At 36.3% G+C, this 144,179-nt stretch overlaps 3 protein-coding genes and 8 non-coding genes across 13 annotated transcripts; 8 read left to right on the top strand and 3 right to left on the bottom strand.

Annotated features, from left to right (window-relative positions):
* Window positions 1-13,105: 13,105 nt before the first annotated feature.
* TRNAE-UUC (transfer RNA glutamic acid (anticodon UUC)) lies at window positions 13,106-13,177 on the top strand. The gene has a single exon. It is a non-coding gene; the product is annotated as a tRNA-Glu (tRNA).
* A 45,531-nt stretch (window positions 13,178-58,708) lies between these two features.
* On the top strand, window positions 58,709-58,780 carry TRNAM-CAU (transfer RNA methionine (anticodon CAU)). The gene has a single exon. It is a non-coding gene; the product is annotated as a tRNA-Met (tRNA).
* A 2,536-nt stretch (window positions 58,781-61,316) lies between these two features.
* TRNAM-CAU (transfer RNA methionine (anticodon CAU)) lies at window positions 61,317-61,388 on the top strand. The gene has a single exon. It is a non-coding gene; the product is annotated as a tRNA-Met (tRNA).
* A 1,413-nt stretch (window positions 61,389-62,801) lies between these two features.
* TRNAM-CAU (transfer RNA methionine (anticodon CAU)) lies at window positions 62,802-62,873 on the bottom strand. Its single transcript has one exon. It is a non-coding gene; the product is annotated as a tRNA-Met (tRNA).
* Window positions 62,874-66,026: 3,153 nt separating this feature from the next.
* Window positions 66,027-66,098, top strand: TRNAM-CAU (transfer RNA methionine (anticodon CAU)). The gene has a single exon. It is a non-coding gene; the product is annotated as a tRNA-Met (tRNA).
* Window positions 66,099-70,389: 4,291 nt separating this feature from the next.
* TRNAM-CAU (transfer RNA methionine (anticodon CAU)) lies at window positions 70,390-70,461 on the top strand. Its single transcript has one exon. It is a non-coding gene; the product is annotated as a tRNA-Met (tRNA).
* Window positions 70,462-71,809: 1,348 nt separating this feature from the next.
* On the bottom strand, window positions 71,810-71,881 carry TRNAM-CAU (transfer RNA methionine (anticodon CAU)). The gene has a single exon. It is a non-coding gene; the product is annotated as a tRNA-Met (tRNA).
* Window positions 71,882-73,286: 1,405 nt separating this feature from the next.
* Window positions 73,287-73,358, top strand: TRNAM-CAU (transfer RNA methionine (anticodon CAU)). The gene has a single exon. It is a non-coding gene; the product is annotated as a tRNA-Met (tRNA).
* A 12,545-nt stretch (window positions 73,359-85,903) lies between these two features.
* Window positions 85,904-94,149, top strand: Tdh (L-threonine dehydrogenase). Its single transcript, XM_071594909.1, has 7 exons — window positions 85,904-86,037; window positions 87,034-87,500; window positions 87,935-88,048; window positions 89,325-89,474; window positions 89,887-90,153; window positions 90,734-91,003; window positions 92,919-94,149. Exons 2-7 carry the CDS (start codon window positions 87,053-87,055, stop codon window positions 93,047-93,049), a joined length of 1,380 nt encoding a protein of 459 aa, XP_071451010.1. The 5' UTR covers window positions 85,904-86,037; window positions 87,034-87,052; the 3' UTR covers window positions 93,050-94,149.
* A 9,599-nt stretch (window positions 94,150-103,748) lies between these two features.
* Aps (diphosphoinositol polyphosphate phosphohydrolase 1 Aps) lies at window positions 103,749-117,261 on the bottom strand. Of its 2 annotated transcripts, none has more exons than XM_071595842.1 (4): window positions 116,842-117,261; window positions 114,972-115,127; window positions 110,417-110,504; window positions 103,749-105,647 (listed from the first exon to the last, which is right to left on the bottom strand). In XM_071595842.1, the coding sequence occupies exons 1-4, from the start codon at window positions 116,938-116,940 to the stop codon at window positions 105,526-105,528; spliced, it is 465 nt and encodes a 154-aa protein (XP_071451943.1). In that variant the 5' UTR covers window positions 116,941-117,261; the 3' UTR covers window positions 103,749-105,525. The 2 variants fall into 2 exon arrangements, with proteins under 2 accessions (XP_071451943.1, XP_071451945.1); XM_071595844.1 differs by having other exon boundaries at window positions 110,417-110,501; window positions 116,842-117,257.
* LOC139696945 (uncharacterized) lies at window positions 117,260-135,136 on the top strand. 2 transcript variants are annotated; one of them, XM_071595840.1, is made up of 7 exons: window positions 117,260-117,552; window positions 117,986-118,129; window positions 118,332-118,585; window positions 123,036-123,289; window positions 123,893-124,068; window positions 132,989-133,564; window positions 134,098-135,136. In XM_071595840.1, the coding sequence occupies exons 2-7, from the start codon at window positions 118,097-118,099 to the stop codon at window positions 135,040-135,042; spliced, it is 2,238 nt and encodes a 745-aa protein (XP_071451941.1). In that variant the 5' UTR covers window positions 117,260-117,552; window positions 117,986-118,096; the 3' UTR covers window positions 135,043-135,136. The 2 variants fall into 2 exon arrangements, with proteins under 2 accessions (XP_071451941.1, XP_071451942.1); XM_071595841.1 differs by lacking the exon at window positions 117,260-117,552 and having other exon boundaries at window positions 117,942-118,129.
* Window positions 135,137-144,179: the final 9,043 nt, after the last annotated feature.

Here is a 144,179-nt window from a genome sequence, read left to right as displayed (position 1 = left end):
CCATTGGATAAAAAAAGCATTTAATTCTATGCATAATATAATTAAACAAAGGAATCTTAAGAGATAATAATATAGTTATCTTATTGATAATTAGGCATAATTTTTAGAGATAGTTGCGGCAGATATTTTCAATTCCAAGATAGTATATTATATATAAATAATAGATTTTTATTGCCGAGTATTTTCACTACACCGTAGCATCATAGAAATACTAGAAATACCGATGATGCTACTGCAGAGTAGTGAAATTTGCCGGCTATAAACATTTATTTTGTGTAAACGCAAAGTCTTATGTGTCACTTCCCTTTCATTATGCGTTTATTTAATCAAAGACATGAATTTACATTTCAGGATGTGCACCGCGAAAGTTATTATCATTCAGATTTTTGAATAAAAATCATTCAATTCACACATGATAAATTGTTACTCAACGACACTGAAAAATGCTGGTGCAGTAATATAAGAGGATATCGGAGGTGTTGGTTTTTTTTAGCATTTACGAGCTCGTTAGTCTCGTCCATACGCTAGCTTGACACGTACGATCGCGATTAAATTATCCTGGCGTGTACGCAACACACATGACTCCTCAGTTAGAAAAGGATATAGGTTTTATATATGCCAAACCCAGTTTATTTACGCCTTAAGATCGAATTATCATGTCTAAACATAGGAATCCGAAGAAGGGTCTGCAGTCGTCCTCTTTTTGACTAGCAGTTGAAAGGATTGCTATACAGACCATACTTTCATCCGTTCTTTACCATAGGGCACTAAGATTTTTTTTCAAGTCTTCATAGGAACATACTTCATCGCTACTTTGTCTTGTGATCAAAGCTGACGGAAATCCATTCTTTTTTTATGAAAATTCTTTGAGTGAATTTATTCTGCAATCTGATATATCTCCCTGCTAAAGAAACAAAATGTCAGTAAGAAAAAACAAGAATTTAGGAAACGGGGAGAGTTTAGTAAACACGCATAGGGATTGAGAGTCACATAAAAGATATGTCCGGTTTCAACAATATCACGGATTTATCTTCTTGGATATTCCATTTTCCAAATCGTTTACTTTACTCTCAAAAGTGATTCGAAAGAGCTCTGGGCATCAATAAACCCTCGGGCAAAAGTTTTTGAGTCAGCGAAACCCCTCACAAATATATATATATATATATATATATATATATATATATATATATATATATATATATATATATATATATATATATATATATATATATATACGATTGTACGGAAAAACTCACACGAGCGGCACAATAATGGGCTGACACAATATAACACAAATAGAAAAGAATAGACACATTTAAAAGAACACTCACACGGTAAAAAGCTCGAACAATTTACCGTGTGAGTGTTCTTTTAAATGTGTCTATTCTTTTCTATTTGTGTTATATTGTGTCAGCCCATTATATATATATATATACATGTATATATATATATATAATATATATGTGTATATATATTATATATATATGTGTGTGTGTGTGGGTATAGGTGTCCTTCCGACATTATTCATTTTATTGATTCATCGATTCTAAAGCTCGACCTTCAAAGAAACCTTTTTTGTCTGCTCACCTCTTTTCAGACAACAAAATTATATGTTTCTTGCATAAAAATCGTTCGATAAGGTTGAATTAAATGTCCACAGACCCTGCGATATCAAGCAGTAAATCTATTTTAAACTTTGTTCCTTCTCGTGTTTGCATCAAGGGCAACGCTAAATCAACGTCGGCGTAAGCTTCAAGGTTAAAAAAAAATTGAGCATTTGTGTAATTTTTCACCAGAACATTATGAAAATGCTTTATCCCTGTCCCAAATAACTCACTAAATTTAGATTATTTCATAGCCGTCTGTGATTTACTGCAGATTTTTTCTCTAGATTCAAATATTTTTTAGGTCTCAGAAACAAATGTCTTGTTTATATTCACTCACAACATTAAAATGTTATTGTTTTTATGAATAGATGCATTGCTTAAAACTTACCCAAAATCTGCGTCAAACGGCAACATAAGGTTTTCGTGTATTTCGTTCAACAAACTTGATTTTGCAAAGATAATTGAGACATTCAGGCATTCATTAGCATCATATAATGAATTTCAATCATAATGATACATCCGCTCCAAAAAGTTGAAACTTTTTTGCATAATTACTCAAGCTATTTTTTTACAAAATCCATGTATAGTAATCTTTCCAAAACTCAGATTACGATATTCTTTGAAAGAAATACTGAATAATCCTCGGTAAGATCGCCAATAAATTGCTGATTGTATATTTTCCCTTTACACCTGATCCATAAAATACGGCCTACCATTAAAAAGCTAACGTTCCGGCACCAATTTTTCGAACCACTAGGAAATAAAATAAAAGATCCTAGACTTCCACAGCAATTTAATGATGCTGGAATGAATTTCAATTTTGGCTGCATTAATAAAAAATATAATAGCTCAGCGTTTTTTTACAGCGAGAACCTATGAATGCGGAGAGATACGAATGACGTTCGTTCTGAATAATTTGCTGAAACGTGATGAAAACGTCGAGGAACAAAGTTTTCCAAACTCAGTCACAATCGAAAGCCACCTTAATATCACTGAAATAGGAAAAAAGGAGCCACTGTATACATAGATATGAATACATATGTACGTGTATGCATATGTAAACACATATCGAAAAAATTGCAAAATACACTATTGTTTACCGTAAGGGGTTGTACTTGCCCCAACTGGTCAAAGTTGAGCTCCAAAACAAAAGCATTGTATTCGATGCAGAAAATGTCTCCATTTCTTTTTGAAATTACATGCTTTTGATCAATGGGTTAAACTTGAGTTAAATTAAAATGCACCAAAATAATCAGGTTTTCTTATTATTTTAAATATTTTGCGCGTTACGGTTGAAAAAATGAACCAAACGTTTTAATATGATTTGTTCAAGGTTTTTTTGATTTGTTTCTTAGTGACTGCGGCATTATTTTGCTTTCATATTTTAATATCGCCATAATTCCCTTTCACAATAAATGTGCTGTATGTGGTAAATATCGCAATGGTTACGTTTTTATTGTAATTTATTGCTTATCACTATTAGGTATTTTTCATTTTTAAATATTTCATCATTAAAGTTTAATAGAAATCTTTGATTCTCTGTTTGCATATCATTGTTGACAATTTGTGTGCTAGTGATGAAATAGCTAATGGGTCCACAATAATATAAATTTATTACAAAGTTCCTCCGTTCCGGGGGATGATTCGCGTGGGGTAGTGTGCGAGATTACCTACTAGGTGGCGCCACGAAAGGATGCTGACCATGAGGTTTTGCATCAGATATCGATCGAAATACTTCCGAGGGTTACGTAACTATGGAATAAATTCAGACCACTTGATCTAGATATTGCTTGACACGCCTGCGAGGAGTTAAAAAAAACAACCAACCTTACGAACTATTACATGTGGGTCCTATGTTACCTCAAGAAAATCATATTTTTCTGGTATCAAATGGAATCAGGGGAGAGAGGAGAGTGTCATGGCAGTGTAGATTCTCAGCAAAAGGAAATCAATAGCGTTGACGCAACGGACGTCCCTTCGCGAAGCGTGCTTCCTAGGCTTTGCCACAATTACAACGACCTTCGATGCTCTCCTGTAACAGGGAGCGGGAAAAGGGTTACACTGGGTCGGATGCTATCCGTGCCACAACTGTTTGCGACACCTATTGAATTGATCGCAGTGAATAGCTTGCGTAATAGTCGCGACATAATAAAACCCCGGAAATCTTTGTCGGTGGTTAGAGGCATGGTGACGGATGTGAAATTGACGGTCGTGAGAAAATTTTTGACTTGATTTATCGTCCCGCTCAATGCAAGCGGTGTCTCTCACAAAAAAAATCCCATTCAAAAAAAACTCCAAGATCAAAGAATCTCCTCGTAAGTTTTTCACTGCATCTGAATCTAAGAATGAACGCACCTAGGATTCATTCCGAGGGAGAGAAAATTATGAAAAAGTCATCAAGGGTTTGACACTGGCTGAATTCAAATTTTCATCATTAAAAGGATAAATAGGTATAAAATAACAATTTTTTTAAGTACCAAGTGTAGGCAATTTGAGACAAAATGAGAATTAGTGCTCAGATATGGAAACTTAATAGTCTAGAAAGCGACATTACATCCGAGTTGATGAATTTTCTCTCAAAAGACTAATTCATTGCAATTGAAACGCTTCAATGTATTTCTGATTTACGGAATGATGTTAGTAACGGATGGATGCTTTCATCTATGTCTTATATTTTAAATCCAATGCTCTCAACATCAAAAATGAAATGAAAAGTTAAAAAATATAGGGAAAACGAGGATTTTATGCCTATTAACACATTTGTACCCTACCTTGCATATACATCCAATATCTGTCGTTCTCAGCGAGCAGTTCCATAGACATATGCATGACGGCGCCCGAATTTATTTTACTATGTACTTTTATTATTTTTTTTAATAAATTGATAGCAAAGAACATTGATTCCAAAATTCATAAATTAATATTTTATCGAGTAATTTTCAAACATTTACTTATATGTTCTTCATGCCTTTATTCTCCACAAAGACAAAGTTGAAAGAAGTAATTTTGGCTTTTACCGGGAATCATACTATTCGGATACACTTTTAACAAAAAGGCGTCTTTATTCGGTAATGCACTAGATGAAATTTACAGGAATACAGTTTACATTACCAGCATTACGAGTTAGTTTTTCAAAATGACGTAATTGGTAATCAATTAACAGGGAAACAAAGTAATCAACAACTACTAAAATATACCTAGATACAAAATAGAACACAGCATTTCTTACTGTACTTTTAATCACTTTTCCTGATTTTGCCCATATTACTCTATCCTTAAGTTTACCCCTGCCACATTCCCATTCATTGCTTCGCCCACACGTACACTTTTGTTCCTGGAACTCCTAATATCTATCAAATCAAGAAACTCTTCGACCACATTCACCCATGACTTACTTCATTTACATCTTCCTCTTTTCATTTCAGTTTGTTTATTGATTCCACTATCTCAGCATAACCGAACCAGCGAGGCACACTTCTTCCAATCTTGTCAATTACAGGTATATCTAATCAATTAATGCTTTTAAGAATGTTTTCGATGTTTTTTAGGGGATGAAAAATACCAGCGGCATAAGGAGCTATGCATAAAAAATGTCTGGTGTTTCACTCACGTTTTGCTAAGATCTTGGATATTTTGAGGTAAAAAGTGATTTTTGAAAAATGAAGAATCGAGTTTTCACAATATAAATTATAAAATCAGTTAGTTATTTCTTACTTGTTTCTTTATTAATCCTAAGAGATAATTACTGATTCCAGGCTAAATACAATACTTTGCGTTTCAACATACAATATATCTGGGAATGCAAAGTACTGTTTTACCCTTGTGCAATCATTGATTTCCAGAAAGTAAAGTATGTAACAGTTTCTTTCACATATTTGCTTATTAAGAAAATTGGTAAGACGCATAGTATCTACGTAAGGTACTGCCAAATGTCATGGAAGAAAGCCAAAGAGTGAACATCGGTCTTGAATGTTTGCAATCATGCTTACATCTGACATATTTACAAAAGGAATAGGAAACGATAGCGATATTCCGAGTTTTAGACTAAGGTTGCTTAAACTGTTCTTGTCGTGATCGCAAATAGTTTTAAAAAAATAACGAGCGCATAAATCTATCGGTACTGGAGTCACTTTCTCTCATTTTATTTCGTTGATATGCACACATACGTAGGGTGTGAGCAATTTCCTCAACGCCAGAAGTAAACTCAAGTTCAAGGCACCCTTCTAAAATTTTATTTTTGATTCCATTTTTCAGAATTAAAAAAATTATCTTCATGGTTCCTCAAATAACCGTATAAAACTATTCAATTATAAAAATGTTTGCAGTATCTTTTTATAAACTTTATTCAATGCCTATACACCATAAAAACAACAGATCATCTTTTTTGCAAATTTATAAACCAAAAGTAGAGCAAAAAATTGAATATAACTAATTAAACGAGGACAACGAGACGCTAAAAGGCATGGTTATTGAGGTATATAGTACATACATATTAGGAAGGTCTATTTTCCTTATATTATTTATTACTTTGATTTTAATTAAGATTTGCTTGCTGGTGGAGCAACAGATTTGGGAATTTCAAGTAGTTCTCTAGCTATAGAATCAACACGAAAATGAAAACAAGAGAAACGTCCAATAAATGATGTTCCCTATACTATTACGCTCTATTAACGAAATATATGAAAAATCAATAATTTACCAGAAAGCAAAGAGTACGTGCGGAGGTATATAATCTAGGTCGAAAGCAGTTGCATCTGACTTTCAGCCAGTTGGACGAATTCCACATTAAGAAGCCATCTGGCAGCCGTAGCGAGAGGCTTGCCAGCGTCATCACCTCAATTAGAAGTGCTGTAACTAGGAATGCAGAAATGTTCATATATCAGCGTTAAGACAACATCAAAAATTCGAGTTAGTCTGGATAGTGATTAATCCTTGCGAATAATTTTTGCAAATGGCTCTGTCATCAGAGACACTACTGTCTTTCCATGTCGGATTCAAGGCAGAGAGCAATTTCAGGGGTTGCTTTGCGCTGATTATGCCCAAATGAAATGACCATAGCAATACTTTTCCATGAGCCTGCAATCTTCGTGAGCCTTCTTTTGGTCAAGTAGCCAATGACGATTATATATTTCCGTGTTATTGTTTTTTCACCTTTTTCGGGGTGTTTTATTAACGCTATGGGGATAATGTTAGATTTAGCAACAGAATACCTGGCCTGATCTGGTGAATAACGCGGGAAGATTTAGAAGAAGTGAATAATTCAAATCGCATAAAGACTTCAACAATGCAAAGATAACGTCTGTAAAAGTAAAGAAAGGCATAATCCAGTTGATATAAAAAAATCGACACTTTCTGAAAAGGGTTCGATACCAAGTCAAGTAATATGTCTTTTTCTTATTTTTCTTATCTCTCATTCGATGACCTTAGGTAAAGCCACAAGTCAAAACATTTTTCCCAAAAGAGAGACAACCTTTCCCCTGAGAGCAATTACGATATTATCATATAACATTTTAGGTGGTTCACACAGTTATAAGGTTACATAAGATGTCCGAGCGAAATGAATTATGAACTTAAACACTGATTAAGGACTTAGAAAACAGTCTACGAGTAATAAAGGAGGAGTAAAGAGTGCAATTGGTATTCCGAAATTTTTCTGCTAACATAAAAATTTCTCATTTTAAGTATCTAGTAATTTGACGTTTATCGTGATTATTACCGCAACATTTGCCTTTATTATCACCACTAATATTAAGTTAACTGAATACCCTCATCTGCACATGTGAAAATGAATTTCTCACTAATTCCTGAAACTGAGTGGTAGTTCCGCCGGAATAGAGTGGTAGTTCCGCCGGTAGTATTTGGCGGAATTGGAAAATCATTCTCCGTGTAAAAGTATAGCAAGTATGTAAATGGATTCAAATATTCATGATTAAAACTCATTGAAACATGTTTTCTTAGATCTTTCCTAGTTCCTATCATTTTTCCAATGTTCACACGCAGATTTCTTTACGAACACAACGTGTAAAAAGTGAACGGAATTTCTGTCCTTGATGAATCCGAACTACGGAGTATCAGATCCAGATTTATGATAGCCAAGGTAGTCCTACTTATGTAGACTGGAAACACTCAGGATCGATTCCCTGCATCTCTGCCAATTTTTCTGATGGGTTTTAATACTTCATTGACAGTGACTGGAATCAACACGCGAAAAATGATGTCTTTAATCAAATTCAACTAGAATGTACATGTTTGTATTACGTAATTCAAGCAGTATTTATTATTCAGGGAAAACGTCACTAGAATAATAAGGTAGTCTCACAATTAAATTTCTAGGAATTGGCATACGAATTTTATTTAAAAGGATATTTCGATCAGAAATCTGCGAAGTTCGAATGTTCGAAGCTCGAAAACGAAGAGAAAATGAAGGTAAAACTTAACAAAATACACATTTGTGCAAATTCTTCCAACTAATAAATTTATTTTGTGGACAAATCATACCTGATAGCAAAAAATGTTTAATTTAAAAGTTTCATATTCAATTATTCCCTACTAAATTATAAGATTCGGTATTTTCCTACCTCTCCCTTGTTTAAAAAAATGTTGGCAACTTGACGCTATATTCACTTCAAAATCACACTAGAAGTCACAGAAGGCTCCTAGGAGACAAGGCATTAGATTGGGATACCTTATGTAGTCTATACGGTATAAAAAAGTACTATGAGCTCGCATCGGATTCTGAAAGTTTTAATTGATACTTAGATAAATAGTAATAAATAGATAATAGTAGTTAATAAATAAAATGGTGTAAAATTAAAGACAACAATTTTCCCTACATATTTTTTCAACAATTAATATTAAAGAAATAATTTCCCAGTTCCTATAAATAATAAAAATAAATTGTACAATTAATCCCTGTCGTACCTCCCGGTAGTGTCAGAGCAGGTAACATTGGAAACACTCTATGATTGCAAAGAAGAACACAACAGAAAGCGGCACATTACTATTGCTGGAAAGCCTTGTTTTAAAGGCACTATTAACATGAAGGTGGCATGCGGGACACTTAGATAGGTGCGAATTATTTACATTTACCGTAGGTACTGAGAGGGAATATTTATGGCGTCGCATTATATTGGTGCACAGTGATAATTCAAGGAACATTGACCACAAAAAATATCAATACATGAAAGTAATTTTCCTAGCACATTATGAGACCACAATAGCTGTGGGAATTTTTTTGTGGTCGCGAGAATAACCTACAGGCTATGCCAACATGTATTACCCGTTTCCGACAGTGTCGATTAATTTTATTTTTTCCTTGCGAAGGTGATATTGGTTTTATTCTTTTATTCTTTTATTATTTATTTATTTTATGTTTACACGATTCCACTACTAATTGTGATCGACTTCCTACCAGTCTTTGTGACACATGTAATTATTTCATTGCGTAAACTTTAGGATTTTTTGAAATTCCAGTATTTCATAAGTATGTGACCGAAACTCTGTGCGTATTAACTATAATGGCTGGTGACTTAACAGCCGGTGCCCCACGACCTCGGGCTTGCTGGGTAAGATGATATGAGGTAGTATGATGAGATTAGAGTAGATATATCATCCCTAAATCGAAATGGAAATGAGACAGTACTCACCGGCGCTGCCGTCCTGGTTGTCGGTGACGTCGATGGTGAGGGCCTCGAGGCGCGGCAGCATATCCAGCAGGTCTGCAGGCAGCGAACGGAGGCGCGGCTCGACGAGCATAAGTTCCCCGAGGCTCCCCTCGAGGCCGAGAAGCGAAGCGCCGGATAACCTCTCGAGGCCACTGCGGTGCATGAGGAGCCTACGCACCCGGAGCGGCGAGAAGGCTCGTCCCGGGAGACCCGTGATGGTACCGCCCTCCACCACCAGCTCGTCCACGGGTGAGGAGCCCCTCCACACGGCCACGGCCGCCAGGCTCCGCGTGAGGGATTCCAAGTCAGCCCCGCTGCACCTGTTTTATCGAGAGATTGCCATTGAAGATCGTCACGGTGCCCTAAGTTCCCTTGCCTGCCCACCTACTTCGAGGCAGTGGAAAGTTCTTTTTTTTCGGGTGTTATCTCTTCCCGAATTTTTTTTGTTTTCGAAAAATGTTCGAATGATTTGTGCCAAAAATAATGGATGGATTAATAATACCGATTCCGGCCCCGGTGGTAGCGGAGTAAAGCCATCGCCTGCAAACTCAGAGATCTCGGTTTCGATTCCCGCCTTGGAGGGTTTTCCTCATTTCATCTTTGCTGTATGTATGCAGAGGGGTTAGATGGACGACAGGACTATTAAGTCTCAATTTCGCCCCAATGAAAGCCGTTAAATAAATAAATGGCAGAGATGTGAAGAATACTGAAAATAGTAACTAGGTTAACTAAGTTCTTTTAAATTTATTCTAAATGTGCAATCGATTACCAGTATGAATTACGATAACTTAGTAATACCAATGGCAGTTAAGATTTGAATAATACCCAACAGAGTAACTAGCCTGATTCGAAGTTACTCTACTGAATCTGCAATCGTTTACAAGTATGAATTATATTTTTTAAGTTTTAGAAAGTTTAAAAAGTATTATGGTCTACATTTACAAATAGAACACATTTACTTTTCGTATTTTTTTAAATTGGGTATGGGAGATAAATTCAATACTGTGTTCACTGATATACTGTTTTTCCTAAAGTTTTCATTTCAACATAGGCAATTTCCTTTAAATGGGAAATGACTGAAATTTTCAAAACTAAAAATATTTTTAACAACACTTTGTAAATTGAGATGGAAATGAAAATTCAGGATTGTCATGAGTACGTCAGTTGATAACAGTCAGGATTGTCATGTCAGTTGATAACTCTTGATGTCCCCAGCTACAACCGTCAGCTACAGGCGTATTTGCCTGGATATCAGACCCTTCCACATCTCCCACCGTGAATGAGAATTAATCGTGCCGCAGGGCTTGCCATACGATCATCTCTCTGCGCAAATAACCAAAATTAAAATGATATTTTCATTCCTAAATTGATTACTAGTTTATGACGCGACTAAATAGATCTTAAGCATATATCTTACATATCAAAATGACGATGATATTTGTATGTAAATTAGTACAAGGTATTGATGTACCCTGATATTCCAATACTATGTATTGACATTCCCTGATAATATAACCCCCATTGCCCAATTACCTGCATTGAAACTGTGTTCTTCGATGATAGACAAAGCTATTCTATAAATTACAATGCCTCTAATTCCAGTTTATCCTTCCACAAAAGGAGAAACCCTTCTCAATCATTCAAAGTGATTATTGAGAATAATATATAAGCATGTGATGCCATCACGGTGGTCATATGATCACCACTATAATATTCTTAATGCTCTTGGTCATTTTGAAAAATAATAACTGACTCCTTACTCAAACATTCCACATTTCGTGGAATATACAGCAAACCAGGCCTGAAATATTTGGCACGCATTTCATGATTTATCTTTTCAAGATCCTTTTCATTTATTTAAACACTCTGTCTCTTCACACAATAAAAATTATAATACCTTAAGAAACAATTAATTGTTCTTGTTGATAAAGAATATGAATTCAATATATAACATCAATTTACTCAATTCATTACGTACGTCAGAATAAATGAGAGTTAAGTCAGAATAAATGAGAGTTAAGTCAGAATAAATATTCATTGCATCAAATGACAGCATTAACGAAATTCCCACCCGGAAAACTTGGGGTTTGATGGATAGAACATTATCATACTTTTTAATATAAATGGAATTTTAATGCAACCTCTTCGATGCATGGTATTAGTTACGGTATTAAATATTAGAGGATCATAGAAATGAAAATGGAAAAATCTGCTGTTGGTTAAGGGTGACAAATTAATAGATTCATAGGGGAATTAACAGCCACGTGTTATTGGCATACGTTATTGATACTAATTTTGGGGATATCTCGAGGTTCTAGGGCGTGGCTTATCTTAACTTACACAAATAATACAACTCCACCAATTCATCCATTGGTAGCTACTAGCCGTAAACACCCACCTAAGTCCCAACACACGCTTCTAAGAGACCAATTTCTCAAAATATGCAGATGATCAGGATAAGATTTGAGCATATTTGTCGTACCAAGGAGAACAACCTTTGGTCAGCAAAACCTGGACCAAGTGATAAATTTACGTTGTGTGTAACATTTACAATTTTCTGACGTTTATATCCAAATAATGCCATAATAAGTCAAAATGTTGAATGTTAATAGCGTTAAAAGATGAATCAGAGACAAATTACAAAACAACTTTAAAACTAAGATAAATGATTTTTTTATTTTACATGGAGTATAGAATAAAATTATGCTTCAATAAATTCATGGGACTAAAATTTATGGGTGGAGTCACTCCTTAAATTAATTATTACTAAATTTTGCAATACTTCTCAGTTCAGTAATCAAAAATTCATTATCCTAAATTTATTCAATTCAAATAAACGAAACTTTGGTACAGATCCTTTCATTGAATCTTCATTGTTTTTATCCAATGCCAAGACCGAGCTATATTGCTTTTCTTGCACCCGAAAACGGAAGTTTCACCCAATTCATCAAAATCCCCAGGCCCATTTTAAAGATAATATTTATAAAAAAACTCTCGCTTTGTAGCATAGCATTTAGATTCCAGAAAACACCGTGAAGAACACAAGTAGAAAGAGGCATCCCACCTTCGTCGAAATATAGATTTAAAATATCGCTCACCAAATCTGAAAGTAGTCCTCGATGGTCAGACGACACTTGCAGGGGCTGATTTCGCTGACGTCATAACCTTTGGGAGGGCACGGGAGGTGCAGTCCCTTGCCCCATGCGACCCCAATGGGTCCTTGGTGGGCCAGGGCCAGCAACAACCATAGGAGGAAGCGGCCCTGGAACGGTAGGCAAACACCACACATTTTCTTTGTCTCTCTCAGGCGTCCCTCAACCGGGGTCCGACATCTGGTACCACATCAGTAGATATCCTACGGGATAACACAAAAAATATTAAATGTTTGATAAATTACGATAGCGAAATCAAATGAAACGTAAATAGGACTAAAGTGAATATTAAATTAGGGAAGGTTTACTCCATTTTTTCATAAATCAAACTGAAGATTGATTACTTGGAAAAATATTACATAATGAGTGCATTACATTTCTCATCTTCTAAACGAGAAAAATCTTGCCCTGATCCTAAGACATTTTCCACAAATAATGTCAGTTATTTTGACACGCTATCTTACCGTTTCATTCGGGTTTCATCGATCAAAGTTATTCAAAAAAGAACGGCGAATTTATTTATAAGAGTATGCAAACGAATCGTTATCCTTTAACTGCCACTAAATAATATTCGGAGGCTATTGTAACTGTAAGTTTCGAGTGTCAACCATTGATAAAACGAACTAGTATGTACATAACACAAATTATGGCTTTAAGACTAAATGAATTAACCCTTTCACAATCCCATGTGGTCTAGTGGCTAGGATATCTGGCTTTCACCCAGAAGGCCCGGGTTCGATTCCCGGCATGGGAATATTTTTTTAATTTTATATGTTTCATTTCTTTGGAATTGGCTTTTGATGGTCTTTATGTTCTCTAGCTTATTGATACGAACGTCATATACAAGGAGCAAGTACGTAACTTAGCCCATGTTAAGTAGGTCAATGAGGCGCGCAAACTTTATGAAGGCCAGTCTCGCTTGCATGACAAATACTATATAGAGCCTCGAACTATTAGAACCTGAATCTCTCTTGGGAATTGTCAATATGACGTGCGCAGAAGGTTTCATCTTGTGAGATTCTGCCCGTATCCAACAGTCAAATCCCCCAAGTAGCACCTCTGGCATAGCAATCTGATTCACACCCTTAATGAGCTCTCCCAGGCTCCTGACTTTCGTGTTGACACATGGACAAAAAGGCCTCTATAGAAACTATTGCCTACCGGTAGCCTTTATTCTTACCTAGGAACGCTAAACGAGTCACATGGGGGCTGGGGGTGGTACGGTAGCTAACGTATAGGCTTCCAACCGTGAGAGCCCAGGTTCGAATCGTCAGATTTATTTCAGTGGTATCCTTACTTATGGTGCTTTGTGGAGAGCACTTTGAGAGAGTACGACGTCCGTCGGATGGGACGTTAAACCTCGGACCCCTTGGCGCCTTTCGACAAGAGTAGGCTAATACCGAGGCCGGTTTTCTCTCCATCCTTCCTTTCCCATCCATCCCTAATGGCGCAAATGACCTTAGCTATCGGTCGCCTCCCCTAAAACTACTGTTTGTGGAGTCTTAGGGCACCAGTTATGCATCAACATCTAGTTAATACCCCGCAAGCCGCCACAAAGGCATGTGGCGGAGGGTGTTAGGACACCACCCGTAATTTAGAAAGAAAAGAAAAAAAACCGCATGCAAAAGCCACAAATTTATACATCCACAAAAAAACATGGCATACCTTCATGCAAGAACACTTACACCCCACACATGCAAACACACACACACACACACATATATATATATATATATATATATATATATATATATATATATATATATATATATATACACACACATATATATATACATATATATATATATATGTATATATATATACACACATATATATATACATATATATATATATATATATATATATATATATATATATATATATATATATATATATATTCTTGTAAAAATTTTCACTGAATCCTTCACGCAATGAACTGAATGCGATAGAGATTTTATCCCGCGTTTTTAGCCTTGTCGTATCTCCTGCAAACGCGGCCAGAGAGGCTTTTTGAGGGGGTGAAAGTTCTCCGCCGTCACACACCAAGCAGTTTGAAACAAAGGAACCTCCCGAAGCGCGGGATTTTTTGGGAATCGATGGCTCGTGGGCCAGACGCGTACGGAGAGTTGGGAAGGTTTGCAGAGGTTGTAATGGATAGAAGACGAAAGAAGAAGATGCGCTGTCGTTTTTACCTCCAGAAAGAAAACACCTAAGAGGGAGTTTAGCGGCCTAGAGAGCAAAAATATAAGAAAAGATAAAAGACACAGGGGGTGGAGAGAAGTAGTGAGGGAGACGACACACAAAAGTGACAGTCTGGCACCATCTCCACAAAAGTTTTCACTCCTCTTCGAGAACAATGCAGTTCTTGAAGAGAAGAGCCCATTTTTTGAGGTGGTCATCCTCTCTGGTTTCTATCCCTCTCTCCGTCTCTAACCTAATCCTGTGGAAGGGGTGTCTCGCAGGGGAAACTAAGAAAGAAAACAATAAAAGCCAGACTTCTTCGGACCACACCCTCCCAACGGGGGACTCCCTTAACCCTTTCGCCAAAATGGGACGGAAACAAAGGGAGTTTGGCGGGGTGAAAGGGGGAGGTTGCGGGCGAAATGGGGGAAGAGGAGGCGGGGGAGGCCAATTACTTGCCGTGGAGACGATGTCTCCGTGGTATCGGAGGAGAGGGGAGACACGTAGAGCACCACTTCGAAGAGCCGACGGTGTAGGGACGAGTATTCATTATATTTCCATCTCGTTTAAGTTTTATCTCCACTTCTTTTACTTTTCGCGAGAGAGAGAGAAAGATAGAGGTGAAGGGATGTCGCAGAGGAGTCACGCGACGCTGGTGGAACAAATTGATGGGAGAAGAGCGACGCCCGGAACCCGTACGGGTGTGACGAGGAGGGAAGGAGAGGTTTTATATTTCCCTCGCTTCTGTTTCGGAAAGGGAGCGAGAGAGAACGGTATTTTCCTACGGGGGAAGATGCCTTCGCGGGTAATCACCTCGGTACTCCAAAGGACGGGCCTCGCGAATAGAGAGCGAAAAAGAAACATCTACACGTGCGTTCGGAACAGGAAAATCTTAAAAGCTAATGAGAGATGTTGTAACAGCAAATGTCGAATTATAAAATTATACTTTTTGTTGACAAAATAAGCAGTGCCATCTCTTTAGTTACAACACCCTTTACCCTTCTTTTATTCTTACCGTTACTAGCAACTCGTCAGGAGTAAACAGAGCAGTATTATGAATTATGATGCTATGCTTAGGTACAGAATTCAATTAACAATGGGTGTATTATAGCAAAGCTTAAGACGTTACCTTTCAGATAAAAAATGTCTATTGTGCTAATGAGTATATTGCGAAGGAAGAACGTCTGCTTGAAACTCAGTTTAGCATCTGTCCCTCTTATCTCATCCTGATAGTAAATCTGCTCATATAATTTGTGGTCATAATAATGCCCTCGGTTTCAGAAGTAAACTCGGAGAATGTTTCAAATAGCATAAAATACACGAAATACAATGTACAAACAATGTTGAATAATCTATCATAGCTATAAACAGTTGATTTTCTAATTAATTATCATTCATTATCTCTCTTTCTCAACAAATTTGTCAACGTAATTTCTTTCATTGTGTGCAAATACCAATGGCAATGTTTTTTTACTACCAATATTTCATATTCTGAAATGACTCCATCTTCCTGCCGTAATTTGCATGCCTTGTGTATATACAATCCATTCCATACACTACGCAGGTAGTTTGTAGGATTTAATGCCAGCTAAGATGAATTTGGAATGAAACATAATATAGTGAAAAGCTGCCCGTTTTGTGAAGAGCAGTTATCAATGAAAAGAAAGGGTCACATTATTATTAAAGGGTATGTATTGAGAGATACCCGAAGCACGAATACTTCTTTAACGAATAAAAATTTTAGATGAATGTAAATCATGTCAATGTCGCGCTGACAAATGAGGAATAATTTTTGCACCATACAAGCGAGACCACGGCGATAAAATGACCTGAAAATGACAACCGAAGCTATATATATCAATAAGAAATTATTTTTCTTCGCAAAATCCGAGAGCAAAAGAGTATGAAAAATCACGATATTTGTTCCTTACATCCTATGCCCTGATACCTCATGAATGCTTGCAGGGTGAGAAAACATAGGTGCAGAAGAAACGTAAATTACCCCCGGTACACCCTAGCGATGATTTGTAGGTATAACATGAAGAATAGAGTAGTGTGAAACCAGAAATAGAACTACTTTCAGTGAGCATCGGAATCAAACTTAAAGGCTTTGGCTGGGTCCTCAACCCATATGAAAGGAGAGTTTTTCTTTCAACATTCGTTACGATAGCCAGGCAGTAGAGTAGACAAATAGTCTGAGTTTACCTGAGAGGGAAATATACCACTAATATATAGGAATCGTTTTCCTTCAGATACGGCATGATTGATTTGCAAAATGACGAGTGACACTTAGAGGATCATTTATTAAATTCTTGATTAATCTTCCTGCATTACGCAATGTCAGTTGTCCGGTGATAAGGGCATACAGCAAGTGTTTAGGGTGAAATAGATTATCGCGTTTCATTTACCGAAACACTTGAAGGGATAGATAAAGAATGTCATTAAGGGCATTCTAGATTAAATTGATACGCGTAGGTTACAATTTGAATGTAAGGGCTTCTCGGTGGCTCGCGAGCTGCTTCAGGTCACCCATTTGCTCTGGAAAGATTACAGTTCGAATTCTATTTACCAATCCGAAGCAATGTTGTTAAATGATAATTTTATTACCCAAAGAAAGGAGCAAGTCAGGTGAAATAAACGAAAGGTAATTGGCTCTAAAATTGGCTAAATGGCTGGACTACTACGACCTATAAATAAATAAATAAATATATATACATATATGTATATATATATATGCATGTTCATATACATAAAGCGGCGATGTAACTAAATATCTTCAACAACGACACACATACAGCATGTGTCAATTCTGGTTCAAAACTTAACTAACGGAGCCTGCCCGTCGAAGCGTCATACATATTTGTGAGGGTCCATTCTTTATGTTCTTATGCTTTTTTATATTTTGACCCAAGGTGTATATATAAATCCACATAAAACTTATGTGAAAGTCTCACGAATGTGAATAATGCCGTATATGAAGTTAGCACTAGTAAACAAAAACAAAAACGCAGAAACACACAAAAAAGAAAAGAAACTCACTCGTTTTTTCCTTTTCGGTGGTACAAACCACCTTTCTCGAGGAAGAGAAGGAAGGAACTCAAATATAATACACAAAATACAAACGCGGATAGAAATCTTGAATTTGACGCAGGAGGTTGCGTCTTGTTCAAGAATAGTACGTAAATAAAAGTTTATGGGTTCACTCGTTTCGAAAAATGATTACGAAACCAAGGAGAATGAATTATTGCTAATTGGTAGTTTCCCGTTAAAGGTTGTTGTTCGGTGAACACTGAGTGAACACTGCTCTATTTCAAAGCCTCACCTAAAACGACAAAACATGAGTTATTGCAATACACCCTTATTCAATTTCGCATCACTTACCACCATTTTCCATTCCATCTAACATGGCTATCCTTTTCCTCAAACAATCTCGCTCATATTTGGCAATTACCACACTGCGAGTGGCGAATAGTAATACATTTTGCTAGTGAGTTAAAGTTATGACATCACGAGATTCCTCAAAATTGCACCCCTCAGTCGGTCAGTGGGCGAAGGAGTATAATGAACGGTTTTCAAATTAACTCATTACCCTACCGTGACGACTGCTCTTGCAATGTCTCATAGAAGGTATCATTATGGCAGGTAAAGACTTTCCTCGACGATCCCGTTCCAGAACCATTATTCAAAATTTCGGCAATCCGAGGGGAAAATATGGCACGCGAAAGGGAGGTAGTTCATTGCGTCTCTTACAACTCATTAATGATACATCAAAAGCAGAACTTGGAGAGGAGGTAGAGCAGGAGACCGAAACAGATTATGTGTTCTACAGCTTTCCATTTTAGGCAATTTCTTGAGTGAGTCGTCCAGGATTGAATCAAATAGACGAACAGCATATGAATGATAAATTTTCCCTCTTGATTTCATCTACATCATACAATAAATGATGGGTTCGATTTAATTATTAAAAGCTAGTCTTTAATATATTAAGCCGCTTGGGTTCGAATTTGTTATTATTTACGTAATGTGCAAGGGAAAAACGAATCCTTAACTCTGTCTGTGGCGATGTCTCTTATTTTATCTTGGTCATCGAATATAACAATATAATGTAGAGACATAATGATTTCGTCCGTGTCGCAAGAAAACTCAGGTGTTCTGTACCTTTCTAAAAGCCCCAAGCCTTGCCTTTTCCCTTCGTGGAACAAGGCTCCCAAACTAATTTCTCCAACATACCCGTCACGCTTACACTCTTCTCGTAATGAATTTTAATAAGCCCGGCGGATTTTTTCTGAGCCTTTTTCAATCCCTTCATTAAGTTTTCTGGCACACCGGGAACTGGAATCAATATAAATATTTTGTATGCAATCTTGCTGGGGGATCGAGATGGTGCGGAGGCTAACGTACTGGCTTCCCACCCTGAGGCGCGGGTTCAAATCCCGGCGGTGTTGAATATTTTTCAGAGGTATCTCGATCCCTACTTGAGGTGCTTTGTGGAGGGCACTTTGAGTGAGTACGCCGTCCGTCGGATGGGACGTTAAGCCGCGGACCCCTTGGCGCCTTTCGTAAAGAGTAGGCTAATGCCGACGCCGGGTTTCTCTCCACCCTTCATCCTTTCCTGTCCTTCCCCTATGGCGCAAATGACCTTAGCTGTCGGTCGCCTCCCCTCAAAACTACTACTACTGCAATCTTGCTAAAAATTAAATGCCGACTGCCACAATTCATTTCGTCCCTAACCATTCAGCTGAATGGTTAGGGACGTGCATTGAGCGAGACAACAAGTATTTCACGTATAAATGTCATATTCAAGTGCCACACTTGGAGATTATTTTCAAACGTTAAAGCGATTTTCCTGCTTCTCAATAAAATGTTAACTATTTTACTAAGTTAATATGCAATGTTTTCTCACACTCAAGATGTGATTCCACTAATTTAAAGTTTCTAAAGATTAATGAGGGCACATAAGGTTTTTACGGGGAAATATAATAATTAATAACTGCGTAAGAAATCATTTGTGAAATATAAATGAAGTTTTGCTCTATTCTATATGGTTATTCCACGACTCAAAAAAATAAATCCGCTACTTATACCTATTTCATTTAATTATTCTCCAGTAATCCCGGAATCTAAGTGGTACGACTTCAAATATGTAGGCTTCCTGCTCTAATGGTCAGCGTTCAAATCGCAGGGGTACTTATTGATATTTTGACTTATTAATATTCGGTGCCACTTTTCAATATCTTTAAGTTCGGGACTTCGTTAGCTGATTACAGATTTTAAATGTTGACCTCTTGCCGCCCTTTCATTCAGAGCTAACTAAGAATTACGCATTCCTACATTTTCACTATCGTCCCCCTCTCCCTGGACAATTCTGTGAACTCCCCTAACCACTCTACTAAGAGTATCTCTCATAGGAATACTTGTACGAATGCAAATAACGCTAATAGCTGACACTTCTTCCATCAAATGCTATTGTTCACATCAAGGCGATAATAATTCCTTGTGACTTATCAACTTATCGCAAAACACTGTTCACTAAATAGTTGTCTATGTTTTGAATGCTATTATCATTTAATTAACCCAAGTTGTCCATTAGATTCAATATTTTTATGCAATAACGAGGAGGATAGACGTAGATTGGAGGCTATTGAGGTGTTGGTGTGGAGAAGGATGAAGAAGGTGAAATGGACGGAAAGGAAAACAAATGAGAAAAGTACTTGGTATGGTGGGCGAAGAGAGAGGTTTGTTGGGAGAATTCCTATGGAGGCAGGAAAAGTGGATGAAGGGGGTTTTGACCGGCAGCGGGATGTTGAAGACTGCAATAGAGGGGAGAATGTTAGGCAACCGAGGAAAGGGAGGGAACAGGATAGGGATGTTGAACGGGATGAAGGGAGGCGGAAGTACTCAGGGATGAAGAGGGACCTGATGCAGAGTAGGCTGCTGGATTGTGTTTTGTTAGGAATCACAAAATATTTATTTTGTCCATCCAAAAACCTACCTTTACCGGTAGATTACCTTATAATAATATCTTGCCTACATCCAGCATGTTATTTTTTTATTTAAAAAGAACCATCTTTTTAACAGCTTTAAAGCATGATTTGAATATACTATACGTATGTTGATATTGAATTGAGTTGCATGTAAGAACTTTCTTTCGAGCGTATGATCAAACTAATATGTGTGCAGAGGTGACATAATTGGGATTGTGCTTTCATGGCTGATGGTAACCTCACACCCCCCGCCACACACCCTTGCGGGATACTGTGTAGATGTAGATGTAAGATGTGCCCACTGCCGCGAGACGCATCTAAGAGAGTAGGGAACGCAAGTATACCTTTCGGGTTGAGTTTGGCAGGGTTTCGGAGGAGGTGGGGTTTTGTTGGAGGGGGTTGAGGAAGATAGGGGAGGTGGGCTGGAGAGAGGGAAGGGGGACCGCCTTCCGGAGGACCTACATTTCACGCGCCGCGGGCCAAGGAGCGGAAGTGACGAATCGCACACCCTCTGGGACGCCTGCAGATGGGTGTAGTGCTAGGGAGACGGCGTACTTAAAGGAGAGTTCTTCTTCATCTTTCGCGTTTATCTTTTCACTACACCCACCTCTCACTGATGTCGCGACCTGAGAATGACTTGTACCGTTTTCACCCCCGTCGCCGATCGAGACGAACGAGTGAAATGAGTGGGAACGGATTGGAAATCAAACCCATCGTCTGTGATATTCACGACAGCATGCCTGTGTGTGTGTAGAAGAAACGGCTGCGATCGAGACTTACGACAACCAGACATTTTTAAGTATATAGTGAATCAGTATATTATTAAGAATAATCTACTGTTCAAGGTAGGTTTTGTAGATCCACTCCTTAAGTACTATTGTTTCTAAATCCCACCTAAAACAGCATTAAATAAATACACTAAGTTTTGTACTGCAATAAATCACTCTTCGTCCCCTCGTGTTTCCTGCTTCCCTTCTTTCTGCCCTACGCGACCTATTCCTTGTCTTTTCTATTTCTATTATATTCCTTTTTTTCTAACCTTTGCCTTGTTTACTCAAAATTCTCTACTCAATCATAGCCTTAGAGAATCAGTGAAACGCGAAAAATCTCGTCTTATTAGTGTCTGTTGCTTGTGAGGAATAATCATTTTAACCAATTAATATATCGGGGTACGACTAATTTTTATTTCCTTTTCTAATTCCATGATTGTTACGTACATTCTGCTTACGTGCATATATCATCAGTCGAGTTCGACCGACGCTCAAAGCAAACGCCTGTATGCCCTAATGTCACAGATTGTGCTCTGGTCAGCTGGTTCGGTTCCTAGTGCGTGGCAATGTTTATCTATCGGAATTACCTTGGCGGACGTGTGTTCGTAAAGCAAAACGAATGCTTGAAAATATTTTTCTTCTCCTTCCTTATTCATTATTACGATTAATTTTTATCTTGTACATACATACATATATGTGAGGAGAAAATTTCGTGTCTTCTGCATTCATTCTCACTCATTTTTTAACCAATGTGTTATATAATAAATGGATCCATTTGAGCCTTGATTGCGCGTGGCGAAGTTCCATTTAAAATTTTCTAGTAGTGACTTAATTTAAATCGTATTTTTCTTCCGCTAGATGGATCTTCTCCGCTTATTTGCGACGAAGAACTGTGCGGTGAATCAAGTGATTCCTATGCCAAGTGAAAGTGACACTTGTGGCACTCTGCCCAATGACGATTACAGTCACCATTCCACCGATTTTATTTTTTTTTAATATCAAAATTTATAAAATCACACCTTCCAACATAATTACAAATCTTCCCACGGAAGGGTGAATCGTTCAAGAAACTTCATTGACGTATTGTTATTTGAGTGGCCCCTGACCAGATTCTGACCTATCTGCAGGTATTCGCATGCATAATGCACGCAGTGATGAAGCTCAAAGGGCTGGGGCAAAAGATGCAACAAATGACGATGATATTGTGTCGACTATCAATGTATTAGGAATCAACGGAAGTATTTGGTTTCTACACCTATTTACACACCTCTTCACATTCACTGTGATCACTAGGCAATTCAACGTGTTCGAGGCTTATATGAACTTGGAGAGTAAAAATAATGTTATTATCAAATAAAGAATACCTTCAGTTTAATTCAAATAAAGAATGCCATCTATTCTTATAAAGTACATATAAAAGTATATTTTTAAAGATGACATCATGGTCTAGAAAACCTGATCTCCTCATCTTTTGAGATGAAGTAAAATACGTAAATTTGGAAAAATATCTAATTTTATGAACATGAGCTGATATGGAGAGAATAAAACCAAATAACATCCAATTCCAAAGGGGTAATTCAATGGTAAGTGCGTCAAAAAAATTCGTTTGTCATTCCAAAATATGGAATACCAAGGAAACGAATTCTTGTCTAAGCAGCGCGATTGTTCAACTACCCAGGCTCAACTCCCCATTTCAGCATTCAACTTTAACAAGCCATAAGGTATTTAATACCTTTACCTTTGAGCAATCTTCATTAAATTTCATTCTATTTTTCGGAAGCGCGATAGCTCGGAGGTATTTTAGTTCATAAAGTTGTCCGTAAAACCTTAACATTGCAGCCTGCTTAGCGCCTGGTACAAAGCTGCCCGTGAGCGTTAAGTTGACTGGCAAACTACGAAAAGAGGAAGGAGATGAAGTATTGAATAATGGGATCGAAGGGCACAGCAGGTCAAATACTTAAGTATTGCACTTACATCATGAAGCACACCTTTAATGTATGTAACACACAGACTAGAAGAATATGCAGATCAGTCTTAAAAAAACAAGACCACATCTGACGATTGTAGAAATATCGAACGAAAAAGTAAAGTATGAAAGAGGTATTACTTTGCGGTATTTGGGAAACATTTGATATACACGACAAATATTTCAGTTAAATTTGAGAAACAAACATCAAGAAATTATAAACATTTCAGGGAAAATACACAAACTTTGTTAAAAACTGTTGCAAGAAAAGAGTACGAGTGACGGAGATTCTGCAGGACTCACGATAGGGGCTCCAACGTTCTCAAAGAGTGGAGACAAGCCTTGCAACTTCAGGTGCGTGAATATTTACCAAGTTTGATAGAGACAAGGAAGAAATGATAATGGTCCGTCATTACGTCGGAAAGTCAGATAACCAGGATAAAACAAGAGAGAGAAAGACAGATTCTATTGCAAGATTCGGAATCATAACGTAAAGGGAAGGAACCAGAGTTACATTTTGAATTATAATTTTCAAATTTAAGAGTTTACTGCAAAAAAATCCGATTAACACAAGGTAAATACGCATATGTGTGTGTTTATGTACATGTGTAAATATATATTTATGAAGAAGTTCAAATTGATGCGTAATAGGGTTATTTCCCTGCCAAACGCCCTTGCAAAGCCTTGCGCGTAGTTGTGTAGATAAGAGGGTGGTCTGAAAAATTTCCGACCTCAGAAAATCTCAGAAAAAATGTCTTGTATCTTTGTTTTGTCTTATTTTACAACAACATTTACAACAAAGATAAAAAACAAAGATACAAGATTTTCTGAGGTCGGAAAATTTCAAGATTTTAGATTTTCTGAGGTCGGAAAATTTTCAGACTAACCTCGTATAATTAAATTGAAAACCAACAATAAAATTTCCACGTTACCTTATTCTTTATATTAAAAATAATGGACAAATTCTAAATTGGACACAATTTCGAATAAATGTCACGATGAAAATGTGAGAATCTTGTTAAATTAAAAATATAGATTTAAATATAGTTCATATGACAAAAGATCAAGGATGAAACGGTTCATGAATAAAAATGTAATTATGAACCTTCTTCCGCATAAAGGCGCCGGCAGCGGAGAAACTGTAATGCACATAAAGGAACCAATTCATGCAGGAAGCAAATGAATTTTAATGAAAGATAGATCGTATCTGTAAGCTGCAGTTGGGTCACATACGGAAGCAGGGAAACAGGGAGCATGCCTGGGGAATTTGCGAATAAAATATTAATTATTCACACAACATTTGCCAACAAAGTGAAAAATGGCCCCTCTTCATTTTTATTTATTCTAATAATTACTTTCAAATGCATTCCTCAGGAAAGTAAAACTGTTTGAAACATGCCTGGTGTGAAATTAAGAAATACGCAAGCATCTGACATATCACCGAGGCTATATTCGATGAGGAGAGACCGAAGGTCAACGGACCTACTTCACAAAGAATCTCAATAAGCGCCATTTAGCTTTTAAAATATTATTTACTTGGTGAATGATTTTCATTCAGTTAAGCAGATCAAAATTTAGTGTCATCTTCTACATTGTAGTAGTGTAGAATATGACACTTATAGCGAATATTGTATTCATTTAACAGAGTTTAATTAACATAGGACAACATTTTTTTGTTTATCTAGTTTACCAACACATTCTGTTATCTTAGCGTAAGCCTTTTTTTCAAATTTAACACTTAATCAAATTAACACTTTCATATAACAAACACTAGAACTTTGATAATTAAAATGAACTATGACTTTATTTTTTGCCTATTAAAAGCGCATTAAATCAGGAATGTTAATTTAACTTTCCGTATTAGTATCAATTCTGGATTTCACAAAGAAATCTTTCTCAAAAAAACCTTTTGGATAAGTATTTTCGTGACAATTTAAGTGTTACCACGCATTTACTTAAGTGAAGAGGCTCAAATTTTAAAAAAATTCAATGAGTTGTACACTTTTCAAAGAAACTGCGGGAGATGCCGCAACAGTAAATTGTAACAGAGTCATCCGCTAATGTGCATTTCAATGCAATTTCAGAGGGTAAAAATCATTCGCCTTGAAGGCGAATGATTTTTACACTCCGAAATCGTTGCATTGGGTTCGACACTATTTGAGAGGTGAAAAGTAATGAGCAGAGGTAACATTAATAAAAATAAGTTGCATGTGAAATTATGTGGAGTTAAATTGCAAATTTTGTTTGATACAATTTTATGGATAAATTACTATGCATATGTTTTTTATACTCATTCAGTAGTCATCTAGGATCAGACTTTTTTCAGAATCGCACGTATGCAACTCATGCTATTAAACCTGTCAATTTGTATCTTAATCTCAAATAAACTTTAAAACTTGCGACATCTCCAGCTGATTAAAGAATTTCGTAGACAAAAATGGGCAAAGAAAAACTACAGTACACGAAGATATTATCTCGCATAACACTTGAAACAAATCGAACTGCCGTGAGGATATGAAGTCAGTGTATTCACAGTGGGTTGGGTCAACTCAAAGAACGAATGTGACAATGAAAGAATTCTCGGTAAAAAATAAGGAAGTCATACAGCCACAAGATATTAGTCGATAGCGATCGTGGGAGACAGTCCAAAGATCGGAACTTTTACTACGGAAAAGGTGAAATACTGAGCAATTTGAACTGTATAGACAACAGTAACGTGGGGATAACACTCTACTTCTGGGACTACAGTAATTTCGCAAACAGTATTAACCCTAACCCTAGAAGAAGTTGACATGTCATTTTTAAGATATTTCAGTAATGTTGTCACAATTTTGAAATATATCATTATTTGATGGTCACCTAATGTTAGACACGAGAAAAATGGCCAATTGTTGGTATCACGCATATTCGTATGTTAACGTAAAATGGCATTACAGACACTTCATGTGTCTTTTATGCCCGACAGATTAACTATCAATATTGACATGCTTAAGAGGCAAAAGTTAGAACCTGGAGATAATTAAGCATGTTAGCCGCATTTATTTTGTTACGAGAATAAGGGGTAGTGGTTTAAAATCATTGGCATTCAATAATTTTTAAAACCAAATTTAAAGTTTTATGGAGCCCGGTTTTGCACGGCACAAAAATAGGGTCATTGAAGCAAGATGATCGGTGTAGATTGTGGAGGCTTTTTAAATGTGCATGTTCAGAAGGATTGAAAAGGTGAAATGGACGGAAAGGAAAACAAAGGAGAAAGTGATAGGTATGGCATGTGAAGAGAGAGAATTCTTAGGAGAAACTCGTAAATAGTATATAGTTAGAACTAAACTAAAGGTTATTGTTCCAGTACGGTAGATAATCTGTAATATCCTCAGAGTTAGGATCCCTCCCTCATTTTCGAAAGTGGAGTAAAAGCACGACGCATATAAATACATTTCGCATTCAGTACACCATTGTATCCGCTAATTCAACCATACTTTTCTTGAGCAACGCCTCTTCACTTACGCTGATGGTTGCAGGTGACAAAACTCTTCCTCTCTAATAACCACCACTGCACCTAATCCCTTAGACTTCAGACATAAGTTTAACACGAGAAAATAGGAATTGAAGGTAACAACGGAACTATTAAAGCCTTAAGCTGCTTGAACGCTAATCATGAATGCCAGTGTGTGTTGTAGTGGCCTTTTTAAAATCACCTTCGAATAAAGGGCGTACCTCTACGTTTCTAATACCTTGATATACTTCAAAGCTGAATGAATACCCCGGAAACAAATTGAAGCACCACATCTCGTCGACGATCATCATAAAACTGATTCGACAAGCCATCTCATATATATCAATAAAATCATTAGCTGCACTGAATATAAGCAGCATGATCTGTAGCAACCCGACTGTGTACATGCTGTTCATAAGCATTCTATTTTACGTGTCAATTCCATTCTTTGAGTTTATCATACCCATAAACAGTGTTTACCACAATATTGGTTCATTTTCACTAAGTGTATTCTGAAATTTCGGCAAAAATGATTTTCAGTAATAATTATCTCGAAATAATGATTTATTTTCAGTGTCAACAAGTTTATAAGAGGTAACCTCGAGAAACCAGGTGGGACACTTTGGTATCTTTGACTGCCTTTTGCGAGATGCCCAACGGTGTGATTCCCGATCAAAAAGTTCGTCAACGTATAGCGAACACACTGCTATCAGCATCATTTTCTGATCCCGGATAAGTCCCTTTATCACCAAGCATTAGACCAACCCCGGAAATACTCTCTCGTCTCACTTTTTAAGGTGCCGATTTCTGTGCTGTCTGCCATCTGGCTAGTATCGTTCGTCTCCTTCCATTGAATCCTCGTAGGTGGCAAGTAGGGAGTTTTCAGCAGTTAAATGTGGATCTCGTGGGGATCTATATCGCCGTCTTCCTCAAGGATTCGAAATAAATCTCTCTGCGTCAAGCTCTCAAAATAATTTCCTTCGGAATTAATATATCCAGGTTATGGTCGCATGATACAGAGGTGCCATTCGTTTTCAGAATTCAAGAAATTCTCAAAACGCTCAATTTTTGTCACATTTTATCCCACGTGCGTATTTTTGCTAAATATTTCATTTTCTTTTCCCTGATTAAACTGTAAATAACATTCAATTCCCAAAAGCTAAATTTTTATTATTAAATTAATGAATCTAAACTTGGATGTAGCCTAGGTCCGTGCTAAACAATCATGGGCCAGTTTTAACTAGAAAATCTACACGGGAACACGACATGGTGGGAAAGGATCGATTATTTCCAGATGAAATATCTCTTTCACTGTTTAATTATATTTTATCTATAGATTCTAAAGACCGATCTATAACCAACACATTTCTCGCACGCATCAGCACTCAACCTACTAACGGTGACCAAATGGGCGGAGGAAACACGAGTGCATATTTATAGCGCACTCAAATGCATGGCCGGTGATGTTATTTTTACTCGGAGGGTCGGACCAAATGGATGCCAATGGAAGTGAAAAATATTTTATTTCGCATGAACTGAACCCATTGATGAAGAGGTTCGATGCAGTACTCGCCACGTCGCCGAAAGAGACACATGAAAATCGCATTGCCCAAGGATTCGTTGAAATCTTATTTCCATAATGATACCTCAGAATCAATGCGAAAGTATTTTGGAGTCAATCAAAAATGAAAAAACCCTAACGGAAGTTACGCATTTATTTATCTTATTTTACCAACATTGTTTTCAATAAATAATTCTCTCTTCTAAATCCAAATATCTGTGAAATCGACTAAAATTAAGGGCGGTCCATCAAAGTTTGGAAAGTAATCTCACCATAAATTAAAATAAATATGGAATTGCATGCGGATGACATTTTTAGCGGCGGCGCTACATTAAAAAGAAGACCCAAGAGCGTCCATAAAAACTAAAATACACAAAAATACATGTCAGGAGAAATGTTTTCGCTTTTGCACATTGAATTCGGAAGTGTTTAAATAATGTATGTGTGTAAAACAGAAACCGCGAGCTCATTATTCCTGGCTACAAAAAAATAAAAGAATGAAGTTTCGTTGTGCGTTTTCATTAGTGAGGACACACTAGCGAAAATAGTAAATTAGATCTGCTCTGTTGAGAGCACTCATGTCAACGTTAATGGACCGCGGCTCTATATAAAAAGACCGGAAGTCTTTAAAAAGTACCTAAATAAATACTTATTTCACGGTGCAAAAAATTTCATAAATATTTTTCTTAATGATGGGATGCAACAAAAACAATCGCGAAATAAATAATGAACAATGAACTAGATATTAGTGTAAGTCCAGCTGTTCACTTTTTAGGTTGCGATAAAGTTATCTTCATTTCATATAATTATTAACAGTATTTCAATCCTAATATTGGTTTATTTCGGCTCTCCATTCTCTATTCAGTTTTAATTCCCTAAGAACATGATGTCCTGGCAGCTTTTCTGCTTTACGTTCTATATAACTCTCTTTTGGTCTTCCTTACGCAATATTCTTTTCAATTTTCCCTTCTATTATGTTTCCAACTAATTAATTTTGCCTCAAGGTTTGTCCAATTCATCGAGTTCTTCTTTTCCGTAGTGTTTTCCATACGATCATTTCTATATTTATATACTCGTAACATTCAGGGTATATGTATACGCTCGCCTGTCACTTTGTAAACCGAAGTATTAACCATTATTGAGTATATTGTGCACATTTTGGAAAACCAAATAATCAATAAGAAATAAATAATCGCAGATATATCGCTATTAATAAATAACTTGCAATAAGATAACTAGATACCAATATTGCTGCTCAAGTAGCACAGTTTTTCGATAGGTGATGAAAATTATTAAGATTCATAGAGCATGAATGAGCTGCAAGAATTAGCTGCAGTTCGAGTGTGTCCCACGAAGCACGTATGATGATAACCGAAGACAACACACTATTCAATACGGGAACTGAACAAAATATCAGACGTGGAAAAGCAGGATATTTATTCTAATAGTTAATGACATAATATTCCTTCATAAGAATTCTAGAATGTAAATGGAATGACGTAATAACAATATATTTCATTTCTCCTTCGAAAGGAATTGAGAGGAGTTATGAAAGAACCGTTTTTTCAATCCATAACATTAACTATTACATGTATTTAACCTTGGACCAAATGCATAGCATACTCTTTTCAAATGGAAGGAATCAAGGTAAAGTAAAAATTGCAAATATCAGTTTTACATGTGCACAAAGTTAGCTTCCTCTTTTAAAATGATGTCGAGAACCAACCAATAGTATCTGATTTTAAATACAAATTTATAAGTTAAGACTTGATGTTTTGGAATATGTAATTTTTAATATTTCGTCATTATTAAATTAGTAATTTATTATATAATATTAAAACAAGTGTCGCTTTGAATCGTTTAGTAGCTAGGTAATATATGCGGTTGAAAGGGTCTCTTCCGTTTGAAAAATTCTGGGAGAAAATCCAAAGAAAGTTATTCACAAGAATTTAACTAATTAAAAGCTTAGCCTTGATAACAATATTTTCACGACTGGGCAACAGTAAAACGCAGTTTTAATGACTGCTTAGTGATTGATAGGCCTACGCATTTATTTATTGTACCTAGATGATTGAATAGTACTTTTTTCTGAAGGAACAATTATGTTTCCACTTAAACTACTGTGTGAGAATTCGTCACAATTCGAATCATTCGTTACTTACGTACGAGAGTACTGGAAAAATCGCCGTGCGCAGACAGCCGTGAAGCTCGTGTGAAACCACTTCCCCGGCAAACACAGAAATATGATAGTGTACACGTATTCTCAGACTCAATTTCTGCCCGCTGACGCAACTGTGCTCATCAACCGTCATTTATGCTTTCCCATCCCTTCGTAATTAATTCATATTAGTGTAAGAACACCGATGATTTTCCTCCCTCAGACAAAAGGGTTAAAAACCAGAAAAAAATCACAGCACGAAAAATTGGTAGGCACTACACGGCGAAAGAAAAATTCCATTTTCTTTCCCGATTATATGTTTCTATGCCAATTCCAGTGTATTCATTTTCATTATGTTAAATGGGAGATATAGAAATGTTTTAGGAAGGTGAAAGTTGCATTGAATAACTTTTCAAATTCGGAAACAAATCGAAATATATTCCGCAAAATTTTATGGCAGGGGCAGTGAATTGGCTGCTTAAAACGAGAAGAAGGTAATTACGGGAAACATCTTCATATCTTTACGCATGCTTGGAAAACACATCACAGAAGACGTTTTGGGCCATAAAGTATTCATTAAGTCTTTATAATTAAAGTTTTATGAGCAGTAAATAAAAGCAGTTCCGGTTAATACGTTCAGCTCACATAGATAAATTCAAATGAAACAGCATACCTGCGAGGGTGTTGTGATCAATTTTATAATATTTTAATATGAATTCGAGGATACGAAAGTTTTGAGGAACACGCAAAATAATCGTTAATAGTTATCGTTATCAGCCGCATTAGAGATTATAATATAAGTTGGATAATAAAGTTCTTAATCATAAGAAGTGCACAGAAATATTTTTATAGCTCAAAATTAGCATTCGACTAACCACGCGCAGAGGAAGAGGAGAAAACTGAGCACTGTGTGTGGAAAGAAAAAGAAGCGAATTTTATGGGCCTTATTTCGAAACTAAAAAGTAATGTTGGGATTAATAGATACACGTACATTATTATCGGATGATGAGAAAATTTTCATCAGGATATACTATATTAAAATTTGCCATCTGCGACCTTAAGGTACATAATAATTAGGGTTACAAAAAACAATACAGTTATCTAGCGTCGCTTTGCTTATTACACTTGCCATACAATCAAGGTCAATCAGAGTGCATTTGTAAGAGAATTTTTAACTGTACTGGCAGCTTAAGCAAGCATCCACGCACACATCATTGAGAAAGACATGACACTTGTCCGTGTGTGTTCTAGATGCTGAAACTCTTTTTTTATTAGGAGTGGTAATACGCCAACTATATCTGATAGTTCATGTTATTTACGAGGAAAAAATATTAAAATAATTAAACACTATCCGACTGTATTCTAGTGGTAATGGTTTATATGAGTCCAAAGGTTTTTAATGCATTGCCTAAAGAGCAAAACATGTTAAATTGCGTAAGAGGTTTCTAAATATCTAAACCTAGACTCTAAACCGTGGATATTTTCTTCAAAAAATCATTTATATTTTGGCTTACGATTATTCATATTTCCAACAAATCTTTTCCATATAACTTCGAATGTTTTTACTCTTGTAACGTTTAATCGGTAACGCATTTATTCATTTATAATGATGGTTGCCACACTATTGATATTTCCTAAGTGTCACTTTGAATATTTCGTGTCCTTAGGGAATATTGTAACGTTGCCTGCTGATATTAAAACATCGAACCATTATTATTTCTATTATTTTATTATTATTATCATCTTATATTAAGGTAAACAAAATATAGTTACAGCTGGCGTAAGTTCGAGTGACCCTAGGTTTGCCACAAGTATAAATGGGTCCCTTCTGTCACTAATAAACGCATTAGGGACAAGATCTCCCACCATATCAGGAGCTCAAACAATTTGTCGAAATGGCGGGTTCAACGAAATGTCGAATTTGAAAATTTAGAGCACATCTATACTTAATGTAAAATGATCAGAAACTTTCGTTCAATCTCGCAATCGTAACACTCAAGAAGCATCAAGACGACTGTTAATTTATGGTATCCCTCTAAATTATACGCATAAATATTACAAAGGAATTCTTATCAGAGCTAATCAACCCTCGTAATTTAATTTTTAAAACCTTTTAATGAGTGCCCGTAGCCGGTGAAACGCCGTATTACCATGATGCTTCATTTCTAAAACAGTTTTCAGTTCAAAATGTCAAAATATGGCTATTTCCATTGAAAAGTACGTTATTCATAAAATATAAAATTTTATTCACCCAAACAATGCTTATAGAAGTCATAAATACAGTGGCATATCTTAAGATAGAGATTACAATGAAATATACTCTTTTATTTTGACAATAATGCAACGACTATCATTTAGGTTATCTTGGAGTTAAAACCAGTGTATCACTAAACGAGAAGATACTCGGTTACTGTGATTAATGGATTAATAATAATAATAATGAAACGTATCGGTATACTTGCAATAACATATCTTTCTCCACAGTAATAGGGCCCAAATTACCTTGCCGGGTAAGGTCGGCCTCTCGAGGCTGACCTTACCCGGCAAGTTTTTCAATTCTGTCTGACGGGACTGTCAAGGAAGAGTAGTACGGAGAGATGATTGCAGTTCTGGGACTTTCTATTTTCGTTTGAAATGTAATATCCACTTCTGAGAAAAATGAAATGTATGAACTTAAATTTGTGCTTTTTCATTCTCAAACATAATGTATTTTTTTAAGGGAAAGCCACCATGTAACCGTGTTCGGTATCACTTCTGGCAGCTCTCACATTCATTTGTGGCACAAAAAAGCAACAGAATCAAGAAACCGACTTCAACGCTGTATTTACAGCGTCACAGTCGGTTATTTATTTTGACGTCGATCGGTTATTATACACTTTATTATGTAAAATATGGTAGCAGGAGTATGAGGCATATTCGAAAAGTATAGCCCATTTTTAAATTTGGCGGCTCAGAACAGAGTTGTATTCATGCAGCGCCCATCTATAGATTGTTGCCGAAGCGACTGAAGCTAATTTTTTGATTCTTTCTTTAGTCATTTGCCGGTCATAGAATGCATATAGCATTGCCTATCCCATGAAACCCGCAAAAATCGTTTCTCCAAGTCACGATATGTCTGCTTTGATTAGATTTTTGGGTACAACAAGGTCATCAACTATCCAACATTCATCGAGGGCTCTGCTTAGTGTATGGACCTGCAGTAGCGAGTAAAGGAAAGGGTAGATGATTGTCGAGACTTCGGAAATGGCCGCATAGATGTGCATGATGAAGAGAGGAGTGGCAGGCCCTTTGTCGAGACCGATGAAATCGTTCAACAAGAGGACCATGAACTGCGATTTGATTGACAACTGACGATTAGTATTCTGGCTGATAAATTTCCTCTGGCTGGACGCGCCTCTATTTACGCGATTGTTACGGGAAAACTCGGATATCACTAAGTGTTTGCAACGTACCGAAAATGCTTGCCGACCAACACAACGAGGAAAATAATGTAAAGTTAACGAGCGTTTTTAGACCTCGCAATTCCCGGTCCAAATATACACCTAGGGCCTTTTCTTGGACTTGAAACATTGACTTGCCGAACGACGGTTAGAAGATGACGAGGAAATCAAAACTGCCTTTCTCAACTGATTCAATTCCAATATGGCGAACTTCTATGCTGAGGAATTAAATACTTGAATGCTGGTGCAGCGTTACGAAACGTGTTTAGTAGTCAACAGCGATTGTGCATAAAAGTGTAGCAGGTTTTTAAGAAATTAAAACTGTCTATAATACTTTTTCTAACGAATACATTTTTATAACCAAAACGACTCTAACTTAAAAAATAACCCTCGTAACTTGTAGCTGTTGGAGGATTCGTATCCCTTCTATGATATTTGACATATATATATATATATATATATATATAAATTTAGTTATTTATTTATACCTAAAAACCTCGCCGTGAAGTATCTTGATGATGTAATAGAAACAAGACGGAGAAGATCACCCTTGACTTCCGCATAAAAGGCAGCCTTTTGATTACAATCATGAATTTAGTGAGTTTTTATCTTCTAAACACAGTCAATGCTGACGTAAATTTTGGATAAGCAGTCTCGATAGAAAATTTTCGCGTTATTATTACAATGACGACTACTAGGAGAGTGGGATTGACAACATCCACACGGAGCATGTTATGCAATAAAAACGGCCGAATAGCCGAAGATAGTCATTTTCATCACTAATTGCCCGATGCAACTCGAGATAAATCTATCATAATGTTCATCCCAGTGGCGATAGAGTAAGTGAGCGTGGAACAAGTCTCGATCAGTCGGAATAAATCACCCCTCGATGGCTCTTTTCTGAACTTTTACCACGTATTAACAGTGATAACGTCATCCAAGTGATAAAGTACGTCTCCTGATCATGTTATGCATAGTTTACGAAGACCGTGCATTTATGATCAGTCCTCGCCTACAAAATCGATAACCCGGAGTCGGAAAGCGTTGCAAAATCCCTCTGACCATTTCGTTTCGCAATCCTCTATCTATCCCTCGAAACCCAGAACCTTGCGATTAGATTTTCATTTTCCTGGTGCCCATGATGCAGCACGTTGCAAATGCGATCAGGTCTGTCAACCACTTTCACTGACGATTCAAATGTGTTATTCATAAGGCCAACGCAGGACATTGGAGCAGGGATGCGCTAAGGATTAAGTTATGATAACGAAAATGTGATATACACCACTAACACAGAGGATGGAAACAATTAATTACCGACGGATTATGTTAATGCTTTGCGTGATCCACTCGCTTGAAAACCTATGGCGGTTATTAGTCCCTTGTGGCAATAAAAAGTGACAGGAAGGGATAAGACTTCCAAATCGTAATTGACGCATAATTCCAAGCGGTCATAGACTCATGAAGTTGTGTTTACCGGCGATGCAGTCGTCCTTAACATCACCCCATCGCTTGATAAATCAATGGCGTATTTCCGATTTTTCCCCTTACAATATTTTTCTAACGATTCGGAGAGTTATTTAACTTATTTTGGGGGACATTTAGATGTTCTTCTTGGTGATTATTTTTTATTTTATCAAGAAATAATATGTTTTTAAAGTTTCTTTTTGTAAAGCAATATTTTACCTCAGCTGTGGTAGAGGGAAGAACAATTGACAGGCGATGGAGTGGAGGGACAAGGAGAGGCATGTTGAATCGAATGAACTGAGGTAGAAAGTAAAACGGATTGGAAGAATAATTTAATCTAGTGCGGGTTTCAGATATTTGTGTCCTTCTCTTAGACGGTAAACTAAATAAAAGTAAAGTAAAAAATAAACGCATATTGACAAAAGTAGTCAGCATATTGGAAAAATTATTTTGTACGATAGAAAAGTGGCAGTTAATAATACCACTTTCAGCTTAAAAACTAATGATTTATGCGGAGGAAGATGGCATAACTGTATCCAGATAAAACTAAACTCTTGAGTACATTTCTTCCTGCTCAAATTAATAAATAGTTCAAGGCCTTAAAAAATTGCCAAATCAAAGCCGTAAATGTCTTTCATACATATGTATATATTTTACATTCTCATGCTGAAGGTAGGCTCGTGATTGATTCCCATTTACAAAAAATTAAAGCATCTCCGTGATATTTTTTCACTTCCATCCATGACGATTTCAGAGAATACGGGAAAGCAATTAGCATGAATTTATCAAATTTATTGGGGAAAATCATAATAAAAAGAATAAATTACGTTATCATCTGCCAACAGTTCTCAGAATTTGAACACGTAAATATATTAAGAAACCTTTTTGTTGCGTCATATTAGTAATGCATGACTAGTAATTACTCAAAATATATGTACACCCGCGGATTTTAAGCCGCGGTTATGACACCATACTGAGGATCTCTTCCAACGGAAAGAAGGGATTAAGTTCATTGCTAGCACTGCAGGAACCGTTAAGAAGCATTGCGTGAGACGGAACTTACGGGAGAAAATGAGAGATCCATGAACACATTGCTCTGCCACACGCAAGAAACGAAGGATAGTAGGAATAAGCGGTTTTGAAGTTAAGTCAGCGTAAAAAATACCCATTCATAGAAAAAATACCTCCTTAAAGTAAAAAAAATAATTTGAACAAATAATTCAAGGAAAATAAATGAACTCGACAACTCTTTGGCAAGCTTCAAATGTACCTTTATTTCTATAAGTTTTTTCAAAAAAAAGCTCACTAAAATCTATTGCAAATCGGTTTCTGACAATACAGCAGGATATGAACTAAGTAGGGGTTTCTTTAAAATATTGATCTAAAAGTATAAACTCTTTTATTTTACGCTTAGATTCCTTGGATGTTGTCTACGCGGTTTTTATCGCTTGAGTCATTTTACATAACAATTTACTAGCAATTAAGATCTAGCATAGCATAACAATTTAATGGCAATTCTTAAGTACGATATGGTATTGCTGATTTGGTGTAACCCTCTGCCACTACCATAATGGTAGCTTTTAAGGTACCATTAATTAATTGGTTCTGGTAAATAAATTCCATCATAATATTGACTATTACAATTGTCATTTAAAGTCATTCTTCCTATGGGTAGCAGTAAAATCATTAATCGAAATTCACAAATGTTACCTCTTTTATTACGTCATTATACGAAGTTTAAGTAAATAGTAAGAAGTACTCAGTAGTACTGAGGATTATACTCTATTTACTTTGCTAAGTTTCTGCTTCATTATAATAAGCTTAGTTTTCCAAGGACTGAAGAAGAAATGTGAAAGAGCCAATTCAGCTAAAAATTTCGTAATTTTAAATTTTGAAGCTTATAATTGCTGTTTTTGAGACGTTCAATTCAGTTTACTTTTGAGTTCTACGCACCGCGTCATCTTAAAGTTAGCAAGCTAAATAAATAATACGAGAGGTCTTCATGTGTGGAAGAAGGTTGGAGAGAATATGATGAAAGTTTGGGGATTTTGTGAGAATGAAATCTAGAGAAAACAGGTGAACTGAATGTCTTGGAGGGCAATTACTTCGGCATCACGGCGTCTGGCGGTGCAACAGCTGCTATACAGATCGATTCAATGCACCTGTTTCCTCCGGCTTTCGTTCTCACCAACTCCCCCGCCTTCCTACATAGAAACCTTTTCCCAGATCTTCCAATTATAATGATATCTTTTCCTTACATACATAGGTTTCAGAGATGTAATACGTCATCATTCGTCGTGAAATGAGATAATATAGAGTTTCACACTATCATAAGAGTTTGTCAATTGATTCTAAAAAAATATGAGCAATCTGTTAGGCATAATTCAATGGGAACAGACCGGACCAAAACCCTTCCTTTATTTCTTGGTAAAAGTAAAAACTGTATTATTATATAATTACCAGAGCACTTTTTAAAATAGTTCTTGGTGCAAGCCATCGTCCTCCAATAAGATATAATTTTATTTAATGATAATCTTAGTGGCATCAAGTTAAAGGTTAAGGGGCATTATGTTAAAATTTATTACATTATACAATGATTCTTAACCTTAACAAAATATTCGATCAGGCATTTCTGATGAGGTAAGTTCGACTAGTTATTAAAGTTACCTTTTCAACCGCTAATTGAGATTGGGAGGTTGGTTCTCATATGGCGAAAAATACAGCGTGAAAACTTTGGTGGCAGTGAAACAACTAATGAGGATATAGAGAAGAATACAGAGGCCAAGTTTTATATTTCACGCTATATTTATGTCATTCATTGGATAATTGAAACTTTCATCACAGATTCACACCCCACATCATAATAATAACGATAACGAAAGCAGTGCCAAATGATATCATGAATACCAAGTTGACATCGTAAAAAACACGTGTCGCTCGACTCCCTCAAGGTAATAATCGGTACTTAAAATCGGCGGCCAGCTAATGTCCAGCGAAGTTGGATACCCTTCAAGATAAATCCTTTAAAGACCTTCAGGGTGAATTCGGACACGAATATGGTACCATATTTAACGGGTTGAGCATTTTGGCATAGAAACGAAATAACCTAGAACCACTACGAAATAAAAGCTAATATTCTCCTCCTTGCTAGTAACTAGCACTAAGGCAACACCTATGAGAGTTTTCTTATGTCAATATTTTATTGGATTAAATCTACACACGTAAATATTTATATATTTATTCAATTATTTAGCTCTGAATATTCATAAATATGTTTAAGCACAAGCTTAAAAATATTAACGTCCTGCTTTCATTCGAATTGGTCCAGCCATATTAGTCAACGTACGTACGTGCGTATCATTGCGACGCTTAAGTTTTGTAAGAGGAGAGAATAATCATTGAAATTGTTTCGAGTAAAATCCCATAACTCATCAGAAAGATTAAGAAAGAGAAGGAGACGAGTGTCATACATATGCATAAATCGTTTTGGAAAGGGCTTCATGTCGCAGTCAATCTCACAATAAACTCAAAGTCCAAAAAGATAAAAATAAAAAGAACCCATTAAGAGGATAGAGGAAGCAGCCGATGGGTTTCGCGCCAAACTCAGTTTTGAAAAAAATAAAAAAATCCGCCTCGTACGTGAGGATTAGTATTACAAACATTCTTTGAAGGCAAGAGAAAGCTTCCGGGAGGAGAACCAAACCAGTCTCGAAGTGGTCACATTGAGGTTTCGCTCGTCTTTTTTTTGTGCACACGCGCAATCTCCTTCAACCGTCGCTCAAATTTAAGGGTCGAATCAATCAGCGAGGAGAGGGAGGGAATCACTCCAGGGCTATCCGCTTAGAACTGGATTTCTTCGCATTTTGGTGAACAGGAAGAACCGAATTGGAGCTGAGCCGAAATCGGGCGTCTGGGTCCTTGGCGTGGAAAGGCATTCCCCTCAGGTCAGCTTGAGAGAGACGTGAGTCATCTCGGGTCAGACGGTCATTCCCGGCGAAAGTGATCCCTTTTGATCCGTGCGCTATGATGCAGTACGCAAACGTAAATGCATATTAAAATTTCATCAGAAAGTGAGAGGCTGTTTACCGCAGAGTGTAATCATATATTACCCGGGAAGTGTTCGCATATGGCGTAAGAGTTAAGGGAGAATGCTGTTTCGCATTGGTAATCCCTGTTTTCATTGCGATATTAAATTCCATTATTTTAAATAAATTAGATATTTTACATGCCAATAGATTAAAACTCTAAGGTAATAATTTTAAGATTGAAGTACGTAGATGACATGTTTACTCGAGCGGACGTGGAGTAATGAAGATATTTCTCCGTTGTGGGATCAATGGCGTCAATGTTTTATCATTGCCCATTTTTTTAGGGGAAACAATACATTTTGTCAAGATTTTTTAACATTTTCACATTAGCCCAATTTCAAACTATTTCATCAGTAAAAATTAACAAGTATCAATTGTTTCATTAATAATTAACATTTATGCCTATGAGCCACCAAAGTCATCAATAGTCAAAGGTTACTGATATCTCAAGAGTGCCATGGAACTAAGCTTGAAATATGATGGGAGTTTGGGAGACCATTATGGCGTAGGCCGAGTGTCAGTCACATGGGTGCCCCTTGCGGAGATAAATAGCTTGAATATTTCAACCACATTATCCGTGTTAGGGTTTGAGACGAGGGTAGAGATCACGTCGTGCTAAGCCATGTGACGACTACAATTTATAGAGTAAATCCTGTGACAAATGAAATTCTTCTTGTGCCTTTGGAGTTGCCCGTCGGAGTCTGGGAAAACCATTCAGTATGTCCAGATGCATCACCTGATCAGAACCCGAATTTCTTCAACGACTAGCTGCACTTTCCGTATATGCTCCAACCCTTCTAATTACTTCAATCTACTCCCAGTGAACACTTCACGGTGACCTCGCGAACTGCTAAATCTTCTTTTAGCATTCAAACTTCGCAATACTTGTGGTGTGGCATGCCACTTATTGGACGAAAAATAGTCGAACAAAGGTTAAAAAGACCTTTCTCCTTCTTGAACAGATAATTAGATAATTACTCTCTCAACGTTTTTGTCTACAGAATCTTAATGTTTTTGGTGTCAAAGTAAAAATTATTATTTTAGACTCAGCAGGTTATAAAGAAATAATATTTCAATATAACAAAGACAGAATCCCTATTGGCCATTGCAGCTGGTTAGTCTATGCTTGGAATGCAAATCAAGTACCCAATATAGGGGTAATTATGATCAAGGAGACCAACTGGGTACATAAAAATATTTCAAGCAATCATTTTATTAAAATAGAAATGAAGGAGAACGTTTCGTAGGTTAATTGAATTCGTCATGAGAAGCTCTCTAGTTTGCAAGAAAACACTCGTAACTTTACGAAAGATCAATACCGTTGGATTTTGCCTGCAACACCGATGGAAATATGTTTCGATCTCAACACTACATAGATATTTCATCATTCAGTTTAACTACCTATTATTTAAAGTAACACGACGAGATTATCTTATGAATAAATGCCTAACCTTTTTGCGGTTGGATTCCTTTTTGAGAGTGTATTTGTGTTGTATGCACGTCATAAGCGTTAGTTGAGCTTTGCACAGCCATTCACACTCATTGAATAATGACGTTAATGTTTGTCAGAGCAAAATTTGCCTATGCCAATAGCTGGCTTATTTTCACTTTTTCATATATTTTTTGTTTAAAAAATTACATAGAATATCATACCTAGCACATAAAACTGATACGGGCAAATCTCATTTTCCTTAAAATGGAGGATGTGGAGCTATTGGCTGTTAAAGAAATAATCTCAAGGAAGAACGGCCAATAAAAATAATTACGAAGAACTCCTACACCGGTATTTCGGTCACCAGGTGACCATCTTAGGAGTTCTTCGTAATTATTTTTATTGGCCTTAGGATCTTCTTCCTTGAGATTATTTCTCATTTTCCTTGATCGGCAGGAATACTTATGCCAGTCCAATCAAGAATAATAAAAGCGAGAGGCTGCGGAACAAGTCCGTTTGAATGCAAGCGTTTCCCTCAAACAGTAAGTTATCAATAAAAAATTAGCTCAGGAATGTTTTTGCTTGCGGTGAAAACAATCCGGATATAATGCACCTTCAACAGGACGTGAAATAAAAGACATATTAACAGTTCCATAACTCTCGTTGTCTCTAAAACTAAATGCATAAAGATAAAGAAGTTCGGTCTGCTAGTGACAATGAGTCAAACGACAGTTTCACTACTCATCCTGGCATCTCTTTCTCGAATCTAATATCTGTCATTTGATTAGCAAACAGAAATAGGGACATATATAACTGATTTGACCTCGTATGAAGGGCCAATTTGGATTAGATCATTCCAGTAATTTGAATCAAGTGCGCATTTTCTCTTCTCATTTGACTGCTGGTCCTCATCTGAAAGCACCGAAACTACATTTTTTCATCATTCCATAACTTTTTAAATAATCAGGCCAACTTAGACTTTTAAATAATCAACCCCTAAACAGCCTTTTAAATAATCAATCTCTACTTAAAACATTCTGGGTACCAGGAATGAATCCATGTATTTCTCAACTCTGTCCCTTAATCCAATATATTGAGGTTTGACAAGTTTACTAGAGTAGCATGACAAAATTATCCAAAACTTTAGAATTATCTCTTTAGACAGAATTTACCGCAAATACTTTTTTATAATTTATTTTCCTGAAGCTCATACAAACACATGTAAATCATCTGCCGCACTCTATAAAAACATTATCTCTGGGGATTTAACAAAACTATGTGCTAATTTAAATTTTTAATTTTATTTAGATATAATTTCCCATAAATCTCTTAAGCGTTGTATTAGGTTACCTACACTTACATATACCTGATATACGTTCACTTTACCATGATATGGTACTTTAGGAGATCTCCATGTGTAGATTTAATTTAAACTGTCAATAATTGCTGTATCTATCAGAGACAAGTTTGATTCCAACAAATAGCCTAACAGGGCTCTCTCACCCATAATGATAGCTGTAATTCGCGACGGATATGACATTATGTTTTAATTTCGACCGAGAAATATAAGCCAGAAAGGACGAGAATTTGATATCTCAGGATATTTTAGCATGGAAAAAATCTTTAATGGCGATCTTTTCCTTCTTTAAAAGAGCCTCATTTAACTAATCACGCATTCATACTTTTGCAGAGAAGAGGAAAATACAATGAGATGGATAGAAAATTTGCCGTGAGTTCCCTATCAAATATTGCTTCTATCGTGTTTCCACCAGCCTGATTGTAGGACAAATATACCGAAGACTTTGAGGATTTGATTACGGAGAATTTAGTTTTGATCAGTACCCACCCAATAATTTATATATTTTAATAGTTCTCTTATGTTTAGACAAAATATTCATTATCATCACAAAATTCGTTTTATCTCTAAATCGATGATTTCTATGATGATGGCAATTTAGTGGCATAAGATTTAATAGAATTAACAGATGCATAGTCAGGTGTTATATATAGTTTCCTCATGTTAATAGAGCTTGTTTTCATGCAAATGTTTGCTAAGTTGCGTCATTACAATGATAGTCAGTGATGTGGCAGACAACGTACTTTAACGACCACCAAACTCAAATTACGCGGGATCGAATATCGCATCGGGGCTAGGCGTCGATTAAATTATGGAGAATAGTTATTAGATTTTCAATTGTCACTACAAGACTTTTCCTACGCTCATCAGTTTTCCCAAATGAAGGTGAAATTTGATTTTATTTCCATTAAAGGGGTTATAGTTCTAATTCTTAAAGGGAGGGATGTGGTTATTTATATCAACAGCGGGATGAATCTTAAGTACGGAGATAGGATAGTGGTTTGCAGTTACTTTTGAATAGTCTAACCTCGTAAACTGTCAGCTAAAAAATCTTTGAACCAACTAATGATAATAATTATGAAAACTTTTCATTAAGTTTTATGCTGATGCAATTTGTGACTGGATTGGTATGGCAAATTCTTTCAGTTCTTACTTCTGTACCAGATCCTCGCTGTTTTAATAATCTTTAAAGTATACCAGTAAACATTGAATATATTCTCTAGAGATACATTTTAAATAAGTGTGGCGTTTTTGGTAAGGAAATGCATATTATCATCAGGTTTTATTTTTATCCGGTAATTCATATAAATAGGTATACGTCCATTCGCGGTAACTGACACTGTCACAATAGAAGGTAGAATATGTATTTATATTTTTGTATATATATATATATATAGGGAGAGAGTCCTGACAAATCCTTACATACTACGGAGGTTACTTCTCTACTTCCTTTCGAAAAACTGAACAAATATTTTTAAACATTTTATGCATAAATTTGGCGATTCCATCTACATCCCTTAACTTTATGTATTACACTTGAAAAAATTATACCTGTCGCATTTGCGTTGGACTTAACTTTTGAATACATTCTGACATCAAATCAATCAAGAAAATTATGAAGATTATGGTTAATTCAAACATGTTTTGTAGGCGTGCTTAATGACTACGCAACAAGCGGGAAACAAACAGCCAATGATGAATTATCTACTGCGAGGTACATTCAAAGTTCAGTATGAAAGTTTGTATTAAAATTGTACAATCCAGGTCAGCATTACTTTAAAGAAAATTCTAAAAAAATGCTGGCTGAATTACATCAACTCCGCGATAATTTTCCGTGAGCATTAGTCGGTTATTTTTCTTGCCCTATCCGTAATTAACAGCCCTTGTTTATTTTTTCCAGCATTCTCAAAGAGTTTTTTTAACCAAAGAGCAGGCATCGTGTAGCAATTGTTAACGCAGGCGGCAGACATTCCTTCAACGAAAGTTACCGACAGGGTAGGAAAAAATTAATGAATTAAAAGAGAAAGCGTTCGGCGCAATCTTCGGAAGAGATTTGAACGAGCGAAGTCCGCACGCGGGCGGGCGGTCAGTAGGAAAGGAGAGTGAGAGGAGTAGGAGGAGGAAAAAAGAAAGAACAACACATTCCGTGCCCAATTCATCATTGCGGAAAACGGTGCAGAAGCCAATCACCCTCATTCCACCCAGTGCGACAGACGCCACCTTTCTAGTGCGGGGCGGGAGTGAGATGGAAAGACAAGTCGTGCAGGTGCTGGTCGTGAAATAATTTTTTTTTTGCGTGTGGACTCCCTCCGTCCTCACCCAACAAATTCCATTGGAAATCAAGGAATTTTCAAAAGTCAAAACGTCCGAGATTTCCGTTCGAGAAGATCAGGTCGCGACGGCTGCGTGGTCCTTTTGCGCGGACTCCCTCCAGAGATGGGGAAGGCATCCAACAGGGGATGGAGAGGGGAGGGGGGGGGGGCAGCCAAGTCCTCTCCAAGACCAAACACTTTGTTTTTCCCCTTTCTTTTCTTTCTCTCCCTGTCCACGGTCGCGTAAGGAATGGAAAAATAAATTACGAGATCCTTCGCCGTCCTGCGTCCTCGTGAGAAAAAAATCCTCCGCACACGGGATATCACTGGGTTCTTTCTCACTCCTTCACTACGGAGACTTTATCACCTTCCGGAGAAGGGTAGTTCTCTCCCCGGGTTCTCTGTAGGACGTGCGTGCACCAAAAACAAAGGCAGACGGTCTCGCCTCGGCGTCCGCCGACTCTACTCTGAGTCCGCCGTTACAACTTCCCCTGGGGCCATACAGTCAGTCGCTTTCCACCTCCCTTCCCCTCCCCCCTCGGCACTCTATCCACCCCTTCCGACACTCACACCCTCAACCCCTCCACGCCCTGCCGCACCAAACAGCACCCCACCCTCCAGTTGCCCGCCCTCGGTTCTCTACCTTTCTGCAGACGCACTCAACCAATCCTCCGACCCACCACCACCCCTCCCGCCGCCTCTCCTCCTTGCTCCACCCGCCTCCTCCCCGTCGGCTCGGCCTCATGCTCCCTCAAGCGTAAGGGCAAAACTGAAGGAGACCTACTTTCTTCTTCTCGCTCCATCTCAATCGTGACGCGTAGTGATGTTCCTCTGACTTCTTTCGCCTTCCCTCCTCTCCTCTCTACCCTCTCCAGACAACCGGTGTCGGCGAGGAATAAAAACCAAGAGGGCGTCGAGGAACTTTTTCGGAACTACGTCTTTCATGAAACAAAAACATGAAACCCGCGAGGAAGATGGGGCATAAAAACCACTCGATTGAGTTCAAATTCTAAATGGAGACTAGGTTATCCCATGCACATATTGCGGACTGAGACTACTATCTCGAATAATCGGAAACTTGGATGATACGGAAATTGTATTCGCTAACATAAATTATGAAAAATAATATAGCTCTTTCCTTTTCTAACATCAAAAAATATTAGAATTTCTTGATAAACTCATTTCTTACAGGCGTTGCTTTGTGGAAACGGTTTATACTAGGTTACCTCTATATTTTTAATTTCCAAAATCATTTATTAGAAGACCACCGTCTCGACTTAAAAATCCATTATCAGCTGTCCTTGTTTTTTTTAAACGTACTTTTTACCTCAACATTTGGCTTTCGTGCAGTTGCAATTCTTCCTTCCAACGTTCACCTAGGTCGAATTGGCGAGATTAAGTCGCAACGTAAGTTCTTAATGCGCTTTGTAGGGAAATGTGGGAATAGCCAAATGTATATCTGGCATAATATGAAAACTTGGAAAATCGGAATTCGGGTAGTCGAGACCCTATTTCAAATAGTTCGAAGGATTCGAACTCGAACAAATACCGGTTTCAAAATTTAGACTGTCAAATAATCTTCGAAAATGTTGAATAAATCAAAATATAAAGGTTGATGCATGTGTGGGATATCTTAAAATGGATTTCCACTTCAGTTGAAGCTGGGACAGAAATTTTGAAAATTCTTTGCGAAACTTTCCTCGCGACTTTCCCTGATTTCTGTAACTTAACGAACGAAAATTTACAGTACGGAGTTAATAATTAAAAATAAATAATCTTATTTCTAGTCAAAAACGCCATATTTCTAATGATTTGAATATTCAACTCAAATAATGGACTCATTTAACATTAGAAGATTCGAAATTTTTAATTTATTTCTATTCCCTTATCCAATTCGTTTTTGAATCATTATATAAAAATGTTATACCTATAATGCCGGGCAAATGAGTCCGAGCCCGAGGACCTTTCATCAGTATGAAACTTTCTTGATCTAGGGACACGTCTTGACTTTGACGCACAACAGCGGTGTACGTGGCGCCGTTTTTCTAAGCTACCAGCCTATTTCAAGGCCGTCGACTATAGTTTGCTCGTCACCAAGCTGTCGAAATAAATTCGTGAAAGCATTTGTCTATATATCACGAGATGCGATCAGAAAAGTTTTGCATACCCTACGTTGACTTTTAACTTTTAAAATCATCTCTACACTTAGAAAAGGCACCCCCGGGCCCCTTGGGAAAAAATGGGTGACGTGAGTTTTGGAGGCAAGTAAAACAACAGCACGAAATTCAAATCCATTTTCTCCACCTCCATTATGTGTAGTTGAAATCTCAGAAAATGAAATGAAAGAACCCCATTGCTCCTATGATGGGAACATTGGGAAAAATTTGAATTATTAAAAAACCAGAGTTAATGGGTAAGATTTATTTGTCGAGATTTTTGAAGCATAAAAATTATTCGCAATTACGATACTTCCTTAATACGCGCCTGAGGATAACAGAATATAGACATTTTTTTTAATTTGTGAAAGCATGGCTTTAATCAATATTTAAATAAAAGTGATTATTTTAGACTTCGTATAAGATAATTGCCAATAACCATATAATTTTTTTCGATTGTTGACAAAACTATAATTGGACTTAAGAGGGAAAAGTATTTAACGTATTAATCAAATAATGAAATTCGGAAAGAAAATACACAATTTTTGCGAACATGTATGCCTGCAGAAATTTTATGGGTGTTTTGTCAGGTGTGTGTGGGCGTGAACTTGACTGGAATTTTGGGAGAGAGGTGGTGACCCCTTTCGGTGGTGAGTTAACTTTTTCCACGTCATTCCTCCCAGGGTGTGTTTTTAAATTGATTGGTTTTCGAAACCATCTATACGACGGAATTCTTCCGGGATAGAACGTTCTAGGCAGCATAGTAAGGCACAAGACTCTTCCGGGCATACCACTTAAGAGGTTCGCAATAATTTTAATGATTTCTCGAAACCTATAAAATATCCTGCATAAAAGTGACTTGATGAACAAAGAAAATAATTAACTCCTTCGTTGCCACACCAACTTCAATTCTTTAAGAGATAGCAAAACGTCTCAGCACTCATTACGAGAGTAATGGTCGTTATTTACTTCCTTCAAGTTACCATTAACGACCAGGGCGAGAATACACGAAGTATATAGCATGAGTTCCGATATCAGTGGAAGAAGTTTTTCAGGAAGTTAAAAATTATACTTAAAAATGTACGTGATATATGCCATTGTATAGCGTGGAGAAGAACAGAAGATTTTAACGAAGATGAGTCATTGTTTAAAGGTCAATTTCTCAGCAGCATTGTGCCATTCTCATTACCTATCAGATTATCTAAAGCAGATAGGATCTACATCTCCTCACTAGGCGAGGTGAGTTCTCATGTTTGGCTCGTGCGGACTTGCCGTACTCCAATCTACCAGCAAAATCTCTAGTCTTGACTCATCCCCGAAAATGTGACTTCGCCCACGTTCAACTTGAATGTCTTCCCCCCTCCCAGAAGCCTAAGGAAGGAGGGCTCCGGACAGGGTAGGGAGGAGGATCTGCCAATTAGTCTCTTCGGAAGTGGACCACATGCGCCTAATCGTGCGTCAGAAGCCATAAGGATTAAGTGAAATGATCCGAGAATGTTATTCAACAAGGCTCGAAGAAAGGCGAGCATTGAAAGCAAATTGATTGCTCTGTTAACCAGGAACACCACTCAATATTTCAATGAAACAAGTTTACGGCGGAGGAATGTTCCCAAGGGTAAAAATAAAGAAATTTGAGAATAAATTCATGAAAAAAAATTATCTGATATGTAAATTATTGCCTGTAGTATGCAATCTATTTCGTCTAGAATACACGTGCTATTTTTTCGATAACATATCGTACGCATTGGAACCTCCTCGGAAGTATGACACGGAAATGGTCAAAAACGGACATGTGAACGCAATTTGTTATGGTAACCAACAAGTAGGTTCCTTTCCTGTGTCAATATGTTTGTTCTCAATGACTAGGAAATTCCTCACCAATGAATTTTCACTTCTATTTATTTATATATGATATACGAGGTCAGTTAAAACTGGAGAAAATTACATTTTTTCTATCAAATAAATCACCATTAAAGTCATTTAATCAGACCTATCATTCCTTTTACTTTCTAAGGGCTATTAAAACCCACAGTAGCATCATACTTGGAATCCTATATGCATCATGAGGAGTTGAGGGAAAATAAATCAACAAATAATCAAAATATTTTCTCATCTCATGTCATACCTATTAGTGCCTGGTATTTTCTGCTCTGCGGAGTGTAACACTCTTACTCCAGAGGAAAGAATCCTTTGGTCAGAGAAAAACATATTTTATGTGCTGAACTTGCATCTGTATGGATTTTACCACACCCGTGCTTGTTTTAATTTCCGTATCTTAACTTTAAAAAAACTAGATAACAAAAATAATGTTGTCAAAAGAAAATGTTACTATAAATTAAAACAAAAATTCAATTTCGAGGGTAATCATAAAAAATGCAGCAAATCAGGACTGAATTAAAATATTTAAAATCGGGAATATGCCTTAATTTTCATTAATCCACGCAGTTACCCCTGTATGGAGAAAATAGACTGAATGGGACAGTTTAGAATGCTTCCTCAAAGGTAAAAGCGGCAAAAAATGCTGCGGCCATGCTGAGTTTATGAATGAGTATGAACTATACATTCATAAGTTATCATGTGGAAAAAACAACGAATGAGAAAATATACCGTTTGAGTGCAGTAACTCTTCAAATTAGAGAAAGGAAGTCCAAAGTAGTTGAAGTGAAGAAAGATAATTTCATAGCTTGAGGTAAAAAAATAGGGTAATTGGAACCCTTACATCTTCCTTCTTGACATCATCAAATGCCATCATCTAAATCGAAATCAGGAGAAAGAGGTCAGTTCACGTATGTTTATGAGCATACCTGCCATCACTGATATCAGCAGATGTGAGAAAAGCGTACGCTCGTGCATTTTTTGGGGTAATTTCACGAGCAACTAAAGATAAGAGACGCGTGGTCCCTTCTGATGTCGAAACATTTTCGTATGAGTAACGGGATACTGAGCATTTCCGTTCTCTAGCCCTAGATATACGCATTCTGGAAAAATAGTTCGTTCCACAAAAAACTCAAACAAGCGACTTAGAGTATGCCAAAAAAAATGGAACAAGCAAATTATGTAAGCGGCCTATCAAAGACGTCTTAAGTCAGACCTAGTCTCAATGATAATCCACTGAAAATCATTATCCAAGGACTGGGTCTCAGAAAAATGTGTAACAATTGGTGAACCATAACGTTCTGAGGATGCCGGTGTATTTCTTTTTCCTTGGAAACAGTTATACTGATGAACGCATGTGCCAAAAAAAGTTACCAGAACTTCACGACAATTTTACGGAATAAACCATGCTGCGGAAATAACAAGGACCGCACTTATCGAATGAGCTTATTTGTTGAGATGGCGAAGCAAGGAATGTAAATTTGAAGGCAAACGCGCATGACCACTCAATGCTCATGCTGTCGTACAATATTATGTAACCGCGAGCTTTGATGATACAGCGGGCAAATGTTGAACTAGGAAGACAGATTTTCATCAGACAATTTTTAAGCAGGCATCATCCGAGATTAAGTGTTAGGTCTCTTGCACTGCATTACTGTACAAAACATTGGGCACGAAATGCTAGTATATGTGCACCATTATAATGCATTACACACGAAGGATGATTTAGTATTAGCCTTCAAAATGTCGATATCGAATGGAAAACCTTAGAGAAGTCTTAATGTGAATTCTGTAAAATAAACTCGGATACAAAAGTGCTCCCACGTCGCATATCTTAACGATGGTATGGCCCACTCCTAGTATCGTGACTTACACGGAAGAACCTGTTCAGCGATTAAGCGTCCCTCTCGAATCCTGTCGCTGAACGTCGAAAAACAGCGACGTGGAATTCACAGGAAAAAAGCACGACACAAAAACTTGAAGAATGCGACGGATATCAAGTCCAGAAGGTCGAACTTAATATGAGGATATATATAGCAGTATAGATGACTGATGATGTAAGTCTATTCCAGGCATTCGTTCAGAATCAACGGGACAGGCATAATTGCGTTCACTTTGCTCATAGCAACCACACGTGAATTGTTATTTACAAATTATAAAAGAGAATGCCGCGTTAATATTATAGATCTGAAGATTGAAATAACATTCGATCAACTTCATCTTCAGTAAGATATTTCAGTAATATACTTCTGTCATCTGATTCCAAGTAGTCTAAGACCAAAACTGTAGTAATAGCTAGTTAGGCAATATAAGTGCACAAAGCAGTAAGTAATTCAGGTAAAGCTTCATAATAATGCTTTCGATTGAAAGTAGTTTTACAGGGGTGAAACTCATTAAATACGAATATGACCTTCACTCAGCATTGAATGCCATTAAGTGGACTTCAATTCGCGTTGTCAAGCGTTCGGCTTTGAGCAATATACCTGTAGGTGCCCGTTGATTTCCATATTCTGCAAGCATTTTATGGCATCCTATTTAATTACGTTTCTCTTGACAATAATTTACACATTCTCACTTCTGAAAACTTTCACCTAATCCATTCATTGAATACAGTTTAAATTCCTACATGGTAGCTTCTAATTTCCCAGATTTTCGTTGACGAGTTTTTCCAGATTTTCCTGACTGACTTTCAGTCTTTTTCCCAATTTTTCTCACCAATGTCTGAAATATTATTAGATATTTTTTCACGAGTATAATCTTGAATATGAATATCGTCTCATTTCATATCTCAGGCCAATGGTGTCACCAATGTTGGTCTTTCTATAAATTTTGGTATTTGCTCGTTCCTACACGAGCTTTGGAGCAAACTCCCGATTCGAATGTCAAATTTACCACTTTTTCCAAAATAATGGCCCTGATTCCCATTTATCCCGAATATTTGGAGAAATTGAGCTATTCCCAACTTCTTGATTTTCCCGACCATGTGGCCATAATGTGTCAAACTTTTTCAGAGGAATACAATACGAAAATTGTGGAGCATAAAATAAAAACGGAAAAGACACACCAAATGCTAAATAAGTCTCAGGTTCGCAGAGGGAAGCCTTCGGTCCAAACATATATGACCAAAAGGAACCCCAAAAAATTATTTTTTAAATTAATTTTCTTCTCTTTGAAGGAAAAGAAAGACCGAATTCCCTGAAATATCACCATCAAAATTAGTCGTTATAGCAGTTTCCATCAAAATATATCATCAATATGCGATTGCTAGTATGTAGAGACAGTCTTTGCGCATATACATGTTCTGCCATCCTGCAAATAAACATTCCTGATTACAAAGTATCCACTGTTAAATATGTGATTAATATTTTATACATGAACATTCGATATCCATTTCGCCATATGATATTACTCGATATGTCCGATGTGTCTCGTCAACCCAAAATTACTTCATTACCCTCGGCATCGTAACTATACCTGTATATTGATGATCGATTGGAAAAATAGAACATCAAACAAAACTGAATGTAATCCCAGTTCTTGGCGGCAATTTCGCCTCTCTCTGTCCCTGTCATTGAACTCTCGGTTCCTGTCACCAACCATTTTCTTCTAAAATAACAGACTTGGCAGGGGAGACTTGCGAATTTGTTAATTGGTATGCTTCGGAAGAGTTAAAAATTAAAGTATTTTGTTAGATAAATTACAGATTTTTTCACCCAAGTGAAAATTATAATGAATGAGGATAGGCAGAAGAATCTATATAGAGAAATACCTATTCCCCATTCTTACATGTTAGTGACGACTGAGTGAGAGAGCTCTGTGTATCACGAATCACAGTGACTGTTCTACCCATTTGAGATATTTTGAATGTAATTGTCACTCTATGGTCATAGAAGTTCGGGATTATCGCGCGTGATAACGCATTTTTAGGTATTAGAAAACTAAACATGTTACGTGCATGGCTTGTGTATTCGTTATACTCAAATGAAGTAAAAATTCAAGAGTGAATATTTAGCTCGCGTGGCAATCATAAATAGAGTAAAAATATATTAATATACAAAAGAAAGTTAGGCATGGATTTGGCTAAGAGTGCTCAAAGAATTGGTTGCAATCGAGCATGTTGAAGAGTAATTTTGGATAACTTGAACTGTACAATTAAATTTTGAAAAATGCATTTTTCCTTATACCCCATTATTTAACTTAGTGTCCATTCCATATTATTATTTATAACAAACTAACGGTAATTTTAGTTCATTTCGTCATGAAATCTGGAAACACATTCATATACCTAGTCAAATAAACTGTAAATTCTAAAATATTACTTTCGCAATGGTTCACATAAGTTAACTTACTGCCACGAGATTAGAATTTGACTGCATTTAAATTCGGGTACTTCTTCTGGCCACGGAGTAGTGATTTCATTATTCAGAATTACAGTGATTCCTTTATTACGCGGGCAACAGCTACGATTACACTGCTTGATTGATTATCATTATTCGTAACTAGCATCTTCATTTTATTTGCAGATAACCCTTGCCTCTTTCAGTGTACTCTTCTAGACACTGTCCCTAACACATATTCAAAGCTCTCCAACTTTGTGTTCTAACGCTGCACGCTCCATTTCAGTTGTCCATTGGCTGCAGACACAGTACTGCCTTGATTTTTTTTATATCTTAATCGGGTGAAGAGGCAAAATTGATGAGAAAGATAATCTCTTTGGGCAAGTAAATTGGAGTTTAAAGCATAAATTTGCAATTGAAACTTATTTTTACCAAAATACTAGACTTCCAAATGTAATGACAACGGAATTAGGATTCTTTGATTATTCATTGCCTAGCATACATATTTCAAGAGCAAAATGTTACGACCAACTACATATAACCTTAATCACGTTCTATGGGAATTTTTTTAATTTCCTCGGAAGGAAATTTTAATACTTAGGCAAGTGAGAAACTGGTGAAAACGCGAAAATATGTTGCCTCACAGAATGTATTACAATCAAAGGGTACATTCCTTAGAATTATTTCAATAGCTGTCGAATAGTTTATCAAACCTTTTTCCGTTTGATAAGTATTCCTAGAAAAACTCCACCTTCAAAACCAAACGATTAAGCTATCCAATTTCCGTACACAAATTTTGCAAATATATTCTAATAATCTCCTCTTTTCACTGTTTTTGCCCTATTATTAGAGTAATCCACCATTTGAGGTAGGGTTTGGATGAGCATTATCTTAGCACTCTTTCATGTCTTAGCCTCATTCAACAACATGTACCTTGACATCCGGCACCACATTAAGCCACTCTTCAATACCGCATACTTTCTAACTCCCTTCATTCCGTCCAACAAGCCTATCCTTTTCCTCCCTTTCAGAGTAACTCGCATGCTTAATGTTCTCCACTCTGTCAGTGTTCAGCATTTAATCGCCAATCAAAATGCTCTGCATTGTACCACCATAGTACAATCGAAAGTATATATTATGACGGGTACACGGCTTTCTAAAAGAACGCGAAAACGGAGGTGACTTACCGCCTCGGCAGTCGTAGGACGCAAAAACCCTTAACCTAGACAATAATTACGGATCTATGGCCTCTGCATGAATTCTGAGTAGATTTGGCCTCCGAAGGCTGATACCGCAAAACAATAGAGCTACGATAACCGACGCCTTTGGTTACCACGGTTTGACCTCGCTCGGATTTGATCTGTTGACCGCAAGGTCAGCGTCTCACGCAGGAATTTGCGGCCGGAAGCCGCATACAAAAATTCGAAAAAACTACCAAGCCGGAGATAAAGCACCAAAATCCTGACTTGTAAAACAACGTTTCAGATCGCGTAAGATGGTATGCTGTCGGATATGAATCTACAAAAAGAGGGGAGTTGTGGAAACTGCTTCGAACAATAAACCACTTTTTTAAAAACACGCGAACAAAGAAATCGTATGGTTTTCGTTCGGTTCTCGCCCCTTCTTAAATTTGTGCGACACTGCGAAGGCTGGGAAGAAAGATTTCGCTTCTTGATTCCTGTCGGTCCACTTGTTCCTTCGCTGTAATCTCGTCACTGGTATTGAGTATTACATAGAACGGCCCAGTGTCGTTTACGGTGGTAGAAATCACGTCAATCATACAATCATCCCCTCTCTGACTCTCTTCCCCTCCGCTTTATATTACTCTATAACTATCACTCCAATAACCCTTGGTATTCTTCCATCTCGCCTCGCATAGACCCAAAATATCTATATTTCCTCTTTCCATCTCTCGCTTTATAGTCAATTATTTTCCTGTCCTCAACACTGTCCTATCACTCCAAGTTCCTATTCTAACTGATTCGGTCTTCTTCTTCTCCTGCGTCTTCTATTCTGCTGCTATCGGTTTTGCTTTACAAGGTTTTCATGAAAGGACAACCGCGGAAGTTTTGCCTATCTCGCTGCTGGGTACGACGCACGGCTGATTATGTCAAGTCCCGTAGTTGCCAGGACTTATTCCATTACGTTGCCTATCATAAAAATCTTGCGATAAATAATTGAGGTGGATATTCGTTGCCTTCCCCAATAGTATTTTTAACGCGACACCATCACTCAATGGCCGCCCCACTGGGGTCAGACGCCTTTGCAGCCGTCTCAATCAGGAACCGACGCTGCGCGGACTACCTTTCGTTTGGCTCCTACCCTTCCTTACCCATGGGTAATCCAGGATAAATTATCATTGCTACCGTCAGTATAGGTCGGGAGGTCATCAGAACGCACAAGCCATTTGACCACATCAATGTTGTATTCCTTGGGGAGGGAGATTATCAAAGAGAGAAATTAAAGTTAGTGGCCCTGCCTCTCACGGAGTTCACTTGAAGTTCCCATTCATATGGTTAAATGAACGTGAACAGAAAAATTCTACAAGGCGTCACTAGAACAATAAAAAAAGCCTTGCATGTGATCGTTCGTTCAAACTCCCAAATTTTGAAATATGAGAAATTTTTCGCAAATCTACGATGGTGATTTAAACTTAAATGAACCTTTCCCATAACCGGAGAATCGTTTATGTAAAAATAGCGATTAATTTGGCAACTAGCGCGTGACAAGTGGTATTAGTTAATAAATCGTTCATTTTCGATACATTTGAGCAGAGAAAATACGATACGCATTACTCATTATGAGCAATCATAGTCAGAACTTGATTACAAAACGGTCAATTAGTTCCACTGTAATGAGGACCAAATAGCTACGGATCGTCGCACGTGTCGTAACAACGGAGGTTGCCATTTGCTAATTCAATTCGGTGATATTACATGTTTCAAAAAATTTCGTGCAAAATTCAAGAAGAGGACCGATATCGCTGGATTCAAGTATCGTAAGGCCGCAATTATGGTGGCAGTAATATTTTCATGTTCATCGTTTTAAGATATATAGAATCTCTCGTAGGGTGATATTTTTCACCAAACGAAAGGAGAATCGACGGGGCAGATTGCAAAATGGCATTTCAACTACGATCACTGCCAAATGGACTTTTACGGTCGACAATGCACGCCTCCACCTTCTACTAAATGTCACAGCGCGTGGAGACGTTCATTGTGGCTTTCAGATACGTTCGAACATGGGATAAATATTCGGGACGTCCAGAAATATTCAAATTTTAGACTAACAAAAACTCCAAGAAATACAGACGAAGAAAAAGTTTGGATTTAATCCGTCAGCATCGTTTAGATCCTAAATTTGTTATGCGTAAGAAATCGATCTTCAGAAAAGGTAAATATAATAATAGTTTCTAAATCTATTCGGAAGTAAGATTATTCTAGATCAGGCTTTTACTCTCAAACCTTGATCTAAATTTTCTCATTCTCTTCTACTCTCTCTCACTCATGCAATCGCTGTTTAATCCGCGTTGGCTGTATATACTCCTAACCTGGCTTTATTGTACGGGTGATAGCGAACAGGGACCAAGCGAAAGGGAGATGTCACTTAGTTTAAATTTCCTTTAAGATACTCAGATAAAACAAGAGTAAATCAATTATACGCTCGACTCGAATAAACTGAGAGAAAAAATCAACTGAATATCCCTTCAAAATAAAACTTCATATTCCAGCGGTATAATAATTGCTCTTATAATTTATATTAAGGTAATTCTGTATGATTACAATTGCCTCGAGAGGTACTGCAATACGTCCAACCGTTTTCTCTAACGTAAAGGAATGAGCAGGGCATTATTTCCACCTTTAATCACCTTGTTTAGCAGTTATTTTCTTAGAAACACCACCATTAAATGTCTTTGCGAAATTTATCCGACAAATTTCTCAACAAAATAACCAGAACATTGTTGACGTCGCACTCCAAGTAAATTTTAAATGGATTGCACATATCCGCGTACCGCATATCGTACTTCCTGTCATTCACTGAATTAGCATGAACGCCCCAAATAAATAGGTACTACACTTCAGGCTTCAATTTTTGAAAAGGTTATAAAACAATAGGAACTAAATCGGAGAACATTACTGAGAAACAGTCACGCCTCGGGTTTCCTACGTCATACTTCCGTCTCTCTATTGAATACGAGAAGAAGGTGCAAAAGTGGAGGAATCCCAAGAGCTTAGAAAAGTTCCCGTCACGGGTTAGTCCAGCCAAGCGAGTACTCGTGTGTACGCTGGTCATGACAAACCTAACGTGCGAAGGAAGCTTTCACCATTCTCGCTAAACCTTCAAATGCCCATTGTTCCCGCGACCACAGTTGTCAACGCTTTCCAGTCACAATAATTGTTTATAGGTTGTCTTGGGGACTTTCGCATGCTTTACGGTGGTAAATAATGACAATGTTAAATAAAGTAAGGATACAATAAAAGGAAGACAATCACAACGACCTCCTACCCAAGCTCAAAAGAAAGTAAGAATGTGATGAAAGCTTAAAAATTGAAATCAAGGAAGTCAATTTCGAGTGTGAGAGTCCGTGAGAATTTCAATAGAGATATCCAAAGACACTTTCCAAGTTTCCCCCTCAAAACACCGTAAGAATAACCGAGTCTACAGGGCCCTTCATACGGAATGTGTTCTGGAAATTGTTCGCGATGCAATTTACGAACGTAAACAGGGTCGATAACCTTTCACGGAATTCGTGCGTGGCTCTCAACAGCAATGGAACTAAGGTTTAGCGTAGACCGCAAAATTTTCTTACGGAAGATAATTAAAATAATAATTTTATATTTTAGCTAAATATAAAATAAGAATTCAATTAAAAATGTATGGAAAAGAATAACGTTCCAAGCTCTCACCAAGGTGAATAACACCCATCCCATTGTATTTGAAAGACAATACGTATCTTGCCATATAATCCTCAGTATATATTGATCATTTAGGTCTTTGTCACTTAAAATTCACTCACTTAAATCGTTGAAATTATTATTGAGAAACCAATAGTGATTTGCTGCGAAAGCGTAAGTATTGTTAGATTCGAGACCGGGATCATTTTAATGAAAAGAATGATATTAATTTGAAATTTGGAAAGGTATCTTCTTGTGTGCACCAAATCCCTGATCGATGTTGCAATGGGTGACGCCTTCATAAATAACTCTTGAACAAACTCTTCCTAACCGCACAACAGAATGAAAGGTAGCGTAATGGTCAGCTTCATGCGAATTCTTATTTAGAATATACTTTCTTTCACGTCAAAGACCACTACATGACTATAATAAGCACTTCACCACCACCTTAAAACAGTTTTGAGATACAAATTTGGTGAACAATTATTGCAGCCAAACTCCTTTTCACCGAAGAAGTTTCCGGCCGAGAATGAGGGATTCAGAGAACAAGGGATTTTGGTTTCAAAAGGGACACCATTTCCAAGACTTCTTTGCTTTGGATAGAAATATAAATGAGCAATAAGAACGCGAACAAACCAAACTAGTCTTCAAACCAAAATTTAATAGGTAACAGTAGATCTGAATCTTGTCAAATAAACTAAAATAATGTTGCCTGAGAAATATTACTCCACCCATTTAGAGTTCCGAAGACCAATAATGACCAAGTGAAATGTGGAAGCCCTACAATAAATGCTCTTTTTAATTTTAAAGAAAAAGAGCAGAGTGGCGCAGTGGAAGCGTGCTGGGCCCATAACCCAGAGGTCCGTGGATCGAAACCACGCTCTGCTAGGTTCTTTCTCTCTCCAGGAGCGCATGTCAAATAAATGACTACACTGGAGCGAAACAACAAGAAATCTCAACAGATTCAGGCTTGAGGTCGTGGAAGTTCATCATAATGAAATAAGGACAATTTGCACTTTTCCACAGTTTATTTAACGTACGACGCGTTTCAACTCACAGAGTCATCATCAGGTACAAGACCCACCTTCTTGTACCTGATGATGACTCTGTGAGTTGAAACGCGTCGTACGTTAAATAAACTGTGGAAAAGTGCAAATTGTCCTTATTTCATTAACAAGAAATCTCTTTTATGCCACAGAATCAATGCGGCTCAAAGATTAAATTTATCAAATCTCCGTCCAGCAAAGGTCTTTGGCAAATATCGATTCTTCCCACTCCACAGTAGTCAATGTTCCTATTTTGAAGGGGAAAAACTACTTTCAAACTTAACTTTCAGTAATGTAATCATACATTTCAATTAGTTATAATAAAAATTGACTTTCAGCGCTGATTGAAATAAACGTATCCTTAAAAACAACGAAAATAGGTGAGTGGCGATTTTAGTAACAGTTAAAAATAAATTTAATGCCAATTATAAACATAAAATTGATACCAATATTAATATGAATTATGATAATAGTAGCCATAAATGTCCAATATCAATTGTGGAGGCTATGGCCAAAATTCCAATTAAAACCCTAATGCTGAACCCTATTTTCAAATCACGTGCATCACTGTTTACAATTTCTGCGTGTAATGACCGTTCATGACTTCTTTCCCCTACGGCTGAAGCTGAAACTCTTTGAGTTGCGAGCAAGTACTCAAGTTAACTTCGGTACTGCAGCTAATTTTTTACCAGCTTTTTCTCTAACTTTTAACACTGCTTTCACATAACGTTCGCTGAGATGGCCACATTTTTCCATGTTCGATTCAATTTGGAGAATTCCCGTGAATTATTTCTCAAAAATCCCTCTTCCAGGCACAAAACATATGTTTTAACAAATTTATCGCACTTCTGCCATAATGTCCACCCAAAATAAAGATTGAAATATATTATTTTAAGCACAAAAATACAGTTCTTTTTATTTTTTTAAGAATAATAATCGAACCACCACTTCAATAAGACGTAATTAAAATTTTTTGCCTTGCATTATTAATAGAAAATGTTGCTTGTTTGTCTCTTGCGGTGTGTAGCTTCTTCCCATTTCAGACTAAAGAAAGATATTCTCTGATCAATTACACACAGACTTCCTGTAAAATGTCTGTATTATTTTACGACTGCATTTCACTGCAGTTTACATGGCTATTCATTTATTGTAGAGGGATATTATGGATTAATCTAATCATTTGCTGTTAAACCTTGCACATCATTTTAATAGATGTTGTTAACCTCGGTGATGAAAACATTATCTTGTTTATAACCGAAAGAAAACCCTCATTTAATCTCCATGTATACTATTAATCACTTTTTTTAGGAAATAGTTAGCGACAATGAGAGTAAATAGAAAAAAGAGCGAACGTAAACAAACAAAACAATGTTAACGCGGCGAGAGCATCTACCAATACACAAAGGCATGCTCCAGCCATGACTTATTTCTTCGAAGTATTTTAGTTTTTTAGTTGTTTTTATTGCCTTGCAAGACACCGCTAGAGTGTGTGGTAGGAGGTGAATGCACACAAGACTAATTTTGACCCGAATATTTTTCCCCAAGGGCGGTTAGACGAAAACATTCTGTTCCCTTATCGTTCGTCGTAAGAATGACGTCTGTTCTACAAGAAATCTCTCTAATGTTATTCACTTGATCTCTCCTATTGTAGTACGGTTGGGCTAATAATACATTTTCAACACCATTGCCAATGAGACATCCTTCTAATTAATGCAAAATGTTTAATCTGTACCTTAACCTTCGCTCCGAGTAACATATTGGCCAATCGATATTACATTTATAACATTTTATTCAACTTCACTAGGACGGAAATTCATGTTTACAGGCATTCAGAATCATAAAGTAACCAATTTGTACACCTATGTCAGAAGAAGGACTACCAACCAAGTATGCATATATGTATAAGCATATTAGAGCCTGGACGTCTCACAGAAGACAAGCAGAGTGGCGTAGTGGAAGCATGGTGGGCCCATTACCTTAGGGTCCGCGGATCGAAACCACGTTCTACAGTTACTCTTTTCTCTGCGGATTATATGTGCGAAGGCATTTCTATTGGTCCAAATTAAAACCTAGAACTTCCAAAGAAATGGCATGACCACCCATCAGAGGTTTTACGAGGTGATGGTAAGACATGTAATTTTGACATCAAGGATGACACAACAGAAAACAAATTAAACAGTATAAATTGATTCGGAGCAAATAAAACAGTGGCTCATCACAATAATTTGAGCATAAAAAACCAGGTTCGAATAAATGAAGTATGCGTGCGAGAAAACAGGGACAATCTTAAGTCGGTCAAAAATATTTCGAATCTCATCAAATTCGGGGGATTTAAATCGCGCCTGCTACCTTAATTATTCAGTGGAATGCGTGCGGAGAGCAGAGTGGCGCAGTGGAAGCGTGCTGGGCCCATAACCCAGAGGTCCGTGGATCGAAACCACGCTCTGCTATAACTTTTTCCCCAGAGATACACACGCGCCAAATAAATGGTCCTCTTAGATCTGATACATGGTTTCCAGGTTATTTTTTTTAACGACGGATGGAACAAAGAAATTGATAGCAATAAAACCATGACCACGCTCTATGCTTTCAAAAACTTTTAACGTCCTAATTGGCCTTTACTTCCGCAAAAGTGGAAAAACGTGCCCCCCAATGAATACGTTTCATCTTAACTTACTTCCACTTTTTCTGCAGACGGAACTTTTGAATGGCAACATCGTACAGTATGAGTAGGTAAGCAACGAAATTTCTCCATAATTTCATTATTTGTATGTTTTATATTTCGGTTCAAATACCAATATTTGGCGAAAGCGCCTTCATAAGAAAACGGACAAGGATGTTGCAATGGCCTATTTTTCAAACATATATTTCCCCCGCGGACAGAAAACTTCCCTAAACGTGCCTGAATTTGATGCGGCACGATATATCAATTGGATTCTAGCTGAAGTTGAAAATAAACTCTATAACATACCAAAAAAGTAGCCAAATTACTCACCATACTACTCGTGGCAAGAAATTTTCCGCTGGAGCATTTTTTTAGATTAAAACTCATAATTAGCGTTGGTTCTCAGTTTTATTCGGCGTTAATCAATAGAATTTTGTTCAATATTTCGGGTCTTCGTGCGTTAACAATTTTGACAGCGTTGACATTGTCAAATATGTCAACGTTGTATACGGTGGAGACCAGAAAAGTTTAGAGAAGTTCTACATATTATTTACCATGGATATGACTGCATACCTTCTAATTACTTACAGATGTGTTGGCCACGTTCGGAGCACTTTTAATTCGAGTAACTCATCATCCAATCGTTTCGTAAAAACAGTTGATACCCAGATTTTAATGGGAAATAATCGATCTTAAAGCAGTACAAACAGAACGCTCCGAATTCGTGCGCAACGCTATATACAGGCAAATTACGCCGTTATTAGAAAACACGCAAGTAAAATCACGTTCCCAGCAAAAATGTTAGTTCCTACTCTGAGAAAACATAAGTTGATGCGACACCATGTAGTAATACTTGTATGTAGTATGGTGTTGGGTTTTTATAAGATAATTCTATCATGAAAATTCAACTTTGGTCTATTTTCAGTTAACAATGCTTTTGTCCTTAAATGTACTTTCGCTGCGCATTTAATATCGTAGACTAATACTTGACTGATCATACAATAATAACAACTTTCTCGTGGGTGTGTCGAGTAAACAGGCAGATGCAAACACAGTCAAAAACGTTATCAATTGACACCTTCATTTCAACCTATAGTCCCACAACTTAATGAACCTGCAATTCTACCAACAAAAAAGGATCATCGTGCACTAAAACACACAATCACGAAAATTATAAATAAAAGTGAGAAAAATAAGATAGCAGAGCGTGGTTTCGATCCACGGACCTCTGGGTTATGGGCCCAGCACGCTTCCACTGCGCCACTCTGCTCTTGTTTAAAATTTGTATTCTCAAGCGGAAAATTTCTTGCCACGATTAGTGTGGTGAGTAATTTGGCTACTTTTTTGGTATGTAAAAGAGTTTGTGTAGATGTAAAATGAGGTGATTTGACTAATGTTTTGCGACAATGATATCGCGCGTAACCTAGAGTACACATATTAAGTCTCGCATCACATTGGGAACGGGCACTGGCATTAGTTTCCAGATATCTGCGTCCTTAGTTTTGTCTGGTTTCGACATATCAGTTGTGTTCAATCCCACCCGTTGCCATCCACCTGAGGCGATAGAAGGTTAACTCTAAGTTTTACCGATTACATTCAAAAGCAACATACAGGTCTGCCATTCGTGGGCAGACATTTAATGCCTACATAATACGCATACATGTACAAATATTGAGCCCCCAGTTTCAGCATAGGTAAGTTTTATAGCTCAATTCCAGAAGGAATTAAAAAAACTGACTGAAAACAATGCACTAAAAATGTTTTGTGAATTCTCATCAACAATAAGTCCGAAATACGTACCCAGGGTAATTATAAAAGCAATGATGCCTGCAACGGGGTTCATTCATGGAGCGGGTTCATTATCTGATTTCAAATTCTTGTGAATCCCTCCCACACTCCCCCTGCGCTAGAATACGAGCATATATTTCACCTATATCACAGTCATACATTCTTTCTCACATGCTACCCTTCCGTCGCTAAACCTATAATATTACTTGTATTGAAAGACTGTTAAACCACATAAATACAGGATTTTCCCGGTCTACCCGCTCTTCCAAAAAACATTTATATTTCCATCTCTTAAGTATGCATACTTGTATGTTCATTTCGTGACACGACTCTCATGCATTCTCTCAAAATGAAAGAATCAGGGGAGGGCACTTTTCCATACTTAACTGTTGCAGGCGCATCCAATCTACTTCTTCGTTATCTACTCATCGCTCACCCTCTTCTATTTTTACCATAACACTTCTCAAGTGCCCGTACCCTACGCATTTAGTTGGCACTAATCTTTGTACTCCCAAACTTCTCTTCCACACAGTATAACTAGCGGAGGTGTTCACTGAGCATGCACTGCAATTTCTACTACCTTAGAAATGCACTCATTTCCTTACTGGCAATATTTCTGCCGACATTCGCACGGCCGTAATCTTTCCATTTATAATACCATATTTTGCAAATATTCTTCTCACATATGATGCACATAATACAGTAATTCTTTGGTTCAGTTATTCCGCGGTTTACACTCATCATGTCATTATAGTCATTCTTCTCCCATTCAGCTACTTTTGTTTAAAAACATTTACTCTTGATTTCATTATCTCTTTTGCTTCACCAAAGCTAACAAAGGTTCCACGTACGTATGCTTGGCTCCCAGTTGGTAATTCTGAGTCGTCGGAAAAAAGATCAATTACACTAGCATCTAAGATTATTACAAATGCCTTATACAAAAATCCATAAAGTGCACTCATATATTGAAGACCCAAGGCAATACTGTATCGTCTTTTTATAGAAGAGGTACAGTAAAATCTGAGACGATAATGAGTGCATTACGTCTGATGAGGGATGCGCAGATTATTCATTTACCCTTCATGAAATAAGGGAAAATTTCCAAGGATACGCGAAGGAATGATTATTGTACCTAAATTTAATTAGCAAAGGCGTACGACAAAGTGCATAGCCATAACTTATAAGAATTTATTACATAATGGACAGCTGCTGAATACTTAGAGAGTTGTCCATGTAGAAAATTAAGAGCAAGAAAATTAGGTAAAGTAAGAATAAAGGTGATTGAACCTTAGTGCCCTAATAGAAAGCATGCTGTGAAAAAAGGATGGGCATGGTTAGTTAATTGTTCCGTAGATAAATGAGTGAAAGATGGGGGAATAGTTAAGGAGTTAAGGTAGGTGCAGTGATTGAAGATACAAATGCACCAATTTTCATCGGAATCGTTCACAAAATCCTTTTCAATTCATGATATTTATCTAAATCTCTTTATTTAATACCGATCTGATTTTTTATTTAAGTAAACAGAAGAATTATACAGTAAATTGAGGTTTGGTGCTAGGTGCTGAACTTAGAGCCCATAAAAATGTATATATTGCTGTTATTTCAAAAGTGTAATATCTTTACAGTGTTTTGAACTGAGATAGTAAAAGTCGAGTACTAGGGACAAAAGAAGAAGAATTGCATTAGTCAAAGGAGATTTCACAGGGAGGAAATAATTGATAACAAAGACGTTTGAGTAAGAATGTTAAGAAAAGACTGTTTAAAACTTTGAAATGGAAGGTTTTGTACGGCACGGAAACCTGGTCGTTGAAGCAAGATGATAGACGCAGATTTGGAGGCTTTAGAAATGTGGGTACGGAGAGGGATGGTAAAGGCGTAATGGATGGAAAGGAAAACACCCAAAAAATAGCAGTCACTGCAGGGGAGGAGAGACGTTTATAGGGAAAAATCCGACGAAGGCAGGAAAGATGAATGCAAAGCATTTTGAATGGCGATGGGATGCTGAAGACTGTGATATTGGGAGGATAACATTAGGCAAAGTAAGTAGGTGGAGGAAAAGGATAGGCATTTTGGACGGAATGAAGGGAAACAGAATCATGCGAAATTAAATTACAAATTAATGTAATGCCAGCGTGTTTATTTTTAAACAATGCTAAGACAATGTTCATTCGACATTCATCCAAAACCTAATTAAACGATAGACTGCCCAGTAATATTAATAATAAGTCATAATTATCCGGATTCACAATAAATGACGTATCATTGACAAATTAAGGACTATCATCGAAACACAGGTATGCATAGATATGCATGTATTTCTTTACCACCAATTTCCTACTCTCTATCCCCTTCCTAATAGCTTACTTTTTTTTATTGCATTCGAATGGATCTATAACCTTTGGAAAAATTTGAGTGGAAGAGAAAATTTAAGAGTGTAACCTGAACATAACATTAAGAAAAATTACTAATAGGACTAAAAGTAATAATTATTATAAGGAGCAAGAGTAAACTCAGAGGTGGTTTTAATCGTTACGACTATAATGGGATCCGAGGCCTGTTACGGAAATATTTCGTTTGGTAGTCATTATGAAATGACATGCGCTGACAAAGGTGATGTCACTCAAGGAATATATACAGCAGAGTGGCGCAGTGGAAGCGTGCTGGGCCCATAACCCAGAGGTCCGTGGATCGAAACCACGCTCTGCTAATTATTTTTACCCGACAGAATTTCTGCGTCCTTAGTTTTGTCTGGTTTCGACATATCAGTGGTGTTCACTCCCACCCGTCCACCTAAGGCGATAGAAGGTTAACTCTAAGTTTAACGGACTACATTCAAAAGCGATATGCAGATCTGCCATTCGCTGGCAGATACATTACTATTATTATTAGAATAAAAATCTATTGGCTTAAAGCCCTACTTTCCAACATCAAAATAATGCACTGATGAATTACCCTAGCTTAGGAAGAATGAAATTATTTCAACGTTTACTGCATAAAAACCTTTTTCGAATCCAATTCCTGATCGGAATAAAACCGAATATTACCCTAAATAGCTAGCGAGTTGAATTTCGATCGAAAAAAACTTTTAACGTGAGTATGCTGTTATTCTACCGCATGGACAATGCTAAACGACATTCTACGTAATAATTTGCCACATAAATATCTTTGTTATCTTAAAATGATTACCAGCCATTATTTTTTCGCCGACGAAGGAAAGAATAATTTACAATGTGTATAAAAATTCGGGTGTATTGTCCAAGGCTTTTCTAATATGGATTCTACCGTAAACGGTTAGCTACATAAGTTTGCTAAGGACACGATCGTCATCTTTTTCTTGGGTTTTAGAAACAGTTCTAAGAAGCTATTCAATGAATATATTTACGTAACAATGTTTGTTTCGGCACCGATCATCGGACGGGAAAACTGGCGGTCGATACGCTCATTATTTCCCCGATTGAATGGATTACCAGGGAATTTAAATCCTTTGTACTCGTGGAATCCCCTCTGGGATATCGGCCAAATATATATTTTAGGAGGAGTTCTTTATGAAAGGCAGCACACCGTAAAAGCAGAAAGGCATAGTGGAAGTGCGCTGAGCCTAGGCAGCTGAGCCAGCTATCAGTGGATCGAAACCATCCCCTGCAAGAGCGTTTCTTTCCGTTCACGGCCCGCATCAAGCATCGATCCGTTGAATGGCACTGAATAAGATACCTTTTGATTTTTTTATTCGAAATGTTATTATTTTATAGAAATAATTGTCTATCAATATTTTTGCGGCGTAAATCTATTCCGGACGAACAAAATACTGACTACCGCAAATTAATGAAAAGACATTGAAAAACCTGATAAATAAACTATAATATTAGCCCCCTAATGTAGATACACGTGTATTAGTTTTTCCGAAGGTAGTTACATCTGACCCTAATGGACATTTTCGACCTTTTCCAACACAAAATGAATGGTGAAAAATAATTAAAATTAGGTCAATAATGAAATGAGGTATCTACGGCTGTCAATACAAACTAAAAAAATAACCCCAGGGCAGTACTCTTTGAAGGCATAAAATGGTGGAGAAAGAGGTATTCAACGAACAAATAAGTACATTTTCGGCGAAAAGGAACGAAGTTTAGCCTAAACGCACACACTGCCACTCGACCTTTTAATGCCGAGCGGCACTTGTGAAACGTAAACACACACGCACTGAGGATTTTTTACTCCAGCAGCATTAACCAGTCCATCGCTCTAAAATATGAAATTAAAGTGAAAAAAATCAACATAAATGCTTGCACAACTTCCAACTCGGGTTTATGATAAAATTTGACCCTTGTAACATTTTTTAACGACATCATATGTTGACATTTCATAACTTTTTAACTATAGCCAAATCTTGAGTTTAATTAGAGAGAGAAGACTTGAATACCGTTGTCTCATGAAAATCAAAAGTGTCATGGTAGATATATTAGCATGGAATTTCCATGTTCAGCTGCATGAGTACTGTGCTAGCTAAGAAGCAAATCGCTATCTTGGTGCATAACGACGCAATGATATGGAAACGACCGATGCCACTAAAATTTGGATATGATAGCTTTATGTAATTTATTTCAGATACTAACAATCTTTAATTCGAAGTGGTATAGAGGTTATAATACCATGGACACATTGCATAACCTATATGAAAGCTGAATGGGGAGGGAGGGGTTTGCCACCAGTAATAGGAGTGAAGACCATTTGCGTTGACTAATCAACCAATGGTAAGAATGAGTTGACATTCTTTCTAAATATCAATCGTAGGAGAGTGGTCCACTGGAAGCGTGCTGGGCCTATAACCCAGAAATCCGTGGAAGGAAGCTAGGCTGTCCTATAATTTATTGCCAGGTCGTTTACAGATGCGTGACAACATTCTAGTGTGCGCCATTTGAAAACAAGTGCTTCGGAAGAAATTGCATGAAATTCCCACAGAGGTATGAGGAGATGGTGGTATGAAGTTTGATTTTTAAATCGAGGAAAACAAATCATAAAGCATATAAAACGGTTTTAATTGACTCGGAGTAAAATGACAGTGGCTCGTTATGATAATTTGAGCATAAAAACCAGACCAGAAGAATGTAAGCCCGCGCGCGAGAAAACAGGCACAATCTACCGTACAGTCGATCAAAAATAATTCGAATCTCATAAATATCTATTGATATAAATCGCGCTCTGCTATTCTAACTCTTCGATGGAATGCATACATTACTAAAGGTTCTGCAATGATAGAGAAAACCTAACCCTCATTACTAATGGTCGACTTTCCCACACAATGGGTATACCGAGCAGTGATATAGGTTGGATAACTACAGAATATAGTATATTGTAAAAATTCTAAATTTTTGTTCTCTCGTTTTTTAAATTTCAGATAGCTTCAAAAAAATTCAAATCATATAAAATATGCATTGCAGAGTGGCGCAGTGGAAGGGTGCTGCGCACATAATCCAGAGTTCCATGGATCAAAACCATTTCCTGCTCTTTTTTTCCCGGAAATTAATTATTCCAATTTTGGTAAATGGTTGGCCTTAGTAACTATGGCTCTAAAAATACACCAAAAACTCTATTCATAACTCTTCCATCCAATTCCCCCACTTGTCTCAGCAAATTCGGGCGTATATGCTAATCTCTTGGAGTATGTAAGACGCTCCCCAGTTTAGCGTACTCCCCACCTTCTACATATTACCTCCTGCGGTGGTACTACACCGCGCCTCACAGCAATAGCTGTAATGAGCAGATGAGCTTCTTTTTCGTAATAATCTTGTAATGTTTGCAATCAAGACTAAATTGCTACAACGGTAGAGAGTGGTTGTTTGTCATCCTGAACCAATAGAAAGTGGCTGTTGCACACACGTAAATGAGATGTGATGCAATACTAGAATGGTTGGTTAGTAGTCAACTTTTTATGATATGCTTTGTAAAGGCACAGACTGAGCATCGCTACATTTTTTATCTCCGTCTAACAAGTCGCACCCTGACACCACAGCCTATTTTAAAATGTTCTTCCATTCCGAAGACTTCCTATCTTCCTTCATTTCGTCCAACATGCATTTCTTTTTCCTCCCACCTCTCCTGCCTAACGTTCTTCGCTTAAGCACAATATTCCATATTCCATCACCAAATGCATTAATACGTTAGAAGAGAGAACTTACTCTCTCAAGAGACAAACAAACTGCCACAATTGCGATTAGAACTTCCTAAGATTTAACCAGCTAGCTTTCAACCGAATGTCTTAGGAAGGTTATGGGTAAATATTTGACAATATGAATAAACCCGAGACAAATGTATCAAATGAGTTACAAAAACTAATGTCACTAGTCGGTCTCCTTTTACGCTTTATTTACGTAAGCTGACAGAGTAAGGAAGTGGAGGCGTGCTCGGCCGTAACCCAGTGATCCATTAATCGTATGTATTCTCCGTTGCGATTACACGCAAAATAAATGGTTCTCTAAGATCCGATACATGGTCATGGAACAAGAAATAGATAGCAGTAAAACCATGACCACGCTCTATGCTTTCAAAACTTTCAACGCCCTATTTGGCCTTTATTTCCGCAAAAGTGCTCCGCAAAATGTGCTCCCCAATGAATACGTTACATCTTAACTTACTTCCACTTTGCCTGCAGACGGAACTTTTGAGTGTCAACATCGTATGAGTAGGTGAGCAACGAAAGTTCTCAATAATTCTATTATTTGGATGTTTTATATTTCGGTTCAAATACCAATATTTGGCGAAAGCGCCTTCATAAGAAAACGGACAAGGATGTTGCAATGGCCTATTTTTCAAACATATATTTCCCCCGCGGACAGAAAACTTCCCTAAACGTGCCTGAATTTGATGCGGCACGATATATCAATTGGATGCCAGCTGAAGTTGAAAATAAACTCTATAACATACCAAAAAAGTAGCCAAATTATTCACCAGACTACTCGTGGCAAGAAATTTTCCGCTGGAGAAAACCAATATGAAACAAGAGCAGAGTGGCGCAGTGGAAGCGTGCTGGGCCCATAACCCAGAGGTCCGTGGATCGAAACCACGCTCTGCTAAGCTGTTACTTTTGTCTCCCTTCACAGAGCGTATTTACCTAGTGGGTATTTGCAGTTCCAGCAGTAATAGAAAATGATTATGGATGTGAATCCACCCTGATCCCTGTTCATTTAGCAGTATACGAATTATATGCCAGATCATTTTATTTTTATAATAACCATTTCATATATCCCATTAGTATTTTTTTGGAGTAACACTCATAATTAGCGTTGGGTCTCAGGTTTCCGCGGCGTTTATCAACAGTATTTCTCTCCATTTTACGGGTCTTCGTACGTTAACAATTTTGACAGCATTGACATTGCCAACTATGTCAACGTTATATACAGTGAAGACCAGAACATTTTAGAGAAATTCTACGTATCATTAACCATGGATGTGACTGCGTACCCTCTAGTTACTTACAAATGTGTTGGCCACGTTCGGTGCACTTTTAATGCTAGTTACTCATCATCCAATTGTTTCATAAAAACAGTTGAAACTCGAATTTTCATGGGAAATAATCGATCTTCTACCAACACAAACAGAACGCTCCAAATTCGTGTACAACGCAATACACAGGCAAAATTCACGGTTATTACCAGATTTTCCTTCACAAGCTTCAAAGAAAACTTCCTTTTTTTGTAAGGAATCAATGCTTTTACTAAAGGGCAAATTACATTCACAAATATGCTCGTGTACCTAGAGATACCCCGCCGATGAAAAAAATGGACAAACTTGCTGGACTCTTCTCGTCTTTTCCTGAAATACCGTGTCGGAGATGAAATACCATAATCATTTGAGTGTTTTCTCTCACTTGATAAGGTGGATAAGGTGAGAAAAATTGTACTGCTGCGTAATTTACGCCCTACCTACGTTAGCCTTACAAAAAAAGGCGAGTGAATTGCATTTCTGCGAATGCTTATTAATTACTTGGGTGGCTTATGCCACTGCTATCAATGCTGCCATCTGCGGATTGATTCATAATAGTTTTGGTAACATAAATATGAAGGTTGCTGTATCACGAATCATGAAGTAATGCTTGAGGAAAGCACCCGCAGTAAGCTGTGGGCTACAGGCAAAGCGTTTATTTTTTCACAAAAGACGAATGCTCACGACTATCAGAGAGATATGTTGTAAAAGAGTTTAAAAGATATCTTAAACGCAATGTCATTACTTGAAGGGGATGATGCTCCTTAGTGCCTGAGCGTTTATAAAAGTGGAAGACGGGCAAGTAAAATCACTTCTCCAGCAAAGATATTACCTTGCACACTGAGCAAACATAGGTTGATGCGACAATGTGCAATATGTAGTATGGTGGTGGGTTTCCATAAGATAATTCCATTTTAAAAATTAACTTTAAAAATAAGATAGCAGAACGTGGTTTCGATCCACGGACCTCTGGGTTATGGGCCCAGCACGCTTCCACTGCGCCACTCTGCTCCTGATTGTGAAAAGACATAGGTTTTTATTAGAAACCTAAAATGAAGTGATTTGCCTAATTTTTTGCGCGTAACCTTAAGTACACATATTAAGCCTCGCATCACATTGCGGTCGAGCACTGACATTAGTGTTCCAGATATCTGCGTCCTTAGTTTTGTCTGGTTTCGACATATCAGTGGTGTTCACTCCCACCCGTCCACCTAAGGCGATAGAAGGTTAACTCTAAGTTTAACGGACTACATTCAAAAGCGATATGCAGATCTGCCATTCGCTGGCAGATACATTACTATTATTATTAGAATAAAAATCTATTGGCTTAAAGCCCTACTTTCCAACATCAAAATAATGCACTGATGAATTACCCTAGCTTAGGAAGAATGAAATTATTTCAACGTTTACTGCATAAAAACCTTTTTCGAATCCAATTCCTGATCGGAATAAAACCGAATATTACCCTAAATAGCTAGCTAAACAGAAAAATGGATAAAATTGAAGACTGCTAGAAGAAGATACTGTAAGCCGTTGCAAACGAACTGATGATTCTCCTGGCAGGGAGGAAATAACATAAATTTGTAGTAAAATAAAATTAAGTCATACCTGACTTCTCGACCAAAACGCCGATTTCAGAATAATAAGCAAAAGAATCAATAGTGCCATTTAATTCATCGGTACATCCCTAATGGGCCTTATTCTTCACATTTTGAACTATAAATATATTAATTTCAGTGACTCTATAATCATCATGATAGGATACTCGTACACTGAAATGCGTGGAAACTCATTTATCTCAGAGGTCCTTGGATCGAAAACACGCTCTGCTGATTAATTTTGTTTCTCGGAGATTCATTAGTTAAGGCATGTTAGACGTTTGGCCTTAGTAAGTAACTATGGATGTAAAAATATAATGAAATTATTTTGGTTTTACTAATGTGGCCACTTATACATATTCATATATATTTTAGGACTCCATGCATAGGCTTTTCCTGACGCATATGTTACACTTCTCTTAAGTTACCTCCTGCCTGCAAAGTTTTTCAAAATGATGATTTCCGTGCAGGATGGAAATGAAAAAAATTATCTTAAATCGGGCAGAAATATATGAAAAAATATTACCCAGAGGTTTGAGTATCGAAATCGCGAAATGCTTTACAGATTTTTCCCTTTGGATGCTTAAGTCACTGAAGGCTCAGCAATTATAGAGAAAATCCTCTCCTTGATACAAATGATCGACTTTCCCACAAAATGAGAATAGGCAACATTAATATAGTGGGATGAATTATTGAATATATCCTAACAGGTATAAAGTTTCATGATTACATTTTTTAAGTTTGATTAACGCATCATTATTTTTTTAGTGAATTCATAACAATAATATTAAGATAAATAATCAACTTTGTACACAAGAAGCAGAGTGGCGCAGTGGAAGCGTGCTGGGCCCATAACCCAGAGGTCCGTGGATCGAAACCACGCTCTGCTAGATTTTGTCAGAGTTTAGATGAAACTCCCCAACGGTAGTGAGACAAGGCAAAAGACAGCATTTGCAGTCTCATAAGCAGGTTTTACCAGCGAAATATTTTGTTTTTACATGAAAGAGGCAAGTGATGGCACCAGGAAAAAGTTTAAGCAGTTTAAGTTGACTCTCGAAAAAGTGGCAAGGGCATCGCGAGATTTTGAAATTTGAAGTAAACAGATTTCCGAAACTACACCTATAAAACACTTGCAGGCCACTTTGAGTGTGGGCGCCAACCGCTCACACAAAATTATGAGTTTATACAACTTTGCTCATATAAACAAACGCATACACGCCTATATACATAATGCAATCACGGGTGCTTTCAGTAAATCATTAAATTTTAGTTCTTAAAATAAACATTCTGACACTTGGGCTCAATTCTGTTGAGATTTCATATTTCCCAAAGGACGAGTACATGAACAAATCAATGACGGTATCTATCTCTTATTTTATCCAGGTGGTCAAAACTACCAATAATATGTGAGGATACAATTAGTCCTTCTGTTTTAATAACAAATTAGGTCGTCCTATACTTTTCTTAATTCCAAAAATATGATACAATGAATTTTTTGTTCAATTCTAACCCAAATTTTTGAGTGCGAGAAGGGAATAATAAAGTGCAATCTATAAATTCGACCAAAAATTAGTTGCTACTTAAGATTTTATTATTGAAAGTCTACCGTTTATGGTAGTTTCTAAATGGGCACAGACTTATCATCACTACACTTTTTGGCTTCGTCTAACAAGACACATCCTGACACCCCACACTACATTAAATTGTTCTTAAATTACGCAAAGTTTCTACCTCCCTTCATTCTGTCCAAAATGCTCATTCCTTTCCTTACCCTACCTCGCCTACCTAACTTTCTCCCCTCGTTCACAGTATTCGATCGCCAATCAAAATGCTCTGCATCCAACCGAGGTCTGAAAGATCCAATTTTAGGTCTGAAAGTATTAATTTTCAATAATTTTAAACTTCTTATTTATGTGTACGGTATTTTAATCCTGGGCAATTTTTCGGTCATTAATCCTTGTAATTGTTTTAAGATATGCTTTGTGTCGCGTGCAGTTCACTTATATTTATACGTACTTTTCTGGGTAAATTTTTCATATTTATAAGTTAAGCTTAGAATCAATTAAATAATCATCCTACAATTAGTCTTTGTTGGAGCTTTTTTTTATTTTTGTTGGTATTACCTTGTGGGCTTACGTAGTGAAACGGTGACTCCTTTTGCAAAGGTTTGGTGAACGACCTATGATTACCCAGTTGGATTAATGCATACAGCTATATTTTTACTAAGGGTATTACTAAATGCTTACACTCTCTAAACATAACATTATGCTTGAAGATATTTTCCGTTATGTTTATATACCAAAATAAAATTTAAAAATCACACAAACGAGACGTGGATAAATACAAATCTGGCGGCTATGACACGAACTATAGCCCCGCCCACTAGCGGCGCTAGTTGCCTGAGACCCAATGAGCCGTCTGTGCTTGGCGGATCGTCGAGCTGTGCGTATGGAGCCAGTTATGTTAGTTTCTGTTGTTCTTGTTTTTACTGCTTGTAGACAATGGAAATTGACGAAATCACGGAGCAAAGAATCAACATCAAGTTTTTGGTGAAGCGCGGTATAGGTTATCAAGAAATTACTAAAATTATGACAGCAGTTTACAGTGATAATGCTCTGAAGAAAACGTCCGTTTTCAAGTGGATTAAAAAAAACCAAAAAATCAAGAAAAAGCCGATCGATAATCAAAGTCATACTTCTGGTTTTCTTTGATATCGAAGGTGTTGTTCATTATGAATTTCTTCCTGAAGGACAAACAGTAAATGCTGAGTTCTAACATACAGTTCTCAAGAGTTCGAGAGATCGTGTGAGTCATGTGCGACCAAATTAGACTCAAGGCGATGGATGGATCCTTCACCATGACAATGCATATTCGCACATTCAGCATTGATTGTTCGCCAGTTTCTGGCAAAAAATTCAATCGCCATCCTTGATCATCCTCCTCATTCGCCAGATCTCGCCTCCTGCGACTTTTTCCTATTCCCAAAATGAAAAAATGTGATGAGGGGACATCACTGGGAAGATGTGGACACAATAAAGCAAGAAACGAAGAGAAAACTAAAAAGCCTAACAGCCGAGGACTTTCAAGGGTGCTTTATACAGTGGAAAGAAGATGAAATAAGTACAAATCAACGAATTGAGAGTACTTTGAAGGAGACAAAATCAATGTAGACTACATTTTGCAAGATAAAGTTTTCATGGCCTCAGTTCGCGTATTTATTGGACAGACCTCGTATAAGGACATCGCGGAATACGTTGATTGGAAACGTCAAATTACAAAGGTTATAAAAACTAAAGAAATGAAATTACGCAAATGAAATCATGCAGAAGATACTCATGAAAAGGTATGCAGACGTAATCGTGAGATTATAAATCTTAGGAAAGTGTCCAGAATGTGGTGAAGTTTAACCTTGGTCATGTTGCCCTCGCGAATTGCGCAATCGGAGAAAAGCGAATCAAAATGCCGATTCGGGTATTATCTATTAATTTATTTCACTGTAACATTAGTTTTCATCAGCTTAGAGTTGTAATACTAATGCCGACCCATATTGAGACGAAATTGTCTCATCGTTCTTCGCACTAATTCTAAGTCACGCAGACATTGAGAGAAAGCATGGCCGTGACTCTGCAACACGCACATTTCCAATGCCATGAGTATGCGTCTGGTTTAATCATCTCAAGGTTAATTCAATCGGGGTCGAACTCGACAGGGAGAGTCGGTTGGAGCTTAGCACAGGAAAAAGCGAAGTAGTTTATTACGTCAGCCGTGCATTCTACGTATTGTCTTTCCTTTACGCTGCTTATTAATGCAGTCAATTTGACACACAAGACTACATTTTTACGTAAAAATATATATCATTAATATTTACAGTATAAACGTATAAAATGACCATAAAACACCTACCTATGCATATCATTTGACTGGTTTGATGAAAGTTGTATTCCCTGTTAGTTCATGAAAGAAAAGTCAAATTAATGCTAGGAAAGTATAAATTCGTTATAATAGATGCATTTTCATTCACCTAGTCTCGAATACTTGGAATCCACCGCCAATCGATAATAAAAGGGTACAAGAGCTTCTTTCATTAACTTCGCACGTGATCATCAAATATAATTATATTTATAGAATGATAATTGGGACCAACTATAAGCGACTTTCTATGCTTAAATGTTGTGAAATAGCCTCTAGCGTCAAGTTTTTCAATAACAATACCTGGTGGCACACTCGTGGTTTTTTTAATGAAAGACAGTGTTATATGGTAAAGCATAAGTGCAGAATTATGATTACGCGATAAAATATCAATACTTCCTTTTAAGCATAGTACACATCTTCCCTAACGATGTGATTTTTCGAGGAACCAGATCTTCCTGGGAAACCATAACCGGCACAGGGAAAGGACTTGGCCCCCCTACACTGATGTGTGAATTTCACACGCCGCCGGGCTTAGTACTGGGTGAATTCAATCATCACCTACCAAACCGACCTTCGGGTTGACTACTATTTTTATGTTTTTAAATACATGTATTAGATGGCTGTAGAGTTGTCAGAGTGCAACTAGGAGAACCTGGGCTTCACATGAAAAAGATGTAGGCCGTTTTGCCGAAAAACAATATAAACATTTAAAGAATATGAGAAAGTATTGAATGTAGAAAGAATATAAGAAAGTCCGGTTTCAACTATTTGTAACCTAACCATTAAATTATGCGTAAATGAATACGAATAAATGGAATTGCTGATAGAAGATAGTACTATGGTATGATCGCGTAATGTGTACGTCAAATAATGACTCAAACTACAAGTATCACATTATATGGAACGAAAAATCGTTTTTACCGTAAAAATGTCAAAATTGTTATTCTTAATTACGCATAACATTTTAAAAAATTTACCAAACTCCAATCCACTTCTAACAGGAGACGAACGAGAAATGGCTGATGTCAGGATTGTCATACCGTATTTACAGCGTATTCCGCAATCTGCCAACGACTATACGCAGTAAACAAGGTGACTTGGGCAGCAGCTTGAGCATATGTGTTCACAGAATTTTCCCCTCCGGTGTAGAAGTAAGCAGGAATTTTTGCGATTATAACTTTATTTTTTACGCATCGTTACTTCCAAAATCTCTGATATTCATTTGACACTGGATATGGTGGTCAACGATGAGGATGATCTGTAAATTAAATAAATCCCTAAAGCTGCATCTGGCGTGCCAACATTGATTATGCTTGACAGAGGAGTGTGATTTTCCGAAATAAAAACGCAAATAGCAAATATCCATCTTGTGGTCGGAAAATAAGTCTTGGTAAAAGTGAAATAGATTCATATCCATTTCTTTAATTTTATTTGCACTCTTTATCACGGGTTCCATTTATTGCATTTTATCCTAGTTTCATCTTGGATGGAACTCAAACCATTAGGACATGATGCGAGAAAATTTGAGTAGCTTTGAATATTTGAATACAAAAAATATGTTGCATTCAAAGTCAATTTAGAATATGAGTTTTCAGATGAAAATTAAACTACGGATAGAATTTTTCACTCTAATAATTGCTGACAGCAGATAACTTTCAATACATGGTCTACTCCAGGCCAATTTAGTGAGAGTGGTTTTGGAATGAATCCACTCACGCAAAAGTTTTCCCCCGTCTACCTTTACTTAAATTAATTTCAATAGCATACGAATACAATAATTTTCATACCATCACAAATTCTGCCAACGATGCATAATGATTTCAAAGGCCATACGAGTAAAATTGGAAGCGTATTTAAAAGGCCGTAGGTAAAGGCTAATTAATTCAATATCTTAAAAATATTTAAGCAATAGCTCATTCCTTTCAAACGACGTTTTCCAAGCCTTCAACGCTATAACCATTCCCTAAGCTAAATATATCGCAATCGCTCAGTAAATACCTCAATAGTTGCACAGGCATCCTATTCTCTCTTATTTATTTGAAAAAAATCACAAAATCCAGCTTGAGTTTTCATCACTAAAGGTATATTTGTAAGATTATATTTTGGCTTAAATTTTCACTAAAAAGAGGGAATTTCAATGAATAAGCAAGCTCACAATATAACAATACCATGTCAAAAATACATTTATAATAAATAACGGAATTATTTATTTTGATTCGTTCATTTGGGCGTTCCTGAAAATACTTTCCAATAAATCCCACAGGCTTGAAGGTGCATTTTATTGAATCTTCTATCGAAAGAAATAGCATCGCATATTTTAAGCTTTGCTGATTGTCAATTTTCATCTCCTCCTACTTGCGTGGTCACTGAATGGTCAGGCCACACCATGCATCGACTACCTCAAGCTTCAAGTTCGACGGCAGCACAAAATGCGAAGGTCAGGGTGCGGTCCAGAAAAAAGCTGAAACTTGTATGGGAGCCTGAGCGATAGACCCACTCGAGGGAGAAAAAATCAGAATAATTATTTCACCTCCATCGGAAAATACTGGAAGTGATCACGCAGACACCTTGAAATTGTCCACTCTACCCGGGGCGCATGCAATATGCAGGTACTTTCGATGGTTCAGGTAGACTACCTTAGACATATATTCTATTGTTTCAGGCTCCACTTCGTGGAAGTATGTTATATCCATACTAAAAAGAAAGATTTGTACTTTTCCACAGATTTTATTGTACGGTACAACGCGTTTCACCGACTTACGGCATCATCAGGTAAGCCACAAGTCGGTGAAACGCGTTGTACCATACAATAAAATCTGTGGAAAAGTACAAGTCTTTCTTTTTATTATGGATATACCTTACACATAATTTATTGTGGCAAATAATAAATGAAAATTCCAACGAAATCGTTTAATTTTTTAGCTTAACTCAAGAAAATTAACTGGCACACATCTTGAGGTAAAACCTATTGAGCAAAGTCAAAGGAATATTTAATTTTGGTCATGCATTTTCCTCATTTATTAGAGAAGCGGAGTCGTGCATGGTCACTTAAAAATAATTAAGTTCTAGGTTTTGCGTATTTTAATTTAATTGCCCTTTCAGCGGTCCTTCAAACGGTCAATTATGTCGACAAGAATGAGGTTCTTTACAAAGTATAACACGAACTGAAGATCTATAAAAACCCGAAGACTATGAGGAAACGTTTACATTGCAACATTTTCTGAGTTTAAAAACCAACCATTCTCCTTGACCGGGATTCGAACCCAGATGTCCGGCCGAGTGCATTAGCCAAGTTAAGCTATCGAGGCATCCTATTACACTCCGAAATAATGGGGGCTTTAAAGGAACAAGATGTTGAAACGAAATACTGTACATACAATTTCAAAAGCATTCGTAGTCGTGCGCGATGCGCCATACTCCGTGAGGTTAAAGCCAACTTTAAACGCTTAGGTTGCTTTACCTTTGGCAAATTCCAAGAAACTGTGGGATATGCCACAACAGCAAATTTTGACGGAGTCATTCGCTACTATGCATTACAACGCAAAAATTTCAGAGTGTAAAAATCATTCGCCTTGACCAGGATTCGAACCCAGATGTGTTCGAATCCCGTTCACGGCGAATGATTTTTACACTCTGATATTGTTGTATTACAATGTACATATAGCAGGTGATTCCGTCAAAAGTTACTATCGCGGCATCTCCCGCAGTTTTTTGGAATGAGGAAATGTATCTATCCTCCTTTTGATGTCATAAAATTAAAATAGTATTAAGGCACTTAGTGAAGTGATTTTAGATGCTATTGGCGAATAATTGAAACTTTCATAAGTATTTATGCCCCTGGATTCATGGAGATTTATTGGTTTCAACTTAGCAATATGACCGGAAAATTTTCGCTTCAACATGCCGAAGTGAAGTTAGGAGGGACGGTGACGCCATTTCTATGGCACTGCCTCATCATGATAATGGCAATTATAAAGAGGCATTTAATTAAGACATTAAGGCATCTATCATGCATTACTAGTCGCGATTAGAGACATTGATGATTCATCGTCCAGTTTTGTTTATAACGACCAAATATGGAATACGGAATAACTACTTTACTGCGATTTACTGAAAAATATTTTTTTAAACAAATGCCTAATTGTACAAAAAAGGTTCACTAGAAATAAAAGTATTTAATGTATACAATATTTTATATGACGAAATAAAAGTTCAGAAATCGTAGCAATAAATAAATTACCAATTCATATGTCCGTACTCAAATAATAGGGAAGGAATATTTTGTTTTTGGGCCGAGTTTCAGTGCATGTAAATACTATAAAACACCTTTTTTCCCATAAAGAGTGATTGACATGACATCATTGTCCAGCTCAACCTGGTACCTCGATCAAATTCGCCTAAATTCAACAACTATGAAGCATTAGCGCCATCGATTTCATAAGGACAGTATTCACAAACAGCGAGAACGCAGGACTCCTGGGAACGTAAATTTTCTTCTACTTGCATTACATCCAATAATTCAGATGATAAAATAATTTTCGCGTTTTTCGTTTAAACTCAAGAAAATAAACATCCTAATGCAAAAGTCTAACTTTTCTGAACTACCTCTAGACAAGCCTTATGAAGGAAATAAGTGCCTTAGGAAGGAGGTGTACAACAAGGGCAGTACCGAAGAAATCCGAAATATACATCGGATTAAAGGAAAATATCATTTTGATGTCGCAATTGGCATACTGTCACAAAAGATACACTGAAAGTTTTAAAAAAATCTTCAACCTGGCGTCCAAAACTATGACCTACGATTTATGAAGATGTAATTGACATTGTGGAACCCATCTTGGCCCGCCAAGGTGAAGTTAGTCCAATCTCAGTTTCAAACCATTGGCGTCTGGTGACTACAAGTATAAAAGGCTAATACGAGTACATTTTCTAGTATTAAGCCGGAGCTTTATTTTAAAGACTCCGGCAATTATGATTTAACACAGAGGGTCTTCTACAGTAATTATGTATTACAAAACAAAACTTTCGTCATGATATATTAAATTGGATTACTTATCTCTCCATGATTTATTTCGACGATATAATTTGAAGGATCCATGAGGTGATCGGGTATGGAGGCCGAGAGAGATGGGATGAATAGAGGGTTTGATGAAGTGAAACGCCAAGGCCTCAGACAAAAAGGCTCGTCAGAACAGCATTTATCTTAACTAAGAATGAGCGACATGGAGAGGACAAATAAGACAAAACAGGTTAATAGCAGTACCCTTTATCACGCTATTTTACCCAATTCAGAGTTATAAGCGAATATTTGATGCATACAGGAAGTGCCACTCTATAATATAGGTACAAATACAAACAAAAGTGGGAACACGTGAGCATTGTGAACGGGTATCTTGGAGAATCCATTTCAAGAAAACATAATGACGGACGACCAAACAACCTGTCCTCTCGAGATGGAAGTAATGTTTTAGTTGCACTAATATGAATGAGTTCAATCGATAAAATGGTAATCATACATGAACATATTATACATTAATTATATACCCGATAAATATATCCTCTACTATACACCTGCAGTAATAATAAATGTTTGTCTCCAACATAATGTGAAGAGTTTATTCTTGGGATAGTAAATGTATATCTCCTGTGAAATGGTTCGTTTAATCTGATTATTGCGGCATACAAGAGGTCTTATATATTTTTAGTTCATACTGCGGCAGTGATAGTGAGATTCTTCTCAATAAATATATGCACACCCGTAAAACATTGGGTTACGGTAGTCTAGGGGTAGAGTGTTGGATTTACTGACCATAGGAGCTGGGTTCGATTCGCGGGAATGTCTCTCTGGGCGCCCTCGTCTTCACCCAAACTGTTTGATTTTCGGGTACCAGATCTTCCTGGGAAACCATAACCAGCACAGGGAAAAGAACCGGCCCCCCTACCCTGATGTGTGAATTACAAATGCCGTCTGACTTAATACTAGGTGAATTCTGCCTTCACTTACACAACCGACCTTCGGGTTGTGATTTCTGTGTTTATGGTTTTTTATTTACAACATTTTAAGAAGCAGTAGTACGTGTCTATAAAGAACAATCCGTGATATGAAATTTAGCCATTGCGATTTGGATAACATAGAATATTTAAACTTGGATTTTTTATTATTTTGGTTCAAATAGCTTGTGGATGTCTATTTACCGTCATTTGAAGTACTAGACATTTTTACGAATCCTTGATGTGTTATACGAGTAAGTGAATTTCTAAATATGAGCTCACATCATATTTACGTAAAAGATACATTGGAAAATGCAATCAGTTCAACATAACCATGATTCCAATTCCTTATTTTTCCAGCCACGGCAGAAGGTTATCGGGCAAACGGGATATCGTGAAAGTAAATAAAATATTTGTTTGAAGTAATCGCATTCAAGCGGGGATTCGGGATGGGACCAACTGCATTACTTTCCACTTGTGGATAGCTTTTTTTAAATTACAGCTTATCTCGCGGTCATTAAAGGGAAAAGAGACAAAGAAAAGGATGAAAAAACAACGGAGTCAATGGGAGCGTCTCGAAAAGGGCATCTTCCGAGTGAAATAGAGAAAGTTTTTCCGGGAAAACATCAATGAGGTCTCCTGTGTTGGGGAAAGGTTCATCAATTTGACTGAAAATCGCAGAGGACGAAAACCTCAGGTAGACTCAGGTAGAAAAACGGTGAAAAAAACCGAAAACCACCTCCGCTATGAAGATATCTCCTCCAGGAAGGCCACCGTTTACCTCTTCACAGATAACCTTTTTCTCTCAAGAAAACCCGATGGTATGGACGGAGAATGGGGCTCCTCAACGTCTATGGTCAGTTGGGCTATGCAGTAATATGTAGGAATTTAACTACCTTGCATATTTCTTGCCCAACTACTGAATATTCTGAAAGTTTACGAAAGAATTGCTACAGAGGATGTTTGAAAGAGGAGATATGTAAACTCAATTTCCGGGATTCGTAAATGTATTATTTTTAGTACTGAGTACCAGATTTGGAAATGTAATAACCCGTGGTTTAAAAAGTGGTGGATTTTCATTATTTAAGAGAAGATTTAGTAATATTTACGAATGCTTCATCAGTCAGCTATATTGTTAAAATCTCGAAGTAAAACGAATATTACCATTTTAAATTCTCAAAAACTCACCACTTCTTCAAATTAAATTGCATGAGAGTCATTCGAATATTTAACAATAAACCGAATATTAAAAATTATAAGATATTTTGTGATGAGTGCCAATTGATAACAATAAGTACAGAAGATAAACACATATCATAAAAAATTAACTGAAAGGAAAGGATAATGCAAAACTAGGACTTTTGAAATAAAATCTGAGTTATATTAACGCGATAATTACAGTAGAATTTTACATATTATCACTAGGCTATATAATGATATCCTAATGACGCAAGCCATAGTACACATCTCTCGGAGAACGGAAGGAGAAAAGGAAAATATGTCACACGATCGGGCGCGCGAGGTATTCATTGCATCAGCGTACAAAATTATTACCCCAGTGTTAATCAAATTACCATCAACCTCCCACTTGCCTCATTATTGCGAATTATAACTCAAAATGTTAGCATGCAAAATGGATAACGGAAAAAGACCAGCAATACTGCAGCGAAATAAAAGATACTTAGCGTGCTTACTATTGGGTAAAATTATTAACGGTGAGGTTTTTCATCGCGATTTAACCCCGATTATACAGAAGTTAGACGATTATTCAATTCCTGGCAACCTTTAAGGGCAAAATTATTTATTAGAAAATGGATTTTAGGCAGCCTTGCATGGAAAAATTAGTGACTTGCCGTTGTCTAACTATTGTTACCTACATGTAGTCCACATAACGAATGAAAACGTGCTCATCGTGAATTCCCGCCTCACTGCATACGAGTTTCTAGAGGGAAATTTTACCAGGGTAAAAGTGAGGGAAATTACAGTGAGTCGAATAACATATGGCATAACGAAATTGGCATGAGTTCAGCTCCTTTTGCATAACGAATAATTAGGTCGTGTTTCAGAAAACAGCATGGCTGGATAATACTGTCGTGTCTCATCGGTGGTCGTCATACTTTCAGGTCGTCATATTTATTTCTTTTAATTTCCTAGTTCGTTCAAATGGACGCATCGTAAACATACGCACAGCTTATTTACGTCATTATTGCGAATTCCACAACAATACCTCAAAACCCAGTCAAAGACCAGTAGCCATCAATATTTTATTTATCCAAAGCACCCATAATGATATTGTTGAACCATTTTTAATGAATTTAATTATAATGGATGATTTCAGACTCATGGATGTTTCCAGATGAATAATATTATTCTCATGAATGCAGAATAAATTATAAAATTCGATAAATGGTTACATGTAAACAAAATGTTTGTATTTAGTGCCATAGAAATGAACAATAATGTACACAAATCTTTCGTTCTTCTAACAACTCATACTCAAAATTAGATTGTATTTTCCCATTCCGGAAGACAGGAACAACAGTTTACAGGTAACCTATCAATATAAAAACTTCATGTGGTTAATCAAAATGATCATTACCTAAAAAGACATTATTACCTAGCCAAGGCCGAAAAGCAAATTATCCTATTTTATTTTTATGCATGTCGAACTTCAGCACACGCTAAGCACAGATTATTGGCGTTCAATATAGGAATTTTGGGTTAATTATCGGTCAAAATTTCACGAATTACTAGCTATCATTTCTTCAAAAGTGTTATTTCAAATTTGCTTTTTTCCTCTAAACAAAATTTGCGGTACCAGGTGAAGAATTAGAAGCCATATCGGGTGCTTCCTTCTTTCCCAATAAACTAGCTAACGATAAGAATACATGGGGTCTATATAGTGCAGTAAGTGTACCGCAGTCAACCGCAGGTATCGTGGCAAGTTCTTAGAACAATTCTCCAGACGGTTTCTCCACAGCTGCGGAACCGGTTTCCCTCCCGTGCTTCGTGACGCAAAGTGACGCGAATAAAAAATTCGAGTGCTTTTAATAATGAAGGTACACAAAAACGAGGAAGCGGAGTCGAGCCTCCCGAGAGCGTGTATTCTCATTGGGTAGGTTAGGAGGCGCGTCGGGAGACGACGTCACATGCTCTCACATGGATCGATCGCCAAGCGGAGGAGAGGACGGCATGTCTCGCTGGAGGGGGGATGTTAGGGAAGGGAGGGCTGGGTTTGAAGTACAGAACGAGGAAGCAGGAAGGGCTGGCACCGAAGCCAAGTGTGCTGTGGTGCAATTGAAGGTCAGCCTGCACAGGGAAGAGCCTAATATGTGCCACTTGCAAGAATTATGGAAGTTAAGAAAAACGAACCCACGAGTCGTGCGACGGACACTACGTATATACCGCCATCGCCCATGGCTCGGGATTTTCAAAGGAGTGAGAAAATGGAGGTGCTCGGGGGAAGGGTTGTAGCGTTGGGTGTGGGGTGGTGAAGGGGTATTGGTAATCCGAATGGAGGGAGGCGGGGTAACCTCGCTCCCCATAGAGCCGAACGCTGCTGAGGCTCCGTCATTCAGGTGAACCTCGCGTTCGTGGGAACATCCGACCGTGGCGCTATATATTCTCAGGGGCAAGTTTGGAATAGCAGTTGTCACACAAACCTAGGTGAGTTGAAGCGTTTATTTATTCGCTTGATCAGCATGGCTGCGCTTTTACTCGACACGAGAACATGTTTTAGCTAATACTAAGTGAATTGAACCGATGCATTTCCCCACCGCGGCAGCCGCGTGTCGTAGTAGGAGCGGGTGGTTGTAAATATTCAGCTACGGGCATGTGTTCACAAGGGTGGATTGAAATATTTTCTTCACGAAATGTTAAATAAGCACATATTGACCGCTGTTCGGAAATATTTGCATTTCTTTTTTATAAAGTAATTCTTAGCTGAAGCCGGCACATTAAAATAATATCGAATTACAATTGGTGGCCAAAATCATCACGATGGAAGGTTTTTCGGGATATTATGCACGACGGCTAGACTTGGTAGATGATGAGTGATGCGAAAATGCTGAGAAAAACCCAGGGACAGCGTTGGCCTACTGTGAACGAAATACCCTAAAGTCGGTCCTTATCCAGTAGTGGGCCGGACGAACGGATAATTGCACTAGGTTTTCCGGATTCTCCAAGAGTTCATGTATGTACCGTAATAGGTACTCGGAATAACGTACCATCACCGGAAATGATAACCTCAACCTGAACACATGGTACTCTCGCCATCAAAATTAGTCCGATGCATATTCCCGATCACAGCGAGCGGGGATATATTGACGTTATGAAACTCTCTTTGTCACCTACGATTTTTCCTTCGAGATATTTGTAAATGACAGGTAGGGGAATAAAAAGTGTGTCGAGAAAAAGGGTGGTCCTCCCAGCACTACATTTTCCAATTCACTAAATCGCTGGCATGAATAGTATCTGCTAGTGTAATTATACCGCAAAAGTGATGAACATTAGGACCAAAAGTTAGAAGTCTGATAGTAAATTAATTAAACTGATGAATATTTTAAAATAAAAAATTGCATATACCAGAGTAAAAGTCCGCGGGGATGTGGAAATTGGACGTTAACTCCTCTCTTAAGTGCTAATACCAGTTTTCCTTTTTAGGGGCAAGAGAACAGCAGTGATGACATCGAGCTTCAACCGCCTGAGACCACTCGTTAAATGTGCAAAAAACATACGGCCATCAATTCTCAAAGATTCGTCATGGGGATTTAGCTCTCAGGCAGACAACAGCGGTCCGCTCAAGTCATCATGCCCACCATCCTTCGTTTCCAGCCCTCCTATCCTCGCCTCCTCCAGGTGTCCCCCGACAAAGCCGCCCTGCCCCCCGCCGGCCCCTAAGTGCCCGCCAACCCCGTCATGTCCGCCGCCTACGCCTCCACCTTGCCCGCCAAACCCACCTCGGTGCCCCCCACCTCCCGCGTGCCCCCCTCCTTGTCCACCACCATGCCCGCCACCATGCCCGCCTCCATGCCCGCCTCCATGCCCGCCTCCTTGCCCCCCGCCCAAGTGCCCCCCACCCTGCCCCCCATCCAACAATTTCCAGGAGAGCCCTAGAATCTTGATCACAGGTATTTTCACAGAATTCTGACCATTTTTTTTCGTTCATTCCGGCCAGTAGGAGTGCTCCTCCTCCTAATTCTATGGCAGTAGTCTAAGGGATCCACTCCAATTAGAGGGACACTTTTTACATTTGTTTGTCTTTTGCATTTTAGGTTTCCAGTGAATTTTAAAATTTAAAATGTCACTATTGCACAAGAGGAACATCTACAAGCTCAAAGCTGGCTTTCACTCAAATAACATGTAACAACAAATCTAATGAGTAAATATCCTTAAAAATTAACTTTTATAAATGGAATAGCACTGTCACGCATCATGAAAATGAAAATTGCATTCAATAACCTTCAGGTTTCAATCTATAAATTAGCTCGGTAAGGATTATGGTTATATGCATAAACTACAATGTTTTGTATTTTGATTAGAATTAACATTTGCTACTTTTCAGGAAGCCTTGGACAGTTAGGAGTGGAGTTTGCACGAGTTTTACGACACAAGTATGGGAGAGATAATGTCATCATGTCTGATATTCTCAAGCCAAGCAGGGAGGTGGCTGAAAGTGGTACGATTGAAATGTATAAGACCTTACGAAACATGATAATTTGCAATTGAAGTCACATAAATGACATAGATGTGATTTTACTAGTACCTTCCTTTTGCCTCCCCATTTAGTCAAGTTAAAATGAAACTGACTACCCAAAAACAGTGGCAGATATTAATTTATATCCACCAACAATGGTTATAAAGAACTAATCATTAGGACAATGTTTACAAAATGAATATTTTTTAAATATTTTGACTTCAATTATTCAAGGTTGAATTTCAAATTCTTAGGAGGTCCATTACACATGGATTAAATATCTTACAGGTATAAAAGAGGTCAGTGTTGTGTTCGTTTGAGAATATGAAATAACCAGTGATAAAGGCTTGTACTGTTAAAGGTCAAGGTACTGTTTAAGGTCACATTAAACTAATCTCTAGATCAGTGGATGATCGGAAGGAGAGACGTTGTCACCAGAATTTGGAGTTCTCACAATAGATCAATCTGAGAACCTAAGGCCTGTGAAAATGTGATTATATTATTTTACATAAATTATCAATATGTAGAACATATTAATTAAAAATGTGGATAAAATCTATTTTTGATGGATTTTGGAATTTCATGTAAGTGAAATAGGAAATAATTACAAACAAATGTTTACATTTAAATTAAATAGCTATGACAAAGTAGGTGTGTTGATAAAAGGCATAGTTGATTATCATGGTCAATTTTCATTGAAAACTATCACACTATTTGGGGGAACAAGAGTTCCCTCAGGGAGAGGAGAGAATCCCCATTGACTAGAGAGGGGAAACAATGTTTGCACCTTACAGTAAATACCTGCATTCATTAAAATATCCTGAACGATGTTATGACTACAATTTTCATTTCAGGGTAATTAAGTGCCAACTACTTACTCTGTATGCAATTATTCATGTTTGGTATAATCTTGATTGTAAGTTTTACCATGCCATTTTAAACAATAAAGAATAATATTAATATAGCACACTATAACTAGCAATGGGACAGAATATCTGGGATGGCAGGACCAACCACTGAGGTATTCCATCAAAAGTTACGCTATAATAAAATCTATTATTTTTTATGCAATTTTTTTCAAGCAGTGGTCAAAACTATTTCAGAAGCATTTAATTAACCACCAATAGAATCTTTCTTCTGCCTATTTATTAACAATAAAAGTTACTGACTTGACATATTGGATAAAATGATAAAAACTGTTATCCAAACTTGATAAAATTCTAAATAAAAATAATTTCCTATATTTTTTTCATTTCAGGACCATATGTATTCGCAGACATTCTGGACTTTAAATGTTTGCAGGATGCAGTTGTCACCAACAGAATAGATTGGTTAATTCACTTTAGTGCTCTTCTTAGTGCAATTGGTGAACAAAATGTACCACTTGCAGTGAGAGTCAACATTGAAGGTAAAACCCAGATGATACAAAAGTCATTTCATTTTTACTTTTGCCGAAATAGCTGTAGTGGATTTCATTTCTGGTTATTACTTGTGAAAGCTAAATATTACCAGGAAATATACAATGAAAATTAATGACTAGATATTAATGAAAAGTGCTGATAATATACAGATAATTATGGAATGCTTTGACGCTATGCATAAAAATTTAGATTCCTTCGCTATTAAATACAGGGTGTGGCAACATAACTGCCTCTTTTCAAATGCAAAACACTTTCAAAAAAGGAAGTTATGTTCCTGCACTCTGTACATTCACTGAATTCTCATAAATTAACCAATTTATTCATAACCTTTCTACTGAGAGCTTCAAATTTATTTTTCAATTATGCATCATTTTCATGACTGACACTTAATATTTATAGGGCTTCATAATGCAATGGAACTTGCTAAACAGTATAAATTAAGAATAATGGTGCCAAGTACAATAGGAGCATTTGGTCCAGACTCACCAAGAGATATTCCAACACCAAATTTCACCATTCAGCGTCCTCGAACTATATATGGCGTTTCAAAAGTTCATGCAGAGCTCCTCGGGGAATATTACTACCATCGATTTGGATTGGACTTCAGGTGTGTCAGACTTCCTGGAATCATATCGCCAGACCCACAAACTGGAGGTGGAACAACAGGTAGGGGATGTTCTAATATTTTGAAATAAAATTTGTCATTTTTACCACCTATTAAAAGTTTCAAATCCAGAGAATCAACGTTTGCTGCTATGTAAAATCATGACACCCAGAATCAACTAGAGATGATACATTTGCAACATAATATTGCTGATATTTTTCACCTTTCAATGTGAAGTTTTTATCATTTTGAATTTAATTCCATTGTAACAAAAGAATTTATAATTTAACCCCTAAATACTTTTAAAATTAATAAACCGTTGCATTAGGCAGCAATAAATTTGTTAATAATTCTGAAATTATTCTTGCTTACACAAAAAAATTAATTTATGATTTAATTTAACATTTTGAATAAGGGTGATTATTGCAATCCCACTTGAATAATAAATGAGATACTCTGGGGTCTTGTTGTATTAAAAAGAATTTTTGTTGCCTACATTCCATCCAAAAAATATCAAAATCTACAGGTTAATTATAACTTAGCATTGTAACTAGTACGAATGATAGTCATATAACTTTCCCATTCTATGGTGATATCTCTGTTTAATTGTCATGAAATCAAGATAGAACTTCTTGCTTGTAGATTATGCAGTAGCAATATTCCATGAAGCTCTGGCAAAAGGGCATTATTCATGCTACCTCAGGCCAGACACCCGGATGCCAATGATGTACATAGAAGACTGCATGCGAGCTCTGTTAGGAATTATGGAAGCTCCAAATGACACACTTTGTGATGTGAGGACATATAATGTCGCGGCTATATCTTTTACCCCAGAAGAACTGACAGAAGCAATTAAGAAGCATGTGCCTAACTTAACTGTGGATTACAAACCAGATTCAAGGCAATTCATTGGTAAGTAACTTGTAACTTTCTAGGAAATACTGATATAATTTTTTCCATCAATGAACTCTTTTGGCTATACTTGTCAATAATCTATGCATGATAACTTTCCTGCCTTAACAATATGGTCAAAATATTTTCTATTGGTCTCTAATGCCAGTCTAATGCATCAATATAATACTATTAGAACATCCTCAATGATGATTCATCGGCATCATATCATTTCATTTATTTAATTCATCTTTGCATTCTCTATTTACAAATTCCAAAATTACTTGACAGCTAGAATGTAGCTTTATCACAGTGACACTCTCATACATTAGAAAACATAAAATTATTCTCTTTTCCATTAAAGCAGTCCACCAAGCTTGAATAGAGACCGTGCAAATTTTTATCAGACTTCCTTTCAGCATATCGCTAGTAACTTGGATGCCAATGATAAATCCAAAAGCCCTTTAGGTATTGATTGAAACATGTATTCATAAATAATGCATGTATCTGACCATGAGAAATGCAGTGTTTCAGAAATCAATAAAGCATTGAAAATATCACTTGAATGTTATGAAGCAGCACATTTTTACTGCAGGCAATAAAAGAAAATTTTATTTTGGGGAAAAAATAAACTCACCCACACAACGGAGCAACTTTAAGTGATTAGCACTTGAAGCTGAATCACACATATGATATTTTCTTTATTTTGAAGTGAACTCAGTTTGTTTTCAAATAACTGTATTGGCACACTAATAGTGTGTAAGTGCAGTCTCTTATAATGTATTTGGGCACTTACAAATGGTCTAAGCAGGAGATGGCAACCCTATGGCACGCATGCTCTAAGTGACATTCAGAGCAATTATTTTGGCACACAGAGCTGGGAGGGTGCCATGGGCAATCCCACGGAGATCGCTTAGGTTGGCATACTAAGTCAAAGAGTAGACTCTTATTACGAGCATCAATTTTTGCACGCAATTACCAAAAGGTTTGCTGTTGCCGGTCCAGGCTTTTCATTTGTGCATTTGGTCGAGCAATTTTATGAAACTAACACCTTCCCATGTTTTGAAACATTCAATGGAATTAGCCTAGTTGCACTCAAAAATATTTGAATGCATGATTTTACACAGTGGCGACATCTTTTATTGCATTAGAAAGAGAGGAGTTCATAGGCAGCCACCTAAAATGTGGGTGTGAGGCTGTTCTATGGATCTTCGTTTGCACTTCTATCAAAATATAAGACTAAATTCTCACATAAATGCATGCCTGACAATCCATAGTACGGGGACTTGAACCAAGTTTCAAGGTGGCATTGCACTGCCTTCAAAGCCCTTCAAATTAGGTCAATTTCTGATAGAGGAAGAAAATGACTATGGATTGATATTTTCTCCAGAATTACTTTCCTGTCTTGGTTCTTTGGCATGTAATTTTAGATGAGGCAACTTCTATTTCACTGTGTAGGACCATTACTCACTGAACTGTACACCTTTGCTTTCCTGAAATGTTCACACCAGGCCTTTAAAAAGACAAAATTATTGTATGTATCTGCCAAAAAATCCAAATATTTGTAATGAAATACATGCTCTAACCCATCCTCAGGAATCAATTGAGAATTATTTAGACTGCAGATCTAAACTCCAATAGGTTCTTGACAGACAAATCTCAGTATTAATAATCCAACCAAAGTAACTTTATTACAAATTTGGCAAAATCACAACTAACATTTAATAATATAATTGTGAAGTAAATAATATATAACAAATAAAACATTTTCCAACCTTTGTTAGGTATCCTAATGCATGGGTATGCATATACAAATAATAATGAAATAAAAAGTTATGTAGTTTAAGGGTAGAATACATATAAATTAATGCAAATATTTTCTCATATTGTCATCTCAAATATATTAAAGCTAAATGTATTTCCTTGTACACTTCAGCTGATACATGGCCAACCATCCTCGATGACAGCTTAGCAAGAAAAATATGGGGATGGAGTCATGACTACGACATGGATAAAATGGTTGAAGTGATGGTGGAAAACATCAAGAAACATTTTATGGATAAGTGATTAAGGTTTAATACAAACCAATGTCAATTACCTTACCAATTGTCAAGTTGTGATGTCCTTTCCTTAGTTTAAGTTTATGACGAAAACAAAAAGCCTTAAACTAAAATGATGGCTTCTTGGTTTAAACTTCACTTCAGCCTCCTCATTGCAAGATACATAAGTATTAAAAGAAATGTGAGAACTAATCAGCAGAGCTACTTGGTTATTTGAATGAATCATGGAGTTCAAGTATGTATGAAAATATATATAAAATATGTTACCTGTTGCAATGGTAAACATCATTTTCTTTATTAATTAGTAGTCCTGCTTTCATTGTTAACAGGTATATACGAGTAGTAGGTTTCAGATGAAAACTGTAAAACTTATATTATCATCATGATCATCTAAGATACTTTCTCACTAACTTTTGCCCTATATTATTTCCTTCTCCAGCTCTTCGTTCTTTCTAAACCCAGTATTACCCACCAAAATACTTATCCTTTTTACTCCCTCTTCTCTGCTTAAAAATATCTCTCTTCAAAGCATTCATTATCCCTCCAGCTCTCATTATCCCCTCAAACCAATTTTTCTGCCTTCTTCAAATGCCCCACATAATGCCCCTTTCCTCCTCTTAAATACTAGGTGACACTTAATTTACTCATTTTCTACAAAATTATTTTATAGTTTTCACCAGATCCGCGTAGCGAAATCCTCATATATTCTTAAATGCAGCTTATCATGTAAAATTGATATGTGCATCAATTATATGGTAATTGGCTTTGAAAAAATATTTTTAATAACGGCCAAAAATATCAATGATTCCTGGGGATACTGGTACAAAATCAGCATGCTAAATATCATTGTGGGCAGCATTAATACAGATAAAAACTGAAGAAAAATATTGACTTGATACTACCCTTACTGATTGAAAGCACACATTTTAAGCAAAATACTTTTGAACCTTCAGACATTTGACATGAAAAGCAGTACATTTAGTCAAATTGGATCAAAGATATGGCTAAATTATTAAGCTTTTATTTTTCTCAAATAAGAATAGCCATCCAATCCTCGGTCACCAGACTCTCAAGTCTGTATTTATAGTTATTATGTTTAATACTGAAGTGGAGGCATATCTTAAGCTCAATGAGTAGTGAAATTACTCAATAATAAAAGTATTATTTCCTCCTCTGTCGTTTATGTTCTCCATGTTATCATATTAAAAATGAGAATTACTGCTGTTTATAGTTTTGGTTTAATACCAATGTTTTGGATGAATGTGCCAATACCATTTCATAAACACATCATATCATCTTAGTTTCAATCTAATTCAGATAATTACCAAATAAATTCAAATCTTCTTAAAAGTCTTCCTTAAAGTTCTGCCTTCTTAAAAGTTAATTTTCTGTTCTTATAATAATGAAATTTCACAATAACATTGTGAAATGTCAACTAAAATAAAAACTAAAACTAACCTAGAAAAACAGCTCACACAACTTGGAAAAATACCTTCTAATGCAAAATTCTTGGCTTAATGGACAAGCAAACCACTAACCAAAATTTGTTTCATAGTGCTCTGTAACCTTTATATTCAGTAGGCAGAGCTACAGACCAGAGGGTCTCTGGGCTATAGTTTAATATACCATGTACAAATATAACAGTACACATACGTTTAGATTCATTATGCATTCAAAATATGAAAGGCCTAGCACATTCAGAATTGCCAAGACACTAGCAATTTGTATCAGGTACTGTTAATGTCAAATGTATCAAAACCCCAAACATTTATGTTCTTGTTGCCATATCTCATGCCTCCACAATGGCATGCATAAAAGGACATTTACAGGTTAAATGAATACAATCACATTTATTTATGGTTACAGAGTTCATCAGTGAACTCACTGCAACCTTCATTCTAGATACACTCTGCTACCTAAGAGCATGCTGTTTTAGTTCCTTTCATTTCAGATCTAGGAAACCACAAGGCAAAATATTTTGAATATACCATAGAATGTAGCACTTGGAAATACCAACCCAATCAGATTATTGATGTTTTACTTGATTATTTGAATACATTGGGTAATCCACTTGGCGTTACACTTGTAGCCAATAAATAACTATTAATTTTCTAAATTAAAAGGTTTGTGACTTTCTGATCAAATAAAAACTTGATTTCAAAATACACAATTAGCACTACATAGATTGCTTAGAATAACAATAGAAAAACACAACTTCCTGGATGAAAGATTTAATGGAACCCAGATGTTAGCAATGTGAGGGCTATTCAGTTTAGGCCACCTTCAGCATCATCCCATGCCTTAGGCCTGTACTTCCATCAATTTTCATTTATGGTTTTAGATGTTTTCCCTTCCCAAGAACAACATCATCGGTCGTGATTTTATGGTGTATATTTCACAAAATGAGCTCATGATCATAACTAAGACAAAAAAATATCCCAAGTAAACCTAGTTTTATTTAAAGAAAACGTAAAATGTTTCACCATTGAAATTTAAAAGCAGGTGTTTGTAGGCTGAATTTCAATTTTGAATGTATAAAACACAAATCATTCCGACTAAACATAATACTTTGGAATCTACCGATTAAGACGAGTGCAATCAAAATTAAAATTTATACAAAGGAAAGGAAAGTTTTTTACGAATTAGGGTAAGGCAAGCTCACTTCAATTAATAAAGCAAGTTGTAGAAAACATGAAACTTACTTAAAATATCAACTATTGAAACTTATAAAGACAACTTCTTTGTCAATAGTAGCACTATTTTGTACAAATCTTTCCTTGTTGCATAGAAAACTACACTTTCACAAAAATGTTCGACTCTTACAGCGAAAGCTATTTTTAGTAAATATTTACCAAATGATACTTAGGTTATATCCAAGATGAAATTATATTTTTCCATAAGATCTAAGTTGTTTTCGTCACTCTTGTCAGTTTTTGGAATGCCAGCCCTCTTCTTGGGCTTTTAGTGATTACGAAATATTAAACAACGATCACCAAATTATGTGTACACAAGGCTGAAATAAATCGACTTTTTGTGGCGCCTGTGTTACAATTGAAAGCAAAAATAATTAAATTCAATCAATTTCCATTGGTGGTCGTCTTGTATATTCTTTTAAATTTTGCAGCTAAAGAAAACTATTGGTGAAAAACGAAACATTCATGAGTACCTGTGTTATATGATAAATAAATTTGATTACAAGGAACACTTGACGGTGCTTCATTATGCGCGTTGAGTACCACTTAGCCGCCAATTGTCTCCATGAAATTGGTAGAAACTACAGGAGGCTGTCGTCGTATTTACCTTCAAAATAACACGACACTCAAGCCACAGAATTAAGAACAATGTTTGTCGAATGCAGGATTTTGCTGTACCTGTTAAACAATGATTACATAAGAGATATTGCTTTAAAACTAGAAACTTTTGGGTGTCTCTACTATCAACGTTCCACAAATTCTGATGATATGATGACGATGGTGACTATGGCAACAAAACACTGGCCAACACCTTCATTACAGACATTTTTTAAACTCATCATCGGAATGAACGACCGTGTACCCACCGTTTCGAAAGTGTTCAATCCCAGGACACCCTGTTAACCGTAATCAATGATTAAATGCCATTATGGGAGGAAGTTTTGTAGTTCTTGCAGAATAAGTACAGAGCATAATCATGGTAAATTAAGCTTCCGCGAACTACCTTCCACGGTAACGGCAAAAAAATCCGAAGTTGGGAAATTTCGTGGTAGAATATAGTATGCAAATGACTAGGGTACAAGGCATGTAAAATATTACATTCAGCTCTTCTTCATCAATTAGTTCTGAAGATTTTGAAATTGCTTGATCAAATATTTCTAGCAAAAAATGAGTAACTAATTCAAATAATGGCCTCCTGATGAAATAAAATCCATATAAAGCACTGTCACTGTAACCCTCAGTAGAGGCCGACAGTATCAATTCCAAACTGTCTCTCCAGGGTCAACCCTGTCTAATGTCTCTGGTTAACATAACTATGCTGCCCACCCAAGTAAAAGTTTCATGTGGCCATGGTGTGTGCGACTTTTGGTAACCAAATTGCTGGAATGGGAAAGGAATATTATCATAAACCTGGATTTGAGCTCCTCTGCTACGGTTTATTTTGAGAGTTGATCAAAATTAACATTAAATCAGAATGTATCATTTTACTATGCTTACACAGATTCAGCCAGTGGAACAGGTACATACCTCTTTTGTCACAAACCTATGAGAGTAATAAAAAGACTGAGGGAAAGTATATTTGGTTTCAAAAATATATAAGTATCATGTTTCTTGGTAAGAAAAGTCATCCATAACATTCGCAGGAGTTTAATATCAAATGGATATGGCTATATTATGACCTTATACAGGTTGCAATAACATAATTCCCTTTTTTATGGGGGTTTTTGATTTATAAAAAAGGAAGTTATGCTGCCAAACCCTGTATAATATTGTACCATCTCAAAAATAATAATTATGTAATTTGATTTTTCAAGCTCAGTTTACAGAATCAAAAGATGAGAATACACTAACACAATTAGTGGTTAAGAAATGATGTCAGCATTCTTTATTCATTCTGGAATTTCAGGCCGGCCAAGAGATTTTAATCCTTCATAATGAATAATTAGTATTTTCTAGAAACTACATCCTTTTTCCTGGTTTTCATCACAAGGGTTCCCTTTAGACAATTATTTCACACCTTATCTTGGATCATTAACCTTCCTCAAGGGTAAAATGCCTTCAGAGGTCTGCTTCTCTAAGTTACAAGTTGATTTACAAGCCCTCTAAAGGCAACCTTAAATTGAAGCAAAATTTTGAAATTCATATGTTGAGTAATAATAAATCTACTTTATTTGGGCGAGATTGAGACTGCAGCAGTCCCTTCTCCCATAAGCAGTAGGCAAGCAACGAAGGCCTCACCTTTTTTACCATTAAGAGAATGAATATGTGTAACTTAAAAGGACTTTTAAACTGACTTGTGGATATGAGAAAAAAAGGCCCCAGGCATTGGACTACTAACCAGAGGGTCCAGGTTCAATTCCCAGGCATGCCTCTGAGCAACCGCAGTTCCACCCAAGCTGTATTATTTTTCAGGTTTCAGAACTTCCTGGGAAATTATAGGTGACCCTACCCTGATGTGTGAATTTTACATGCTGTTGGGCTTAGTATTGGGTGAGCTATACCCTCGCCTATCAAACTGACCATCAAGTTGACAACTGTGTTTACGGTTATATGAATAGGAGATAATGATTTAGCCACATCTCTCCTACTGGGAGAGGAGGCCCAGCTACACAGAAGAATTCCACCAACTACAGGGAAAAATAACCGCATCATTTTGCTAAATTTTAAGTTCATAGGTGCCTAAATTAGTTGATACATTGTGCATAATTACTTAAAAGAAAAACTTATCAAGGCTAAATTTTTTAATTAATTTGTTTATCTAAGGGTTCATATGAAAAACACCATGTTAAAAACTATTAGTTCACACTCCAAAGTTGAAGCTAGAAAATCATTTAGAACTATTTAATTACTTACATAAGATCAGCATCAACATCATAAAAAGTCAAATTTCAATATACCAAAAAATTTTCTGGCACATTAACAATTGTTCATAATACAGGGTTAACACACATACATAATACAGAACACAAATGTGAAAGAGTGAGAAACACAGGAACAAATGCAAAAAGCTGTAGAACAGAACTGAAGTAAATTAGCTCTAAATGATGCTGCACGTTAATTCTGCTTTACCTCTTTACATAAATATTGGTTTCAAATTATGGGGGCTTTCCTCAAAATTAACTATTATTCTTATTGCATGATAATCTGATAGGCACAGCATTCAGCTTGTTTCTTTGTGCTTTGATTCTCAGAGACATGACCACTCCTAATGCAGTAATCAATCTGAAAAAAATCAGGTATTCACACTATTTTTATTCAATACCTCTAATCTGTTAACAATACAAATGATGTCTAATAAATGGCATGATCATGTGGTCCAACTCCACAGTTATTTACTAGAGATTATCGTAAGAGGCAATGTAGTTTGTATTAAAACCCCAAAAGCAAACAATTATGCATTTTTCAAGGTTACAAGTATTTCCGAAGTCCTTTAAAAGCAGTCTTCAATGTAACACTAAACTTTCGAATGTGCATACTGTGTTATGTAAGGTAAGTAACAAGCACGGAAAACCTTATCATCATCTGTGCAAATTACAAGGACTTGTGGCTGACTTTGAGCTTTGAGAAATGGGCTCAAGTGCATTTCAAGAATATCATTTTTCTTTTGCTGGGCATATTTGAGAGGGAATAAATATAAACAGTATTAGCAGTGGATATTTAACTATAATTAGAGGTATTGAGTATTGGACTGGGTATGATTTGGATTGGCTTTTGTATAAACAGAATGAGACATGCTTTTGGCAATTGAACCTACCAAATTATGGGCAAAATGCTAAGTACACACCATATACATATTAGACAGATTTTGAAGTTGGAATAGAAAGATGAGTATTCTGAAGTTGAGGAAGATGAGTTCCCATGAAGACAGATTAGTACTCAGATTAAAAACATATGATTTCAGTCATCTTCATATATATTACCTACTAGGAGTAGGTTTTGGATACCACCAGCCTAACAACAATGTGGGCGGTCCCAGAAGTACCTGACCCAACAAATACACCACAAAAATGTATTTATTTTTCAACATGATCTCCTTTCAGCTCTACACACTTTCCCCAGCGATGTTCAATAAGTTCGATACCCTTTTTAAAATAAGAACTGCCTTGCTCCTCATAATGGCCATTAACTGCCAACATCACTTCTTCACAGTTGGAAAATCTTTGACCACCAAGCCATTTTTTCTAGTTTGCAAACAGAAAATAATCCAGGGGGCTAAATCTGGTGAATAAGGGGCATGAAGTACCAATTCAAACTTTAATTCATGAATTTTGGCCATTGCAATAATGGATTTTTGAGCTGGTGCCTTGCCTTGATGAAACAACACTTTCTTCTTAGCCAAATGTGGCCGCTTTTGCTTGATTTCTTTGCTGAAACATTCCAATCAGTTTGCATAATACTCGCCGATGATAGTTTTTCCTTTTTCAAGATGGTCAATGAAAATTATCTCACGCACATCCCAAAAACCAACGCCATGACCTTGCCTGTAGATGACACTGTCTTCACCTTCTTCGGAACCAGTTCTCCCTTTTGAATCCATTGTGTACTGATTGTTCTTCTGTCTCGGGTATGAAGTAATGGCCCCATGTTTCATCCATGGTTATGATATGGCACAAAAATTCTGCTTTGTTGTTGTGAAACTTTGCAAAACACTCAATTGAAACATCTTCATGATGTTGGTTTTGCTCGAGTGTGAGCTAATGCAGCAGCCATCTTGCACACAGCTTTTTCATGTCCAAATTTTCAGTTTATATGCGGTGTACTGCACTTTTTGAAATGCTTACTATGTCTGCTAGCTCATGCACTTTCAGTGGACGATCATCCAGTATCACTTAGTGGATTTTCTTCACCGTTTCTGGAGTCGTCCCCTCATTTGATTGACCAATGTGATGCTTGTCTTGACAGCTCGTACAGCCTCGTTTAAACCCTGCTGCCCAATATTTTACTGTTGTAAACAAAGGAGCAGACTCACCCAGGGTAGAATCCAGTTCAGCTTTTACATTGGTTGGCCTGAGACCTTTCAAATAAAAGTATTGTATCACATAAGGAAGATCCAATTTTCTCCATTTTCACAAATTCACTGAAAAAGTTCAATACTGATGGCTGCCAAACAAATACTAAACAACATAGTGCCTTCAAACTTGAAGCATTTGCTTATACCACCATCTCTAGGTCAGGCTGGGTACTTTTAAGACCATGCTCGTATCTAAATGGACGATCCCAAAAGTAAGATATCCATTTTTTTAATTAATAGAAACGTTTATTTTCAACAACTGAAATTTTAATTTTCAAGTTTGAACATTCTTATATTTTTCTACATAATCGCCATTTCAGTAGATGCATTTTTATAAGTGCTGGGGTAGTTTGTGTATACACATGCATTTCAACTCACCCCCATATCATTGAACCTTATGTCAGTCATGCTCACAGAGGTATCTTCCAGCCATATGTTCTTTCAACTTCGGGAAAAAGTGGTAGTCACCAGGCGCTAAGCCCAGACTATGGTTTGTACAGTCACCAATATAGTTTCAGAAATGGGCACTCTTGCAAAACTCAGCTATTATGGTTCTGCCAAGAAATGTCTCACTCTACGGATGCGGGAATAGAAGTGGATGCTGCAATAGTTGACCAGTCAAAAGTCTTTGACAAAGTTGACCACGATCGCTGGATGCGGGCCAATTACCACTACACACAGATGGAAGAGTAATCTAGTTGGTCAAAAATTTCATGGAAGGTCGAACAAAAAGGGCCAATTTAGAAGTGTACTCTGAAAAAACGAGGGTAACATTTGGAGTCCCACCAGGAAGCCTACTTGGCCCACTCTTATTTTTAATCTATGTAAATGATCTCCCAGTATTTATTAATTCTCAAATAAGACTTTTTGCGGATGACTGCATTATCTACAAGAAAGTCTAGATTGACAGCAACCGCAATAAACTGCGAAGGGACGTAATTAACTGGCAGATTGGGTGACAAAAAATGGGATGGATATTAATGTTAGCAAATGCAAATCCATCACTTTTAGCAATAAGGTAAATGGAAACAATAGGGACTACAAATTCTCGGAAAATTTCATTCCTAAAAGTGAAAGCTGAAAATACTTAAGTGTATATTTTACCAAGGATTTAGGGTGGGGGCTAAACGAGGAATGAAATGTTAAGAAAGCTTTCAAAACTCTTCATTGAGTGACGAGAAACCTCAAAGGAAGCATTAGAGTAACTAAGAAAAAGGTGTATAAGACCCTGGTGAGACCAATTTTAGAGTACTCATCACTTTTATTTGACCCACACGCAGAAGGACACTAAACAAAACTGGGGAAGTTCAAAAGAAAGGCTGCTAGATATGTATTGGGGAAGCATAGGAGGATGGAGAGTGTGACTGAAATGTTAAAAGCGCTGGGCTGGGAACCTTTACAAAGTCGAAGAAAAATAAGCAGACTTTGTGGAATGTTCCGCATTCTGAAGGAAGAGAAAGCTTGAGCAGAACCAAGGGAAGAGGCTGGAAATCCAAAATTTATAGGGAGAAATGACCACAAATTCAAGGTACAATGCCGGGCACAAAGAACAAATAAATAAAAAACTTTCTTTTCTTCTTTGAACAATTATTGATTGGAACACCTAACCTACAAAACTATTTGACCCCTTTCCTAACAGCATAGAGACTTTTAAGAATCAATTTAAACAATTCATGTAATAATTCGATTTGTGTTGTGTAAAATTGTATGGAACATTCATTTTTGATTTTTTTCTCGTTGATTGGGGAAATGCTATTGATGAGATCAGGATTTTCTTTATTTTTGTGCTGGAGATGTGCTTGGTAGTTTCCTTGAAGTATATTTTTTTTACTGACTGATTTTATTCAATATCTTTTGTGATATTGATTCATGTCATGATATGTCATGTTATTTTTTCCAAGGCAAGTTTGATTATAATACTTAGGACTTATATGCCACCTGACATCGTCCATCTGCATATGTAAATTTTAATAATAACATAAAATAATAATGGCTCCATCCAGACTGTTGCAACAGTCTGGCAGGCAACGTGAGGGAAAGTATTTTTGTGAGGAAGTCATATGCCCTTGCCCAACATCTCTCTTCTCTGGCTCCAAGTCGCCTGCCTGAGTTGTTTAACTGTCTTAAAATACTTATCTATGTTTATTGTGGTCCTAGGAGCCATGAAGTCAACCAAAAATACCCCTTTTTGATCTCAAAACAAATTTTCTATGATTTCGCCAGCAGGTTCTGGTTGCTTGAATTTTTGTGGCTTGGGCGAAGAGGAATGTTGCCACTAATGTGATTTTCTTTTGGTCAGAGGTGTGACATGGAATACCCAGGTTCAATAAGGAAAATTGGTGAGGTGAAAGATGAGGACCAAGACTAATAAAAACATTATGGTGAGCTTGCATGACATGGACATACAAAAATTACCCCAAAAGTCACCTATCTACTACCCATTTAACATACATAGTATACCATTATTGCAAATGTATCAGAGATGTGTCCCAAAAGAAGATGGCAGGTGAAGATCAACAATATTTTTCAATATACCACCGTTGGAATAAATTCAGAAATATTTTGAAATCATCTTCTCAATATGGTAGTCCTAAATCATTATTTACCCTTCTTTACTTAACTTTAATTTCTACTGATACACCATGCTTACCTTAAATAACTCCAAACTTCCATTGCACACACATAACATTCAATAATTTCTCTTCCCCCACTTGCAACACCTGAAAACATCCTTTATTGATGCATGTAGTTACCAAGAACAAAAATTTGATTTAAGTAATTGGTCTATAGGTGGCATCCATTCTTCCCAATTAACTTTTCTTGCTGGAAAACTCATCTCCTCCTCTCCTCCATGGCCACTAGGTCAATGGTTTGACTATGTCACAATCCAATCCTGCACCATCCCTTGTATGTGTGTTCTCATGAAATGTATTCTCATACCAAATTTTCTAAACCTAAGGTTCCACATATTCCATCACAATCAAGGTTAAATTACTAGGCTCTTAAGACTTTAACATGCATTTATTTTAAAAAATTACAAGCAATGTAAAGAAGTCAACAGTCAATCCAAGAGTTTTCACTGCTTTGTTTGGAGTTAAAGCAATGATTATCATTTAATACCACATTAGTTTATATATAAATACATTCAGATGTTGTATTGTAATGGCCCATTTTATCTACTCCATAGTAGACTTCAAAGCTTTTGAGTATCAAAGAAATACATAATTTCATTCGTTAAGGCTTAAATCACTTGGAAACCAATTTGCAACTTTCCCATGTAATAATTTGGATTCAAAGAAACATAGTTACTAAATATTTTGCACATAACAGCTATATTAATTTCATCCTGGTGACAACCTTGTTAATAAATTAGGAATAACTTCATACCAGAATGATCAAGATTCATTCATAATACAGATCTTGTAAGAAACAAAGATTCACAAGTCAAACTTGCTAAGATTCGTATTGGCTCAAAATATTGAACTCTAATCTCTATCCACATAAGAATACAACAAAAACAAATCATCATGTATTTAATATGCTAATAATGAGTTCCTTTGGGCAAGACTTATCAAAAAAATACTCTAATGAGTATCTGGTTTGAGAGAATCAAGAGAGCTGAATTTATAAGTATGAAAGTAAGTAGCATGCGCCTCTGAATTAAATTGAGTACCGTCATCATACTCACTTTTCAAATTATATCTGTCCCTGGTATGATTAAGATTGCCTATTTCTGCTCAAATTCACTTCTCTATTCAAATAAAATGGCCTATGAATGTTACAACTACCATATTGGCAGTTTATATATTTATATACATATATATTCCTGAAGCTGTAATACCTGGGAGTAAATGGCAAGACAAAAATATCTAACTCTGTTTAAAAGCAGAAGCAACAAGGTCACCCTACCTATTCTCATTGCTTCACTCATGAAATTTCTGCATGACCCCAAAAATCTTCCACTTTCCTAGCATGGCACTCAAAGAGCAATGAATGGATTCTTATATAACAGTCTGGATCAAGTTTCTTCACTTATCAAGTATAGGTTAATGGCTTAGCACATGCCAAAGTTCATCAATTAGCATTACAGACTTGTTTAACCTGCCCTAGCAGATCACTTGCAGTAAAAAAAAAATTTCACGCACACAGATTACACACACACTTTTATAGTGGCACTCACTTCTCAGGACCTCGGGCAAAAATATTACCAAATATAATATTGATGCATTTATAACTTGCAAAAGCCTGAAAACAACACCAGCTTAGCAAATTTTGTACCCAGATTAAAAAAAAAAAGATTGGTGGCGTGTTTGCTAACTAACTTTTGGCTACATATTCGCTAATCACATATAAAGTAAAAAGATCTTCGACTAAAAGCAACAATCCAATGGTTGTATTCACCTTTAAACACAGAACTGAGGATCATGTTTCAACACAACTGATCCTAAAGTAAAAACTACTGGATAGTATTTTGAATTCAACTTTTACAAAAAACAATCTAATTGGAAAAAAATCCTGAAATTAAGATATTAGGAGCAGTTGCCATCATTGTCATTTCTATATACATAATGTGATATATGATATATTGTACAGTAATCTGCCTTAAATGTAGAAACCTACAGCATCCTTATCTGTAAAAAACAAAGACTTTCGCAAACAAAGCTTCAAGGCTAACCAAAGAGATTGATTATGGGAATAGCAGAAGTTTTTTTGTTGACATTGCCATTAGCATATCCATGTGAACACACACCTAGAAGACGTGCCACTTGTGCCAACCACTCAGGTGACCTTGTCATTGTTGCATGTGAGAATCATCGACTGGAGGTAAGATAACTGCACTGGTTTGTGCTGTTTCAGCTGTTCCAGGGCCTCCTCCACTGGAAACCATTTCCTTTTCCGCCCTAAAAAAAATCAACAACCAGGCTCTAGCATTAGTCAGAAACAAGTTTTGGGGATGCCATAAAATAAGTTAAGCGAGAATCAAAAGAAACCTATGAAACTGGTAGCAAGCATAACATATTTCAACCAAAATCTAAGTGGAATACATGTACATACACATGAATTTTGGTTCCTGAGGGAAAATTCAGGCATGAATCTCAGGCATAACTCAGAAATGCCAAGCTGCAGTGGCTTGGAAAATGGTTATGTTAAGATATTTATCCTTCACTCAGTGCACAGTGAGGTAAATATTTATTCCTCAGTTAATTAGTTTCATGTCATAGGTTAATGGATGCATTACCTTCAGTGAAGACATTTTTGCAGGTAATTTCTATGGCTGATGAGCTTAGGTTATTTTTTAAATTCTTAAATAAGTAGGAAAGCCCTTAAGTAATGAAATGAGCAAGCAACAAGATGACAATCCATGAAGTTCTTTAATTGAAGAAATCACAACTTTGAAAAAAATTAATGAAGTTATTAATAGTTTCTATGCATCTATACTGGCCATTACCACAAATGATTAGCACACAGGTATGGTTGTAGCACCCTCCATCTTAAAAGACACAAGAAATATGAACACAGGCAAGCACTGCATATACAACTACAGGAGATCACTATTCATTTCATGCAGAAGCTGCATGATTACTTAAATCTACAAAGTTATTTTCAATATTTATCACTTGAATATGATGAATTTGCCATGTCCTGACAAAGTGGTTAATTATTTTGTACCTTCGTCACTCCACGTAAACACTACCAAAACCAACTTTCCCCACAGGAAATCAACCCGTTCCAAAATAATGAATATTTCCTGCACATGCAACATTTAGAATCTATCCTAAATCTGTTTTTTGGAAATGATTGACAACATAGCGCCGGCACGGTAAAATCAAAATGCAAACAAACTTCAGCATGAAAGGCATTCGGCATTATGTCAAATCTTGTATCTGACACCAGCATAATCACATGTATCACAACTTGTGACCATAATTTAAAGGAACACAATAATAATTCACTGTTCTCTCACAACCAACCAACAATGTGTCAATAATATGATACTTCATTAAAATAAGAGGGGGGGAAGAAACTCCAATGGCCGTAATAATTAGTTTTTTTTTTATTTGTTCAGCTCAAATGACTGGAAAGACATGATATAGCAAGAAATAATGAGCTCATGTTTTCTTCCCAATGCTTCATTAATAGTAAATACCTGTGCGTTTGCATATGACACACAAACACTTCCTCAACATCACATTTTTCAATGGTATCTTGATCCCTACTTGAGGTGCTTTGTGGAGGGCATTTTGAGCGAGTATGCTGTCCGTAGAATTGGCCGTTCAGCTGCAGGCCCCTTGGCACCTTTTGTTAAGAGAAGGCTAATGCCGACGCCGGGTTTCTCTCCACCCTTCATCCTTTCTTGTCCATCCCTAATCCCTAATGGCGCAAATGACCTAAGCTGTCAGTCACCTCCCCTAAATACTACTACTACAACATCACATATGATTCTAAGGAGGATGTAAGATGCTATGGCCAAAGGGAATAATATTGGCGAAATCAATCACATCATCACAGACAAAACATGGACAGATACGAGCGAGAAAAAGGAATGATTAATAACAGGAAATGGCTGTTCAATGAGGATTCTGCTGACGACGGGTGCTTAGAGGACTAGTAAAATGTATTAGCACTTGCATTTTCTCCAGGTAAGACAATAGGTGGTCCCTAGGAAATGGTGGAGTATAAAGGAAAATGCGGGCAGAGTAAGGGATGGTCGCATTTGACGAATGATATCTATTGAAAGGAATCAAATAATAGGGAAAAGGAGTTGAAAAGGAAAAGTTTGTAATTCTGTTTTGATGTCAATGCCATCTTTTTCAGGTATCGCGTGATAAAAGAATGATTGCATGAATTAGTTGCCCAGAGAGAAGAAGGGGACCAAGGTACTTAGGTAGATGGGATGTGGAATGATAAATACAACAAAAGGAAATTACATGTTGGTAAAAGGTGCGAGGATAATTGAAGGAAAGAAGAAAAAAATGGAAGCTATGTAACCCATCAGCTGATTTGCCGATAAAGATATATTCGCAAATCTCAACGAATTGGTTAGAAGGGATACTTTTTAAAAGGTCGGCTGTAGACATGGCATGCCTGGTATCAAGTAGGTTTTTTAAGATTCTGGATTTTTTTCAGTCTATTACATCTGAAGTGGGCTAAATTTTCCTTGAGAATTAGTATTTGGTTTCCCCAGGATATACCTGTATTTCATTGCTGGTGGCATTGCAAATGATTGAGAGAACACTGGATTTCTAAAGGATAACAGTGACATAATTTACATAAGCAAGGCTTTCTTCATTTCAAAGGCACTGGAGATCTATTGTGGTGTTTGGAAATAAGAGAGGTCTAAGGTTAAAGACTTTTCCCAGAAGTTGGAGAAAGGGTGATGACGGAATTTATAATTTTTTATTTTTTTGGAGGATGTGGTCGCCCAAATCACTATTTTTTAAATTAAAGATTTGAGATTTATTTATTAAGTTATCTACCAGCTAAGGCAGGTTTTGGATGGACACAATTACCAAAAAATATCTCATCAATCCTACAATCCTAACAAATCACAACCCAAGATCCTACTCTACAGCAAGCCCTTCTCAATCTACGTGTACTTCCCCCTTCATTCCAACCAACATTTCTACCCTACTCCTGCCCCTTCTTCATTTGCCAAACATTCTCCCCTCTATCACAGTCTTCAACACCTCATTGCCAATCAATATGCTTTTCATCAAATTCCCCCAAACTTTAATTCCTATCTCCACTTCTTTCAATGCCTTTTTTAATCATTTCCTCCACACATATGTAGAACAGCACCGGTGATAATGGACGACCCTTACCTTATTCCTCTTCCTAGCAATGTCCATTTGGACTCTCCATCCCCCACTCTCACCTGAGCAGCCTGAGACATGTACAGGTTACGGATTAGCCTCCTGTCCCTCCAATCTATTCCTATTTTATGTATTATACTCATTAGTTTTTCCCAATTCACTCTACCAAATGCCTTTTTGAAATCTATGAAACAGGCAAATACATCCTGATTGTATTCTATATTCCTCTCTATTAGAGATCTCATTACTGCAATGGCATCGCACGTTCCTCTCCCCTTCCTCAACCCGAACTGGTCATCCCTAAGTAATCATTTTACATACTCTCCTCTATCCATTTGTTGATGATCCTGAGAACAACTTTAGCTGTGAGGGATATCAAGCTTATTGTTCTGTAGTCCTCACGATGTAGCCTTGATCTTTTTTGGAATAGTAACTAACACTGATCTCACTGATTTCTTCCTCCTAGACACCACTAATTAGTCCATGTAGACTCTTCCTCCCACATTTTCCTAAACCTTTAGGTAGTTCCATAGGAATGTTCTAAGGCCCCACGGCCTTATTTGATTTCATTTCCCTTGATTCCCATTTCTATCTCATCATCAAGTATGCCTGTACCTAAGCTATCTTCATATACGTCATATTCTCTTTCAACATCTAAGCTTGTTGGCCTAAGTTCTTTACCATGCAGTTTTTTTGTTGCATAGACTCTCTTGGAAGCATTTATCTCCTTAGTCTTGTCCTTGTTCTAGAACAAAATGCAAATAGCTGAAGTCAACTGATTATTGATGTGTGTGCTAGATCAGCCACACACACACCTTTTTTCTGATTCTTAATGATTTTTTACTTTTCATTTCTACTGTTATTTTAATTCTCATGTGGCTCTTCTGGTGGATTTTCTTTCAGGGAAATTTGTAAAACTATGCCAACATTATTAAACTTTGCACGAAAAATCATAAATTATAAATGTCTGAACACAAATTTGGAAAAATTTTGTTCACTCGTGACACTAAGATACTAGCGGAACAAGTGCTAAACACAAACTCCAGTAGCACGCATGTAATCATTCTGGGAATTCCTCTATCCTCATCACTTGTTATGCGAAAAGTCACTCGTTAAGGTCCCACAGTGTAAACAAGTTTTATTAAGTTTTGATATTGGCTTACGACATTTCTTCTAATAACAAATCAGTATTGTTAACAAGGAAATAGCTCTGTTTAACATATAATTTAATTCTTTAAAAAAGTCTATATAAAGCAGGATCGAGAGAAAGTACTTTAAAGTCTAAGGTATTATTAATATTATACGTATTACTAGTTCTGTAAGGCACCCACTATCAGAAGATTCCACATTGTGCGGCTGGACCCTGGAGTCAGCATTCCATTTAAACACCTACTTTTCTCCCCTCACACTACTAATTTTCTCTAGTTTACCATTGATAGCACACTAATGTATACCTAATTTTAGTGTGAGGATCAGTTCAAACTTTCCCTATATTATTTACACAATTTCAATATAGTTCTAACTTTACTTCACAGTAATATGTGCTAAAAGGAGTAAACATTAAATAAATGCCAACATCTTTTTTATATTACTAGATTACATAACAACAATATCACAACTATGATATGAATAAAGTCACCCTGAATTAAATTATCAAAAAATTATGTGGGTTTCAACAAACAAAATTCCATCACATAACCAACCACCTAATTTGTAAGTCATTATTTTATTGCTCATTTTCATTTTAAACATATATATTTTTTAATCACTTGGTTTTGCATCTGCTTTCAAAGGAGGGTTCAAAAACTTTGATTTGATTCAATAATTTTGCCAAAATGCAGTGATAAGATACATACCCATAGTCCGTGAATCCTCCCACTCTGGCAATTCATCTGACACAGCGAGGACAAACACCTCTGTTCGATGTTTCCGCTCCTTGTTCTGCTAAATAAAAAGAAGACAGCTGGTAGCATGTGGATGATTTTCCAAAATAAAGACTAAAAAAGGCCAAATAATGATTCCGAAGGTTTTTTATTCAACTTTCGTTGCTAACCATCCTCATAAAGTCGATAGATGGTCAAGTAGGACAGGTAGTCAATGACACTTGATAACCATATGCTTAAGTTTGATATTTTCCTGAAAATTGTCAGAGAGCTGATTTCAGCAAAAGGTCCTCTCGATTTATACCCACAACATCACATACATTTGAAATCAACATCGTGCTCAAACTAAATGAACAATCAAAATTAATGAGATCAACATTTAAGCATATTTATAAACATTTATAAGATATTTTAAATTTAAATATGCAAGTAATTAATAAAGTCAACCCTTAAAATTAAATTTCATGTAAAACTTGAAAGCAGTTCTTAAAAGGGTGTGGCCTACAACTGGGAACTGATGACGTTCAGTGAAATGAAACAATTAAGGAGTCGAATAAATAACCTGCCCTGGCAATTTAAGTAGGTGAAAGAAACACCTATGAGGTAATTTAATAAAAAGTAATAAGGATGATAATTGTGTTTTAGGATTACAACCACCTCACAAATTTTGCAATTACCAAATAAATTTATTTACATGATAATAAAATTTTACCAAATCATCAGTGAATGGTTCCCATACATCAAACACAAACTAGTGCTGCATCAATTTAAACTGAAAATGGCCAAAATTTTATTATAACGCAAATATATAATTTAGTACAGAGGAAAATATACTTCATATGATCAATTTTATGCATCAGAGATACCAAGAAATTATGAATAAAAATCAATTGAGTTTGGAAATTTTCACTAGTCATGACATTTGGTGCCTTGGTAGTTTTGGTTGCACATCACCACGGGGTATGTGAGGTTGTTTATTTGGCTGCTATATCTTTTTTAATGGTGCCATAAAAATCATTTTATCCTTAATGCAAAATCATTAAATTCATCTATGAATATGCAGTTCATACATCCATTTTCACCGTCAATTAGACAAGCACACAGGATTCCCAAACTTCTTGGACCTACTGTATAATTAATGAAACATGAATATACACACATGAAACCCAAGGCTTCCATATGAGATAGAATGCCTTTTGAGTTTTTGCGGAGTGCAGCACACAGGTGACCCAAAATGTAGCTAGTAAGAACACTAAAGTTGTGTTCTAACACTAAAGTAAGTTTCATCATCAGCATAGTTACACACTAATGTGCTGATCATTCACATGAGCTTAAATATAAAAGTTTTATAAAATACAAATAAAATTTACAAAACATATGTCTTATTGTTTCAGGCTTCACTTCGTGGAAGTATTTAATATTCATACTAAAAAGAAAGACTCGTACTTTTCCACAGATTTTATTATACGGTACAACGCGTTTCACCGACTTGCGGTACCTGATGATGCCGCAAGTTGGTGAAACGCATTGTACCGTATAATAAAATCTGTGGAAAAGTACGAGTCTTTCTTTTTAGTATGGAAACATATGTCTATCAACTCTACTTCTGATGTCTTCATTAAATCAGAGGAGACATTTTACCGGGCATAACGGTCAACTTAGTAATAAAATAATTTTCACTCTTTACTTTCAATATAACTCAACAGGTAGACCTATTGATAATGACACAGAAGCATTGAAACTGCTCGAGGTGTACTGAAAGTATGGCAAAAAAATCCAATTATTTATACTTTATTATTGCCTATAATCCACAAATTTAATGCACAAGTGATGCATGGTTAATGTTAAACAGTCATAGCAGTTCTTTTATTGACAAACAAAAGATGGACCAGAAAACCACTTCAGACTTAGATGATTGAGCAGCATTAAACAAACCTGACTGCTATCATAAATATCATAGAGGTTTTCCCAAAATATTAATAAAGATAAAATTTTGGATTCTTAAGTGCTTTGTGCTCAACAGTCTATTCTTTTTATTTCAGGGTAAAATGTAAAACATCATTTTAACATTTGTAAAATTTTTTGATAGGAACCTACTTCAAAAACCTATTCAAAGATCTCATCTGCTGATATTATTCTGATAACTCTTTCAATTAGGAATACCACATTGAAAGTTTAAAGAATTAATCACTATGAATTCTATAGATTAAATATTTGTCTTTTCTAATGGAATATTTTGGTCTCTTCATGTGATTTCCATTTCATCCCCATAAAAATTTATTTAAGAACCATTGTTCTGCTAGGCTATGATAGTCTTCCCTTGATCAATAAAATACCTCTTGAAAAGTTTCCCCTTTCTGGCATCAACACTATAAAAACATGAATGTTACACATCTACCCTTTAATATGCATTAGATTATATTTCTGCAGAACACAGGCATCAGATGATGACTGGAAAATATATTTCAAAGAAAAATCAAGACTCCTGTATCTTCTGTACTTCAAACCATACAAAATTGACCAGCATTATTAACTGTATACCAAGCTTTGAAAGCACATTTAATCACCCTAATAAGCAGAGGACAATTAGAAAATATGTGGTGAAGTGCTACCTTCATTACTCTAATTGCTTTCCATTAAATAGCTTATTTCTCTTGTGGTTAAGAAGAAGCATTGAAAAATGTTCCACATTCATTTAAAATTACAATAGGGGAAGGCAATAGCCTCATGTATAATTGAATCAGTAATTTTATAGCACATATTGTATGATTAAAGGCTTTTGTGTACTTGATCATTAGGTTCCCCTATGTCATCCAAAATGGCCACTCCTTGTTATGGCTCCCATGAAATATTGCTATTATTACATGAAAAAATAATTTTCTATAAAACTGTGCACCTGAATTGTGATAGCAAGATTTGGCCTGATGGTGTACATGTAGGGAATTTATTCCTGTCCAAACAGCTGAATCTTCCCCCTTCTTCAAAGAAAGATGAGGAGAACATCCCTGAATTTGGTGTGTCTATAAGTGAAAACCACATTGGCTGTGATTTGCCCACATCCCAAAACGTTCCCGCACCATCTTTCACAAAAACTATTATGAGACTGCAGTCCGGAGAAATGAAACTGAAGGCTTTCTAACTGACAGAAAGTACATCCCTTCCTTCCAAAAACATCACTATCAACATTACCAATGAAAATAACTTATTTATGCAAGTTGAGTATTAATGCACATAACCATCATAACATACAGTGTTTACGTAATAAGCTAGACTTACAGGGCATCTTCCTCCTGGAAAATAATTTTGATATCCAATGTACCAACAAGCATTGGCTTCAAACCCATTTAGTTGATTTTTATTCCATTAATGGGTATCAAACTGCAACCACATTTTGCAGAGAAAAATGATAGGGAGTCAATTTTTGCTACAGGTAATACTTTATCTCATAGTGTCATTGACTTGTACAGTTATTATTTTTGAATTGCGTTTGGAAATGGTCGCAATTAATATTAAGGCTTATAAAATGGTTGTTACATCAATTTACCATTCTCCAAATGAAGACTTATAGGTGTTCTGTGATAGCCTTGTAAAAGCCCTTAAACAATTCTTGAGCATGGGAAACATTGTAAACATAATTTTACATGCAGTTTTGAACATTGACATGTGCGTAACATCTAATAGCCTTTTATGTTATCTAATCTTCTGCTGTATTTCTCTTTTAATCTTCCCTGTGCTAACTCAATAACCAGCTTAGTTCCTATCAATATGGCTTTTGCACATGCAAAACTACAACTGAGGCTTTACGTCATGTTACCAGTGCCATACTTAATGCTTCTGATGAGAAATCCCATCTTTCATTAACAACATGAGACCTAACAAAGGCTTTTGATTGGGTTTACCATCCTGTTCTTTTGGTTAAACTTAAGTATTATGGTGTTACTGGTGCAGAACTTCCCTTATTTCGGTCTTAACTATCGGGATATTCACTACTAGAATGCTGAACTAGATTGTGTGCAGTCTTCCGTATTCCCAGTTCAAGGTCCTATTCTGTTTTTGTAAATGATTAATGATTTAATGAATGAGAAGTAGAGAGTTAATATGTAGTACTAACTGTGATAGCCCACTACAAGGACTGTGCATCATCAAGGTAATAAGTTTGACTGAATAAAGAAGATTGAGAATTAAACCAAAATTAGGATTTTCAGCTTATCTAATAAAAAATGCAATGTTGTACAGTGTGAGCAATATCTTCCAGGGCCAACCAAGTAGAAATCCCCAAAATCTACTTATCCAACCTTTGGCCTTGAAATAGAAAAGCAGGAAAGAGCGGAAAAACCAATTTATTCCTTCTTTTTAGAATCTTTTCGAAATATCTATGAAAATAAGAACCATAAAAATAAAATCTTCACTCCTCAATAACCATAAATGAAAAGTATATCTTTACTTGATAATATAAGCACTCATGCAGGGCTAATCAGAGTTTTTTTTTTAATTTGAGAGATTAAAACAGAATATTCCTAATACTTACCTCAAAAACTCCCAAACAACGACCAAGTTTTCCTCGAACTCCAGCTTCTTCCAAAACTTCTCTAATTGCAGTGACACTAGGTTCCTCTTCTGGTTCAACACCTCCCCCAGGAACAATCCAATGCTCCGGTTTTCGGGAGGATGACACCAATAATACCTGAATTTGAGAAATAGGGTAATCAGATTGGCGAAAAAATGATGATGGAGGATACAACACAACTTCAACCTGAAGACAAATTGCCAAAAACGAAGTACATGAATTGATACACTAATCAGCAAAACTTTCAGAGAGAGAAAAAAAGTTATTCAATTTAGCATGTAGATCAGTATATTTATTAGTAATATTCCTGAATAAGTTCCACATAGTTAGCATCCATATGGATGTGATGATGACTTCAAGAATACTGCCTTTTCAGTGGGCAGACTGGAATTAGCACAAGGTCATAGACAATTGGAATTGAGAAGGATGGAACCAAATATCACAAAATCAGTGCACTGCCACTCTTGTTAGCAAGCACAAGAAATATATCCTAAACGAGTGGTGTTCATCTCAAAATATTACTAGCACAGGAGAACATTTTTTTATAGAATTAAGACTTCTCATTCGTTGTTTTTACTTTTGCCTTGTATCACGGTTATTTTCAGATAGTAATTAGAGCACTTAGTAAAATTTTGGCTAAAGTTGGTTCAGTACTTTAGTGTAATGATCCAGTTCCTTAGTAAATTGCAATTTAGTAACGCTTTACACAAAAATTTATCTACAACAATCCGAAGAGTAAATATGGGTTGGATACTATTACTCGTCATTGTACTGATAACTTGCAGAGCATTGGCTAAATTCTGATTCCTCGATTTGGCAAACATCATAAATTACATGGCGATACAAAAGTTTTAGGCATTCTCTAAGGCAGCCATGGCAGCATTCGTCTGCTCAAGAATCAACAAAATACATTTTTCAATACTCTTGTGACTTGGCAAGGCCCTTTCAAATCCCATTTTCAGTTTTACATTACTCCTATTATGTCACAATGTTCACAAAAGGACAGTATTTCCCGAGAGCGAGTGATTTTCGTCATTTTATACACAAGAAATATCAAGTCATAACTTCTGCTCCCGAGATAATTAACCCAAGACATTCCATAACAAGTTACAACATGACCAACTTCGGGCGTAAAAATAATTTTAGACGATCCGAAATAGCATAAAAATTATAACAGTATCGATTACGATTCACTAATTCCTGTGACATTTTCCTGATTGATGCAAACAAATACTTTTACTTTTTTCAAAATCTATTCCACAAATATTCATCATCAACACTATTAGCATCGCTTCCACTTAAAGTGTTAAATCTTTTGACCATCCATTATAAACAGCACAAGAAGTACCCTTTGCAAACTATTACGCATAAATTGCTGCAAAGTTCGGCCATATTTAACTGAATCTATGCCGTAAAATACAGAAGTTATAATAAAATAAAGTAAAAAGCAGATAACCATGATAACCTTCCAACTGGCAATAACTCACGCTCGGACTACAATGGTGTCATGTAGTGGTGTTACGGGGATTACGCAAGTGGATATCATGACATAATGTTATTCGCAAATTACTAATTTCAGCAAAATCACACCTTTCACCGATAAAACTACCACACGCCATGCTCTATACTCAAATTTGTACCTCAATAGAAACGTGCTCCAGGGCATTATACTTTCCCCCTTGTTATATCCCGAATAATAAAACCAGCCTTCATTTTAATCAAATTAATAGAATTAATACACAATTTAATTCAAAATAATTGCTCAATCACAATTCTCTAGAATGTATTTACAATTAAAAAGGTTATTTTTTCAACATCAACGTAAACTTACCTCCTTCTCCGAATCACTTCTCACACAAATGCAAGCCGCCCTTCTCCTGAAACCATCTTTGTCGTAAATTCTCGTAGAATTTGGCTTTTCCTTCACCATGGCGTTCACAAATTACAGTCGTGAAGAATAAGGACGACACTGTTGGTCACGGGCACTAAACGTGGTTTCTCGGCCGACTAACCGTAATATCCCTCACGGTGGCGTCCGCCATAACCCATCACATTTACTGTGACTACTTAAATGAATACCCTGGTAATGCTAAAATTTGCAACCAATATTAGTGATTGATATATGACGCCGTTTTATAGATCAAAATTTACAAGGGGATGTTGTGGCTCTAAGTGAAGACCCTGAGATACCGGCCGCACCATTCTGATCAACAAGACGTTACGACAGTCGTAATTTCCTCCATGTTCACCACCACCAACTGATGAAGAAGGAAGTGGGCGATCAGCTGTGCGTACCCTGCGCACTGAAAGATTTTGGAATGGCTTTGAATAACATAGACCAGTTCTTGATTGTTTGTTAAAATCCTTTGTCATGCTCGCCTTTTTCCTGATTTAACTAGAATTTTGATAAAGCTGCTACCAATTTAAAGCTTAAATGACCTGGTACTACAAAGTCGATGACTTTGATAATATATTTTTAAATAATCAAACAATCTGTAGAGTGGAGAGAGGTGTTCAATTCCCAAAGCTAAGGGATGAATTTGTGAGTTAAAATTTTATTTTAACTGTTAAGTTGCAAAGGTCTCTACTAATCACATGCGCAATGTGGGACAATCGTGATTAACACGCTAAGCTGCGTCAAAATTACATTAAAGCTTGTGAATGGCTTTACGGACTTTCTTGTATTGCAAACAGAAATACAACTGTAACCCTCTCTTATCATACAGCAATCGTAGATATCATAACCTTTTTTTAACTTTCGGGTAAAACTTTTTATTTTATCGTGGCTATGATAAAGCTTAAACAAACGAATTGCTCAACAGAAATAAATAGTTCTGTGCTTGATGTGACCGTCAAGAATTCCTCTTCTTGATAAATATTTGGCTTTCAGAGGTTGTGATAACGAATTATCTGAAGATTCTAGTTCCGACACATTTATGATCCTTTTTATTTCCATGTCATACACCAACCGATAGAACGAATAGCATGCCCTCATTGGAATCTTCATTCATTTTCGCTGATTACTTCACTTAAAAGAAGGAATTGAAAAGGCTCATTTGACGTTCCTGACGTGAGGTAAATAGCCCATGGAAGATGTTTCAGAGCAAAAACTCATTCAGGTATGTGAGCAAACTGCCCCCGATTCCGTTTACATCTCAGAAAGTGCTAAACTAGGTGACCCCTATGATTAAATTAATTTTCCTTTCAATATTAGCATTATCAGTGGATTTCCATCAATTCCCGTGCCTTATGCACCAGTCTCAATTAAAAGTTTACGTAAATTGAAAAGAGTTTTTGACACAGCTTTTAAAATATTTTCAGCTGGAGCCCTTCGCTCACCAAGTTGGCGGTCATTCCTCCATGCTTTGCTTGGATGGCGCAACAGTGGCAAAGCCTTTGGTTACCCGAGAGCGACGATTTTATGAAACATTACCAGCACCTCTGCGTCCTTTTGTGCCTTCTTTTCATGGAGCATTGGAAGTGCATGTTCTTCAAGGAGAAGGGGGCTATGTTACTCATGCCGCCATCCCCCCACCACATTACAGACCACATTTGGGAATCAGGACAAGGAGGAGGTAGGTTATTACCTGCATAGACTAATCTGTTCACATTATTAGTTAATTTGATTTATTGAAAAGCATGCTACTTGTTTGCCTAAAACTGCCATGCAAATCCCCAGCTTAAAGGTGAAACTTGCCTGGTGTTTAGTTATGCTATTTTAAGGTAGTCTGCTATTTAAGGTAGGTATACATTGGACAGAACAACAATACATTTCTTGTATCTCCTAACAGAACAGTACTTGACACTCAACACTTAGAAAGACCCTCCTTCAATTCAACATCCCCCCTTCCTCCTTTAATTCTGCCCAACATTCTTATCATTTTCCTACCCTTCCTCATTTGCATAATTCTCTCCCTTCTATCGCCGTCTTCAAAAACCGCGATCCATATCATAGTTTTAACCAGTCTTTTCTTAAGATCCTTACTCAACATCAATTCCCACCTTCTTGTGAAACCTTCTCAGCCTAAAGAATTCTTCTTGTTATGTCCCTACTACCTAGGCCATTTTGGTCCTAAACATTTTCATAATATGTCAACTTCCACTTGATCTAGATGACTTATTTTAATATTTAACTTAGCCTTCCTCATCCTTAAAAACCACTAGTTTTTTTTGTTAACGTAATTCTCATCTGGTACTTATGATATTATGACTACTTTTTTGGGATGGGAAGTAACACTAAAAAAAAGATCTCCCAACTAAATTCCTTCCTAATAAGTGCAATCTTCCAATCTTTTCTTTTTTATGCATGCATGTTCTTATCTTTTTGTTATATTGCATATGAAGTTCAGTTATGATTAGGTACCAATCCCTTCCCACATTCCTGCCTCCTGTGGTTTTCAAGTAAGTTCTAGCACCCAAAAAATACCAAGAAACTGCAGGAGATGTTGTCACAGTAACTTATAAGTGACCTATCCACTAAATTGCATTACAATGCAACAATGTCAGAGTAAAAATCATTCCCCTTGTCTGGGATCCCAGTCAAGTGGAATGATCTTTACACTCCGAAATTGTTGCATGGTAAACAGAAAAAGAATTCAACTCAGGCTTAGCTTGGGGTATCTGAAAACCAGAATTGAAATACACAAGCCTCCAGTCAGTTTCTGAATACTCAGCCCATCAATCTACACTCTCATCACTATCTAAAACATAATTTTATTGATCTGATGAACAGATCTCAATGGTAGTTTTAATTGGATAATCTAGTTACTGGTTCTTGTTTCATTTTGATGTTCACTTTGTATTTATGCATATACTTTTAAAAATATTATCCCCTAAATAATTTTTATCAACTCTTTTCAATCACTTCTATCTTGAAAGAGAAGCAGTGGTTTGATATGGGTTGATTGACTTTTAACATAAAATAAACATATCTTCAGGTCAAGAAACTATTGGGAATTTAATATTTCCAATCTAATCCCCCAGAAAGTTGGTTTTGATAAGCAAAGGTAGATCTCACCTCAAACTAAGCCATAAGGCATGTGACATTCTCTTATTAATGGTATGGGAGGAGGGCAGCTCCTTTTTGTACCACCTGTCATTTTCGAATTAGAAACACCAGAAAAACACATTAATTGGGTTTTCAATAGGGTTAACTAAAGGCACCTTGGGTTTGAATGGGAACCATCCTATCAGTATTGAAAACCTTTTGCTCTTTAGGCTACCATGCCATCGTGTAGATGTCAGTAGTAACTGCCATAGAGCAGAGGCTGAAGAAAACAAGGAGTAAACATGGCTTAAAAAAATGAATAGAATGAATTAATGAATGAATGAAAGCCACAAAGGAATTTGTCAGCTTGAAGAAACCTGCAAAAAGGAAATCATCAACCATTTATAACATTTTAACTCTAATTGAATAGAAAAGTAAGAAAAATTCTTGAATTTTGGAAGGAGATGATTTTATGAAAGACAATGAAATCAACTGGAAGGTTTGAGATGAAGAATCTGTGCTAGCTTTTTCACTTCCAGTGAAGTTTTTTTTTTACTCTCTGGATGCTTCTAATTGTCCATGTGACCCTTGGGATCCTGATGACCTTCACCTTGTCCGTAGGTGTCGAACCACTACAGTTGACACAACACCCATGCCCAAGGCTGGGCACACCTATGACTGCTCGCAAACATTTTCCCTACCTGACTTACCCAGCCAGCCATAAGGTCAGGGTTCACCTTGCATGAATATTTAAACAACCAGTCAGTGGACTGCTCTGAGATGAACTGGCTGACTCAACTGTCATCAGCCACAGTTGCATAGAGTATTTTTTGCATTGACATTATTCCTGTTAAGAAAAGTGCAGGATAATATTGTTAGGGAGAGATGTGATCTTTTGTGATTGGGAGGAACTTCAATAAACATTGATGAAAGTAGGGTAATGCAATTTTATAGTCATAGCCAAGTCATAATCATATTTTCATGAAATGTTAGTTCAATTGTTACTGGAAAAACTTTACCCTGGCAAAGAGTTTAATCATGAATCTTTTTGGGGAAAATCCTGGGATACATAAGTTAACCAGATTTCCAATAACCAATACAATCTTTTTGTAGCATCAAGTTACATAAAATCTGCTGAAGACTGCCTTGGAATCTGAAATGATGGGTGATGAGGTTTTAACATTTTGTTGATGATCCAACTCCTCTTAGTCTTAGATTAACTCTTTCCAATGGCAAGTTAACCTACAGTTAAAAAAATAAATTGTTTTATGATGAATGATTTTAGGGGAAATATGAATTTAATAAATTAACATTATTGAGTCATTGTAGTCCAAGGGTAGACCATTGGGCTACTGACTGGAGGGTGCAGGTTTCAATTCCAGAGCAAGCCTCTCTGGGCACTCTCAGCTCCACCCAAGGAAAGGCTCTCGCCCGCCTACCTCGATATGTGAATTTTGTATGCTGTTGAGCTTAGGACAGGGTGAACTCTACCATCACGTGCCAAACTGACCTTTGTGTTGATTACTGTGTTTGTTTCTTAACATCATCTTTTGGTACTTTTTTGCTCCATTTAACTGTGTAGGTTAAATAGCATATAATATTAAAAAATTACTCAGCAAAAAAAATACGAGGGTAATCCCAAAAGTCTCCAATTTTTTAGAAATAGAAAAAAACATTTATTTTCTATGATACATACATAATTTTAAAGATTGATCAATTATCTATTTTTCTACATGATCGCCATTTCGGTCGATGCATTTTTGTAAACGCTGTGAGTTTTTGTATGCCCATGTGGCACCAGCTCGCCGCCATGAATGAGTTGATTCTTCACGTGAATTTCTTTGCCGCTATACTGATGAAAAGGATTGATTTTTGGACTCGATCGTCATGGGTGATAAAACCTAGGCATTCCACTTCACACGTGAGACCAAACGACAATCACGTGAGTGGCGGAATCCCTCTTAGCCCAAGCTGCAAAAATTCAAACAAACATAGTCTGCTGGCAAAGTCATGTCAACTGTGTTTTGGGATCGGGAGGGGATATTGTTGGTTGACTTCATGCCTGTTGGGACCACAATAAACGCTGATAGGTACTGTGAAACATTGAAAAAACTCAGATGGGTAATTCAGAACTGAAGAGGAATGTTGAGCAAGGGCATATGAATTCTCCACGGCAACGCCTGCCCACACATTGCCCGCCAAACCATTTCTCTCCTGCAAGACCTTGGTTGGGACATTGTCAACCACCCAGTCCCTTGGCCCCCAGCAACTTTCACCTGTTCCCTAAGTTCAATCAATCAATCTTGATCAATCTTTAAAATGATGTTCGTATCATAGAAAATAAATGGTTTTTTCTATTTCTAAAAAATTGGAGACCTTACTTTTGGGATTATCCATGTATATATATAGGCATACAGGTTACGTTAAACCAATATGTATTTCACTTCTCTCACTTCCTATGTGTATATTTATGTGGAATGCATCTATTACTAAATGATTAAATAATAAATTCTTATTTATATGCAAAATCAGGTAGTGGTATACTCAGTTACATTTTAAATATGTATGTTTACAATTATACAAATTAGAACTATACATTATGCCAAAAATTACTTGTCTCTAATACTTACTATGTACCTAAATAGAATTCAAAGGCATCATAAAGAATGCTGGCCTATGGCTGCTACTCATACTTCAGATTTACTCTTTCGATTATGACATCATTTTCTGCTTTAGTATTGCTTAACCTGGGAATAGTGATCGATAAAAATGAATAAAAAAATCTAAATTTCTATTTTTCTGTTACCACTGAATACTAGATCAACAAGAATTTTTCTATATGATCTTTCATTCAGACTAAAATAGAAATGTAATACTATCTATATAATTTGTCTCATTTCTCTAGATGAGTTTTCTCTATATGGGATATGAGGAAGGAAATGTTTTGGATTAAATATTTTCAATTGACAGTTGGTTATAATTTAATGTTTCGTGGCCTAAAGAGAATTTATTTTAATGCTCAAAATTATATCGTACAGTAGGATACGACTCCACGATTCAGGGGATATTGAAATTGAGGGTGAAAATGAAGGAATGGTATTTGAAGATGATGATGAAGACAGGGAACACATTGCATCCAAGTTCAAAGAGGAGGACTTCAGCCAGTTGGAAGATGAAGAGATGCAGAAGTTAGAGAGAGGCCCAAGGCCATCTGTTGGTCATGCTCTAAACCCATGGGTGCTACGTTGTCACCGTGAAAGCTTAAGTGGCCTCACTCCTGGCATGAGTCAAAGTATCCTTTGTTACCTGTGATTGAACTTATGGCTCACTCAACCAAAGACTTTAAATGTTTGCTTCTTCTGCATATAAATTGAATGTGCCCAATGCATTTTGCTAATAATTTCATCCTATTCTCTTTTGGCAAATTCAATACTGAATGCTATATTTGAAAGTCTTTAAGGTAACAACAAAAGCATTCAGTAAATACTTTAAGTGGGTTGCATGTTCTACAGACTACCTTTTAATTTTGAAGGTGATCCTTGTAGAAGTTAATTGGTGTTTGATTTTCTAATAAATTGCATTGTGTAACCATTGAGTTGTGAGTGAACGAGTTTTGAAAATGAGATTTTCCTGGGAAAGAAAAGATTTTCATGTACAGTAATCCATGTACCTTTCTTGTGAAGTCATAAATAGAGGGTTGTACAGTTAATTTTTCAAATCAGTAATGTCATGATAAAAGCATTCCTAAAATAATAATTTATGATTTGTATAGTTTTTTAATTTCTCATTCTTATTTATGACTCCCATGTTTATTATATGATGTAAATGATGAAACCATGAAATCAATGAATATAGGTATCCTCACCCTGCCAAACAAGTACTTAACATGCACTAGATTTTATTCTTCTCGAAAATCTGACAGCACGGTTTAAACAGCCATGTGTTCTTGATCTAAAAATTGGAACACGACAATATGGAGACTCTGCATCCCCAGCCAAAGTCCGCTCCAAAATGCAGAAAGTGGTCACCACAACATCTGGCAAACTTGGCCTCAGGCTTGGTGGCATGCAGGTATGAGTTTCTTTCCCCCTCTTTCTCCACTCATTGCTGTGTATGTTTTTACTTGGCCTCATTTCCATTGGAGTTCTTTGTGATTAAAAACCAAAAGCATGCATCCATCACATTTCCCCATATCTGTTTAATTTCATTGCTGATTTCGAGAAGTCATTTGTTAGAATGAATTGGTAGAATTCATGATGTATTGTAGAAAATACGGGTAGATTTTGGAGCATGAGACTTATTCGCAACCTTTACGTGTATTCGACTGCTTAGCTGCGCGTGGGGTTGAAGAATCTGGGTGGGCAATGTTAGGAAGAGGAATAAGGCGGGGTTATCCATTATCACCTGTGCTGTTCAACATATATGGGGATAAAATGAATAAAGAGGCATGGGAAGAACTGGAGAAAAGAATGAAATTTGGTGGAGAATCCATAAAATCAATTAGGTTTGCTGATGACCACGATTTAGTTTGTTAGTCAACCAAGGGCTTGGAAGCATTGCTGAGTGAATTGGAAATTCAGTGCAATATATATGGGATGAGAAACAATATAAATAAAACAAAGATCATGTGGTTTTTCAGTGAAAGGAAGAGTAAGCTAAATGTTAAAATAGGATGGCATAAACTAGAGCAGATGAAACAGTATACAGGTATGTATCTCAGAAGTGTTTTGGACCAAAATGGTCAAAGTAGTAGGGGCATAAGGTGAAGAATCGCATTAGGCAAAGAAGCTTTCACAATTAGGAGGGATTTGATGACAGGTACATTGAATAAGGAAAGTAAGAAATGACTCATCAAAACTTTTTTATGGAGAGTAGTTTTGTATGGCATGGCAGCATGGTCATTGAAGCAAGACAACAGGCTTTTGAAATGTAGGTTTAAAGAAAAATGGAATAGGTAAAATGGACTGAAAATAAAACAAATGAGGAAGTGCTAGGCATTTGAAGTAGTTAAGGGAGGAGAAGGAATTGTTTGGAGAAATTCAAAGGGATGGGCAATAGTATGTTGAAGACTGGTAGAGGGAAGAACGCTAGGCAAATGAGGAAGGGGTAGGCAAAGAATGGGCATTTCAGACCTTATTAAAGGAGGAAGATAATATGTGGAATTGAAAAAAGTTAATTCTTGTACCAGATGTCAGGCTGAGTTTTGTTAGTCCAGGCAATGGAATTTATTTTTGTACAATTGTATTTGCTGTGCCCATCAAAAACCTACCTTAGCAGGTAGGATATCTATAATAATAATACAATATTATGAATTAGATGGTTCAACTACAAATACATATCTTTATAATGTATAAATGATCGATTATTAACATTAAATCTTTTATGAATAGACATACTTTTTTTTACTGTGCGGTAAGGATATATGGCTTGTTTTTTTTTAAGGGTGAGTTATATTTACTTTCTTTAAAATCAAACACAAGAGCTGAGCAAGGGTGCAGGAATTTTTAAATACTTTACGAGCAGCTTATAATAATCACCGCCTTTCTTGCATTTAGTAATTCCAAAAATGATTCGAAAGTGTACGCCCCCCCATATTTCTTTCATTTTTCTCACCTTGGTAATAAAAGTACATCTAAAGATGAGAGCAAAACACTGACTGGTAATTATATTGTGATCCATGGTTTTCAATTGAATTTGATGCTACATTAAATTTTGCGATCTTAAATAAACCTTCATCATTTTCCTCCTCTCAGTGATTTGCTTCTGATATCATCTACTTCACTTAGATGTCTTGTATAAACTGTGACTGAACTATTGCCATGATCCTAGTCTTCCTGTCCAAAATCTATACTCATTGTACTGTGAAGACTAAATGAAAATGGAGCAACTATCAATTTAAGTTACTTAAGATGTCAAATGCAATCGCTAACTACCTCACTATATTCTCCAATCCAAATAACATTTCACTGTCTGTTACAGTACAACTACCATCATGCAAAGATCAATTGATTAAAGCCCATCATTCAACTTTGAAGGAGCCATTCTCAGAAATTAAAGCCATTGTCAGAAATACCCTGGTAGAAATTATGCATGTTAGTTGACATTCTAACAATTTCTATCAAAATATTGTTTCACATGCATATGTACAATGTTAGATTATGGGTCAAAACATGTCAGTTCAACCTGGCCATCTGTTCAAGATTTTTATGAAACTGGGTATATTTTATCCCTGGATTGAGTGAAGTAACCACACTAAATTCTATTCTTCTAACTATTATAGATATTATTTTGTAGTCTCAAAACTAGGTATGTTTCATGGCCACCATTTCTGAAGCTTGCCCAGCTAGATGCACTTTTTTGATAAAAACGTTGTATCTCACTTTTTTATCAATCAATGTTTTAAAAATTATTCAGGCAAATCAAACAGGACATGAGGATTTCAGAAAAAATATGCTTGGCCCCTGGAAATTCCTGCTGTACTCCCAAAAATTCTTTTCCAATGTTCTAGCACCATTATTTAAAGAAAAACCTGATGAAATATAGATTGAATTATCATTTAAAAGGAATAGAATAATCCTTGCATTTTGTCCTTTGATTTTGAAGATGTGTCCTTTCAAGGTAAACATGAAAAACGCAAGTCAATAATTGCACTCATTTATTAAGTTAACTTCTGCTATTCCATGTCCTATGTAGTATGTACTTCATATTAATAATAATTGTGGAAGTCAAGTTATTTTTCTGGTATTTTATGTGACATGATTTGGAAATAATGGTGATAAAGGAATATATCTTTAAGATTGAAAGGCTATCAATTAAAACTTAATTTTGCTAGATGGATAAAGCTTGACTTTGTTACTTATAAAATATACCAGGTCTCATCAAAATCTGGCGAAGTAAATTTCAAAAGATTTTTTTAAAGGAGCAACCCTTGTATTATATATTTATTATGTAATGAGAAAACAGAACTACTCATTCCCAAAAGGTTTTGATGGGCACTTTTTCTAACATATATACCTCCCTTTATTATTATATTTAAAAGCAAGGTTTAAGATAAATTTTTTCCTTAAAAAAATGGCTCACCTCTCTGCCATAAGTTGGCTTGCTAGTTATGTCATCCACATTGGATTGGTTTGCCTGCTGATTCTGATTTTCATCTTGGTTCAGGTCATCCTGTAAGCACCAGCATTCCAGCCTATAAGAAATTTCTTTTCCGATTCACTAAAGGAAACTACACAATTCAATCACAGAGTGGAGATTCCCTCATTGATTTTCTAATTGACCTGGTGGTTGATATCTTCCTCTTAATTCATTTATAATTGCCACTGGAATATCTTAGTCATGAAGATATCATTTGTAGTCTTCTCCTCTAATTAGCTATTTTTTTAAATAAATAAAACTCTAAACACTTGAGGTGTAAATACACTAAATGGTAGTCATCCAAGATCAAGTACCTCTATTTATTTTGTCCTACCACTGCGCAATTTACTTTTTTGTCTCTACTGGTCATTGGAAGAAATAGAGAAATTAGAAACAAATTCAATAAAAAAACTTAAGTCAATAGAAGCAAATAAAATGCATTAAATAATAAGCAGATTGGTTTGTCATAATTAATTGATATCATTTTTGCATATGTTTAATGATCCTTGGGAATGCAGTATCTAATATTAATTAATTGCTTTGGCTTGTCAATGAATATTGTATAGAAGTTCCCTTCCATTTTTTTTGTCAATAGATAATCATTTTAATAATATTTCTTAATTGGAGAAGGTTAAAAATTACTATTCGTTTGCTGAATGTGAATGTGGTAGGTATGCAAAACTGCTTTTTTGAAAAAAGGTACAGTCAATATCAATCTTTCATGTAAATACTTAAGTAGGAAATGTAATAGGAGAAATGAGATCATGCATGAAAGTGTATGCTTAACTAGGAGACTGAAAAATTATTCATTCAAAGATGGAAAATTGAATATTTTCATAAGAGTAAAACCTAGCCAGGAACAGTGGCAATTATATTGTTATCATCTGTACTTATTATTACTGCAATTCCTTCCCAAGTAAGATTTCTTTGGCTTTAGTTGCAAAAAATGTCTTGGCTCGTTTCTCCCAGAAACAGAGCAGCTAAGAGTACACAGCCTGAATGGTCAACTGATTTGAGGGACCGCTTACAAAATATGTTCATGGATGGGGAACCTTTTAAAGTTACATTGAGATTAATTACAACACGTCTTCCCCTCTGTTTGTTGGGTGAGTTTGAGTTCTTCTTCCGTATGTATGATAAATGTTTTATCTGCTGTGACAGGGCTGGAAATTCCATATATATTGTGAAATGATCTCATTTCTGTATGAATAAATCCACACTCCTCAAAGTGTAGAGGTTCATTTTTTTCAGTATGAGATTTTCTCTCTGAATTGCCACCCCTGCCAGTTATGCATAATGACATGTGAAAGTTTCTGTTCGATGTCAGCACAAACTCTCACTGCAATGGTATGGAAAAGATGTACCACTGAAATGATGCAAGTTCTAAAATAAAAAGCCTTGTTTTATCAAGTTACACAGTCATCTGTCATGAGCACATATCACTATTAACTGATATGGCAAACACTTATCACTTGATAATATTTGTAGTCATAGCTTTAATGTACAAAATTGATTTTTTTTCTATTCACATTGTTTCCTAAAACTGTAGTGCAATTGCACAGAAATAGAGGAAGAAGAGCAAATGGTGAAGGATAAGTTGCCTGAAATGTTCACTGTGAAACCAATTGTGGTATTTTTTAATATATCATGATAAAATTTCTTTCCAAATGCTGCCATTTTTTTCAAAGGATATTCTCATTAGTTCACAAATGTAGATTGGTATGTTAGCTTTAGGCATTTTAAAAAAATGTGCTTTCTAGATGAATAATGCACTCACCATATATATATACCCAAATCTCAGATTCTTTTTCAGAAATAACCAAAATCATATTGGGCACTAAGGAGTCTAGTGGTTCAGACAAAATTAAAAAGTGTGACCAAGTACTGAATATCAAGGTTTAAGTGATAAAATTAATCACTAGGGAAACAACTGCGAAGAAAAAAGCTGAAATAGGAATCAATACTTTTTAAAAGTATGATGAATCTTGCAGGTTGCCCACTTTGACTGGGGCATAAATTTTCAAAAATTAATTGGTAAAATTGCTTTGCCAAGATGTTTATTTAAAATCTCTCTCTAGTGATTGGCCATTCTTTAACTCATTTGCATCATAGCTTATAAGTGAACATGATGTTTCTACATGAAGTTTTCTTGGGTCTTCCACTGGGTCAGGGTTTCCATATTGGTCAACGTTTTGATGCCCGACTTGTGCATCATCCTCAGGGTGGATGAAGACACTGTTCTACCCTGAGGACGATGCACAAGTTAAGCATTGAAACGTCAGCCAATATGGAACCCCTGACCTGGTGGAAGACCCGAGAAAACTTCATGAAGCAAATACGTCAAGAAAGCACCAGATCTTACTTCATGGTGTTTCTAGTCAGCGTCATATTTTTAGCTGAAAAGTTTTAGTTACCCTAAGCTTGAAATTAAGTTAAAGGAAAACTCATATTTAAAATGCATTGGTGTTATCCAACCAGTGTTTTAATTTTGGATTTTAACGTTATCACTTAATTTTAGCTCATGATATTTTACCAGCTCAGGATTTCATTAAATAAGAATTACGTACATATTCTACTCAAATAGGGAAGAGAATATCACCCAGGTGAACAACAGAGATGGGAAACTCAAATGCAGGTGAAATTTCAGTTAGATAAAATATTAGCTGAATATTTCTAGCCTGTTAGATATTGCTGTTGCCCCCTTTTGGCAGAAACCCCCAAAATAAAATGTTACAACCCATTACTAGAATGTGTGTAGCAGTAACACAAGTATTTCCAACCCCAAGAGCAGAGGCAACACATGCTAACTAAAAGTTGATGTGCATCAATACCGATAGTATGCAATAATACGAACAGCTACAATAGGCAAAGAGGTGTAATGGAGGCACTTTGTAATGCTATTTTTTTATAATATATCATTCTTGTAGTCAAATCCAAAGGCCAGCTTAGGAGTTTTTGATTTGTTGTGAAATTCAAAAAAATGATTTGGAAGTAATTTTAAAGTGCATTGATAAGATGAGAGAACAAATGGAAGAACCAGCATAAAAAATATAGGTAGGTTGGGACCATTATTATTTAGGTTTATTTATGAAAATGCTTTTCACAATTTGCAGCAGTTTTACACATTCCTGAATCATTTCAAGATGCATCAGTATGAATTTTACATACTAGGTGTCCCTAGTGTAGTGCTAGAAACAAGCCTATTTCTGAAATGGGAAAAAAATGAATGTATAGCTTATGTGTTCAATTGATGATTAGAGAGCACAAAAAATCCTTTGTCACCATATTTGTAGAGAGACTTTTGAAGATACAAGTATCTCTGTGAATATCTATACATTGGTTCAATTCAAGCCTGTATACCAAAAACAAAACCATTGTCTTTTTTGTAAATAGTATTCTAGGAAGGCTTTTTCATGGTTATGACAGAAATTCAGGAAATAATTTAATTTTTCATAATTAATTTTTGTTAACATATTGGGTAGTCATTTTGAAATTAGGTGTACCAGAGTAGTTTGAAAAGTTCTCGCAGTGGAATAGAAATAAACAACTTACTTTGGTGACACTATATTTTTCAATGTAGTCTCACTGTGCACTGATGGACTTAGTCCAGCAATGTTCCAATGTCTTGATCCCATCTTGAAAATTAGATTCCTTCAGGCCTGCAAAATACCCATCTACAGGTATTTCGGCTGTTAGATCTTTGTTTGAAGAGAATCTCTGTCCATTGAAAAAATTTTGAGCTTAGGGAAGAGATGGAAATCTGATGGAGCCAAATCAAGCAAAATGGCAGGTGTGACATCATTTCATATCTTAGTGTGCATATTTTTGCCATGGCAATGACACTTGTGTTTGTGCCTGCATTGTCTTGGTAAAAGATGACTTTCTTCCTCGCCAAACCGGGACTTTTTTCATGTATCTTTTGCTGTAGTTGGCCCAGGAGGTTAGCGATGTATTTTCCAGCAATTTTTTCACCAGTGGGAAGATAATCTATCAGCAGAATCCCTTTTGCATCCCAGAAAACTGAAGCCACCACCTTTTTGGCTGACCTTTGCTTTCTTTTGTGGTAGTTTCTATGTTTCCACGGCTTTGGCTGCTGTTTTGTCTCTGGGATATAGTAGCCGACCCAAGTTTCATCTGTGGTTACGAAGCGGCGCAGAAAATCTTGATGGTTGCTCTTGAAATGGGTTAAACATTGTTCAGAAATGTCCATTCTGATGCGTTTGTGATCCTCCATCAAGAGTCGCAGCACCCCTCAAGCAGATAATTTTCTCATACCAATTCCAATGTTAAAATGTGATATGCCCACTCTGATGACATCCGAACAGCTTCAGCAGTTTCTTGCACTTTCAGTCAGCAGCTCCATGACCATTTTATGAACTTTTGCAATTATTTCTGGGGTAGTGGCACATTTTGACCAATCACCTCATGGATCATCATCTAAGCTGTTCCATCAAACTTAAACTCATTTGTTTACTTGGCAACGGTTAATTATGAAGGAGCAGAGTCTACCAGTGTTCTGAAAGTTAGCAAGAATTTCCTTTGCCTTCATACCTTTCTTTACGAATTATTTAATCACTGCTCGAATTTCAATTCATACCATCTTCACAAATCACTACATGAGAACAACAACAGAGAGGCATCCGCACCAAAGATCTCTTCTCAGAGCGCTGATACATTACATGTTTACTCATAAAGGATTACCTATTTCTATGCCGGAGATTCATTGTGCAATTGCTGTCATCTGGTAGTGGTTTTGATAACCTTTCAAACTACTATCTTATTTCTTCTCTGTGTCTATGACTCGATGGAATAAAATACTTTGTAATATAATGCTAACTCAGCTTTTCTACCATACATAGAGAGCTTACAGAAAGTCATGACTAAATGTGCTCATGTAAATCAAAAGGAATAATTGATATATCTTATTGGAATGATGACAAAAAGTGCATAAAGAAGTCTAGGGATCACCTATGCAAGAAGAACTTACCAATAAGCCTGGTATGCATGGCGAACAGTTTCTACAAATTCCTGGTCAACAAGGTATAGCCATGGCGATTTGAAGAACAAAAACTCAGTCTCTCACCCTTCTAGATGATGTTGACGGAATGCTGAATGACACGGGCATCATGTACAGACAGTGAAAGATAACATTACACCAGTGCTAAGCAACAACTTACATTGTGATCAACTTCTTAATTAAAAAATACAAGACTAATCCAATTAAGAGCAATGTTTGATAGTGTGTCTTGATAAAAAAATGTAGCTTTATTGGTTAAGGCAATTTTTAAAAACGGTGACCAGTGGTAGTTAAGTCTACGTACTTTTTTGTTACATAGGAAATCCTATTTCAACTTGTGACTATTTATGCAACTTTTTAGTCAGAAGAGGAGAATTTTCGGGCAACTTTTGTTTGTGAATTTAAGAAACATTTTGAGCCCTCTAGATATGAATATCCGGTATCTGAAATATAAAATATCAGAAATAACTCAGACATAATAATTTGGTATAAGCAATTTTTCTAATCCATCAAGTTATATCTAGAAGCCAAAGCATCATAAATACAAATTTTTTTAAAATATTGGTGGCTTCTCATGCTCTCCCTCCCCCAAATTAATCATGATTACTGAAACTTTACTGTATTCAATGTTTTTTGATTTGGGTATAATATTGCACTCCTCAGGGTCCTATCAAAATACACTTGCAATACTTATTTAACCACTAAAATAGGCACCTGACTGCCCTATGGTATGAAAACTGTCACCTTTGTCTTGAAACTTAGGAATCACAATATAAGAATGAATGACAGAAAATAATGTCTTACCTAAAACTATTTCTGCCTACTTTCAATTCATAGGTTTACCAGGTGACCACTAGGCGTTTTCTGTGTCGCAATAAGCTCTTTGGCCGTACCCTGACTGTTGAAGGCTTCCGCATGGCCTTGGTTCAGTTCCTACACAATGGCTGGTGCATTCGACTGGACATTGTGAGACCCTTGTTAGAGAGGCTGGAGGCTTTGGAGGTGATCTTATCACGCCTGGGTGCTGCACGCTTTTATACCTGTTCCCTCCTCTGCTTGTACGAGGGTGAGCTAAGGACGCCATCCACCACCCCTCTCTCCCCATCGACCCCAGCTCCTCCAATGACACCCGGTCCATTCTCAACCATTCTCCCAGGTCTCTTCTCTTCCTGCTCCAACAGATTTAACTTTCCCACTGTTGGTCAGGCTGCTGTGGAATCTAATCAGTCTCCCTTAAGCTTACACAATAAGCTTGCCAATGTGCTTTTGAACAGCAAAGAAAGCACAGGGTGGAGTGGAGATTCAGCAAAACCTCCTCCACCTTACGGTGAACAGAGAAACCATACATTCCTCAATTCTTCTGGCAGTGCTGCTTGTGTGACAGAAACCTCATCAACTCAGCATCACCATGGGGTAAGTCTTATATGTTTAGCTCATTAGTACATAGTATTTGCAATTTTAACTCCAGTTTCGATGGTGACATAGTTTCAAGGTAATATTCTCATGGTGTGATGATTGTCTGCCGAAGATAATATATTTAATTTGTAATTTCCCCTTAGAGGAAGTTCTTACCCAATGGAAGTAATTTGTTTAGCATGTTGGTGTATCCCATTGGATTTTGTGTGCATTGAATCACCCTGAAGAAAAAGTAATTATCTATCAAAGGTTTTGAAATACTCTTAGGAAAAAGGGTTACTTACTGGAAATGTAGCTGGGGTTTACTGGAAGATTATTATCAGTTTCAATTTGCTCATATATTTGAAAAAAAGTAAGTGATTATCTACAGTTACATCTATATTATCCTGTAAAACTTGGTTTTTACTTTCCAGTAAAATTTTATTACAAAAATTATAATATTATTTTAATTAATATTTACAGTTTCAACAGTTTTGCTATTTCCTCTCGCACTATCATTACCTCTTTCATTTCACCCATTCTAATCATAGGCACAAGGAATTCCTGCTAGTGTCAATTCATCTTCCAACAATCACAGAAAAATGGACCTGGAGGAAGAAACAAGAGGACTACCATATTTAACCAGTGAAATGTCTTCTTTAGGCATGAGGGAATCATCTGACTCTCAGGGAAAAATTGCCTCAATTTTACCAACCACCATTCCTTCCATAAGTAGTTCCACTTCACAGTGGACTCACTCAGCCCAAAGTGGAACTCATCCTAGTGATATGAAACCACACAGTTCTCCCATTAAAGGCCAAAGATCAAGTTCCTCAGTTCCATCTTGCCCCCATCCCTTGCCTTCTGAAGAAACTCCAGCACCTGAGAGTTCCACTTCACACGAAAACTTCAAATCTGTAGTTGCCACCGAGCCTCAGAATTTAGCCCTGGCTGCTAATGCCAAGCTAGCTTTCGTTGAAGGTCAGGCTACAAAGTGTCAGCGGAAGAAGAGCAGGCAAAGGAAGGAGACAATTGGACGAAGCGTTAGTGCAGATTCTGTTTCTTACTCCCGTCTTGGATGTGAAGCCTTCGTGAATACTGATACCAAGTGCAGTGGGTTGGCCAGAAAAGTCAGTTGCCCAGACACCAAAGTCAATGGGTGTATTAAGGGGGGTAAAGATGATTGGACATCTCAGTTCAGTGGGGCCCACAGGGAACGATCACACAGCTTAGAACCACACATTTCCCTGAACAATTCCAATATCAATCAGGGTCCATATTTTGATGAAAGTGCAGTCTCTCATATTGCCTCAATCTCAGCAAATCCTTTGGTGGATGTACGATTGATAGACTTTGCCCACTCCACCCACAAAGGACTGTCAGATCCTGTCATCTATGCAGGCCCCGATCAGGGCTTCCTCTTTGGCTTGCATAATCTCATCAACTTGCTGCGGGATATTGCACAAGAAGCCATGACTGCCACGGAGAGGTTCTAGGAATGTTTTAAGGTTTCGGTTATGTTAAAAGTTGTCCTCAAGTAAAATCATGGCAGATAAAAAATAATCTTATACAGTAAGTTATAAAAAAAATATAAAAATATATTGGGGCCAGTTTCTACATCTCTATAGTGGTTTGTTACAATGATGAAAATGTTTAGAAACTTGTTACACAGTACTTTTAATACTGTTATTTCCTATTCAGAGGAAGTTTTTGGTCTAAATGAGTCAGATGCAATATAGTTTTGTTTGGAGCAATATTTTTCCTTCGTGTTGCTGAAGTAATAATATGCAATGCATGCTTTTATGTCTTACGACACTAATAACGTTTCTCCAAAATGTAATTATCTTGTAAATTCTAATTGCTTTGCTGCGCTTCACCTGGCATCTGAAAATAAAGAGGTAAAACATTTTGAAATTAGAACTTATGACAGTGAGAGATTACACTTGATTGGAAGTGAATTTTGTACATTTTTTTCTGTTTATTCCAGATGTTTAACTTTGTAATGTCTTTAAAAGGAAGGGAAAGAATTGCTCTACCCTATTGTTAAAATGAAATCTCTTAAATGTTAAAGTTATAATTCTGAAGTGTAGACATTGCTCTGAAAGATAAACACAAGACAGTATATAAAGCAATGGAAGCATGACAATTTACATGATCATTATCATACATTTAATAGCATCACCACAGTCACCAGCAATATTATTCATAATTTTTACATGAGAATTTAATTTTAGACACATCAAGGACAAGTTTCCATTGTGATCGATTTAATATGTATTTATAATTATAATTTGCATTAGCCAAACTGAACAAGGTTTTTTGCATGGAGCTCTATAGGGAAGTGTTTCCTTATCACATTTATAATATCAGAACAAAACTTTAAACCATAACTTAATGTGATTTCCATCTGAAAGGTTATGATTACATATTTGAGTGCACTATTGAGATCCCCCCATGATTCTCAATGTTAGCTCAAGTTAACCTCCCAATCAAACTCATTTGGTCAAATTAATTTTATCTCCTAATTCTCCATACTAGAATTTAGCTAATTTTCTTTGAAGTATTTTTGGTTTTCAATTAAAATTATCAGAGAATTTATGAAGGTGAAAAATATCTTTATACTCTAAAGTCAACCTCAAATAATTGAAATATTATAGTAAACATCACCATTACTTGTGTCTCCATGAAGTAATTAGCATGACCTATTTCACAAAAAATGCTTATGAATACAGAGGTATTTGTAAGTACACACCATATTTTTTCATAATTATCCCTTTTAATTTCATATGATTTTGTCCATATTTTTCTTTAACTGTTAAAATGTATTTACATTTATGTAACACTACAAAGTTTAAAAAATGAAAAGAAAGATATCTCTCCCTTAACAACTGTTTTGAAATTTAAAAGAGTTCAGCTGTATCTGAACCATTCGCGTACTGTACTTCTTCACAATTAGTGTTGCATTATGGATAATGATTGATGACAGATGTAAAGAACTTTTGATCCACAAGCAGTATACTTTAATTGAAGCCATGCTAACAAAAACCCAAATTCTGCCACAAAATCATTCAACAGACAAAAATGTGCCAAAATACATTCACACCAATAGTCATTATAGGTATTGTGGAGACAAAATTCTCCTGTATTGATGTTTCTTTCAACCAGATGACCAAGAGAAAAAAATGGTATCAAGGATTGAGGGTGGTCGCTGAGTTAACAGAAATTTTGGTATGGGAAAGTTTTTCATAGTATCTTAAGTGGCTATTGGAATATTTAAATTTTGGAAACTATTAGCTAAGAGCCAGCAATTATTTATTTAAACAAAAATGCTTTGAAAGGACCTTTGAAGTGCATACTTCTCACAGTGTACTACCAGCTAACGTGGATGCAGCCATGTGAAAAGAAGTTTCCCCACACATGTCTCAAGGGAATTGAAAATTGAATAAGTCTGTGTAGAAACACTGTAATACTTGTCTTTAGCATAAAGAGTAATGATTCCTCATCTTTTTGCTAGGTACTGTCCAAATGTTATGTCAACCAGGCTTTTGCCTAACTCTCCCCCCTTCCCTTTTATCCCCATGCCTGACACTATCTATCCAGTATTTCGCCAAGGTATCTCTTACAGCCTTTGAATTTTTCATAGTTGATTCAATAGTGTAAACTTAGAGCTTACAGCTTGAAGTCCTTCCAGTGAATGAGTGGAAAGCAAGGTCATTTTGTTGGAATTGACCGTATTTATGATTTAAAATGCAAGTTCTTTCCAAGCAATACCCTTCCTTTGAAACTTTTCTTCCTTCATGTGAATCTTTGCTTGACCCTTCCTTTATTTGTGCGAGACATAATTTATGCACTGTCTCAAGCAAAAAGGAATGATATTTAAAATAGCATCACTTAATGTTTCGATACATTTCATTGGCATTGCTTACATATTTATTTTAGCAGAGTAGTAATAATTACCAATCAAATAATAAACATAATTACTTTTTAGAGCAGAATACTTTTCTAGTCCAAATCATAAATAAAAAAAGCATGTAAGTGTCTCATCATATTTTTGTCCTTTGTTAATTATTATTACTAGCAAAGTCATTTTTCACTCTTAATTTTATCACTGTAACTCAAGTGTGTTATCACCCTAGATATACATTTCTCTCAACTTGTTTCAAATTATTTCAGGCTGAGTGCCTGAAATAATAACCACACTACCTAAAGGCTGGTTTGATAGCTGAAGTTAGAGCTTCACCTAATACTAATCCCAATGGCATGTAAAATTCACACATTATGGTAGGGGAACCAGTTCATTTCCATGTCCCGCCTGTGGTTTCCCTGGAATATTTGGTACTGAAAATACTGAAAAATCAGATGCTTGGATGAAGCTGAGGGTGCCCTAGAGGTATCACCTGGAATTGAATCAGGGCTCTTCGGTCAGTAGCCAGCACTCTCCCCCTGGACTACCATATCCCTGAAATAATAATGCTATTAAATTAAACTTAAAATATCTTCAGTCTTTATCATAAAAATTTGTTTTCTTTATGTGTTCATAATTATTGTATTCTGTATTTGAACTTAGTTCAGCCTGTTGACAAGAGTGAAATGATTATTTCATGTGTCATAATAAAAGCATAATGGAGATAAATCAACAGATATTGATGAAATCATATTACTTCCCGACTCTGTGGCTTTTTACCAGTATTATATATATATGCATACATACATACATACACACATACATAAATATGTGTGTGTGTGTGTGTATATATATATATATATATATATGTGTGTGTGTGTGTGTATATATGTATGTGTGTATATATATATATATATATATATATATATATATATATATATATATATATATATATATATATGAATATATATATATATGAATATATATATATATATATATATATATATGAATATATATATATAATAAGCCTAATATATATTAGGCAAAACCTACCTTAACCGGTAGATTGACTGATAATAATATATTAGGCTTATTTTAATGTTCCGTACAGTGAGAGGACGACTTCATCTGCACAGTGATTATGGTCCCCTCATGAACTGGTCATATAATATGTTCAAAATCATGGTGGCAGCTGGGTCTTTTATTCCTTGGTACTAACTCATTGGATCCAGTATCTTTACAACATAAGAGGCATTCATTTTTCAATTCAGTGATGACTCTTCATTGATGTGATTTGTTATTTCCATAAATTTTTAAGTGTTTCCTAATTAAAGTTATTGATTTTTTTAAGTCAGAGGAAGTTAAAATGAGCTGCAAGCTTAGTTTTCGGCCATTTAATTGCTTATTAAAAAAGGAGCAGTATGATACTTTTATGATGGTTACAGAGCAAACTCTATTTAAGTTCCTTAGTTATCATCCTATCCAAAAATTTTTGATTTTATCAAGGTACCAAAAGTTCTGGTGGCCATGAAAGTATGTTAAATAGAATCACTGGCCAATGAGAGTCGGTGATGATTCATGTTTAGGATGTAATTTGAAAAATTACTATATAATGGCTCAAAGTTCATCAATATAGTATCATTGCTCAGCTACCTCACAGTGTTCAGTAATAAATCTGTGTTTTTATGGAATTAGAATTTCCTTCCATTAATTGCAATATTGATACATCAAGAATTATTAGAGAAGAATGCACAAAATACTTTTATTTCATGCGAAATTCTAAATAATAGTCTTTCTATAAAATCACTTGAAATGAAATCGCGTTCTATTTTATTGCAAATGTCTGTTCATGAGGTTGCTAATAGAAATTTCAACTTGGAAGGAGCAAATCAGGTTTTATGAATTTCAGTTAGATTTTATTGATGTCAACCATATTCATTATCCCTCACAGCAGTAAACACAACTGTAATAGCCAAAAGTCATGCTAGTAATAGAAAGTGCTAGTGGTTATATGGCAGCAGGATTCATACATACATGCAGTCTGATATGACTATGATTAGCAGTTTAATTTGTTGCAGTGGAAGTAATGCTAAGTGAGTGTTATTAGGAATGATTTAACTGCATTGCTTTTTGAAAAATTGTGCTGTAAATTCAATATCCAATTGTAAATCACTGTAAATTCCGTGAATCTGATTGCTTAGTAGTTAATGGATTCTATTTAGGCCAGCAAAATTCATTTAATGAAACAGAAGAATGCCATTGGTGTGCCATTTTTTAAGTAAATGTTGAATGGAAAGCCTTCCCTGCATGTAATATCATAAATAAGGAACTCTTTCAATGTATATTAATGGCATACTAGACCGTAAAAGCCCTTGGAATAGTAAGTGATGTAAGCTATTTAATAACCCAAATATACCTCTTTCACTAGTAGTATAGTTGGCATAAGACTACAGAGTGCAGTTTTTTTTCATTGTAACATCTGTCTATGCATGCTTTTCCAACAAAATTAGTGAATCTTAAGTCATCAAGTCTCAAATTTCACACAATTTAGCTACACTCAAAACCTAAGAAAACTAGATTGTGATGCACTCATGGATATGATGTGACATGATATTGAAAATATATATTTTCTTGTTTCCCTGGTATTAGCTATGAGAATTTATCAGCCCGGTTTCCATTTTACCTTCTCTGTCTGCTATCTCGTTTAAAAATTAATATGAATACCATTTTACATTACCTCCTTTCTCTCTTGCTGTGAATAAATTAGTGATCCTCCAAAATGTCTGTCAAGTATAGAGACCCTTTCTAACCATGCATAACTTAAAAGTCACATGTTTATGCTTTTATGTTAGAAAAACCTTGACGTTAATGTTACAATTATTGGAAGGAAGTGCTGTTTATGAACCATCTGTTGTGTATGGTATTCCTCTACTGTTGTCATTGCTGTTGGTATTTGCTCTGTGGAACCATTGCTTCTCTGGTAACGTGATGCCCTGTTAAAAATAATAATGTGTATTCGCATGCATGGATTGAGCGTATATGCATTGTATATCTGTGCTTATGTATTGTTTTAATTAGTCTCTTATTGACAGAACTGATACTTTTTTATCTCATCAATATGTATAAAAGACTTGAATAATTATAATGGGTAAATGAGGCCACACTAAATATCAGACTGTTATACAAGCATGTATTATGTACATTTTTGATGATAAGCACTGAGTGTTATCACTTAACATTTTAAGAAGAATTTTTTCTTCACATTCCATTACTGTTGCACATTTAAGCATAAAATCCTGTGACATGAAAACATGGGAGTTGTTTGTAATGTTTTGAGCCATAATTTGCACCTTTTTTCCATTTTTATAGATACAATGACACAAATCCAAACTTTTTGCTCCCTTATGTCCTGTCAATATAAATTTTCATGGGAAGTTTTGCATATATACTGTACATAGCATATATACTAGAATGTAGGTAGGGATTTCATGACTAAATCTGGGTCCGCATCTGAATTTTATTTTTATCTGTAAAAATGTGTTTCTTGTTAAAACAAGATGTGTTGATCTAATTCCAATGCAAGATTTTCTTTAAATTTCTTGATGATGTGCAAAGTTTCCCCTGGCTTAATGCCATAACTTCAGAGGTTTTTTTACAAATATAATTTTAATCTTAAAAAGTTATTTTCTCATAAATTCAGTTCTCATTTATTACAGAGAATTAAAATATAATTTTATAGTGATGTAGCAGTAATTGTTTAAAAATATGAATTTTAAAAAATTATTTGGAAGTGACATGCAATCCAATATCAACAGTTGCTATTTACGCGGCCAACTTCAACTTAAATGATTTTTGTAAGAAATTTGAGCAGTGTAAAGAACTATAGCATTACTAACATGTCTTAACAATGTAACAATGAAACATCATCATAGTGAAATGAGAGTTTTAAACCTAGGTTTCCATAATATTTTAAATCCAAATTCACCTTCAGAATAAAATCCCAAAATTATGGCATAAAGACACCAGAATCTCAATAAAGATAGTGTTTATTCATTTATCAATGGATTTAAATTTTTCTATTTTGATACCACATTTGAAATACAAATCTTGAAATGTTAACTCAACTCTTTCATAAAATCATAAAGTTTAAAAGGTTACATCAGTAGCAATAAATCAACAGAATCGTTTCTTCATTCAGGTGGTGAATTTGAGTCTCTAAAAGACATCCAAAGATAAGTGATCGCAAGAACGTTGCCAAATTCAGACATTATTTATTTACTAAATAGCCAATCTCATCAAATATGTGGAATCATTAAATACAGTGTTGACATTACAATGTGGATTAGGAGAAACTCACTAAAAAATACTTGTTGCTCTCCCATTTCTAACCTCTAAACCTCCTTCTCTAGTCCCATCTTACTTTCTCCAACTATGAAACCCTCACTCAAATCATTTCCCAGCCACATCTTCTTTGAGGCATTCATCCTCAACATCTCTACCATAATATTATCTTGTCAGTACACTGCTATGACCTTGTCTTATCAAAACTGTGTCCAATCATATTGCCCAGCCTGTAAAAATTTGGATATGACTTGATGAAGAACTGGACGTAAAGTCTCTGAGATTAGTATAGGTTTTGATGTTCTGTAGGCTTGAAAATGTAGGGAAGTAGTCTCTTGAGCAATTGTCAGTGGAATGCTTTTTGACTCGTAGCCTAAGACCCAAGACTCATTAATGCTCTTTATAAAATGATAATTTAAAGCAAGAATTTGTGGTTAAAAAGAACAACATCATAATGATCACAAATTAACAGTGAAGCATTCAAAATTGCAATTGTTTTAAGGGACTTAATGATATTTGAAAAGGGGGAGGTGTATGTTGGAGATTAGACATTAGAGCCATCTCCTGTATAAACTTCTAACAGGTTGCACTCTGTGTAGAGAACCAGCCAACATCAGTCAGGAAGGAACAGGAGCAGGTTAAATATGTTTATGTAGTTTTTAAACCCAGGATGTCATGTATGCAAAACTGGTTGCAGTGTAAATTAATTCTTTCCATGCTATGTACAAAATTTTTGCAAAATTAAGCATGAAATTTGTTATGCCTGAAACCAAAGAATCCACTAACAATTATACTGAATTAACTGTATTCCACCAGACATTGGATGGTCACTCTATTTGGATTATTTTATTTGGAAAATCACTATGCCATTTATCATGTTTATCTATAGACCCGGTGAACATGAAGTCAACTTGATTTTTCCTTGTAGCAAATAAGCATGGATCATGTATTTAAACAGGATGGGGATTTCATATATTAATAGTTCCAATTTAACATAAAAGAGTTGGCTTATGAAATTGAAATACATGAGATGACCTTTTTCTCATTTACTCTCATGCACATAATTGTTTCATTTAATGCTGCTAGTCAAGGTGGCTTTAATTTTTGGCAATTTGCTATTCAATACTTCCTAACGACTACCTACGTATAATAATGATACTAAGATGGTATTTTAGTAAAACAAGATTTCTGTGTGTGTTCATTTTGGAATGACCACCTAATTTGTTGCCTGATAGTTTGGTGAATGGTGTGCCGGGAAACACTCAGATAATCCTTTATTGGTCTTGCAAATCCAGCCATGTGCACATTTTTGGAAATTCATTTCCGGAAAACAAATCAAAATACTGTTTGGAATCCCCCTTAATTTTTTTTTATTTTAAGGGACGTGCATAGAAAAACTTCAGCTGAGTGTATTTCTGTGAACTTTTAAGAATAGGTAAAACCAAAACCTAATGGACATGAATGATGATTTGATAGATAACAGCAGAGCTTAACAACTTCTCTCACCCAGGCTAAAGGCATGTGAAATTCACATATTAAAGAGGGTATATGTTAGAGACTTTTTCTCTTTCTACCATTAATGTCCTAGGACGTTTTGATATCCAGAATATCAGCTTCCAGATTAGCTCAGAGTGTTTGAAAACATTCTCTTCAATTGGATCCAAGACCCTCCATTAATGCTATACTCACTTGACTGTCAAGCAACCACTCAGCTCTTGAAAAAAATCACCATTGGAATCCACACGGCTGGTTTTACAGGCCCAATGACAATACTATCATCTTGGAACAATTTTAATTGCTACCCTAAATGAGGCAAGGGTTAACCCTAGGCATGTCATCAGTTCACTTGAAGAAAATTCTGCTAACCGTCAAATTATTAGGCAGTAGGATTAGGAAATGATATTGGCCAGTGAAAGCACCTTAAAATACCAATGCAAATGGATGTTTATGTTTAAACAAATATCTGTATTCAAGTTAAAGCCCTATATATTTTATATATGTTTACTTTTAGTTTGTTGTTTTTTCAATTACCATAATCATTAGGTAATTTTTGTATGTTACAATATTGTTGTACCTAATGTGGTTAATTGAAGATTTTCCATCAATTATATCAATCCTTGTTATAGAATACAACCAAAGATTTTCAAAAGAGGCTTTCTTTTGTGATAGATACAACTTTGTTTGAAATAAATGTACACATTTCATTTTTGGCTTCATCATAGAGTAATTTTATGAACACTAGTAGCATTTTATAATTGTTCATGCATGAATTTCCTCTTAGACATAAATCAAAGGTATAATAATGTCAGTGAAATTTACGTTTTTGAATGCTACAAAATGGAAAAGTAAGCAAGAAAGGAAAATGGTTTTTATGTTTTATTTTATGGT

The sequence above is a fragment of the Hetaerina americana genome, unplaced genomic scaffold (genome assembly GCF_022747635.1).
Source record: "Hetaerina americana unplaced genomic scaffold, ioHetAmer1.1.p SCAF_7, whole genome shotgun sequence".
NCBI lineage: Eukaryota > Metazoa > Arthropoda > Insecta > Odonata > Calopterygidae > Hetaerina > Hetaerina americana.
This window is presented reverse-complemented; position numbering and strand designations above follow the sequence as displayed.

Bases quoted from the DNA above. Each gene is read 5' to 3' on its own strand.
- Tdh (XM_071594909.1), top strand. From the start codon at position 87,053: ATGACATCGAGCTTCAACCGCCTGAGACCACTCGTTAAATGTGCAAAA. The intron at 88,049-89,324 runs GTACGATTGAAA...TTTTCATTTCAG, and splicing joins CAGGGAGGTGGCTGAAAGTG to GACCATATGTATTCGCAGAC. The intron at 90,154-90,733 runs GTAGGGGATGTT...TCTTGCTTGTAG, and splicing joins AACTGGAGGTGGAACAACAG to ATTATGCAGTAGCAATATTC.
- Aps (XM_071595842.1), bottom strand. From the start codon at position 116,940: ATGGTGAAGGAAAAGCCAAATTCTACGAGAATTTACGACAAAGATGGT. The intron at 110,505-114,971 runs GTAAGTATTAGG...CTTTTTATTTAG, and splicing joins GTTGTTTGGGAGTTTTTGAG to CAGAACAAGGAGCGGAAACA. The intron at 105,648-110,416 runs GTATGTATCTTA...GATTTTTTTTAG, and splicing joins GGAGGATTCACGGACTATGG to GGCGGAAAAGGAAATGGTTT.
- LOC139696945 (XM_071595840.1), top strand. From the start codon at position 118,097: ATGGAAGATGTTTCAGAGCAAAAACTCATTCAG. The intron at 118,586-123,035 runs GTAGGTTATTAC...TATATCGTACAG, and splicing joins GGAATCAGGACAAGGAGGAG to TAGGATACGACTCCACGATT. The intron at 133,565-134,097 runs GTAAGTCTTATA...TTCTAATCATAG, and splicing joins CAACTCAGCATCACCATGGG to GCACAAGGAATTCCTGCTAG.